The 137574-nt window shown below is 54.9% G+C and overlaps 6 protein-coding genes, 1 long non-coding RNA gene and 2 other non-coding genes across 13 annotated transcripts; 3 read left to right on the forward strand and 6 right to left on the reverse strand.

Moving 5' to 3' along the window:
• Window positions 1–485: 485 nt before the first annotated feature.
• EGFL7 (EGF like domain multiple 7) lies at window positions 486–16564 on the forward strand. 3 transcript variants are annotated; one of them, XM_057409151.1, is made up of 10 exons: window positions 594–660; window positions 4798–4866; window positions 9812–9995; window positions 11180–11299; window positions 11443–11555; window positions 12384–12479; window positions 13526–13690; window positions 14485–14549; window positions 14828–14990; window positions 16278–16564. In XM_057409151.1, the coding sequence occupies exons 3-10, from the start codon at window positions 9916–9918 to the stop codon at window positions 16298–16300; spliced, it is 825 nt and encodes a 274-aa protein (XP_057265134.1). In that variant the 5' UTR covers window positions 594–660; window positions 4798–4866; window positions 9812–9915; the 3' UTR covers window positions 16301–16564. The 3 variants fall into 3 exon arrangements, with proteins under 3 accessions (XP_057265132.1, XP_057265133.1, XP_057265134.1); XM_057409149.1 differs by lacking the exon at window positions 9812–9995 and having other exon boundaries at window positions 486–660; XM_057409150.1 differs by lacking the exons at window positions 9812–9995; window positions 12384–12479 and having other exon boundaries at window positions 486–660.
• Window positions 16565–17625: 1061 nt separating this feature from the next.
• On the reverse strand, window positions 17626–26275 carry AGPAT2 (1-acylglycerol-3-phosphate O-acyltransferase 2). 2 transcript variants are annotated; one of them, XM_057409154.1, is made up of 6 exons: window positions 26044–26275; window positions 22430–22508; window positions 21687–21827; window positions 21422–21517; window positions 19804–19876; window positions 17626–19546 (listed from the first exon to the last, which is right to left on the reverse strand). In XM_057409154.1, the coding sequence occupies exons 1-6, from the start codon at window positions 26229–26231 to the stop codon at window positions 19395–19397; spliced, it is 729 nt and encodes a 242-aa protein (XP_057265137.1). In that variant the 5' UTR covers window positions 26232–26275; the 3' UTR covers window positions 17626–19394. The 2 variants fall into 2 exon arrangements, with proteins under 2 accessions (XP_057265137.1, XP_057265135.1); XM_057409152.1 differs by having other exon boundaries at window positions 21687–21862; window positions 22375–22508.
• A 9247-nt stretch (window positions 26276–35522) lies between these two features.
• On the forward strand, window positions 35523–41385 carry DIPK1B (divergent protein kinase domain 1B). Its single transcript, XM_057409156.1, has 5 exons — window positions 35523–35697; window positions 37784–37918; window positions 38987–39094; window positions 39267–39443; window positions 40142–41385. Exons 1-5 carry the CDS (start codon window positions 35635–35637, stop codon window positions 40952–40954), a joined length of 1296 nt encoding a protein of 431 aa, XP_057265139.1. The 5' UTR covers window positions 35523–35634; the 3' UTR covers window positions 40955–41385.
• A 1814-nt stretch (window positions 41386–43199) lies between these two features.
• Window positions 43200–45485, reverse strand: LOC130599042 (uncharacterized). Its single transcript, XR_008972138.1, has 2 exons — window positions 45419–45485; window positions 43200–43607 (listed from the first exon to the last, which is right to left on the reverse strand). It is a non-coding gene; the product is annotated as an uncharacterized LOC130599042 (long non-coding RNA).
• Window positions 45486–46335: 850 nt separating this feature from the next.
• On the reverse strand, window positions 46336–46469 carry LOC130599078 (small nucleolar RNA SNORA17). The gene has a single exon (XR_008972149.1). It is a non-coding gene; the product is annotated as a small nucleolar RNA SNORA17 (small nucleolar RNA).
• Window positions 46470–46892: 423 nt separating this feature from the next.
• On the reverse strand, window positions 46893–47028 carry LOC130599077 (small nucleolar RNA SNORA17). Its single transcript, XR_008972148.1, has one exon. It is a non-coding gene; the product is annotated as a small nucleolar RNA SNORA17 (small nucleolar RNA).
• A 1293-nt stretch (window positions 47029–48321) lies between these two features.
• Window positions 48322–49897, reverse strand: MRPS2 (mitochondrial ribosomal protein S2). 2 transcript variants are annotated; one of them, XM_057409157.1, is made up of 4 exons: window positions 49855–49897; window positions 49694–49765; window positions 49429–49558; window positions 48322–49137 (listed from the first exon to the last, which is right to left on the reverse strand). In XM_057409157.1, the coding sequence occupies exons 1-4, from the start codon at window positions 49880–49882 to the stop codon at window positions 48594–48596; spliced, it is 774 nt and encodes a 257-aa protein (XP_057265140.1). In that variant the 5' UTR covers window positions 49883–49897; the 3' UTR covers window positions 48322–48593. The 2 variants fall into 2 exon arrangements, with proteins under 2 accessions (XP_057265140.1, XP_057265141.1); XM_057409158.1 differs by lacking the exon at window positions 49694–49765.
• Window positions 49898–50059: 162 nt separating this feature from the next.
• Window positions 50060–50706, forward strand: PIERCE1 (piercer of microtubule wall 1). The gene is made up of 3 exons (XM_057409159.1): window positions 50060–50163; window positions 50238–50316; window positions 50489–50706. The coding sequence occupies exons 1-3, from the start codon at window positions 50060–50062 to the stop codon at window positions 50672–50674; spliced, it is 369 nt and encodes a 122-aa protein (XP_057265142.1). The 3' UTR covers window positions 50675–50706.
• A 1296-nt stretch (window positions 50707–52002) lies between these two features.
• On the reverse strand, window positions 52003–61387 carry PPP1R26 (protein phosphatase 1 regulatory subunit 26). The gene is made up of 3 exons (XM_057409155.1): window positions 61173–61387; window positions 55354–59438; window positions 52003–52118 (listed from the first exon to the last, which is right to left on the reverse strand). The coding sequence occupies exons 1-3, from the start codon at window positions 61338–61340 to the stop codon at window positions 52064–52066; spliced, it is 4308 nt and encodes a 1435-aa protein (XP_057265138.1). The 5' UTR covers window positions 61341–61387; the 3' UTR covers window positions 52003–52063.
• Between the last annotated feature and the right edge of the window lie 76187 nt (window positions 61388–137574).

The raw sequence follows: 137574 nt of genomic DNA on the forward strand, positions 1-137574 counted from the left end.
TGCAGGGACAGTGTGATGGGGGTGAGAAGCCACCCAGCAAGCTGGCTGACCGCTGTGCTGTGACCCAAACTTCAGGGGGTCACAGATACCCCAGATCTGGTGCCTAACATCAACACGGCCCCTCTTGAGAAGATACCTGCAGCCCTACCGTGCTTGGGGGTCCCCAATGGCCCCAATCCACCCTTTGACATGGAAGGAGAAGCGCCTGGGGTGGGGCTGCAGAACGTGCCCCACGGCAGTGGGGCAGGCGGGCGGGGGGGCCTGGAGGGAGACGTCCCCAGGGACACACGGCTGCCTCCTCTCCATGCCGTGGCCGTCCCCATGGGCACGGTGTGGGGGAGCCGCCCCGCGGCCCCTCTCCCCCTCCGGCCGTGTTTGTTCTCCTCGCGGCGCCCGTTATCAGAGCACAACACACACAGGAAGTCCTGTCTGGGATTGTCCATCCCCGGTCTGATTTATACAGGAAGAAAAGCATAAAAAGCCGCCCTTTCCCACCTCGGCAGCCACCTCCTGCCTGTGCGTGGCCATGGCACGAGGCGGCTGCCCAGGCCCGCCGCACCCGGGGCAGCCGGGCAGGGACGGCCGCCGGGAGGCACCGGGAAGCGCGGCGGTGGCAGCGGGGCTGATCCCGGCACAGCGGGCGATGGCGGCACCCCGCAGGTACCCAACGAGCCGCGGCCATCACCGCAGCGGGGACGGGGTGGATGGGGTGGGACGGGATGGGACGGGATGGGACGGGATGGGATGGGCGGCTGGTGCTGGGGGCAGTGGGAGTGTGTCCTCACCAGGGCTCTGAGTGGGATTTTGCCCCTGCTCAGGCAGGTACAACATTAGGAGCCCGGGGAGCCGGCTGAACACACAGCAGTGGCAAAGGGCTGCTGAAGCAAAAGGGGCTTTCGAGCATCCTTCGGCTGAGGCTGTGCGAGCCTCGCACGTGCTGAGCCGAGGAGCGTCTCCAGCGGTGGTTTGCTCAGAGCAGAGCCCAGCCTGCGGCGCTTAGGTTAACAGTCCCCTGGCACTCAGGCTGCTTTCCAGGAGTGGAGAACTCAGGGGGTCGTTTTCACCTCTGTGCGTGTAGAGGAAAGCGGCAAACACTTGCAAAATACCTGTGAGATAGCTGGAAATTCTGAGCAAATCCCTTTTCTTTCCGTAACTCATTCTTTTTCCATCTGTCTGAAATCTCTGGTGCAACACCACGTTGTTCGTCCTCCTGCCTGCGCTCCCCTGCCTGTGCTCTCCCCTCCACACGGCAGGACCCGAAGCCGCGATGCTGCTGATTTCAGGTTGCTCTGCAACAGAGTTCAGCCCCTGGATGCGGGCAGGATGCAGGCAGGATGCGGTGCTGCAGGCAGGACACGGTGCTGCGGGCAGGGACCATCGCTGCTGTCACGCAGACCTGTGCTCACCCTGGCTAATGGCCAAGCTTAGAGTGTGCCCGTGCGTGCCAGGAGCTGGGCAAAGCCTCTCACATTCACAGCCATGGGACTGTAAGCCTGCTCTCTGCTTTCAGCCACCTGTGGGTCCTGCCGTCCTGGTCTGTGTCATTGCACAGTGCAGGCAAGAGGCTTTCAGTCCAGGATCTGGGGTTTTGAGGGATAAAAGGCTGGCCATGGATAGCAGCAGCTGGGATGCCCAGGCATGTCTGGCTGCACAGAGTAGGACCACAGCGGTGTATGGGTCTCGGTAGAAATAACCCAGCGTACTTCTTCCCAGGGTCTAACATCCACCAAATCAATTCCCTGGGCAGAGAATCAAACATAAGAAATAACACGGCTTTGTCAGCAGTAAAAGTGATTTACAAACAGATTGGGAAGCTCTGCCGCTGCTTGGGAAGCTGGGAGAGACAGATGCCCAGATGCAGTGGCTGGACCCTGAGCTGTCTCTGCTCTGGGTAACAGCAGCAAACACAGAGTCTGCCCTGGCACGTTCTGAATGCTCTTCCCTGTGACCCAGCATTCATTCTGCCGATTGAGTCAGTCCCCTCCATGCTGTGAAGCCACCAGCTCAGCACAAGCTTCCCGAGAGGTAAGGAAGAGAAATTGAACACGGGCCGCAGGCTCGCCTGAGCCATTTCCCAGCCTCTGCTGCTGCAGATGGGGCTGCTCAGGGGAGACAGATTTACAAACCTCAGCAAATGAGAGCGCACGACCCCGACTCGGTCCCAGCAGCAGCAGAAGGGAGGAACGCGGGGGGAGGCTGAGCTTTTAACTAAGGAAAGGGTCTCTGCAGCAGAACAGGGTGGTCACAAGTGTGGTTTCACTCTGTCCTTGCTTGGGTTCCTGTCGTGGCCGTAGCTGGGGAGGTGGCTGCAGAGCAGCTCCAATTAGTGCAGGTTTCTGGAGCTTTCTCCTGATAGAGAAGGAAAATCAGAGCAAATCCCAGCCCTGTGCGAATCGCTCTCCTGAGCTGCTCACTGCGATGGCTGCGGTGAAGGGATGGAGCTGTGCATGCAGCCCACTGCAATCCCCACCACGCTCCTCAGGGAAGGACGCAGAGGGAGCAGCAGTGTGGGGACCGTTCCCTGCTGACTAACACCACTTTTGCCAGGGAGATTTCACAGAAAGCCACAGAATTCAGTTTATTCCTGGGTGAGATGAATCATTTCCCAGCTTTCACACGGCAGCCATCGCTGCCTCCTCTACATGTAGATAGGAACTCATCTGTGTGCACAGAAGGGAGAATAAACGCGGCTACAGGGCATTGCCCTGTTCATACATTCAGTGTTGCACAGCTGCAGCTCTATGTCTATGTCTCTATGGTCGCCTTAAGTTATGATGTCCTCAAGACGCTTAATGCTTGCAAAGTTCTTACTCAGGCAAAAAGAGTCCCTTTGTGGGACTCAAATCTCGGTCACGATTATGCATAGCTCTGGGCAAGTGGTGACGACAGAGCGAGCCCTATGGGCCAAGTACTCCTCTTGGTTTGACCTGCTTTGATCCCACTGACATCAGTGGGCTCCTCTAGATTTCCACTGAGATGACTGGTCTGCAGCTGACGCAACCCAGAACAATATGGGGCGTAATGGAGTAGCGGGAGGTCATTTTCCTCACGGAGCTCTGCAGAGCGGGCTGCTCCAAAGCCTACACATAAGCATCAAGTTTACAAAGAGCCTTATGAAGAGCAGTTTGTCCTAGCCCAGGAAAAGCCATTCCCCCTCTCTTCAGAAGCACCACAAATTCCTATTGCTTTAGCAAGTGCTTCCAGCTCTGTGCAAGCCTCCTGCAGAGGCCAGCGAGAGCCCATTGTACACAGCAGGGATGGGGGCAGCCGCGGCTGGAAGCAGCGGCACAGCTTTGCATCTGTATATGTGTCACTCTTCTGTCTGTCCCCATCCGTCTGTCTCCATCTGCCACCGCTGCAGACACGGCCCCAGCTTGGGGAAGCACTCGCGTGCTCGGGCACGTCCCGTTTGCTGCCATGGGCTGTGAGCACTCCTCCCTGAAGAGAGGGCTCCTGATGTGGGACCTGAGCACTGATCTCCCATTAATTCTCCTCTGTTAATCATTCCTTTCTCATGCCTACAAAACCAGACCAAAGTTGAGTTCCAGCCCCCTCATGGGCTCTAGGGAATGGGGAGGTGGGTGAAACCCTCACCCAGAGCCAGCCCTGTGCCTTGGCCAGCGCTCAGCGAGCCTCAGAGCTCACATTGGTGGTAAAAGCAGTGGGAGACAAGGAGCTTTTGACATTGCTAAATCAAAGAGGGAGGATGGGCAGAAATATTTCACTCTTGGCTTGGAGACAAGCATGAATATGAGATACCGTGGGAGCACGCTTCTGGTGTGCAAGGGGGGAGCGCTGCAGGAAACATGGGAAGGCTCCAGCCCAGCGAGGACTTCACATTCAGACACTCGCTGGCAGGAGCCAAAGCCTGTGACTGCCGCTGTCAGACACCCATCACACCGGTACTGACAGAGCCAACAGGCCTGATCCTCCCCCCCTGCACTGGTGCAACCCCTCTGCTTCCAGGGGAGCTTTGCCAGGCTGTGTCCTGGGGGATTTCCTCCCACCACCATGGATATTAGCATATAAGACATTGAACCCTCCTTAGGAGGATTAAATGCTCTTTTAACAGGCTATATGCCGTCCTTAAGCAGCTGGCACAGGCACTTGCTTGAGCAAAGGCTTGACCCAGTAAACGGAACTGAAAAGCAAACATTTTGTGATTAAAGTACTTGCAGTGTGGAGATGCTGCGATGCATTTGGGGAACAATTGCCTGATGGCTGAGGAGGCTCTAATGGGGACCCCGAAAGGCGATGTGCTTAGTCCTGTGATGGGTGTCAGTGTCCCGCAAGGAGCTGAAAGATGAGTGCATGAGGGGTGCTGGGGGTGAGTCCACCCCCTTCTCACCATCGACTTGACACTCGTGCAAGGGTCACCTGGGCAGTGGGGAACTTGTATACACCCGGGACAGTGTCAGCAGGAACGGGGCATCCCGTTTCCTTGGGTTCCTGGAAAATCCCAGCCTTAGTGTGACCTCCATTGCAAGCTCGTGTGAGAGAGAGGAGGATGCTCCTATACACCCGCAGTGCATCCTGCCCTGTGCGGCAGGGAAGGGACGGTGTCCCCGGGCCCTACCACCGGCACTACAGTGCTGACCCATGCACCAGTGAGGGTTTGTGCAGTGGGCTCAGTGCCAGACACAAGAACCCTGTGGCCACGATCCTGCTTTCATCCTCCACCCCACCCCACAAGGGCGTTGGGGAGCATCCGGGGGGCCCCTCACTGTGGGCAGGGGCTGGTCGCTGATCTCTGCCTGCGTGACCAGGGGAGTGTAACACCGTTTTCTGTTCTCACAGTAAGAAACCAAGATGCTCCATAAGGAAAGGACCCGTGCCCAGGACAAATGATGGAGCACAGCGGATGAGGTGAGTGCCTTGTCTGCGAGATCTAATCCTGTGCTTTCAGTGTGGTCAGACAAAAGCTTTCCATTGGTTTCCAAGTGCACTTTGCAGTTATTAGGCGAGTTGAGCATCATCTCCCCCATGCAGCACAGAACACAATCACACTCTGTGCAATGAGGTAATTGCCAACCTCTCAAGGCTCTGGGGAAAAGTTGCCTGGGCTTTGTGCTCGTGAGATTGAGCTGAAAACATTCCCTAGAGGTGGGCTGGATCCAGAGAGGGAGCAAACCCACTTGTGCCCTCTGAGATGCTGTGGGACGTGGAGCTGCGCTTCCACCAGCACCAGAAGCCTTTCCTGTGCTGCTGGGGGATCCCATCTCCATGTGCTTCTGGAGCTCCACCTTCCCCAGCACATTCTAGCGCTGATCCCGCTCCCTTCCTCAGGGAGCAGCTCACCAAAGCAGTTTATACTCTGTGTACACGGGTCCATCCAGCACCCCACACATCGAGCACCCATCAGCTTCCCTGGAAGGTGCAGCTCCAGCTCAATCAACAGCCTCAGCGTAACCTTGAGGAAATAGGAGGGATGGGCCAGGTCCCGGTTGCTCCTTTGGAGCCATTGTGTAACCGGTAAATATTTCCTTTACATGCCTACACGCTTTCAAAATATAATTGCAAAGCGTAATGGGAACAAATATTCCCGGGGGCTGTATCCTGCCATTCATCTGCTCAGCAGCCCCCTGCCATCCCCGAGGCTGGGTCTGTGCATGGGCAGGCGCCTGAGCCACTGCAGAAACAATAATCCTCTGGCTCTCATTTCCCAGAGCAAGCTGCAGACAAAACAAGTGGCAGCTTGGCACAACCCGAGCTGCACAGTTTGCTTTGATAACGCCCAAGGAATCCTTTCAGCATCCCTGGGGGCTTGCTGGGAACCAGCCTCCCTGTCCTGGCACTTCATCGCCTGCTCCCGGAGGACTTTGCTGTTGTAATGAGCTCAGGGGGATTAACGGGGCATGGGGGGCTGTGTGTGGACCAGGGCGGTGTTAGGTCTCTAACCTAGGGAAGGGTGATGTCTCCTCTTGGAATTATCTGTCCTCCTGGGGGTGCAGACCCAGCTATAGCGGTTTTCAGCAAAGGGAAACGAATTCACTCTGGCCGCTGGAGAGGGACCATTTCACCCTGGGCCAGGGGCTGTGCTGGGATCTCCCTCTCTTGCCATTAATCCCCAGCCCACCCAAGCGAGCTGCTCTGCGGGGGAGGAACCTCGTGTCCCCACAGTGTGGGGCAGGCAGAGGCTGTGGGGCTCAGCCTGCTCTAAGGACTCCGCAGGTGAGGCTCCGGATCAGTGCAGGGTCCGGGCTCCCCCATAACCCCCATCTCCATCGGGATAAGCTCCGCAGCGGCAGCACACGGGGCACAGCACCAGTGCCAGGCTCCCCCGGAGGGGATCCCGCTTTGTCCCTGCATGCTCCCCCCGCTCCCCCCAAAGGACCAAGCTTCCCGGGGGTCCCGCCGTGTCCCCGGGTCCCTGCTCCCCGCCGGGGGCAGGTGGCGGCTGTCGGGGCCGGCGGGGCGGGGGCAGGCGGAGGCTCCCCGGGCCCCGGCGCTTCCCCCCGGCCGGAGGCTCCGTTTTCCTCCCGCCTGAGCTCATTGGGCCGGGGCGGAGGGACCGGCTCGGGCCGGGGCAGGAAACGCGCGGGGGCCGCGGCGCGGCGGTGACTCCGGCTCCGGCACCGGTGAGTCCCGGCGGCCGCATCCTCCGGCGGGGAGGGACGGGACGGGACGGGCGCGGGGCGGCGTTTGGCGGAGCGGGACCGGGACTGGGACTCGCTGCGGCAGCGCGGGAGGGGAGGGGAGGGGGGGGCTGCGGCGGGGCTGCGGGAAGAGCCCGCCCGGCCGGGGGGGTGGGGGGGCAGCGCCTGGAGACCGGGTTCGGTCTGCTCGGGAAGAGGGGAGCAGCCCCGCGACGGGGCCGCGGTATCCGGGGTACCCCCATCCCTGCATCCACCCCCGGGCACCCGCGTCCTGCACTCTCCACACCCCCCGGGATACCCTGATCTCTGCAGGCCCCCCGGGTACCCTGATCCCTGCAGCCCCCCCCGGGATACCCTGATCCCTGCAGCCCCCCCCGGGATACCCTGATCCCTGCAGCCCCCCCCGGGTACCCTGATCCCTGCAGGCCCCCCCGGGTACCCTGATCCCTGCAGCCCCCCCCCAGGATACCCTGATCCCTGCAGCCCCCCCCCGGGATACCCTGATCCCTGCAGCCCCCCCCGGGATACCCTGATCCCTGCAGCCCCCCCGGGATACCCTGATCCCTGCAGCCCCCCCCCGGGATACCCGTGTCCTGCGCCCCGCTGCAGAGTCCCCGTCCTCGCTCCATCCTGCACCCGCATCCCAGCCAGCACAGAGAGCAGCGGGAGGCGTGCAGCAGGGAAAATCCCCCTCCGGGGGGGGGGGGGGTTGGCTCTCAGGGCAGGTCCACACGCAGTTAGGAGCAGCGGTTTCACCTGCAGAACCAGGCCAGGAGGCTTGGAAAGGTGCAGCTGTGGCGTTCCCATAGGGATGATTTCATCCTCCTGAGGGACTGGGTTCTCTTGCTCCACTTTGCAGGCAGACCCTGATTCCTGCTGCTGCATCAGCTGGGGTTTAGCCTTGGTTTCATGGGCACAGCTGGACAAACCCACTCGCTGGGCTGGATTTTCCCGTGGTTGCTGTGGCAAGAGCAGGCTTGGGAGAGTTATGGGAATGTTTCTGGCTGTGAAGGGCTCCAAACTCATCGGGGCAGCGCCCCTGAAACAGCAGAAGCTCAGATGCACCCACACGGCTTCACTTGCCAGAGCACGAGGCTTCACCTCTTCATTCGAGTGACTTAGAAAGGCAGTGACAGAACGACAAAACTCTCTATCCTTCTTGAGCATGAAAAGCTTTTCCTTTTGTGCTTTGAAAGAGGAGGATTAGAATAGGTGGTGGCAAGAGGCTGGGGCATCCTCCGCGGCTTTAAAGAGGCTGATTTTCATCAACTCGTTACAAATCGAGTGGAGATTTTCCGCTTTTGGAACAACTCCTGCTATGAGGGCCGCTGTGGGACCCGGAGGGATGCTCTGACCGCTCGTGGTGGGGCAGCGCTGCTCTTGAGTGAAACAAACTCTGTTTTAGGCTTGTGCCCCGCGTTTCTTGCCTTGCCCACAGGGAAACTCCCGCAGCACGGGAATCCTGTGGGAGGCTGGAGTTGGTTGGCAGCAGCTGACTTCTGGAGCAGCAGCACCGGGCTGGGGATGTGGGGCTGTGAGGGAAAGGTCCCAGGATAGCCCTGGAAACAGAGGCTGAGCGAGCAGTGAGGAGCACTCCGGTGCCCTGGGGTGTCTTGGGGAAGACTGGGGAGAAAGGAGGTTTCTTCACTGTGTTCCCTGCAGGCCACCCAAGATTTGATCTGGAGGTACCATAGATCAGCCACTAAAGACTGAATTTATTGCTGTGTTGGAGAGGAATGGAGGCTTTGGATCACCAAAATCCTCCTCACAGCCTCAAAGCTGGGCTTGAAGCTAGGGTGGTTACTGTGGGTCTGGGCATCAGCAGTTCCCTGCTGGGCTGTGCTCCATGGGAATAGCTCACGGGGCTGTAGGATGGGGTGGGGATGTGGTTGTCCCTCCTGTCCTGGAGCCAGAGGCTCAGCTTTTGCAGTGCTGCTGAACTCAGGGTCTGGATGAGGGTCCGATGGTGTTTTATAGCAAACCGGTTGAATTGCTGTGACACAAAGCCTGTTGCTCAGCCAGGCAGAGCCGTGTGCTCCACTCAGGGATGGAGCAGGGAGGGGAGGGGCAGCTCAGCCAGTGTCCCCCTTGCTCAGCACCATCATCATGGACACGTGCTCAAAGCATGTGGTATTAGGGAGCAGGAAGGCTGCTTTCTCTCCATGCCTATCTCTGCACCTCTCCATGCCTCAGTTTCTCCACCTGCATGAAGGAAAAGATGATTCTGAGTGCTCAGGAGAAGGGCTTTGGGAACTGCTGGGTCAGCAGGTTTGGGATGGTTATTCCTAACAACGTGCCTTGGAGTTAGGAATTGTCCCAGAAGAGTTTGGGAATGAGCCTGCAGCTCTCCAGTCTAATCCCCCTCATATCATCGAGGGATTTCATACAGCTTATGTGCAGCTCTCCGTATTTCCAGTCGCAGAGGATGCGTCTTGTGTGGCCTCCCTGTAAAGCCGCTCCTTCCTCAAGGTTTAATCAGAAAGATTGATTCTTTCTTTAACTGGGGTATCTTTAAGGTGGGTTCTAACTGCTGCCATCCGGAGGCCAAGAGTATTGTTTAAGTTAGATACTGTTTAAATTGGGTATTGTTTAAACTGGATACTGTTTAAATTGGATATTGTGACCTTCTTCAGCCTTGTTTCATGTGTCCTCTGCTAGAGAATCAAAGCCTCTCTATGTGTGACTCGGTCAGTGCTGGCTCTGCAGACGGTACATTTGCCCCTCACAGCACTTTTCTCTGGCTAGAGCTTGTATTTTAAAGAGAAGATCAGATTTCAGTGTTGTGGTGGGAAAACGCAGCTCTACAATGCTCTATGGATTAAGAAATTAGGGGCCATTGTTTTGCCCTCGCTGCCTGGAGTTGGCAGCGTGTTTCATGTGGCACAGGTCCCTTCCCTGCCACCCGACAAGCAGCAGCATGGCCCCTGGTGCCATGAGAGCATCCCCTGTGTGCTGAGCCTGGTGTGCCCAAGGGTGAGGCACTGCCACGGCTTAAACGCGTGGGGCAAAGCGGGTTTGTCCTGGGGGAGCGCCCACCCGCTGGGGTTCAACTCGGCAACGGCCCTGTGCTTTGGCACATGACGCCAGCAAGCATGCTTCTGCCCCAGCCCTCCTGTGTCCACCCGGCGCCATCGCTCTGACCCCGAGCGGCTCCCCGTCGGATGTCTCCGGTGGGATGGATGCTGCGTGCTCACCCTGCTCTTGTCTCTCCGCAGGGATCCCCGCTGAAGGACCCGACATGCGGTAGGAGCCAGCGCTTCCCACCGGAGCCAGCCTGGGGGGTTCCGCGCAGCCCGGGGCGCGGCGGCAGGACCGGGACATGCCCCGCGGCGGCTGCCTCCTCCTCGGACTCCTCCTCGCCCTCAGCGTGGCCGGCGCGGCCGGGCTGGCCCGGGCAGGGTAAGCCCCTCTCTGCCTGCACCTCCCGTGTGTGCCCCCATCAGGCCCTGAGCTGTCCATGAGTTGTTATTGCCTCTTTCAAGCGCATCCTTGTACAGAAATACCCCTGCAACCTCGTCACACCAATCGCCTTGCAAACAAACCATCGGGGAGGATGCAGCATTCCAGCTCTCAGGGGATGCCCAGCCCAGGCACAGAACGCCCCTGTGGGTTGTTGCTCACTGTGGTGCATGGTTCTGTGAGCATGGTGCTGGCAGCTCCAGTGATTCCCCTTCCTGGGCCAGGGGTCCAGTTCAGTGCCCTGGATCGCAGCACAGCTGGGCAGGCCCAGCTCCATTCCCACCAGGTCAGAAGGAACCCAGAGCCTGGTTTCATCCCAGCCCAAAAGGAGCAGGAACTCAACGCCCACCCCAGACACAGCTCGTTGTCTGCAGAGCTTGGTTCTGCACTGAAACCCTCTCCTCTGGCGTTAAGCCTTTTCCATTCTGGTGGTGGCTGAAGCACAGCCTGAGCTGGAGCTTTATCCTCCATCTGCAAACAAACAATTGCCATTTAAAACCTGCATCTTCTATAGCATCAACAGTGAGGCTGGGGGGAGCTTTTGGAGTTAATAGAAGCCATCTGATGGCCATGCTAATTCCCAGGCTTTTATTTGTCTCTAATTGGGCTGGGAGGCTGGGGTGAGCAGAGAAGCTCCTCAGCAGGACTGAGCTGCCGGGGCTGGAAAATGCTGGAAAAAGGGAATTATAACCAAGACCCCTTTGGCTGTGAACCTGGGGGCAGTTTTGAGCAGATCACCGTTACCTCAGGGAGACTTCTCTTTGGCCTCTACTTTTCCTCGGTGGGCCTGACCCTCCCTGTGAAATCATCTCCTGGTGAGCACATTTGTGGAATGCAAAAGTCTCAAAGGAAAAGTCCTCCCCTAAAGTGAGTGATTTCAGGGGCAGGGAGGCGATGGGTGGAAGAACTGCTCTGCGTAGATCCCCCCTAGATCCCGGCTCCAGCGGCTCCCCTGGGATGGGTCCGAGGGGAGGAAGAGCCTGAGCACCCCCAAGGGTTGAAGCCTGAGGTGCCCTCCCGGTCCCTGGGGGCTCGGGCCCTGCCATGCCCACGGTGCTCAGAGAGGAGGGGATGCTGTGAGCTCAGGAGGGGTGCGCTGGGCCTGACCCATCCGCTCTGCTCAGCCGCAGGGTCTGCGCCACGGGGCCACGGAGCCGCGCCGTTGCCTCCACCGAGTCCCACGTGCAGCCCGTGTACCAGCCCTACCTCACCACCTGCCAGGGCCACCTCTGCAGCACGTACAGGTGAGGATGCTGCCCGCACCACGGACCCCAGCCTGGACGGGAGGGGGGGGGGGGGAATCCTGCCCCGATCCGTGGGGAAGGGGCTCCCAGCCCCTGGGAATGGGTGCTTGGGGGAGATGCTCAGCCCTATCCTTGCCTTGCAGGACCATCTACAGGGTTGCCTACCGGCAGGTGTACAGGCAGCTGCCCCAGCCCGTGGCCTCGTGCTGTCCCGGCTGGAGCAGAGCTGATGGACACGCACTCGGCTGCAACAGAGGTAAGATGCTGCTGTGCCACCCCGCTGCCTGTGCTCATCCTTACCTCAGGCCCCATGGGCCAGGCAGCTCATGGCCCTGGATGCGGTCCTCCCTCGGTTACCAGCGTTGCCCCTCAGGTAGAGCGTCTCTGTAGGGAAGCATTTACATTTCTGGCATCACAACCAGACGCTGTTCAATTTCTGATTAACTCCCTGCCTTCCCCTGCTGCCTCGCAGGCATTTTTCCTTTGGGATCACTTACTACCTTTCTACCAGAGGATAAATAAAATGAGTAAGTCCTTTCCATACAAATCAGCAGTAATGGAATAGAAACGCTTTCAGGAGGCACAAAACAGATGCAGAACGCATCAGCAGATAGTCCATCCCCAGCCCATGCCTATCAGCCATCCTCCCTCCTGCTGTGCTGCCTGCAGGTGCTTTAGCCCTTCTCCAGGCTGCATCCCAAGGTCCTGTTCATTCTATTCTGTTTATTCAGCTCTCCTATGGAGCCAGGCTGAGCGAGCTGGGTGATTCAGCCTGAAGAAGGGAAGGCTCCTGAAGGGGAGACCTTAGAGCAGCTCCAGTGCCTAAAGGGGCTGCAGGAAAGCTGGAGAGGGGCTTTGGACAAGGGATGGAGGGACAGGCCAAGGGGAATGGCTTTAACCTGCCCGAGGGGAGACTGAGATGAGCTCTTAGGCAGAAGCTCTTCCCTGTGAGGGTGCTGAGGCGCTGGCACAGGGTGCCCAGAGAAGCTGTGGCTGCCCCATCCGTGGCAGTGCTCAAGGCCAGGCTGGACTCAGGGGCTGGTGGGTGCTGTCGGTGATGCTGCGGTTGTTTTCTGTCCCTCAGCTCTGTGCTCGGGGCCGTGCCAGCACGGCGGCACCTGCGCCCTCCCCGACAGATGCATCTGCCCCCCCGGCTGGACGGGACGAGCCTGCCAGACAGGTACGGGCTGGGCTGGGGGCACCAAGGTGGCCGTGGGGCTCCAGAGGCCCTCAGCTCCCAGCCCTTGGTGCGGGACAGGGACCAGCACGTGCCTGGTGCTCAGAGCACAGCGGGAACCAGGGTGTGACCCCTCCGCACACCACATCCTGCTCCAGGGCAGTGGCGCTGGGTGCTCTGGCCAGGAGGGGATGGGAAGCTCAGCTCCCAGGGGAGCCCTGACCTCCCTCTGGCTGCCCCAGGGCTCCCAGCCCCCGTGCGTCACCCCCGGCACCCAGCGCGGCTCTGCGCGGGGTCCGTGCGAGCCCAGGCTCCGCCGTGGTTCTGCCGAGCAGCCCTGGCGCTGGGGGGAGGCCTGAGACGTGTGTTTGTCGCCACCCATCTCCCAGGCGTCGTAAACCCCACTTGGGTGCAGACACCAAACCTGTGAACTGAAAACACCCCGGGTGGAGGGGAAGGGGGCCCGAGGAGCGGCAGGCACCCAGCTCCAGGGCAGCCCCTGCTCCTCACCAGGAGACGGGGAATGGGCAGCATTGAGCACGCTGGGCTGAGCTCGGCGCTGACAGCCCCGGCTCCAGCGCGGGGCGGGGGGGGGAAGCATTTTCCCAGTGCCTAAAACAGCTTCTCCGGGCGTGGGAAGCGGCTCAGCTCCCCTTGCGCTGTGGGAACAGCTTCAGGAACTGCCCCGTGCGAGGAGCGGCCATGGGCTCTGCACACACCGCTCCTCGCCACGGCGCCTGCAGCCAAAACCCCGGCCGTAAATGAGAGCCGAGCGCTGCCGGCACAGGGCTGGGGCCTCGGGTACAGCTCTCGGGTTGGGCTCTTTTGAGGGCAGAGGGTCCCACTGGGGTTAGTGCAGGTTTACCCCAGCCTGGGGCAGGGGGAAAGGCTGCCCCGGGTTTTGGGGGGCTTGCGCTCAGCCCCTGCAGTGCTGAGAGCACCCAGAGGTGCACCCAGCACCAGCTCAGTCTGTCCCACTGTGTCCCCAACCCTGTGCATGGCTGAGCCCTCACACCCAGCAGCACCCTGAGCCGCCCCTCTGGTTTCAGACGTGGATGAATGCGCCGGGCAGAGCCATGGGTGCAGCCAACTCTGCCTCAACACAGCCGGGAGCTTCCAGTGCGCCTGCCGGGACGGCTTCAGCCTCACTGCTGACCGCAAGAGCTGCCAGCCCCTGGTGCCAGCGCCGGAGCCAGGAGCCTTCAGCCACGCAGGTAACGTCCCCCTTCAGTGGGAGCTGGGATTAACACCCCGCACCCCAGGGCGGCTGGAGCAGGAGAGGGGACGGCAGCCAGAGCCCCTCAGCTTTATTCTTGGTGACCTCTGCCAGCCAACCAACCTCCCTGCACACACACCCAGCCTCTGCCTCTCTGCAAGGCTGACGGAGCCTGGCCATGGGCTGTGGTGCCCCGGATGCGGCTGTTCCTTCCATCACCATCATCACCATCATCATCGTCACCATCCCTCCCGCAGGGAGCCCGCAGCGCGAGGAGCAGCGGCGCCGCTGGTGACGGCCCATTATTACTTTTGGTACGCGCTGTGACACTTCAAACTCGTACCGTGAGTAATAATGCGCCGGGGCCAGCACAGGCAGCGCACGCCAGGAGAGCAGGGCACGTCTGCAGGGCTCCCACGAGCCGCCCGCCTGCGTCCCCCGCGCAGGGCAGACCCTGGTGCTGACCGCTCTGACGCAGGCACGGAAGGCCGGGCTTCACCACGTCCTGCCCTTTAAGCATCACCCCATTGCCTGAAAACTTCCCGCTTTGTTGCAGGTACCCAGCAGCAAGCAGAGGCTTGTGCCTGGGAGCAGCAGGCCTGGATCAGTGCTTGGAGCAGGCGGTGCATCCAAATGATGCTTCAGGGACTGATGCCAGGGGCTCAGTACAGGGGGAGTGGAACGCACCAGAGCTTGGCCTGAGCTCTGCAGCGCATTCTCTGCCCAGCACGTTCCCCTTCACTGCAGGCAATGGGCATTAACTCACTGAGCTTCTCCTGGTCCCTTTCTCAGGTCCCCCCAGTGAAGTGAAGGAAGAACTGAAAGAGCTGAGGAGCAGAGTGGAAGCGCTGGAGCAGGTAAAACCTGCAGCATGGACCCTCCCTGCCATGTCCTTACCACCCCGGAGAGCTCGAGGCCATACTCAGCCTGCTCCCCCCCTGGGTTGCTGCAGCCAGGGTTTCCCTCCATCCTGGCTCTATTTATAACTTCCTCCTGGGCTCAGATGCTGCAGGATCCCCCCTGCGCTCCAGGGGTTCCAGCCCCACAGCCCTTTGACCACAACCGAAGCTCCTGAGTGGTTTGGTGGGTGCTGCACCCCACGGGGACACGCTCAGGGCCTCCCTTCTCCCCACAGAAGCTGCAGTTGGTGCTGGCCCCCTTCCACAACCTCATGCCTTCCGTGCCCGAGGACGTCGGCGCAGACCCCATCAGCCGCTTGTCCCACTCCCTGCAGCAGCTGGACAGGATCGAGTCCCTGAGCGAGCAGATCTCCTTCCTTGAGGAGCGCCTGGAGACCTGTGAGTGCCTGGAGCAGGGCTGGAGCATCTCACTGCTCCACCCCGGCCCCGGGGAGCCCATGTGGGCCAGCGCCATCAGGAACACATGTGCCACTCAATGTCTCCCTAAGCTCAGCAGCCTGTAATTAATAGCAGATGAACACAAGCAGCCCATTAGCTCCATTGCAGAGCTGGTTCTGTGGCTGCACCATCTCGGCACCAGTCGGCAGCCCCAAGGCTGGCATGTGGGAAGGCAGCTCTGGGGCAGAAGCAGTGGTCGCGTCCCGCACGGGGCAGGCGGCTGTTCCCTCCTTGTGCTGCTCTAACTCAGCCCTTAGGAGAGGAACCCCAGCTCTGAGGAAATGAGCAGCCCCCCAAGTCCATCAGGAAGGGTCAGGGAGCGCAGAAGGAGGCAGATTTACGAGCCTGGGAAGGTTCAGATGTTTCCCTTTGAAGTCCATGGACCAGGGAGGGTCCCCAAGTAGCAGACTCTGAAGAAGAGCCCCTGGTGAGAGCTGTCGTGGGTCTTGCCCATCCCCGCATGGCCCCGAGGTGCGCGCAGAGCTCTCTGCAGCTTTGCTTTGGCCACTGTTTCAACAGGCACATTAACTGCAGTCAAACAAGTCCAGAAACCAGGCCCGGTGCTCGCAAAGACTTGAGGGGAAACCGTTTCAGGGCAGAGCCGTCCCAGGTCACTGCCTGCGGTAATGGCTTAGCTAGAAAAGACCTCAAAGAACCTGTTTGAAGAGCAAGTGGCAGCAAACAGCCACTTAACCACCTCAGGGAGGGGCAATCATCAGAAGCAGCGAGTGCTCCAGCACACCCAGCTTCCCGGTAGTGCCCCGTATATACCATTAGTGACAGCCGAGGAATGCGAGCACTAGCACAGGGCGACAGGGATGTATTCCAAGGGATGACTCCCAGGTCCTGGAATTAACTTCTGCCAAGCCTGGCCCAGCAAGCAAAACTTGGTTTTGTCCCTCTCCTGGTCTTGGAAGTCCCTGGAGGACACAGGACTGTCCCTTAGTGCTCCAGCGAGCACTGGGGCCTGCAGGGCACCCCATGGAGCTCAGGACCACGCTTTCTGTGCCTTGTGCAGCTGAGGCACCACTGCACACTCCCATTATCTGCCCAGTGGGGATGTGTGTAAGGAATAAAACCCATTTCCTCTTTTAAACCACCAGCAAAGGCACAAGGTCAGGCCTTGTCCGAGGCTGAAGGACCCCAGCGCAGCAGTGGGAAGCAGTGGGGAAGGAGACCAACCCACCCCCGGCTGACACCACTGCCGCTTGTCTCCCCTCTTCCCAGGTTCCTGCAAGAATGAACTCTAGCGAGCACCGAGGAACTGGAGCGAGCTGAGCGCAGCCACAGCCCTGACCTCGCTGTCCAGCCCCAGGCTGGGGACGAAGCCGCATCACCTGCAGGAAGGCACGGGGTGGCAGGAGAGGGCTGGTTTCCCAGCAGCATCTCCATTCTCTCTCCCAGCTCACCTCAGCAGAGGTCATGCAGTTACTTCCAGACTGGACTCTGCACCCTCAGCATCTCACCCCTTCCTGTGCAAGAGCGGAAAATAAACCCCTTCCCGTGTGCCCCGAGTGCCTGTGCCGGAGGCTGCACCGTGCCCTGCTTCACCCTTCACTCAGCACCACGCTGGGCACAGGGCGGGTTGTGCTGCCTGCCCAGGGGCACAGAGCTGCTCCTGCCCGCACACCGGGGGACACGTCCTGTGGTTGGGGGACTGTGGCCACAAAGGGTTGTGCAGAGGGACAGCCCCAAGCCAGGCACCACGGCAGGGGATGAGCGCAGCCAATCGCTGGTGGGGTACAGGGAGTAGGAGCCCATCCCCGCGGCCTCTGTTCTGCTCTCTGGGACCAGCCTCAAGCACTGGAGGTGGCCTGGTCGCCACTTCTTGGCACAGTATCAGCTTGCCCTCAGCTTACCTGCTCCTGCTCGCTGTTCTGTGTCCCTAAAGGGACACAAGGGCGATGCTTCTACCTGTACCTGAAGGCACAGGGGCTGGTTTTACCCGTTTTAATAGAACACCTTTCCCTGTGTCACTCCCATTGCCAGCACAGAGCAGACAGGGACAAGCCTGTGCCACTCGTGGTGAGGACAGGGAGGGAGGGAGAGCTCCCTGCAGGCCTGGACAGGGAACCGAGGTGTTTACACTGGCACCACAGGCTGTTGATGGAGCCAGCCTCTCCCAGACCCAACAGCAGCTGTCAGCCCCATGGCACACACACACACACAGAGCACTGTTTGCTCAAGCCCAGGGGGACACGTACAGCAGAGCAGACATGAACAACCGGGTACCACACTCCCCTTCCTGCCGGGAGCAGAGCTGCAGGGATTGCACCCAAACACAGGCTCCTGTGCCTGCACTGAGGCTGCGGGATCCTGAGTGGCAGGTAAGGTGCTTCCTCCAGGGCCTGGATTGGAGGAGAGCTCCATCCACACAGGCACCACCTTCCTCTTCCTCAGGAGAGGTCCCTCCTGGTCCATGGCTTGGGGTGGGGCTGGGGCACAGCACATCAGCCCTTCTGCCCACTGGGACCACCCCTCGGTCACCAAAACCCCCCTGCACAAAGCAGGGGGTCAGCACCCTTCCACCCCCCAGCAACCCACCTCCCCCAGCTCCCACACACGACCAGGACTCTATTTAAATAACCAAAGGTGTATTTTTTTTTCTCTTTAAAGCACATATCATTGTCACCCCAATTAAAGTGAACAGCAGAAACTGCACACAGAGGCACTGCTCCCTCCTCCTGGGGAGGAGGCTGCAGGTCCCTCAGTGGACACCGTTCCCCTCAGGACCCTCCGTGACAGCCCCTTATCTGCCACTTACAAAGTGCTGGTTCAGTCCCCATCCTCCCACCCTGACCCGGCTGCAGCGGGTCTGACCCCTGAGTCTGTACTTGTTAAGGCCCCTCTGATAAAGCCCCCCCAGCCCCAGATCCCTGTTACAGGAATTCCCTGCCTTTCCCAGTGGAGGCTTTAACCCCCAAATGCCGTATGACTGCAATTCCACCAATGCAGGCTGCAAAAGCCATCTGCATTGGTTACCTGAGCAGCCCCATGCAGCTTGTCTCAAAGTTCCACACCCTGCACCATGAACAGGAGAGCAAAAGCCTCCCTCAACCCAAGCTAGAGGTGAAGGTTACCCCACAACCACAGGCCTGCTCCAGCCTTGCTCTTTGCAGAGGGCATCACCACTTGTGCGGCTCCCAGCAAGGGATGCAGGCTCCATCACCCCAAAGCACAGGGAAAATCCCTTTATGTGAACTGGAAAGGATCCGTTTCCCCCAGAGGGAGAGCTGAAGCCTTCAGCACCCGGTCACAGCTCCAGCTCACCCTCCCCGTGGCTTTGCAGGAGTTTTGCAAGCCCCGCAGAGCCACAGCTCCACTGAGATCAGCAAAGACATGAGACAGGCACCATCTTTCGGCCAGTGCTGACCATGACAAGTGGCAAAGCGAGCAGAACAGAGCCCTCTGCATCTGCAGCAGGTACCACACACCAGGACACCCGCTGGGAGCAGGCTGAGCCACCAGCACGGCACAAACAAGTCACCATGAGCACAGGTTCGCCCAGGGCTGACACAGCTGTAGGTTTTAAATACAAGCTGGTGGCTCTGAATGGTAGAAGCAAGCATGGGGCTTTGCTCAGAAGAGGCCTAAACCAGCAAGGCTGTACCACACCATACATCTGGCTTGGTCAGGTCGCCACTGCTGCACAAGGGCACTTGGTTCAGACAAGGCAATCAAGCCTGAAGACACACTGTGAGACCGAGCAGCCCTACACCTTCCCCTCTGCAGCCCCAGCTGAGGATATCAGCCCTGGTGCTTCCTTCAGAAGTGAAGGATTCTGCTCAGGAGTAACGCAGAGCCGCAGCACTAAACACTGCTGTGGCACAAGGACAATCCTCAGGAGACAGGCCCTGTCCCAGGGATACCCTGTGAGCTCCACCGGGCTGGTTGCCCAGGGAGGACACCGCTCCCTGCGCTGCTGAGAGCCAAAGTCTGCATTTTCACCCGATTCTCAGCCTTGGTTGAGCAGCATCAAGGTCATGCAGATACAAAGTGCTGCCTGTGGGACAGCCAGGCCAGCTCCAGCCTGAGCCTCCAGCCAGGCTCTCCTTGTCAGCCCACAGGAGCTGGGGAACTCACCTCTCTGGTCATTGAGCCCTTTGGTAGCACAAGTTTGATGCCTGAGAAATTCAGGGAAAGGAGACGTTTCACTGGGAGACAATGAACTCATAAGAGAAATCCACTCAACGGGGACCTCAGAGCTCGCTGGACACCCGTGTGTGCTGGTCCATGGTGTCCCGGCGTGACAAGTCACTGCAGAGGAAGAGAAGTCCCTTCGGGATTTGGCAACAGACAGGTCCCTTCAGCCACCACCACACGGTAACGCCACTGGAGAAGCATCTAAGATGAGTCCTTTGCCTCACTTGGACGGCCCGACAGCATGAAGAAGGTCTCCCTCATGGTGTGATAACATCTGTCAGTGAGGTCAGAGACATCATCTGATGTCAGGCCTTTGGTCTCGATTGGAGGCAGAACCTCAACCTTGATTTTGCCTGGGAACAAGAAGAGCCTATGAGAATGCACACCAGTTACGAGGAGAGGTGGTGCCCCATTTTAAATCAAAACATCCCCCAGTGTTTGTTGGAGCCCAGGTTCTGGTGCCAAGAGCTTTGAACTGGCTCCACACATGTCCCACAGGGACTCCTCCTGCTCACCCCAGCTCTGCTTCCCTCCCACACCCATAGGTCTCCTCTGGGCATGGCTTCAACCCTGTCCTCGAGTGACTGTAAAGACCCTCAGGCTCTGGTACCTGATGTAAATAGTTTCTTCTTTGGGTTATAGAAGCTGGTGAAGGAGGAATAAACCACAGGGATCACTGGGACCTTGGGGAAGAAGAGGAAAAACAGGAGTTACTTGCACTGCAGCAGCCCAGGGCAGGCCAGAGATTAGCAGCAGAGCTGACCTGGCCCAGCTCTCAGACACTGAGGGCACCACACAGTCCCACAGGCAAGACTCGCTCCCAAAGGCTGGGACAGCCAGGAACCAAATGGGATTCAAACCACTCCCAGCAACTGAAGGCACGGGGACATTTGGGCACTAGGACCAAGTTACACTTCAGCCCCCGGTCAGCACTGGCTCTCTGGGCAGGCTTCAAACCCAGGTATTTTCTGAGCCGCAGACTTTGGAAGGTGCCCGTTCTGACAGGCCTTGCCCTGCTGTGCAGGCACACGAGTGGGGCAGGCAGCTTGTGCGCCTTCAGCTTTTGAGCAAAGGGTCACCAGTTGCTCTCAGGGAAGGTTCAGAGAGGCAGACACACCAGGAGGGCACAGTCAGTGCTAGCAGACACAATCCACAGCCCATGACTCAGGGGGAGTGTCAGAGGTGGGTGCTTTTTCCACTGTCTCCTTTCTGCCAGCCCCTGCCCCGGTTGCATCACCCCAGCAGGAACGGCACGATGCAGGCTACACCCTGGGCTGGGCCAGTCGAACCCAGCGGATCTGGCGCCTACTCCCCTTCTCCAGGATCCTGCCCTAACACCTTTCTTAGGGAAAGCAGTTTCCCCTCAGGCCTGGGGTCATCCCAGCCCCAAGAAACGATGCCATGGGAAGGTAAAGCACCCATTCCCTCCATCTCCCCGCTGGCACCCAGTTCCCAGCACTGGGAACCGAGCAGGGTGGCCCAGGCAGCACCGCCAGGCCTTCAGCATCCCTGGCACAGTGCCCCGGAGCTCTGCCCAGGCAGGCACCACCTCCAGGAGCACCCACAGCTCCAGCAGCCAAGGAGCAATTTGCCTACTCCCAGATCTTGTCATCTTCGAGAAGGCATTTAAGACATAAAGAAGTACCATCAGGCTGTCTGGAAGGGAGCAGCTATTTCCACACAGAACAAGCCCAGGTGTTGCTCCAAACCACCAGCATTAACAACTCTGGATCAACAAACACCACACTATTGCATCCTGGGGGATTGGGAAATGCATCAACAGCTCTGGGGTTCCCCAAGAGCTTGCTGGGCTCCTGGCCAGAAGGGAGCTCTGTGCTGTGCTCCCAGGAGCAGGGCATGGACACGGCACCCCACGCTGCCAGGCAGCCACCTTTAAAGCCTAGAGCCAGGGAGACAACTGTGCCTGTCCCCACCTCTGCCCTCCAGATGGGACACCAGGGCTGCAGTGCCGGGGTGGTCCCCAGAGAGGACAAGGCAGCTTCTCCACTGTCTGCAGCCACCCATCCACAGGGGCCAAGTCACTCCTGCAGGAGATGGAAAAGGCTCCCAGCTCCTGCTGGGCAGTGCTTATGACACCTAAAGGTGGTTTAACTGAGGAGCTCAGCTGTGAAACAACTCACTAGAGAGCAAGTGAACCACACCATGACCAGTGTGCAACACCCACTGTGGAACTCCCAGGGTCCCCAGCAGGGGCACAGCACCATTACCTGTGCCTGGATAGCGAGATGGAACGCTCCTTTCTTGAAGGGCAGGAAGTCCCCGGTGCAGTTCCTCGTGCCCTCTGGGTACACCCACACCTTCACCTGCACATGGAGAGATAAGGCTCCACTCCAGCAATCCGCTTCAAGCGCTCCTTCCTGCCGGCCGAGCCACCAGCCAGCCTTGCCAAAAGCTGCAGATGAGCCAGCACCAGGAGTGCCACCTGGGATGCCCAGCACATGCCACCCCTCCAAGCACCATGGTCACACTCACGTTTTCAGCCACCATAGTCTTGGCCACCTCTGACATCACCATCTTGGCACTGGTGGTGCTCTTCCTGTTGATGAAGATGACGCCACCGAGGTACATGATGAGCCCCACGAAGCCCGTGTACAGCAGCTCCTTCTTGCCCACCTGGACACAGTTGTCAGGCAGCACCTCCATCAGCCCTAACATGACGGCAGAGGATGAGACCCAGGAGTCACCCCTCTGCCTGCATCCAGATGGAATGAGAGACATGATGCGAGGTGTGGAAGGGAGCACAAGGGACAGGGCAGTGCCTTGTTTCTCTACCGGCTTTTCTGCTGCCATCAGTAGATCAGAAGGAGACTCCACACAGCAGAATCACAGGGGCAGGGTGGCTGCAGGTCATAGCAAGACCCTCAAGAGGCAGGGTCCCTCCAGCACACTGACACACATGCTTGGCCAGCCAGGCTTTTAGTGGGTAGGGGTGTAAGGGGGAGCTGAGAAGCACCCGAAGCTGAGGAGTACCTGGGGTGCTGAATGGGGTGTGATTGCTCAGGGCGAGGGGAGAACCTTCCTGCATCAACACTGACAGGGAGAGCTGGACCAGTGGGCTCAGAAGCCCAGAGCGGCCAGGCAGGGGCTGCTTGGCCAGGGTATGTGAACAGGATTTCTAATGGTGAGCAAGACAACTGCTCCCTCCCCCCCCACTCCTCACCCATCATGTCGAGGATGCTCTGGTGGTTGGACACAATGATAGCAGGGCCCTCTACCTCGAAGTTTTCCAGTCCCTTCACCTCAAACCTCAGGCCGAAGAAATACTTGAAGGTCTTGACCACATTTTTGATGATTCTGCAGAAGAGAAGAGCAGTCATCAGCAGGGCAGGGGAGGGGAGGGGAGATAGGGTATGCTACCCACAGGGTGGGTGGAAGGAGACAAGAGCACCTCTGTGACATAGAGCCTCCAGTCCCATCTGCCCTGTGGTCTACGCAGGTCCAACCCAGTTGCATTTTAAGCCTTGTCTCCTCTGAGGGAATTTTACTGGAAGCCTGGGGGAAGCTGATTGTAAGCGAGGCTGGTACAGCCAAGCCCACATCTCCTTCAAGCTGACAGCATCAGCTCACAACCAGGCTCACTATGGGCTCTTTGGTACAGGCAAGTCCAGCCCAGCGCAGCTGCAAGAGCCCTACACACAGGGCAAGCTGGAAGCCCTCCAAAGTCCAGGAGGGAGGGATGCTGGTTTCCACACTGCATCACAGACAGCTCTTCCCGCTGCCAGTCCTACCCACTGGGTGCTGTTTCCCCTGTGCCATAACTGTTGCCTGCTCTGATGCCACCCATGTTTTCCTCCTGCCATCAGCAGAGCCCCACATGTTGTTCCAGCAGTTCCCCTTGGAGCTGCCACTCCCAGCACATGGGCATTAACCTGCACACCCGTCACCCAAGGAAGGCTCTGCCAGTTCTGCTGCTCACAGTGCTGCAAGATGCTGCTTAATCATACAAACATGGTGCCATCGTGCCATGAAGTCCAAGAAGAGATGAGAGTGAAAGAAATACTTCCCTGCACAACACAAGGATGAAAGCAACAAAGCTCCCACACAGCCTGGCATAGGCAAGGTGCCCCCGGCAAACCCATCTTCAAGCAAGCACTTCTGCCTGTCACTTCACTTCCCCAGTGGATCCACAGGTCTGTCCACAGAGCTCCCAGCTTTCTTCTGTGCCCAAGGGCTGGCAGGAGACACCAGTCATGCCCTTGCTGAGCACACCCAGCACTGGTCACCAGCGCACGGAGCAGGGCCCATCCACACCACCCGGGCAGGTGGGAGCTGGAGAGCCTCCAACTGGGCCAGAGGACACAGCCAGGCGCTGGCAGCACACAGGGGCTATTTTGGGCAGGGAACAGCCATTTGCCAGGGCTGGAAGCAGAGGAGCTTGCACGTGAAACCCTCAGCCACCAGCTCGCCTCGGCTCTCCCCTAGGGCAGACTCAGGTGCTGACCCCTGCCCTCCAGCAAGCATCTGGATGTCCTGCTTTAGGGCCCTCCTTCTCCTTGGCAAATGGGGGGAAGCTCTCCTCCTTGCATGACATGACAGAGGGACCACTGCCAGCTTCTCCCCCACCACAGGGCCCAGCCTGGGAAGCACCCCTGACACCCAGGGCAGGAGGTGAGCACCCAGCCAGTGCCTCACCGCAGCCTGGCAGCAGCTCCAGCATCTGCTCTCCAAAAGCATCCCCACCTGAGAGTCTCCACATCTTCAACTGCACACCTCTGCCAGCGTGACCTTCCCCCAGCTGGCTCCTACCCTCACTGGGGTCCATATCCCCATGGGGCACCCTGCCACGTAGGCTATGCCTGTGCCAGCCCTGACACAGGAGTTCAGGCCAGGCCAGTGCCCACAGGTGACACAGCTCAGTAACAGCACTATCACTCCCTGTCATTAAGAGGTGCTCAAAGGTTAGAGCCACACCAAGGGAAGGGACACAGGAGGTGGCCAGGACCTGCAGCAAGGTTACACAGTGCAGCCCAGGTGAGAAGAGGCAGGGTGACAGGAATCAGTGGGGTCACAGGGATGCTGTGACACCAGACTGACCTAAATCCCACTTCTCCTGGGTCCCGACTGCCAACCAAAAAGGAGGTCACTGCTCTGGAAGTCACACAGCTCAGGAGCTGCTGGGAGAGGCTGGTTACACATTACTCAAGAGCAAGCATCCAACTTCCTCCTGCCAGTGCAGAGCCAGCCTTGCCTTGCACAAGATGTGGCGTGAGCTGAAAGAGGGAAAGGGGCAGAGCTCAGAGCAAGCAGAGATCCACCAGCGGCCCTGCTGAGGGGCCACGTCACCCACGGGGTTAAGCAGATGAGCTCCACTCCCCTCCAACACTGCAAGCAGCAGCTCTGCTGGTACAAACCACCCTGACCTGGGGTAGTCACAGCTGCAGAGAGCTCCAAGTCTGATGCACAAGAGTAGAAAAGAGGGAATGTGCCTTTTGAGTGCATCCAAACCACCTGAGTCCCTGTGCTTTGCTTCATAGCCTGTGACAGAGGCCTCGTCAGGATCCTCTGATTTTCCAGGACTGCTTCCCAGATAAGAAGCTCTTACAAGAGGTTTCACCTCTAGATAAACGCTCTATCTCTGTCAGACATGAGGGCAACCTCTTCCAAGTCACAACAGCTTGGCACCAGAGCCAGGAGCACAGCAAGGACAGGGTGTTCTGCACCTGGCAGCCATGCTGTGATCACTGCCTGTCCACCAGCACATGCTCTGCTCCAACCCCTTCCTCGACCTGGGATAAGCAGACTGGGATGCTGCAGGAATGAGTTCACTGGATCACCTCTGCCACAGACCTCCCAGCGGCTGGCATACCCAGCCAGCATCATCAGCCAGTGCCAGCACATGGAAATGACAGGCTTAAGTTACAGGAAAAGGGCGGTTCTGGCCTAAATTCAGCCCCAAGTTTCAACACGAGGAGCTGCTCAGTGCAAAGAGCTGTTGTTTCCAAAGAGTTCCTTCAAGTTGACACAAATTTTACAAGCTTTAGGGGTGGGGAAGGTGGGGGGGTTGCCTCTAACTGCCGTCACAGAGCCTCACAAAGCTGGTGATGCACTGGAAAACTGCTCCTGGGCAAGCCAAGGCAACCAAGGCTGCAGAGGCAGCTAGGCTGGAGCTCCCGGGGCAGATTGCTGCTGCCAGCGCCCGGGCCCACAGCACCAGGGCGGACCAGAGCCCACAGGGCAGCACATCGTGCACTGCCGCGCTCGCTCCACCCCGAGCCCTGCCTGCCAGAGCCACACTGCGAAGCAAAGTCCACCTCCACCAGCTGAAACGCTGCCCAACCTTTGATCCAACGGATGCACCAAGGCAACGGGGCTACGCTTCCCTCGGCACCCGCAGAACTCGAGCTGGGCTGGGATGGTCGGAGCAGGTAACAACCGGCCTGTGGGAGAGCGGAGCAAGGAGCCCGAGCTCTCCCGTGCCAGCTCTGCGCTCACAGCGCTGCTCCCAACCACACCGCGAGCAGCCCGCAGAGCGGGGCCTGGCGGCAGCAAGCACAGGCTCCACGGCCCCGGGCCGAGGGCAGCGCGCTGACCGCTGCTCTGCCCGCCGGGAACCGGCCCCACACACAGCCGCAGAGCGCTGTCACGGAGCTCACGGCCCCTCACCACGGCACCGGCCGCCATCCTCACACCCATCCCCGACGGCGCTCTCTGCACAGCCCGCACCGGCGCGGCCCAGAGGGCACCACCGAGGCCTCCATCCTCACACCGAGGTGCCGGGGGCCACCGCCACCCTCCGCGTCCCCGCACAGCGCGGCCGGGCCTGAAGCCGATCCCCCCCGCCCCGGGCTGCGCTGCACCGCCGGGCCCCGGTGCGGCCGCGCTCACCCACCTCATGTTGCGGACGGTGCGGCCGCCGTTGAGCAGCAGGCAGGCGGGCGCGGCCAGCAGCGAGCCCAGCACACAGAGCACGCAGTACCAGCCCAGGCGCAGCGCGAAGCCCACGGCGGGGCTCAGCTCGGCCAGGACATGGAGCAGCAGCAGCACCGCCGCTCCCCACAGCAGCCACCCCGGCTCCATGCCGCCGACTTCGGCCGCGCTCCCCGTCCCAGCAACGGCCTCCGCCGCCGAGACGGGCGCTGGGCGCTGACCCCGCCTTATGTGGGCGGCCCGGCCCCGGCTGCTCCGCTCCGCTCCGCCCAGGCCCGGCCCTCCCCGCCGCTCCCCTCCGCCGGGTCCCGCCCGGCTGCCGGTGCCGTGTGGGTCCGGCTGCCCTCGGGGCTCGTTGAGGGGCGGGTTTGGTTCCCTCATGGAGCCCGGGGAGGGCGGGCTTTGAGTCCCCTCATGTCGCCACGTCAGGGCTTGCACTGGCTCTGTGGTGCCATGGGAGGTCTTTGGGATCCCCTCACGCTGCCATGAGGGGGATTTCAGTCCACGGTGCCATGGGAGGTCTTTGGGATCCCCTCATAGTGCCGTGATGGGGTTTTCAGTCCCTTCATGGTGCTGTAGGAGGCTTTTGGGATCCCCTCGTGGTGCTAGGAGGGGGGTTTCAGCCCATGGCGCCATGGGAGGTCTTTGGGATCCCCTCACACTGCCATGAGGGGGTTTTCAGTCCCTTCATGGTGCCATGGAATGTCTTTGGGGTCCCCTCACGGTGCCATGAGGGGGTTCTTGGTCCCTCCTGTGCGGTACCCAGGTCTCCCACGACGGTTCTCACTAGCAGAGCTCAGCATGGCCCCGCTGTGGCACATCGCCATCACCCCATCTCCCTTCCTGCGCCTCGCCCGCACTCGTCATGGCGCCCGATGCTGGCACAAACAGCGCTGAGTGGGCCGGGGCCGCCCCGCTGGCGCTGGGGTTAGGGCAGGATCAGGCCCAGCAGCTCTGTGGGCAGAGAAAGCACATGTGCTGGCACTCACACAGGGTTTGCAACACCACTTAGAGCCAAACCCCGGTCCCATCGGCAGCCTTGATCCCACCGGGGTAAGGCTGCAGCCCCAGCACCCCCTCAGCGCCCCCAGCACCCAGAAAACTCAAAGGGGTTGTCCTGTTCCAAAGGACACTTGTTCCCTCGGCTTTCCTTAGAGGCAGCGGGCTGCCCCCAAATGAGCTGTCGCCAAAGCAGAGGGGACCTCACTGCGTTTCCCTGCTCCCCAGCAGCTTGAACGCTTGAAGCAGAGGACAAGCTCCTTCCCTGAGCTGTGCTGCCAGGCAATGACATCTCAGCGCTGGTCTCATGATTCCTGCTAATGCCACAGAGAACCCTGATTGTGTTAGCATCTCCACGCAGCATTAGATTAATCCTCCGGCCTGCGTGCTGCCGGCTGCTCCGAGCACCGCGCCAGCCACCGTATGCCTGGGAAGTCACCCAGACCTTTCTGGCTGAGCACACGCTGGGCCCGGAGCGATCCTGCGTGATCCTCGTGACTTTCCCCTCTGCTGACCGCAGAAGAAAGGGTGCTGTGTCACCGGGGCACCGCGCTGCCCATCTGCCCAGCTCGCAGCTGCCGGCTGCCGTTGGGAACCCGAAATGGGAATGGCAGCGCGGCCGCGGCAAACAGCGGCAGACACGGCTCCACACGTGGGCTCCGAAAGGAGCTTGGCTGCAATTCCCTTCTCCCCAGCAGCTTATCTGGAGTGATGCAAATGCAACGTTTAATATCAGCCTGCAGCTCAAGGAAAGGCAGGGATTTCTGATGTCAGATTAGAAGGCAGACATGGGCCTGCCTGCTTGCAGCAGAGCTGTCACGCTGAGTGGTTTCATAAGGCAAAGCGGTTCTGCTGCCAGATGACGGCAGCCATCAATGTGCATCAACATGACCATAACAAATAGCCTGATGGGAGCGGGCCCTGAGCCTCTGCGGGCTGTGTAACACAACAGGGACCGTGGCACCCCCTGAAATGGGGCTGGGTTTGGGCTGAGGCAAAGGCAGCCCCTTCCTGCCCTCCCAAGGTCCAGCACCCAGAATGAAGCAGTTCCAATTTCCTTTACCCCCCCATCTCCTCAGGTTGCAGGGTGTGGTTTGCATATTTACACCAGACTGAATTATTTAGATACAGTGCAAGGCAATCTGTGTGAACGGGGTCCAGAGACACAGGCAGGAGCTGAGCAGTCAATTCTCCATGTCAGGTGCTGCCTGTTGAGAGTGTTTGTGGCACCCAGGGTCCCCTAGCACCCATAGCAGAGACCTCAGGAAGCTACACCAGGCACGAGCACTAACAGCAAAGCATGGAGAGCTGGAAGGTCCATGCAGCATTACTGATGGTGGGATTGCTGAGGCCGGGCCCATGAAAAGTCAATAAAGCTTTACCAGCCTTGGCCCTAGTTTTATGGTGTTATAACAATCCATCTCTGGGTTTTATCTTTATTTGTCTTTATTGCTTCCCTTGGAAACACCATGGGACCTCCCTTTGGATGACTGGCTTCTGACTGGAACAGAAAGGGAGCCAGGGAGAACATCTCCCATGCAGGGAAAAGGTGTGTGGGGAAGTGAAAGCACTCAGTGGGGTGGGACGGAAGGAGGGATGTGCCCGTCACCCAGCATCACCTCGCAGGGCTGTGAAGCAGTCGGAGGCTTGGGGCTGAGGTGCTCAGCCCCTGTTTGCAGAGTGGTGTCTTGCTCCCCGCTGCCTCCCCGTGCCTCTGCCCTTGACGTCCCCCAGTGTCTTTGGCATCTCTACCCATCAGCCTGCTTCCCTTCGCCTCCTGCCAAGGGACACGTGTTGAAAGCAGCAGCTGGCTTTGGTGACATTAAAAGCCAGGGGAGGAGGAAACACCAGCCAAGCCTCCTTGCTCTTGGCCATGTCAAAGCATGTGGGTGGCTGTGAGTCCTCCTAGGGAGGGCAGCACAAAGCCATGGCTTGCTCAAGCTCCTAGACAGCAACCCCTGCTGCTGGGTGGTGCATAGCAGCCTCCATGTCAGGGACTTGTGGACACTAGGAAGATCTATGTACCTAACTTATTCTAGACTTCTGCCAGTCCATCCATCCATCCATCCATCCATCCATCCTCTTCCCTCTTCACCTGTCTCCACCAGCAGCTGGCTTTGAGAGATCTTGGAGCCTGGAGTCACTGAGTCTCACCTCTGTGCAGGTCAGGGTACATACTACAGCCCAGCATCATGACACAGATGCAGTTATGCTGCTACAGCTTGCTCCAGGTTGGCATACTGGTAACCTGGGCCATCTTTGCATCAGTGAGCAAGGCTGTCCTAAGGGCTGACACCACCAGGATGGCATCACTGGAACCTCCTGGAAGTGTTGCCCTGGCAAACACAGCTGGGCTGTGCTGTATCTACAGCTGCAGGCTGCTTGGCGAGGCAAAGATGGTGGCCAAGAGCAGTTTGGGTGAAGGCTGTGGGTGAATCCCATTTCCCTCTCACTTGTTTCAGCCTAAAAGGGCACCAGTGCATGGAGACGAAGTCCTGCTGCTGCTCCTCATGTTGGTGGTGTGGAAGCCCAGGGCTGAGCCATCACACCCACAGGCAGAGCTCCAGCCTGACCCCAGCTGCTGTGTTGGCTCCAGGTGCCCATGGTCACACTTCCTTTCGTGGCTGCGCTTGTCAGTAATGACACAGTGCTCTTGTGACAGCAGAGTAAACACTTGGGGAGGAACTGGGCTCTTGACTCAGTGTGGTTTGGAGTGAGTGCTGCAGTTACCCACAGGACTGGGTAGCAAAAGGGCTCTGCAAAAACAAACGATTGCTAAACTGCTGTGGTGAGGATGCTGTGAGGGCTGGAGCATCCCTGCTCTGGAGCCAGGCTGAGCAAGCTGGGTGATTCAGCCTGAAGAAGAGAAGGCTCCTGAAGGGGAGACCTTAGAGCAGCTCCAGTGCCTAAAGGGGCTGCAGGAAACCGGGAGAGGGGCTTTGGGCAAGGGCCTGTAGGGACAGGACAAAGGGAATGGCTTTAACCTGCCCGAGGGGAGACTGAGATGAGCTCTTAGGCAGAAGCTCTTCCCTGGGAGGGTGCTGAGGCGCTGGCACAGGGTGCCCAGAGAAGCTGTGGCTGCCCCATCCCTGGCAGTGCTCAAGGCCAGGTTGGACACAGGGCTTGTAGCAAGCTGCTCTTGTGGAAGGGGTCCCTGGCCATGGCAGGGGTTGGAGCTGGATGAGCTTTAAGGTCCCTTCCAGCCCAAACCAGGCTGGGATTCTCTGGTGCTGTGATTCTGCAGACACAGCCTCCAGTGGTCACTGGAAAGACAAAGAGCCTGAGGGAGTCTGACTCTGGAAACACACCATTAAGAGAATTGCAAAAGCTATATTGCAAAAGTATATTAGATAGTCAGAGCCTTCCTTCCTGTAACTTTTGCTCACCTACAGAGAGCTCTATTGAGAAGGAAACAGCATTATCTGCTCAGCTGTTTGCTCCAGCCAGCTGGGGTTTATGGTCCTGTTTGCCAGGGGCCGGAGCACTTGATGGCTCTCAGGCCCCACAAAACCTGTGCTGTGTCTTACTTCGGAGCTTGCCTTTTCTCTGCCTTGAACAACATTTAAATCCATGGAAGACATGAGGCTGATTTGGCACCATGTGTGGTTGCATGAGGAACCCCACACAAGCTGGCTGTCGGGGAGGCTGGAGATGCGTTTGCACCATCAGGAGCGGATTCTGCTCAGATCCCTACACCCCCAGAACCGGGTTTAACTTTTTCCTCCTGGCAGGCTTTGCCAAAACCGGGAGGCAGCAAAAACATGCGGCAGCAGGATCTCACTACTGCTTCCCATTCACACGCCCAGGCTGGAAATCCCCCTGCACCCGGCTTCTGTGCAAGGCATCACAGCACCCGCACAGGCAAGGCTCGGGGTGAAATGGGAGTAAGCCCAGCACAGGACACAGCCTTGGACGTGACATCTGGATCTGCTGCCGATGGCAGTGTCCCCATCGCTCCTGTCCTGCTGCCGCACATCCCTTTGCTGCCGATGCGTAGCTGTAATTACAGGGAAGAGGAAGATCCCGTTTCCCCCCGGGAGCTGCTGTAATTACCACAGCGCAGTGGCCCATGAGAGCAGTGGGAGCCTGGGCTTTGGGAGTTGAGTGTGTTGTGCCCCAGGGAGGAAAGGGAAGCTCAGATCCACTGGGATCCCTGTCCCTGTCTCCAAACAGGCATTTCCTTACTCTGAAGCATCACTTGGTACCTGCTGGGTGCAGGCCCTGCTCGCTCTTCCTGTGCCCCCTCCAGCACACAGCAGTGTGATGTTCCTAGAGGGCCTTTGGGCTAAGTCTGCAAGTGCAACTAAACAGCTCAGCTCCTGTGTCCTGGGTCTTTTCCTCAAGCTGAGCTCATCCGGTGGGATCCCGCACCACCTCCGTGGTCCCACTGCCTGCAGCAGCGCATGGGGCTCACACTGTCCCATTGCCTCCCTTTGCAGTCACCTTTGAAGGCGATCCCATCCTCCTGCTCCTGAGCACATCTCCAGCCTCCTGCTCCAGCTCCCCAAGGGAAATGGGCTCCAGCACCTCACAGGCACTCGCTGGGGCTCAGCACAGGAGCTGCTAGGGGAAATGACCTGGGTGTTGCTGCCGTGGAGCGATGGAAATGTACTGACACCGCTGGGCAGGGCGGGAGGGAGCGGGGCAAGGACGGTTTCTCTTGCAAACAACTCCAGTCTTGCCACAGGAATGAGCTCCCGGTCTTGTCGATGGCAGCAGCACTGCAGGCTGAGCCTTGGGACAGGGCTGCACCCCTGAGGGAGCTGCTGGCACCCATCGCACCGCTGCCAGGCAGCAACTGCGTATAGCAGAGGCAGCATGAAACCGGTACCGAGCACACTTCAGGCATATTGGCTCTTCCTGGGGTCCTTGTGTGAGAACAGAGGGTCGGGGTGGTTTGGGGTGCTGGGATACCTGGAATCAGATGCCACGTGCTCCCTGGGTGATCCCTTCTCATTGCCAGCTTTTTGCTGGCTCAGGATCTACTCGAGGTGCCAGAGTCCAGCGCGAGGTGGATTCTTTCCTGGCAGGCCTCCCTGGCTGCTGGAAGCAAACCACGCTGGCGAACATCCACAACAGGAATATGTCTCCATGAAACAGTTTTCCCCCGTTATTGATTAATGCTTTTAATGACTCCAGCTAAAAAAAACCTCTTGTAGTTGCCGCCTGTCACAGGAGATCAATGGAGCAGCATTAGCAAGAGATACGGAGGCAAACTGTCCTGGGCAGCTCCGTGCACAGCCAGCCCTGGGAGCAGCGCCGCTGCTGCTCCATCAATAGTTCAGCATGACCTCTCCCTCTTGCTTGCTCTCCCCCCTGAGCTCGCTGGGCAGCAAAGCCCGCTCCGAGCTTTCACAAGGACTTGATTACAACTATCCCGATTGATCTGGGATGTGAAGAATAAAGGGGCCTCCTAAGCCAGCTGTCTGCATTGGGAAAGCTCAAGTGGCTGTGCAGACAGGGTCAGACCCTCGCTGATTCCTGTGTGCTCAGGACCCTGCTCATGTGGTTGTGGAGAATACACTGGGCGTTGGATGGAGTCAGTTCCTCATGACAAATGCAGTCCTGCTTGTCCCTAGGCTTTCCCAGTCAGCTCCCTGTGCTGCTGGGGCCTTTTGGGAGTCCATCACCGCAGGAGCCACCAAGCCCAGTCCCTCCCGGCTCCCTTTATGTGATATCCCAAAGGAGAAATCCATGTCCTGGCCCATGGAGCAATAGGAGGGGGTCCTGTGGAGGGGCTGGGGGCTACAAGGGCTGTCTGCAGGCACTGCGGAGGGAGGAATTCCCTGGGTTGCAACTCCTAATGCAAGCCCTGGGAATAAATAACTCCATAACCAGCTGAGCCAGTGCAGGGATCTGCTGCTCAGCCTCCTTGTCCATGCTCCTTTGCAAATTCCTTTTCTCCCTTGGCTGGGAAGAGCCCATGGCTGGCACATGACAGAAATCCTAATGAGCATGGTTCCCCTTGCAGAGCTCCTGGCCACAGCCACCACGTTCTGCCTTTACCCCTGGTGCTGCCCCTCTTCTACCCTATGGTCTGGTGCTGGGCTCTTAGCAAGGGGCAAGGACATCCCTGGGATGTCCCCAGCCCAGGGGAGTGGTGGTGAACAGAGGGTGAGACCCTCAAAGCACCCCCAGCAAGCTCTGCAGAGCTGCATGCCTGGCCCAAAGCACACAAGGAGCCTCAGCAGACCCCCCCCCCCCCCCCGAATTCCATAGTGCTTAATTACAAGGAGAAGGGCTTTGGAGAGGAAGCGGAGGGGGCGAGCACAGGCCAGATTGGAGGGAAGCTGGTGCTGGGGGTGGCTGTGCTGTCAAGCCAGAAGCACAAGAGCTGATTAGCATTTCTAATTATAACTGCAGCGCTCAGCCCCATCCGGGCCTGGCGGGCAGAGCCAGCTGTGGTGCTGTGCAGGAAGCACGGGCCGTCAGCCTCAAATCCTTAAAGGATGCACAGGAAAGAGCATTGGAGCCCGGCTCCATCAGCTCCTGATGGAACACCCGGTGCCATTGCAGCCCCCGGGGCAGAAATCCCGCTGGTTCCTGGCCATGGGGCTGATCCTGATGGCATCACTTGGGCAGGAGCAAGCAGAGCCCCTGTTTTGGTTCTGGGTCCTGCACCCCCAGCCAGGCAGCAGCAATGGGCACTGTGGGTGATGGCATCGGGCTGGTGTCACCCACCACTGATATCCCACCCGGGGGAAGGCAAAGAGTGCTCCGGAGGGGATGAGGGGACAGTGGAGGTCCTTGCCTGGTGCTCAGCACTGCTCTGTTTTTTGCTGTTAGCACCAGAGCTGGCAAGATAAATTATTCAGTATTGAATATCATTATCATGTAACTGGGTAAATATTATAGGTCAGCAAATGACTGTTCCAGGGCAGTGGGTGACCCATGAGGTCCTGTGTCCTCAGGGCACAGTGCTCTTGGCACGGCTGGGATGTGATCCGAGGAGTGTGCCAGTGGAAATCAGTGTGGGGCTTTCGTGGGCTAAGTGACTTAATCCAGGTAAAGATTCCCAGCTTGGAGATCAGCATCGACTGCTTCCGGCATCTTCTGGATGGTGACAGCTCCTGTGGGACCATATTCCCCACCTCCATGCAACCTGGAGGTGCTCAGGATGCTGCCTGCTGCTGGGATCCCATCAGGCAGTGCCGGGGATTTTGGGGAGGGGAGAGACCCCTGTCACAGCCCAGGCTGTGGGGTGGCAACACCAACATCTCCGGTTCCAGGTCCCCCCCGTGTCTGGAATACAAAGAGGAGATGGGCACCGTGGGGAGAGGTGTGCCTGCCCCTGCGCATGGGGTGTGAGAGATAATCCCACCTGCAGAATTTGTATTAGTTTGATTGCATTAATTATTCAGTGATAAGTGCTCATTAGGCATTCCAGCGATCAATACCGATCACTTCATTACTTGGCATATTACAGCTGGGGAAGGTCTGCTCGCTCCTAATTAGATTCCCTGGACAATCTACCCCAGAATGTGACAGAGCCCCGCGGACAGCTCCGTGGCACTTCCAGCCTCTCTCTGCTTGGGCCCAGGTGTTACCAGTGAGGGCTTCATTCTGTGCTCTGTACTCAGCCCCCTTCCGGGCACAGGAGGGTGACCTGGGGAGCCTGCTGAGCCCCAGGGCCACGGGCGCAGAGAGGGCACCCCAAAAGGCACATTTTTGTCTCTCCACCTTTCTCTCCCTTCCCTGTATGCTGCGCTCCCCTGGGTGAGAGGCTGCTCCTGGGTGAGAGGCTGCTCCTGGGTGAGAGGCTGCTCCTGGCCTGTCTGCTCCTTGCCTGACACAAAGCAGCCACTCTCTTGCCTTGAGGTTTCCCTGCCCAGATGCAACGCAAACGGGGAGGAAGGCCCGGGCTGGTGCTGCTGCTGCTGGGCTTTAACGCTGCAAAGGGGACAGTGAGGAGGTGAAGAAGGGGGTGATGCCCGGCTCAGCCCTGGGGGTTCCCCACTGCAAAGTGCCGGGGCTGGCTCAGCATCTCCAGCGTCATCAACGGGCCTTGGGGAACCCGGGTGAGACCCCAGCTGGGGGCCTGAGCCTGGGACGGGACCCCGAGCGGAGCCGAGCCGGGCCGTGCCAAGCCGGGCCGAGCCGTGCCGTGCCGTGCCGAGCCGAGCCGAGCCGAGCCGTGCCGTGCCGTGCCGTGCCGTGCCGAGCCGAGCCGTGCCGAGCCGTGCCGTGCCGTGCCGTGCCGTGCCGAGCCGTGCCGTGCCGAGCCGAGCCGTGCCGTGCCGTGCCGAGCCGAGCCGAGCCGAGCCGAGCCGAGCCGTGCCGAGCCGTGCCGAGCCGAACCGGGCCGAGCCGGGCCGTGCCGGGCGGGGCAGAGCCGAGCCGGGCCGGGCCGGGCCGAGCCCCGCGGCAGCCCCCCCCCGCCTCCCCGCGCTGCGTGCACCGCCCCTCGCCGCTCCGAGCCGGGCGGAGCCGCGCCGGGCCGGGCTGCGGCGGTCGGTGCGAGCCCCCCCGGCTCCCCGGCGGCGAGGCGGGGGCCGCGGCAGCCCCGGCCATGCCCCCCGGAGCCTGAGGCCCGCGGCCGCGGCGCGCCCGCAGCATGCGGAGGATCCGGCGGCTGGTGCATCTGGTGCTGTTCTGCCCCAGCTCCAAGGGCCTGCAGGTACCGGGGGGGATGCGCAGGGCCGGGGCGGGGGATGCGGTGCCCATCTCCGCATCCTGGCAGCGGCCGCGCACAAAGGGGACGCTCCGCCGCGGTCTGGGGCACGGGGCTACGGGGACCGGCACCGGGGGCCGCGGGTGTTGCACAGCCCGGGCCAGCCGCAGCCCCGCCGTGCTGGGGGAGCCGCAGCGGCCGTGAAGCACCGGACAGCCCATCCATCCGCCAGCCCGCAGCGCTGGATGGAGGAGCCGGTGCAGCCGCCGCTCCTGCTCTCTCCTTTTTCCCATCCCCGAGCTGCTGGGGGTTGGGACCCGGTTCAGTGCCGCCGGGGATGGGACGTGGGGCTGGGGATGCAGGGCTGGGAATGCAGGGGCAGGTTGTTATCTTGGGCGTTTTCCCCTGCAGCCATGGGATGAGAAATCCTGGCTCTGGCTAGTGCCCTGGACCAGAGCGGTTTTCCCGGTGGATGGGAGGTTATCTCTGTGGTGGGGAAAAGCAGGGATGGGGTAGTGGGTAGCTGGTGAGCGGAGGATGGTGGTAGGAGATGGGGCAGAGCCCTGGGCTCACCAGGTGCAGGGAGGGCTGCATGGGGAGGGCAGTGTTTAGAGGAGGCTCTGTGGGTCCCCAGCACAGCGGATTGCTGGATGAGTGCTGCGGCTCTGCTCCCAGGGCCCTGGGGTGCTGAGCCAGCCCTGCCTGCTGTGCTCTTCCCAGCCAAAACGGCTGTGGAGCAGTTGTGTGGGGCCACTTTGACGGGCAGGGGCTGGGTTTGGCTGTGGCTGGGAGGGCAGAGCTGGGTGCAGAGTGAGGGTGGTGGGACCTGGGGACAGCCTTTGTGCCGAGGTCACCCGTGTGGGTCCCACGGGAGGGGGTGGCAGCCCCACCATGGTCCCCACTGGTGGGACCCACCGTGAAGCAGCCCCCTGTTCCCAGAGCAGGGGGTCACATACCCACCACTGGGCAGGTTCAGGGGGGCTGCTGTGCTGGGGGGGTCTCGTGGGTCGCAGTGGTCTGTGTCTGACTTCAAGGACTTCTGGAAAACTGCATGAGCTGGTTTTCAGCTCCCGGGAGCAGCCACACATCCTTTGCCAAGTCCTCGCCATGGTCAGCTTCTCTTTACCAGGCCTTTGTTACCAGTGCTGTGGCTCGATGGCAAACTGGGCATCGTGGCCTGCTTCACTTTCCAGTTAAGATGCACTTGCAATTATGCATAGTGTCACCATCCCGAGCAGACCTGCCTGCTTTCACCGCCAAGCCGGTGTGACAGGAGAGCAGGAGGCTCCACCACCACCGGGTATTGCTGCAGCAGAGCCCTTGCAGCACTTGGCAAGAGGCAGAGATGAGGCATTTTGGAGGTGGGAGCAGTTTTGGGCTACAAGACCAAGCAGGGATCCCTGGCAGGTTGTAACAGCGCTGGATCCAGCCCTATCCCAGCAGCAGGTCGTGGTCTCACCACTGATGCGGTGTGAGAAGAGAGGAGATCTGGAGATGGCCACAGGCCAAGGGCTCTCTTGAAGCAGGAATTAGCCATGGAAACCAGAGGGAATGGGGTGCTTGATGCAAGGATTCATTCCTTGCCTGTGGGAACTGCCAGGGCTCTGTGCCCTGCTACACAGGTCAGGTAAACACCCTGTGCTGCAGGAGGGCAGACGGCAGCACCCGAACCCCGCTGGGAGCCTCACATTGTTTGTGTGGAGGTTCCTCACCCCTCTGCTGGCACCCACACTGCTGGTGGCTGCCTCCCGTGTCCATGAAAGGGGCCCTAGGTAGAAGCAGAGCCCCTCACACCCGAGGATGCAGAGGCAGCAGGCTCTGCTTTCACACGAGCAGCGGAGCAGGAGCACACGGCCGCAGCTCCCTGCCGTAGGGATGCACAGCATCCAGCTCCCCGCAGCCCACCGCTGTAATCTCCCTGCTTTTAGGGAATTTTAAATGTCCTACTTGCAGCAGGAGTTGCATAAGAGACTGGTGCATCTGTACAAAACAGGCTGAAGGCTTCACCGGCGCTCAGGTCGAGTCGTGCAGAAGTTGTCCTTGTCTGGCTGACAACGACCCGGCCTTCACCAGCGTTTCGTTGTCCTTGCAGAGCCGCCTCCCGGGCATCAAGGTGAAGTACCTGCTGGTGCTGTGGCTGGGCATCTTCGTGGGCAGCTGGGTGGCCTACATGCACTACGCATCCTACTCGGAGCTGTGCCGTGGGCACGTCTGCCGCGTGATCATCGTGAGTGATGGGGCAGTGCCCGTGGGTACCGGGGCCGGTGCGGGGTGTGTGGTGCTGCAGGAGCCTGTATCCAGCCCCCTCCAAGCCCCATGTGGTGCCTTGCAGCATCCATCAGGAATGCTGTGCCAAGGAGTGCTCCTGGCAGCTGCTTCCCTGGCATCCCACGGAGCTCGGAGTGGGAGAGGTGGCCTTATCCTGCCAGGGCGATGGGGAAAGCATCTAATGAGCTGTCGGAGGGAAGTCGGCCAAGCAGCCATGGGCAGATTAACGTCTGTGGAGATGAAGCTGCAACGTGAGGGCAGCGAGTAGATCCCCGTTCAGGGAGAGCATCGTGCTGGACCCCAGAGCAGAGCCAGGAGGAAAGGGGAGCAGCCAGTCTGTGGGTACCCCTGGCACTGCTGTTGTGCCCTAAGGAAAGCAGGAGCTGCACGAAGAGCAGGGAGCTTGGCTTGGTGCGTTTTACCCCTGCCTGGGGTTTGGGGTGGGAGGCAGGAGCGGGGTGCTGAGTGTGCCCCATGGCAGGGAGCAGGTCACACAGCCAGCCAGGCCCATGGCTCTGTGTGAAATGCCTGGCTCATCCGTCCTTCCGCAGGGCAGGGAGGCAGGAATTGCCATAACAACAGGCATGATCGTTTGATTTGATTTCCTGCACGACTCTGACCACGGGGTCTTGGGCGCTAGTTCCTGCTCTGAGCTGGGGGTTGCAGATGCTGAGTCCCCTGTGAGCAGGTCCAGGGTTAATTCCTGTCATGTCAGGGATACATGAAAGGAGAAGATGCAGTGAATTACTGCAGCTCCCGCTTCCAGCCCTGAGGCTCTTGGAAAGCTGCGGCCTCTCCTGCCCAGGGCTGCCTCCAGCAGCTCCAGCAGCCGGATCAGAGCCCCTGAGGGGTTTGGGCACGGCAGGCAATGGGCACGGGGCTGGTGACAGGATGGGGGGGGTTCATGCGCCCCCAGTTCATGTGCTTGGGGGGCTGCACATCACAAGCTGTGCGGATGGGCCTGGATCTATCGGGTGAGCAGGGATCTGCCCCTGCTGAGCTCCTTTCTTTGCCTTCCCCTCCCCAGTGTGACCAGTACAAGAAAGGAATCATTTCTGGCTCCACGTGCAAGGACCTGTGTGAGGAGCGCAGCCTCCTCTTTCAGCACTGCCTCTCCTCCTCTCCCACCCAGCAGGTAGGTGCCTGCCCTGCCTAGAAAGCCACCACAGGGCTGGGGATGGGAGCAAGCTTCAGTCTGGGAAATGTCCTCACCCAGTCCCTGTACCGGTCCCAGACTGGAGCAGAACCAAGTTCTCTGCACTCGCTGTTTTCTCCCATCTCAGTGTGTCCCTTTGCCATTGCTGCAGGTTTACAGCGGGCTCTGGAGGGAGACGGAGGTGATCATCAAATGCGGCATCGAGGAAGCCTTGAAGGCAGATGGGCACCCGGACTCTGTGCCCAGGAGGGACGTGGTCCTCTTCGACAAGCCGACACGAGGGACGTCGATGGATGAGTTCAAAGAAATGCTGCTCAACTTCCTAAAGGTCAGTGCCCGAGTCCCTCCGGGATGCCATTTGGAAAGGCTCATAGTGTCTTTTGTTCCCATTGAATGAGAGCTCCTCGGGCCCATGCTTCCCCACTGGTGCTGGGCGCCAGGCAGGGCTCCTCTTCGTGTCCTGCAGCTATGGGGCTCCCTGAGGAATGGGCTGGCCCCAGTGCAGGCAGTGGTGGGGACAGGGACAGACGGTGCCTCTGGTTCACAGCTTCTCTGGGCACCCTGTGCCAGCGCCTCAGCACCCTCACAGGGAAGAGCTTCTGCCTAAGAGCTCATCTCAGTCTCCCCTTGGGCAGGTTAAAACCATTCCCCTTGGCCTGTCCCTACAGGCCCTTGTCCAAAGCCCCTCTCCAGGTTTCCTGCAGCCCCTTTAGGCACTGGAGCTGCTCTAAGGTCTCCCCTTCAGGAGCCTTCTCTTCTCCAGGCTGAACCAGCCCAGCTCTCAGCCTGGAAGCTTCTTCCCATCTGGGTCTAGTGCAGCCCTGATGCTGGTGAAATTCTGCTGGGGGTGAATTGGTCCAACCCTACCCAGTGGTGTGGTACCGAGCTCGTATGAGCAGGGTAGCTGTTCCCTCCTCTCCCAAGCTCAGTTCTTTGCTTCCCCAGCTCAGTTTAGTGATGTGAAGCCTGAACATGGAGAGCTGCAGGGGTCTGACGCCGCTTGCTCTGTTCTGGTTCTGTTCACAGTCCAAGCTGGGAGATCAGCCTTCTCTTGCAGGCCTGGTGAGCCGGATCATCGGCATGGCGGACGTGAACCGGGACGGGAAAGTGTCTTTAGCAGAGGCCAAATCCATCTGGGCTCTCCTTCAGCTCAATGAGTTCCTGCTCATGTTCTCCTTGCATGAGAAAGAGCACACTTCCAAACTGCTGGGGCACTGCGGGGACCTCTACGTCACCGAGAAGATCCCCCACACCTCCCTCTATGGGGTGGACGTTCCCCCCTTCCTCCAGCCGCTGCTGCCTTCGGTCGTGCACCAGATCATCCACCAGTGGTTCGCACCAGCGTGGCCCCGGCGGGCAAAGATCTCCATTGGCCTCCTGGAGTTCGTGGAGGAGATCTTCCACGGCACCTACGGGAACTTCTACATCTGCGAGGCCAGCGTGAGCAACGTGGGCTACAACGACAAGTACGACTTCAAGATGGTCAACCTGCGGAAGGTGGCGACGGAGATGACGATCCGAGGCTTCCTCAAGGGCCGGCACTGCGAGCAGAACGGGGACTGCACCTACGGGAAGGACTGCACGGCCACGTGCGACAAGCTCCTGAAGCAGTGCAAGAGCGACGTGGTGCAGCCCAACCTGGCCAAGGTGTGCGGGCTGCTGCAGGACTATTTGCTGTACGGGGCACCGCTGGAGCTGAAGGAGGAGCTGCAGAAGCAGCTCCGAACGTGCATGACCCTCAGCGGCCTGGCCAGCCAGATGGAGGTGCACCACTCCCTCGTGCTCAACAACCTCAAGACCTTGCTCTGGAAGAAGATTTCCAACACCAAATACTCCTAACGGGGGGGGGAGCACGGCCCTGGAGTTTAGAATCCACGATCTCAGAGCTGAGTGCAAGGGCTGAAGGCCTGTTTCTCCATCCTCTCCCCCACAGGCAAATACCCCCTGCGCAGGGAGTTGAGCATAGCTGCAGCCCCTTCTCCCTCGCGGAAAACCAAGCGTCATGACTTCCACCGCCCAGCAGGATCATCGGGATCACACATCGAGCCGGCAGGAGCGTGCTGCGGAGCCGGGACAGCGGGGCCGGGCTGAGCTTGGGGGAAGAAGATGAGATGGAAAGCGAGGAGGAAGCGGAGCCCAGCTGGAGGCATCAAACTGGTCCTTGATTAACAGGAAAGCAGCGCCGAGATGAGAGTGAATCATTCGTGCTGTTCTTGTCACATCATCTTTTGATGAACGTCTCTGATGTAAATAAATGGCTTTTACGTGAATCGCACCAGCACATCAGTAGCGACGCAGCAGCCTCAGCACGAGCCTGCCCGCGAGCTGGAAAGGAGGGGAAGGTAATTTCCCCATCCAAAAGCATCTCCTAGAGTGTCTGAGTCATCTGCCTCCAGATCCAGCTGTGGCTTAGGAAGCAGATCAGCAGAGAGGCCTGGCAGTTCCACCATTCCTTCTGAAGTGCCTGACCCCAGACAGGGATGTGGTGGCTTGTGCCAGGCTCCCACCAGCTCCTGCCCGCAGCCTGGAATTGGCAGCACAGGCCATTCCCTCTCACACGGTCTGGCTTTGGAAGCATCTAAAGCCAAGAATAGCTTAAAGCATTAAAATGAATCCGCAGGCAAGGTTGCAGCAGGCTTCCAGACACTTGGTTGCCTGTGTAGATGCTACCAGGGCTCTATAGTCTGTTTCCTTTAAACACTCAATTATAGCAACCTTTGAAACCTGGGCGTAGAGAGGAGAATTTGTGTGACCTACCCCAAGCTCACTCAGTCATATGCCTGCTGACAGGAATATGCCATATACCACATGGCAGTGCTCTCACCAACTGCTTACTGAAGTGGGGCATATAGCTGAAGTATAGTAGTCACAAAGGAAGTACATCTGACAGCACCTCCCCTGTGCACGCGAGTGCTGGTGTCACAGCTGCAGATTTATGGGCCCTTTGGAAGAGATACACCAGTTTTCCCTTCTATCCATTCCATAGGATCATCCTTCCCTCTCACTGTTATTTATGGAGGGAATGTTTCAGCGTCAGCCACACTCAGTGCTGGTGCAGCTTCCCAGAGGGGCTGGCTGGGCAGCATCACTCAGCTGTGGTCAGGATGAGCTCTTGTGGGGTTTGTTTGAAGTGGGGTGAGTTCCTCAGTTAATTCAGGAGAGACACAAGCATGACCAAGGCCCCACCTCCAGGCATTAGGGCACCCAGTGTCACCTGCGTGGAACAGGAACGCTGGGTGGAAGGTGAATGAGGGGACTGGAATTGGGTGATGCGGCTCCATGGAGCCGCCCGAGCTCCTCATCTCTGGTCCTGCACTCCCATAGCAACCAGCTCCAGAGAAATCATTTCCTTCTATTAGAAAAAGGAACTCAACACCCACTCCAAATCCTCCCCTCAGGTGTTTGGGAAAGCAATTTGCCACCCCTGCTCTGTTGGCACTTTACGACTCCCTGCCCCCAAAGCAGGGGTAAAGCCCATGAGCACCTAGAAAAGTAGAGGAAAACCACCATGGTCCTCATTTACCTATGAGACCCTAGATTCCAGAATTTCTGAAAGTACGAAGTTCAAGGAGAAAGACAGCCTCTGTGCTTGCAGAACTCTCCCAGGCAGCTTATTCAGACACCTCCAATGGGAGCTGCCACATTCCTGTGTGATTAATCCACACAGCAGTGGACACACTCCCAGGAATCCCTCAGAGCTCACACCCCAAGAACAGAGGGTTCAGTTCATCACTAATACAAAGCACGAGTGTTTTCACACATGTGCTCATCGTTTACAAGCTACACCACAATACGGGTGAGAAATGACTAAAGGCAAAGCTATTCCACACTGGGGCCTGCTCCAGCTTTCCCACATTAGCTGGGAAAAAGAGGAAAAGCAGAACACTGGAAGAGTGACAATCCCATCTCAGCTGCTTTAGCAGCATACATTTGAGCCACAAGGGGCTGGAGGTCAGCAGCAAGGCTTCTATCTGTCACTGTTTAAAGAAGCCATCCCAGTTCTCACAGCCACAAATAAAGTCTTCTATGCTGAATGGTTAAAAAGAAGGTATTACTTGAGGTGCTACAAACACATATTCCAGGCTCAGCGGAGGTGGCATCTTTATTTAGTTGTTTGGGGTTTTTTATAACCCTTCTTACCATGCAGGGAAAACACAGACTGAAAGCAGAGTGCTTCAGAATGTGGAAACAGCTCAGGAGAGAGATGAGTGGGAGAGGGACAAGGTTACAGCTCTGGGAGCTAGTCACCAGCAGCACAGCAAAGGCAAGGAAGGACACTGGGAACAGAACAATCATTTCTCTTCAACATCCGAGCATGCAGGTTGCAGGCAGCACTCGGAACCAGCAGCATCACCGCACACTTTGGCTGCTGTGAGCTTGAACCCACGTTGAGAAGATGAAGTTTCAGCACCCTAGAGATCCTCACTGCAGACACCACGGCCCAGTTCTCCTGCAGCCGGGTCTGCTGGAGTTCCAAACCTCAAGGCATGATCTGCAAACGAGAAGGCGCAGGGTGTGAGACAACTCCAACTGCAGCAGAGGTCAACAGCAAGCAGCTGGTTAATGCATCCAGGCTCCTGCTGGTCACTGCAGCTCCTCAGGACACAGAACTGCTTTAATTCAGCTGACAAGCATTACATCAGGTTTGTCTTGAGACTACCCAAACACTTTCCCATCCCAGAGGAACCAATAAAAGCTTCATGAAACGAAACCAAGTCTGAGGGCAGTCATCAGCTGGGCTGGGTTGTCACGATTCACAGGGAAGCTTCAAGCACCAGACTCCAGCATCACCAAACACCCTACCACTGCAGTCAGTGGAAGGCAAGTGCCTGCAAACCCGAGTGGATCAGGAGGCAGTGACAGGAGGCAGATGATAATAAATTGGCCTCATTTAGGACAGGTTCTTTGACACCAGAACAAAGGATTTGAAAAGCATCTCCTGGCTTGGCGGCGCACTCTGGTGAGTCCAGGAAGGGGGGAATTTAACAGCACAGCCAGAGCCTGCTCATGGTTCTTCTTTCCCTCATGGGCTCCCTAAAAATCAAAGGGGAGTTTGCCTGCAGAGGCAACATTCATAGTGCAGAGAGGAAAGCTGGGCTTATTCCAGCCTTCAAAGCCAAGGCATAAACCAGTTCTAATGATGCAGGGCTAAGTTAATGTGCACAACGACTCTTCATTCCTCTCAATACCACTTTAATGCAAAATACTCACCTTTTCCACAGCTGAGAGCCAGGCAGCTCTTTCAGTAAAGCAATATTCATAGCCTGGGATTGCTGCTCAGGCTGGGGAAGACGGTTCACAGCAAATGCTGTTAGGAGCATTTTAATAGCTCTCCTATGCCTCACACAGTAAAGCTCTGGAGAGACACTCATTAGGCACTCACTACTGCTACAGGACCCTTGATGCAAGCAAAGCCTGAGCAGAAATAACCCAAATGTGTGTTTCGGGTTAGAAGTCAGGGTATTTAAATAGCAGAGTCCCATCTTGGGGCATGGCTCTTTGCAGAGCATATCCCCAGCCACCTTATTAGCATTCTTCCCAAAGCCGCTGCTGGTAGGCACTGCCTTTTCCCAATTAAATGGCTCATTTTGCAGCCAGCAGCAGCCCACTTGGTTAATGGCACCTCTGGCCCTCTAATGCCCATTTAATGAGGGCATTTTCCACCACCCAGCACTGCCAGGTTTTGTCAAGCCATTAGTCACTGCAAAGCCTCTCGGTTTTACAGCACCGCACGTGGCCAGAGCTGTTCTCACCACTTAAAGGACTTCAGGTTTTCGCATCAATTTGTTGCTTTATTACTAAAATCAAACTTTTCCTTGATTTTAAGACACAATCTCTCATTATCTTGCATATGAGACATGAGCACGTTTTCAGCAGCGTTTCGTGTCGGACTATAATAGCACCAGAACCCATCTTCATTATCTCAGGCACTTCAACACGCAAAACCGGAAGCTTTTAACAGAAGTGTCTTGTTCTACTGACAGCTGCCTTTAAAAGGATGCTCCTGGGGAGCTGAGGAAGGCAGTTTAAGTGAAATGAAAAGGTGAAGAGTGTTAAAGGTTGCTTACAAAAACTGCTGCATTAGCAAAGCAGAGGAACCTGGGCGCGCGCCACCTGAAGCGGGTTTTTCCAACAGAAAAAGATGCCAAACTACTGAATTCAGGCTTTCTCCAAGTCTACACTGGTACTGTTATTTTACTTGGTTTCATTTGTCCCTGTCCCGTAAGGACAGGATGTACCACCCCTAGGATCCTACCAGACACCACTGAGGCCCAGTGGGTTTCCAAGTGATGCCACACTTACCTGCAGCAGTTGAAGTAAGTTCCAGGAGTCAGCCCTGCTCTCAGCTGTAACTGTGAGGAGGAAAAACACCTTTAGTTTGGGTTTTTGAGGAAGGAGTGAGGAGCTGGTGAGTTAACATTAGGAGCAAGGCACGGTTTCCAGCACCTGCTAAATCCACACCAAACTGGTTTTCTATCTACATCAATCCTTTGAAAACACCAAACTCAAAAGCCTGTTTCCCCCATCCCTTCCACGCCCAGGTGTGATTCTTGGTATCTACATAACACTAAATAAACCCTGCTGAACTCCAGGTGTCTTTTCACCATCGGAACAGACAGCAAGCAAGAGTGTCTTGCAGGATAAGGAGCTGCTGAAAGCAAAAAGAGAATTCAAGACAGCAGCTGTCACTTTTGCTTGTCCTTGCAAAACCCAAAAGGACCTTCCCCTGATGCAGTTAAAATTGGCATAATTTTAACTGCTTTTCTAAGGAATTTTGCTCCATATTCTGCTGGTTCTCTGGAGAAAGAGGTAAATGCAGCAGCAATGTCAAGCTACTGAGCTGAGTAGTTACAAGCTCCTGGCACAGGAAAGCTCTTCACCTCTGACTCCTAATGATACCAACATGTCAGGAAAGCAAACCTCCAAGGACTCAGGGCTATTAGAGAATACTGGAGTCTGCTATTCCTAACAATAAATGATATACAACAAACCTGAATTAGATTTTAACAGAGCAGGTTAGTAAAACAGGGTCACTTCTAAAGCATAGAATCTGACAGTATAAAAGGTACCCTTATCTGTCACGTAAGATTATACTGTCATGAAGAGAATTACTCACAGTGGAGGGCAGCCCTTCTGCACCCTGTCCCTCCAGAGTTGTCCATTATTCACCATTAAAACACTTAACATTCAAGGAAAAACCACAGGAAAACCAGGAACCAAGTGTCAGGCTGCTCATCATTCCTGGGTGCTCACAGGTTCCAGAGCCCCAGCACAGACACAGCCTTTTCCTCTCTGCCACCTAATGACACAAACAAGGCACTACAGCCACGTCTGCAACACGAGCTGGGGCATGGGGCTGTTCAACTGCACCCGCTGCTGCTCACCTCGGGTCCTGCAGGAGCCCTCCTCCCGTCAGCCAGGTCCTGCAGCTTCCTCTGGAAAGGGAAATGCACACATCGCTTACTTTGTGTACCCAGACACACCTCAGAGCCTGGTCCGATGGGCTCTGTTGCACTGGTAACACAAGCTTGGAAGGTACAGCAGGAAAGGGAAGCTAAAGAAACCAATGCTCAGCACACGCAGGGTTTAAGCACATGTGGTTATTTCATAACCCCACAGCATTTTACCCATTTTAAGGCTAAACAAAAGCCACACACAGTGGGTCTTCTGCTGCAGACCCACTACAGGTCACACACAGCAGCTTTCTATCCTTACACCCAGCTCTCACGTTAGGGCAATTACTCGCATTTCAGGTAATTAAACCCCGTTTATAAACCATGTCAGGCCATCAATCACTCTGAATGCCCACGGGTCCGGGAGCAAACGAGCGTAGAACACAGCCTGTCGCTCTCTGCCACCTCATGACACGAAGGTGCCACCGCAGCCACCTTCGCAACGCCTCTGGTGGCAGGTCGGGAACGCCACAGGGACTGAAGGGATAATACACGCGGTTGTAAGAACAGCATCACCTACTCGGTAGCGTTACAGCGGGATTTGGTGCACGTGGACACACTAAACGCAGTACATCAGAGCGTTAACAGAAGGGTGCAGGTCTTCGCGTTAAGCACCACTTACCTTTGGCTTCTCAGGACGCGCAAATCTTTCTCACTTCACCCTTTGTCTTCTGCCAGGCTGAAGAAGGACAAGAAAAGGGATGTTAATAAAGGCCGCGCTAATAGCAGCTCATCACAGATTAGCAGCTAACTGCTGTGTGTAAGAACTCCGTGACCTGCCCCCTCACGCAGCCCAAGATCAACCCGCAGCAGCACCAGCGCCGCTTCCTGCGCACGTTCAGGGTTACTCAGCTCGCCGGGAGCCGTTAACAGCGGCAGCCCCGCTGCTCGCCACCCTCCATGGGAGCACGGCTCTGCCCCTGCCCCTACCCGTGCCCGTACCCAGCCCAGCGCTGCCCGGGCAGCCGCGGCTCTCCCCGGCCACGTTCTGTCCCCTCCGATCCCTGCACCCCGGGGCGGGGGAGCGAGCAGGGACCAAGCCCCGGCTCCCCACGGGCAGCGCCAAGCACGCGGCCCCGGGCGCACACAGGAGCGGCACCCCCGTACCTCCGGCGCGCCTTCCTCATCGCCATCATCGCCACCACCACCACCATCATCATCATCATCATCATCATCATCATCATCATCACCGCCATCCCCATCCCCTGCACCGGAGCCTCCCGCCGCCCTCCGGCGGGGAAGGGGCTCGGAGGGGCCCAGCCCTGCCCGGGTGAGCGCAGCCCCCGCGGCCGCCCCGCTCGGCCCCCGCCGCCATCGCGGTCCCACGGCGAAAAGGCCGCAGCGCCCCCGCCTTCCGCTTATATCCAGGAGGACTCGGAGCGGGAGCGGCCGGCCCGAGGACCCGGATGAAGATGGGGGACCGGGATGGGGCCCCGGGGCTGGGATGGGGATACGGGACCGGGATCCCCGGCCCATTGCTCGCCCCCGGGACCTCCCACCCGTGTGTCAGCGCCTGGAGCTCCCTTTCCCGGCCGCACTCTGGGGCCCCGCCATTCGCCATGGCTGTGGCTGAGGTTGGACCCCGAGATGCCCTGGGATAAAGCAGGGACCCTCCAGCGCTGGGATGTGCCACCTCCCCTCCTGCTCCCCTCTGTGTGCTCCCGGGGTGGGAACAACCTTCACACCCCTTCCTTGGCCATAAACACTGGCCAGAGGCCCCCGTTTCACAAGAAGACAAGAAAGATTGTGAAGCCCTTTATTCATCAGGACAGAGCATGAAACCCAAGTGATCACACACTCAGGGACAGGGAGGCCACAGCACAGAGGTGCCTCCGTGCAATGGGGACACACAAGGACAGGAGCTGGCCCTGGTCTGGCTCCCAGCCCCTCACATCGCTCTGGACCATTTCTGTTTGAGCTGGGATCACTGCGGGGCCTCTGCACAGCACCAGAGCCCTGCCAAAATCCTGTGCTCCGGGTGCAGGACGCCCGTCACCACCCCGCTGGGCACCATCCCACGGGCTCTAATTGCCCTCCGCTTTCCTCTGCAGCTCACGCACGGCCTCGCTGTGCCGCCTCTTGTCCTTGGCGCGGATGATGGTCATCCTGAAGAGCTTGCAGTACAGCTCCATGGCACTGGGGCTGTCGTCATTGCCTGGGATGGGGTACGTGATCAAGCAGGGGTTGCAGTTCGTGTCCACCACCCCCACCGTGGGGATGTTCATCTTGGCCGCGTCCCGGATGGCCACGTGCGGCTGGAAGACGTTGTTGAGGCTGCTGAGGAAGATGATGAGGTCGGGCAGGCGCACGCCGGCGCCGAACTGGATGTGCGCGTTGGTGAGCAGCCCGCCCTGCCAGTACCGCGTGTGCGCGTACTCCCCGCAGGCCCGCGCCGTGCTCTCCACCAAGTGGCAGAACTGGCGCTTGCGGCTGATGAAGAGGATGATGCCCTTGCGGTAGGCGATGTGCGCGGTGAAGTTGAGGGCGAGCTGCAGGTGCTCCATCGTCTGGTCCAGGTCGATGATGTCCTGGTCCAGGCGGCAGCCGAAGATGTAGGGCTCCATGAACCTGCGGGGGCAGAGGGAGGACACAAGGGGGTGCAGGGACGGGGTGATGCAGGCACCGAGCAGCCTGGATGTGGCGCGGCCTCACCGTGGAACCCTTCCCACCCTCCAACCCCAGTGACACCAGAGGAGCTCTCTGCAGAGCTGCACACAGCGCGTCCCACCAGGGCTTGGGGCTGCAGGGCTCACACTGGGCACGGTCCCTGTACAAGCCCATGCGGATATGAGGGTCTCCACGGGCAGTCCCAGACCCACCCAGTGCACACAGCCCGGGACAGCCTCCTGCTTCACTCACCGATGCCGACATCCCTTCTTGTGCCCCAGGTGCACCCGCGCATCGAAGAGATCTTTCAGGGAGAAGAGCTCCTTCACGTTGAAGAAGTCGGGGTGCGCGAGGGGCCCGGAGAGCAGCTTCTCATCCGCGGCTGAGAGAGAGAAACCCCAGTAAGGAGCCGGTCCCGCGTTGTGTGTGCAGGGGATGCGAAGGGCGCTGATGCACCCCCAACCCCAGGGGCCTGGCGGCACCGGCGAGGCTCCCGCAGGTGCGCGGCATCACTCACCGCGGGGCTGGGCCGGGCTGGGCGCCGGGGCCAGGGCCGGGGCCGCGATGCTGCTGTAGAGCCGGGGGGCTGCTGTGGGGAGAGAACGCGGGGTGAGGCGGGCCGGGGGCGGGCCGGGGGCGGGCCGGGAGCGGGGCGGGAGCCGGACGGGACCCGCTCACCTGCCCGCAGGAGCCGCGGCACCGCCATGCTCCGAGCCCGCCGCGCCGGGAGCGGCTGCACCAGGAGGAGGAGGAGGAGGATGAAGGTCAAGCGGCGCCTTCCGCTTCCCGGGCCGGGGCGGGGCGCGGAGCCATCGCGGCCCCGCCCGCAGCGTCCCGTCTCCGGGCAACGCTCGGCTCCGCGTCCCGGTCCCGTCCCTGCGCCATGTCCGTGCCTGCGGGCGCCGGGCCCCGCACCAGCGGCTGTTACCGCAGCAGCGCCAGCCTGCCCGGCCGCCTCCAGCAGCCAGACCGCCTCTGCGGCTACGGGTGAGCCCCGCGCCCGGCCCCGCGCGGCCCCGGCCCCGCTCCAGCCCCGCTCCAACCCCGCTCTGTCCCCGCAGGAAGCCGGAGCCTCACCCGCGGTACCGCACCACGAACCAGACGTACGGCAGCAGGGCCCCCACGGTGCACGAGGTGCCGGTAGGGTTGGGGACCGCCGGGGGCTGGGGCAGCCCCGAGCACAAAGGGGTGCTGGGGGAGAGCAGCCCCGAGGAGGAGGACGTGGGGCTCAGCAGGGCCCGTCAGTGTGCGCTTGAGCCCAGGCGCTGCTGACGGTGGCATTGAGAACCTCTCCCCTCTGTTCGCTCCCCAGACCTCCTTCCATGTCACCCCACACGGCTTTACGAGGATCCAAGGCATGGGGGGCCCGTACAGGAACAGTGGGCTCAACACGGCCCTGGAGAAGAGCTATGTCACGGGTCCGGACAACTTCATCACCGCCCATGACCGCCTCGACTTCCACCCCAGCTACAACCCCAATGGCCCGTCCCACTGTTAGAGCTGCAGCGGGAGCAACAGGGTCACTGCTGGCTAAATACACACACACACACCCCCCGAAAGCCCCCTGAGCAAACAGCACTGACCTGCCCCTCAATCTCTTGCTAAGCCTCTTTGAAAGCCTGACAAGAAGCACTGCACTGCAAAGTCATTCACATGCTCACTACTGGCAGTAGATTAACCTGCACGCTTCCCACCAGTGGCCATCTCAGTCAGGCCTGGTTAAGGCCTGCATAAGCTTTGGGGAAAACCAGTTTAAAAGTGTTATTAAAACGGAGTCCAGGAATTTGTTGGGAGAAACACATGGGAGAAATCACCACAGAATGACTGCTATTAGGAACAACAGTTGAAGATTTAAGGTTATTAAATATGAGCTAAATACTGCATATGAACCATTTACTTAGTTTATAGGCAGCATAAATACTAGAACAATATACGTTACATACCTATATTCCCCTAACCTTTTCCCTGCTGCTAATGATGCTTTAAGCTCTTGGCTCATGTACCACGCATCATTAAAATTTAAGACCTCAAACCAGTTTCTGTACTATTTAATGAATAACCAAAGGGCAGGTTTCCCAAGAGTCTTTGGGTCTCTTGTAGAAAGCTCTTTCACCTTCCTCACCTCTCAAAGCTACAGGGATTTCAGAAACGACTCAAATAACGACACCTAATCCAAGAGAAAACATCTTTCTCAAGGTTTATTGTAACAACGGTGGTTACACAGCGAGTGGAACTGCACCATCTGCACAGGAACTGCACTGGAACGAACAACCTGGCATGTGTGGCTGATAAACTCGTCTTGAACAGAAATTGTGCAGCCTGTGTCTGATGAGGAACTGTCCCGCCTCACGGGGAACAGCAGACATTAAACATGAGCATAACGCTGTTCTAGCTGTTTGCTGAAGAACTAAAAAGGAAACAAGGAGCGTAATAGTGTGTCCAAGCACCACTGCGAATGATACTCTTCATGTGAGGGATATTCCCTGTTTGGGTTATTTTTATATAGCCTTGCAAACGGTGCAGGATGCATTTAAGCATCCTTGGAAGGCAGAGGAATCCTCTTTAGTTATTGTCACTAAACACAAATCTGAGGTCCAAAACTGAACAGAAAACCAGGCCCTTACTTGTCCCTTTTCAACCACTGAAACCCCAGTGTGGGCCCATGGTCTCATCACCAAGGTTTCAATGCCACCTCCCAAACGATTCCAGTTTTCACTGCAGTTTATATGGTTACCTCAAACAGAAGGGCTGGCTAAAGAACCTCTGCTAAGAACACACCAACACACTGGAACCAGCACATGGACTGAGCAGGAATGCTTCCTTAACACTTAACTTCTTAAAACCTTTAACTTCTGGAAATGAATAAGCAGCCCTCAGCCATTCACTGCTACTCTATCAGAGTAGACAATACCTTGAGCTTCTTACACCTTCCCTTTCTTCTCCTGAAATGAAAAACAACACAATGCTGAATTAATACAGATGGTTGTGACAGTTTACACGTATTTTTAGCCACATTTTTCTGCAGGTGGAACAGTTTAGGGAAGAGACTCCCTCTTGCAAATGGATTCAGTGGCTTTTGTCACCTATTTCCCCCCTAGTCTTCATACCTCATCCAGAACCCCCACCTCCTCCCTCCCTTGTCTCAACTCTCTCACTCTGCTCTAGTCTGGAACCGAAGCCAGCTGCTTTGAAGAGATCCGGGTGCAGCTCACCTCACCTCTCAACTGTTCCCAGGGACACGCTGCGTTAAGGTTACCCAGTTATCTTCCACTGAGGCTTGCTGGGAAGGGAGCAACACACAAGGTGCAGCCCGCCCCAGGAGATGTGCCTGTACGCATCAGTTTGCTCAAGGCTTCACTCACCATGTGTCAAACTTCAGTACCTGAAGGGGGCCTATAGGGATGCTGGGGAGGGACTCTTCATTAGGGACTGGAGTGATAGGACAAGGGGTAACGGGTTAAAACAAACAGGGGAAATTTAGATTGGATCTAAGGAGGAAATTCTTTCCTGTTAGGGTGGTGAGGTACTGGAATGGGTTGCCCAGGGAGGTTGTGAATGCTCCATCCCTGGCAGTGTTCAAGACCAGATTGGACAAAGCCTTGGGTGACCTGGTTTAGTGTGAGGTGTCCCTGCCCATGGCAGGGGGGTTGGAACTGGATGATCTTAAGGTCCCTTCCAACCCTAACTATTCTATGATTCTATAAACACTGGTTTCCTTATGTTTACTTTCCCCCATTCCCTTGTTTTAGTGGCTTCAGACACACTGACCTGTGTTCAGATGTTATACGCTTCTTTCGTAAGGAATACCTGCACCAACCCAAATTGTCACCCTCAAGATGACACACTTCACTGCAGGGAATCTACCTGAAACAGCCTTGTGCTACTCTGCATTTTGAAAGCAAAATCTTCATGTGTACAGATAAAATTAGGGGAGGCTTTACTATCAAACCAAGACAAACTGCAGCTCCGGGCACAAGTCAATCACATCTTCGGACTGCAGGCAGGGGGGAAAGGTAACGCAAACCCACTGCTCACTCGAGACGATGACACAAACCATAGGAGCACTCCGGTTTCACGGTCCATGGTCAGAACCCCATTTATTAACCATTATAAACGTATCCATGTACACCATTTCCTATATACAAATCAAGTTTCTCAATTTAAAAAAGTGCTGCTCGAAATCAGGTTTTCTTTAAAGCACAAGCTCATGGGAACGGCTTCTTAACCGGATCTGGTGGTGAGGAGTACCGAGAACACAGACACACGGACGGGGCAGCAGCCACCACCCTGGGAGGCTCAGCGCTGATTTACTGACAGCTCTGAGGAGGACCATTCAGCTTAATTTACACAAACCGTACAGAATGTGTCCACCCCCTCTGTTAATGCAGTTTAATCCTTTGAAAGCAAGGTACTCTGAAAACTTCTATTTACCTATTGCAAACAAAAGGCCCAAATCCTGCATCAGGGCAGCCAAAACCACGCCTGTGCACAGGCGCTGCAGGCACGGGAGCCAAGGAAGAAACCACTTTTCCAAGGTATCCTAGCACAAAATGAGATACTGATGCTTTCAACAAACCGGCCACCAAGGCAAGGGCTACAAAAGGGTGGCCGGACAGTACGAAATGTCAAGTGACCACTAGGAACAGGTTTAAAACGTAACTGCACAACAGGACACACACACAAAGGCTGTTGCTCACTTCTCTACATGCCACGGTTACTTGTTCTACTCTACGCTACGCTGTAGTTTGCCGCTGTTGTGCAAACGTGACCACACCAGGGGGGATCCTGGGTGGCTCCGGATCCCTTCCTGGCTGCTTTCGCTCCATTTTCCAACATCAAGGCCAGCCTCCAGGAAGACACAGACACCAAGGGACAGGGGAGAGAAGACTAGATAAGGAGAGCATCGGATCAGTTCACAGGGACAAGACGTGAGAACAAACTACTCAAAGGACTTCATGACACGCAAATGAGAAGAACCAGCCAAAGGCTCGAATTCCCACTTCTGGGATCTTTCAGGGAAGGCAGAGTGGGGGCACTTTTGTTTGGTGATATGAACGTGCTACTTCAGGCCCGTATCAAGTCAGTACAAATAGAGAGTAGTGAAAAATTGCTTTATTCCTGCTGCTGGAAACGGAGGCAGAGAAAGAGCTACTGGTATGAAGGAACAGTGCTGGAAATACCCTTGGCGCTTACATCAGGGATGTCCTAGAGCAAACCCAGCTTTGTTCTATTGCACAAAAACTGTAAGTGAAAATCAGAGTCCACGGAGATGTAAGAGTTCAGAAACCCCTTTGAACAAGGCAAGTAAGGGCACTCGATTCCAGAAGTTCACACAGGAAACAAAATCCATCTATGGGTAACTGCAGGGCAGCAAAGTGAGACTTGAGAACAAGGAGGAATTGTTTCAGCCTCACAGGCCCGACAGGGCATCAATCTAGTGAAATGCACAGATCCTGGTGTCAGCACAGACACGCTCCTCAGGCTGCATGGAATCACCCGCTGGCGGGAGGCTGGGGGGTTCAGAAGGTTCCTGCCTTCCCCCAGGACATGCAGACAGACCCATCCACGTCATTTACCTGAATTTGCGTTTGGATCCTCAAGGCTGGAGCCCCACGCCTACATCTGCACCGGCTTTGCTGGAGCTGGGCTGAGGGAACTCACCCAACAGCCCCGGGGCAGGGGAGAACCGGGACCCCGGCACAGGCCCGTGGCATGGGGGTGTCCTAAGGCAGCTCGAACGGGAATGGTGTCAGACAATGGGCTTCAGAGGCAGAGCACCGCGATCAAACGCTGTGTCCTCCTCCTCTGAGCAGATTGCCAAATGTATTCCGTGCACAAACAGGTTTCCTATTTATACACATGATTAGAGGCCTCATCATTTAAAGCATGATGAGCCAGTATTTTATCTACAGTGACTACAGCATCCTGCAGCAACGGCAGCCCTAAAAATCCTTATAAAAAATATTTCCTCAGAGCACTTTAAATAATTTACAAAATTCTACAAAAACGATGGATGCCTGTCTATGGGATCCCTGTTCAACAGAAGCACTTTCACATTAGTGTGTGTAGGATATACAGGTATCAGCCTCCCTCACTGTCTCCCCTGTCTCAAGTTTGAGCAAGGTAATTACCTTTGTTCTCTAGAAAGACTGTTACTGTAAAAAGCAGCATACTTACAGATGTGAAACCCCTCCTAGAGAGAGGGAATCGGGGCAGATCCCTGCAGGGAGCTCAGGACCTTTTGCACAGGGTTTGTCTACAACTTCCTGCCCTTGGTCCACTTCACAAGTGGTTTCCCTATTCTCCAGGACAGGTACTTTTCCTTCCAAACTGGAGCTGGATACCTGCATTTCTTCCTGCCTGTCACTGTCGTGGCGGACAGCTTTTCCCTCCTCATTGCACATCTGTGTGCTGTTATCTGTACATGCTTCTCCACCGGTTTTATCCACTGCTACCGCTGTCACATTTAGCTCCTGTGGTGGGCAACCTAAGCTTGGAGCTGGGCTCTTGTCCTGCTGGTTATTCCCTCCCTTGCTGCACACATGTATACCCTGCTGAGATGCATCTCTACTGACTTTATCTGCTTGTACCACTGCCACGCTGTGCTGAGGGCGTGGAGCATCTACACTTGGATCAGCCCAGCTGTCTTTGTGGGTATCTCCTGCCTCGATCCACATCTGTGCGCTCCCAGCTTTGGATGTTCCTCTGCAAACCTTATCTACCTTCACTGCTGCCACGCTCTGCTCCTGCAAAGGGAGATTGGAATGTGAATCTGACTGCTCTGCTGCAGCACCAGCCCGCTCCCAGCCCCCTGCTTCCTCCCTGACAGGCAGAGGAGCAGCCTCCAGTCTTCCACAGGTTTCTGCTACATGGGGACTTGACCCTTCCCCAGTGAGCTTCTGAGAACTGGATCCTTTTATTGCTGTTGGGCTCTCCCCACTAAACTCATCTTTGGGCGAGGGAGCTCCTCTTCCCTGGTTAAGCACATCTGCATCCTGGGAAGCTGCCTCTGTTCCTAACGCACTGCTCTGGGCGAGCAAGCTCTCTGTTTTCTGCCTTTTGTTCAGAAGCATGGATTTCTTCCTGTCCCGAGCACCCTTTAGACCTGCAATAAATTTACTTGAGATTTTGAGGTGAAAGGTATTCTTTCTCTTGGACCTGGGCTTTGCAGTAACTACTTTTCGTACTTTACCACCTCCGTTTTTGCTGGTTTTAGGTGGAAGTGTTTTCTGCACGGGCTCTGGATTAGGGACATCCTTTTTACCTGCTGTGCTTCCAGATACCTCACCAGCAGCAGCACCTTTAACCCCCACCAGCCCTTGCTTAGCTTTTGACTGACCAGTAGTATGAACATTCTGTGCTGAGGAAGCACATTTCCCACTGCCATGTAACATTGCACCTTTCCCTTCTGTCCCAGGAGAGTTCTTCAGCTCCTCAGTGTGCTGAGACACCTCAGGCTTGTCACTCCGACCCAGCACAAGGTCAAGCTCACTTTCAACCAGCTGTGGCTTTGCTTTCCCTTTAGGAGCAGTTTGTTTGGTCACCCTCAATAGGTCCAGAGCTGCATCATCTTTCTGGAGCTCCGAGGTGCTTGCAGAGTCTTTAGCCTTTTCTGCCAAAAACTTCCTAATTTCTTGCTCAATGCTGTCATCGCTGTCCACTGAACTGCTGTCGTCAGCGCCCGCCGGGGCTGTGAAAGTACACTGCCTATTTTTAGCTGCCTGCAGGTTATTCTGGCTTGTGACTGGTCTGGGTTTGGATCCTTTTCTAAGCTGTAGGTTAGAGTCCAAGTTCTTCCCGGTCTCTGGTTTTTCACTGGGAGGTTTGACACCTGTGTTGTCAGGAGGATTTCGGGCCGGGTTCTCTTTCGCGGCTTTTCTGGGTTTGGAGAGGCAGCTCTTCAGCACCACGGGATTTCTGCCTTGCTGGAGGTTGCTAAATCCATCGAGCAGCTGAGCTTCTGTCTCGCTGAACCTCACCCTCTTCTTGCACTGAGATTTCTGCTCCTTGGACTTCTTCTTTAACTTTCTTTTAGACCGCAGAAGGTCCTTGATGGCACTATCCAGGTCCTCATCACTATCCAGAGAACTGCTCTCATCATCTGAACCATCCCTCTCTGGAGTCTGGATGGAGTTTTTCACAGGCTTTCTCGTGCTGCTCTGAACCTGCATAAAAGGGTTTACGGAGTCCAAGGCCACACATTTGCCATCTGATCCAGACAGTTTGGGAGCCGGCAGCTGCTGCTGCCTCGGCTCTTTGCTGCCAAGCCTTTGAGCATCACAGAGCTCTGTGGGACTGCTCGGGGCACGTTCCTCTTGCAGCACAGCAAGTTTTGGATAGCTACCTGGCTGGAAAAGTCCGGTCTCCACCTGCTCAGGTGGTTTTGATGCACCTTGTTTTGCTATTCTGCCTTCCCTTTTGAGTCTCTTTTTACGATTCAGCGATAGCTTCAGTGATTTGGGAAGAGGAGGCTCTAGGGTACTGGCAAGGCTGTTTTGATCCGAAGGCAAAGGTATCTGGAGTGAGTGTGACAGGCTGGGAGGCTTTGTTCCAAGGTTTTCTGACTGTGCTTTCAGAGCCAAAAAAGCCCTGATCTCTTGCTCGATGCTATCATCACTGTCCACCAGGCTGCTGTCGCTGTCACAGCAGGAGGATGAGAGGAGCTGGGGAGAGAAGGAGTCTGCAGCGAGTGATTTGCTGTCACTTCCCATTTGGGATGGCATGATTGTTTTGGAAATATCAAGGATAGCTTCCGCACACATGAGCTCTGCAGATGTGTCTGCTCTGCAAGAGGCCTGCAGCGTGAGCTCACAAGCAGCAATCTTGTTTTCTGGGAGTGCAAAATGTCTGGCTTTTTTCAGTGGTTTAAGCAGCTTGTTAAAGTCATTGCTGGTGCTTTCGAGTTCTGTTGAGGTGGAATCAGTTTCTTTTCTCTTGTTGCTTATAGGGCTTTTATGGATTTCTGGTGAGGCACTTGTTGTTGAGCTAATTGTTAGGCTCGCAGAAATGTCTGCCAGACCCTTTGTAGGAAGTCCCTCCCTCTGCAAAGGGACACAGTCTGTTGCGTGACCTGCCTCTCTCCTGATTTTCTCCAGCTGATAAAGCTGAATGGCTTCTTCAATGCCATCATCGCTGCTCGAGTCAGATATGTGCACGCTCTCGCTGACAAGCGCTCCCCTGCTCTCCCAGTAATTAGCTCCACTCTCTTCACCTTGCTCCACTGCCCAGGGCTGGCTGGCAGTGGCCATTTCCAGATAGGCTGGGTTCACCTGGCTGAAGTCACTGGGCTCTGGTTGGGTTTTAGACTGCAAACCCTTGGCCTGCGTGCTGGGTTTCTGCAGCTCGGCACGGTGTCTCAAGAGCAGCGCGCTACAACCTTGCTTTATAGCACCACAGTTTGGTTTGTTTGTCGCTTCCTTGCTGCATTTTAGGGCAGATCTGACATGGGAATCCTTCTCCTCCCCAGTTACACATTTATGAATTTCTTGCTGCTTCTTCTCATTCAAGAACTGCACTATTTCAGCTTGTATGCTCTGTTCAAAAGAGTCGTCGCTACTGATGCTCTGAGGGGAAGCAGGCTGCAGCCTTTTCCCAATGCCCAGGTGGTCAGACAGGTACTCTTCAGAGAGCATCTCAGCTTTGAATTTCACAGGGAGAAGGTTACTCGCCACCTTGTTCTGTGAGAATTCTCTCTTAAACCTTTTGTCTCTGCTTATGTTTTCAGAACACTCTGCACCCCTCTGCAAGGACTGGTCACTCTGGGTTTTTGCTTTCAAGTACTCCTGAATGGCTTCCTCTATACCTCGGTCCACTGAGTCGTCGCTATCAGAATCGAGCAGGAGTCTCCCAAACCCCACACCCTCTTCCTCCTCGGTGTCATCTGAATCAGCAGGACTCCCACACTGGGTGTACTGAGGATGCTTCTGCAGCAACACAGGGCTAGACGTGACTCTGTTACTGCTGCCCTTTTCTCCCTGTTGTTTCTTCTGCATAATACAATCATACTCATTGTTCATACCCAGGGCAGACTCTTGACTTTGCAGGTTGTTTATGATCATCTGAACTTTTGCACTTACAGAGGTTCTACTGACTTCTTCTTCAGGTTCAGGGTAGCAAACAGGGTATCTACAATTCCTCGCTGGTCCAAAGGACTCCCATTTTGTCTGAAGAGCTACCAAAGGAGAAGCATTCATCAGGAACATTCTAGCAGACAACAGCAGGTCCACGACAGAACAGTTTTTCAGACTGATCTCTCTTCCATCCTACAAGAAAAAAAAGAGGAAAATGGTTTTTATTACATTTACCTTCTAAAAGTTCCATGTCATAATACTGGTAACATAAATCACCCGTTATTACCACTGCGGCTTATTGTGCCAGGTAATCATGGGTTTTACTCCTTAGCATCACCTCCACGGGTAAATCAGTCACTACTTCCATTAAAGGTAAGACAGAGCCCTCATCCTTTGTGGTTCTCAGTATTTTCTAGCACAAGCAGGTGATTATCTTCACCTCCAGAAGTCTCCCTGCACTTTCCAGGGAAGGCTGTGCTCTCTTTTCTGTACGTTCCTAAACAACCAGGTGTTGCCAAGCCCCACACAACTGCTCTGATGGCACCTCAGTGTGATCTCCTCCTGAACAAACGGTTGTCTGAGTATTATTGCAGTGAATTTTCTGCAAGAAAGCACAGATTTAAGGGGATCTTTCCTCTGAAAGAGGGATTGGTGGGAGCGGAGAACCCTGCAAAACATTCCGCTCCTGTTTTGTTTGGCAGAACTGCCCTTCTCAAAGCACTCCCTCTGTGCGGAGCTCAGTGTTTCAGCTCTATAGCAAAAGCAACGCTGCCCATACGGTTCAACAGGTGGGTATGAGACGAGCTCGCCTGTGATCCGAGGTGGTGGGACACAAACCAGCTCTCAAAGAGCAGAGCAACCACGTTAGCATCACGCCTGGACTCACGCACAAGCCCCAGACAGCTTTTACCAGTTCTGGCGTGGCATCAAACACACAGCTCAGGGAGCTGGGGCAGCACAAAGGGAATGGAGCCTATTTCCTCCTGAAACCCACTATACAGCAGTGACTCCAAGTCATCAACCACCCCGGCCTCACCGCAGGATAAAAGCTTTTGGTAAACACAAAGCTGTAGGAGTTTTTAAGAGCAGGATGAGGATTATGAGCACCTGTAAGTATCATGATCAAGAACACCCCTCCTCACTGGTGGGTACCTGCAGCAGCACAGCACTGTCCTAACTTCCACCTTTTAGGCAGCTGAAGGCAGCTCAGACCAACTTCTGCTCTAGGATCCAGCCCGGTGCTCCTGCGTATCCACCCCTGGGTGAAGCAGGAGGCACCTCCCGACACGATGTGGGTCAGGCCTCCACAAACACACACCGTTCCTAAAGGCTGCTCCGACACACTCACGGGGGCACGCATAAATTAGGAACATTTTTCACTGTAATGAGCACCTGAGCATCAAAAATGAGAATTCTCATCAGGAATGAGAACTGATGATACCGTACGTGAGCTCTCAGCTCCATTGGAAACCTAACCCCCCCCCCTGCTCCCATTAACCTGTTTCCACAGCTTCCAGGGAAGGGGCAGGCACCTTCGCTCCCCTGCACATGGACTGCGGCTGCCGGGAAGGACCACATGGAGCTGGGATGAGCTTCCCCGCCCCAGCACCGCTTCAGGCCCGGGGCGAGGGGCACCCACGCCAGGGGACCCGGAGGAACAGCCTCGGGGGGGCACCCACAGGGGCTGCGTGAGGGCCATGGGGGGCACCCACAGCGGGGACGCGCACCCGGGGGTGTCCGAGGGGGTCCCGCTCGCGGCGTACCCGGGGCCGCCCCGCCCGCTGCCCGCGGCCGGCCGGGCCCTGCCCGCGCCGCCATGGCTGCCCCTTCCCGCCTTCCACCGCCTTCGGCCGAGCCCGCCGGGCCCGGACCTGGGCCTCGGCCTCACCGGAGCCGCTCCGCCCGCCCGCCCCCGCCGCCGCTCACCTGCCGCTGCCGCTGCCGCCGCGGGGGGAGACCGGGAGGCGGATCGCGGTGGTGGCGGCGCCCGGGCCGGGCTCCCCTCTCCGCCGAGCTCCGGCGCGGCCGCTGCCCGCCGCTCTGGTGCAGGGGCGGGCGGCGCTTCCTTCCCTGCCCCCGGGGAGCGGGAGGCATGCGCCGCAGGGCTCCTCCGGGAAGGCGGGAGCGACCGCCAGGGCCTCGGCGGCCGCCGGCTCTGCCCGCGGGAGCGGCGGGGCGGGGAGGGGCCGGGCCGGGCCGGGCCGGGCGGTCCCGCCGGGGCACAAAGGCAGGCGCGGCCACAGCGCCGCAGGCCGGCAGCAGGCGCGGAGGGGAGGGAGGCCGGGACCCCCTTAACTGTGGGCAGTGGGAGGTCCGGCGGGGGCAAGGAGCGTCCGCGGCCATTTGCAGCCCTGGGGCTGCGTTTGGGGCCCAACGGCGGCTCCTGCGGGCGCGGAGCGGCTCTGTCCGGGCAGCGGCTGTGCGAGGGCACAAGCGGGCTGGGGGAGCTCCCAACCGGGCGCTCGCACCGCTTACTTTGGAGACAGGAGCCGAGTACAACGCGCGGGAGGAGCGCGTCTCATCGTGCCCCCTTTGGAGCGCCATGGGGCTGCCAGGGAGGAGAGCATCCGCAGGGCACAGCGCAGACTGCTCCAAGCCCGGAGTCTGGGGATGCAAAACTAGAACTGCGGTTGAGAGCGCCGAGGCCTCTGTTTCGGTGCTTTGGCTGCTGGAGTTAACGGTGTTTGAGCTTTTGTGTGCAGAAGTGCTCTGTTTCTAACCCGTGTTGCTGGCGAGCAGGTTTTTTCCCCAGGGATGCACTGCCTGCCCTGTCCTGTGCTCCCAAGCTCCGGAATCCTTCCAGAACGCCCCTTCCAAGCTGCTTGTTCACTGAAAACACAGAGCGAGCCCAGCTCCCCCTTTGGAAACCTTCACAAGCATTGCCATCCTGAAGCGAGGAGGTATCTCCCACGGGACAAGGGATGGGACAAGAGGAAACAGCCTCAAGCTGCACCAGGGCAGGTTTAGATGGAGCTGAGGAACAATTCCTGCCCCAGAGGGTGCTCAGGCATTGGAACAGGCTGCCCAGGGCAGGGCTGCAGTCACCCTCCCTGCAAGTGTTCACACGCAGTGGAGATGAGGCCTCAGTGCCGTGAGTTAGGGGTGGCCTTGGCAGGGCTGGGGATGGTTGGACTGGATGAGCTTAAAGGGCTTTTCCAACCTGGCTGATTCTATTATACCAATGTCCAGCAAACACAAACCTGGTCCTTTAACCCAAAGTGCTGCCTGTTTTCCCTTTCCCAGCGGATTTTTCCCTCCCATTGTGCTTAAACACCTGTGATGCTGCAGAGGAAACCACATCTTTTGGCTGTTTGTTTCCAAAATCACAGGGGAAATGCTCGGGCTAGGAGATATCAAGAACAGCAGTTGGGAACAGTGGGTTTAACGGGTTCCAGACTGAAAACAGGGTGACAGCTCGTGGTAGTGCAGACATGGGACCGTGCACCAGAATGCTGTGGATGTCAGAATCAGGCCCATTTGCCTTAATAGCCATTATCACATCCGATTACTCATTCCTGGTGTCGCTTTTCATTCACAGCTCCAGACACAACCGATGCTGCTGGTTCTGCCGCGGCTTTGGCGGTGCATCCCAGCACCACAGCCACAGAGGTTAACTCAGGACTCAGAGTGCGGTCTCCTGGTGCAGTGTTGAACACTGGTGAGAATTTAGCCAGGGTCTGGGGTGAATCTGTTCTGTCCTTACGCAAAGGGAAGGTGCAGCTGGAGCTGGCATCGTGGCTGGACTGAACCTGCCCTGTGTCTGCTGCTGATGCCAGACACCAAGGGCTGAGTTTTTGTGCTCACGCTGTGGGAACACATTGCACAATGTGGGGCTGACACATGCTGAGTGCTGCGGAACAGATTTCCACTTGCTTTCACCCCAGGATGCTTGTTTTGGGGAGCACCTGTATTTTCGTACCTTTTGTGCCCTTTCCCGGTTTCCAACCTCATCTTCTAAAGTGTTTTTCCCCCTCAGGAGTCCTTCACCTACCAAACCAGGTCTGGTCCTGCGAATGGGACAGGACCATGTCTCAAACCACCAGACACAGCTACAGTCTCGTATTAGTTTATCTCCTGCTCTTACAATAGATAAAACGGAGCCGATAAGACACTGGCCTGTGTGTTCTTAGGCTTTTATGTTCTGAAGTGGCTCGCTTGAACAAGGCTGCTGAAAACAGCACAGCCAGCATCCGTGTGCAGAAGGAAACAATGAACTTGCTTTTCCTTAGCTGCAGAGCTGCAGCCCTGAGGTGAGACAACTTTGCTCCTTTCACCATATTGCTCCTAACGCCACGCCAGAGGAAAGAAAGGGCTCTTGTGTTCATGTATCCTCTTGGGCCAAGTCAATTTACATGTGAAAGTGCTTGTAAAATCAAATTAAAGCCAAAGCTGTGGCCAGAAGCCTGATAAATGGTTTTGTGCACATGGAACTGCTTGGGAGGAGGGGCTGGCTGCTGCTGGGTTGCTCTATGCTTGCCCGGGGAGGTGGCATGCTCTGGCTCTGCAGAGCAAGTTACCTCCCTGTGCGCCCTTTAGCTTGAAAGAGGAGCAGAGCCTCTCCCCGAGGTCCCATTAGGGAGGATTTGTCTTCCTGATCCATGATCTTTGTGGAAATGAGAGCAGTGGTCCCTGTGTCCCTGCTGGATGGATGACACAGTCAGGAGCACTAATTGGACCCCTTGTTAGGATGACCGGAATGGCAGGGAGACATTCATGTGCTCGGGATGAAACATCTTCCTCAACCTCGGGATCTGCTCATCCCATTTGCAGCTTATTGCAGGGGGTAGGAGCAGGTGCTCATTATAGGTGGCTCTGGGTACATCAGAGGCAGAAGCTGCTCTGGGTTATCAGAGGCTGGAAGCAGAGCTCAGGTGATGGCTCTTTTATTGGACAAGATTAAAACCAAATAGTAAGAACAAAAAGGCTCACCTCTCAGATCTTGTTGTCAGGTAACCTGCGGCTTCGTGACCAATTAGTTCCTACATGGAGCTGTGTTAAAGCACCAGGCATTCCTGCTGTGCTGCCATTCCACTGGGAATGTGAATCATACCCGGTGCTGGGTGAGTGCGCAGATGGGTCTGGGACACAAGGGTAGTCGATAGCCCCCGGTCCTGCAAGCCCTTTCCTCTGCTGGTGGCAGTTCTGCATTCCCCAAGCACATCTTTGGGTTTTGGGGCAAAACAGGTCCACAGAAGTGAAATCCTGCTGTGACCATTGAGATTTTGGAAGTCTTCCTCCAAATGGGGAGGAAGGGGGGAATGGGGAGCAATGGGGAAAGGAGGTGGGTGGAAAGAGGTGGATGGAATCCAGTCTGAACCTTCTCAGTCAGTATTTGGGGTCCGTATAAAGAAGTGGTGTCAGCATTGGCTTTGAAAGAAATCAAGTGCATTTCTTAGCTCTGGTTCAGAACAGGGCTCGGGGGGGCTTGAGAGCTTGGTTCCCTCTTGCTCGTGCTATGAGCTGCAGCAGGGCTCTGTGAGCTGCAGGTCACAGCAGTGGCCCTGCTCCGTGTCCTCCTGCCCCTTCGGCTCCTCCAGCCTGATCGCAGGCGCCTGTGTTAGATGGAGTACAAGTGGATTGTGTAGTAACATGGTAAATTGAAGAGTTTAGTTATTTAATAAATGCCAAGGAGACTCATGAGGCCTTGAAGTTGTAATAGAGAAATCTAATTTAGAGAACTAGAAAGAGATGGCTGTGAAAGCTGCCAGCAAAGAGGGCTGCACATTGAATGGTTCTGTTTACCCTCCGCCTGGAGCAGAGATGGTGTGAGCTTCCCTACAGTGGATGGATGCTCCCTGGGGAAGCAGCATCTGGGGCAGAGAGCTCCAAGGGCAGCTCTGAGTGGAGCTCGGTGCTGGGAAGCTCTGCTGTGTCTTGCCTTAGAAGACTCTGTTGTAAATCACTTTTGGAAGCTGGATTTGCTTAAGAGACCCACAGGCTCCATGAAGCATATCAAGTGGAAAGTGTGGCACAGAGCACGGATATAGAACACATTTAACAGCTTTGACTCAAATCTGATGCACTTCCCATTCCTTACTGACCATTAAGCAAAACCGAAGGTCTCTGGGGCACAATGGATGGCTTTTGGATGCCCCTTTCCAGTAGGAAATCCCAGTGTATCTGGCATAAGAATACAACTGGAGAAATACAATTTAGAGCCAGCAGGTTTGATTGCAGCCCCGACCTTTCCTTGCTACATGTGGCAGAGACCTCCAAAATTTCCAAGGAAATGTGGCACCTCTCCATATTCTGTACCTAGAACCTTGTTAAAAAGTACATAAATTGTATGAAAACTTCAATCGCTTCATAGAGCTCATTCCTTTGTGTTAAATTAGATTTTTTCATGTTTTCATGTGCTGTCTTAAAGGGTTTCCTTCCCTCAGCTCTCCCTTCCCGTCCATCTCCATGGGCTCTGCTCCGAGGCAATTCCCACCAGCACATTTCCAGCTGGATTCTCTTCTTGTCACAATTCTGCTTGTGCCCATTAGGTGTCAGGCTGTTATCGGCACAGTCTCCGGTGTCTGGGGCTTCGAAGAGAAGCGAGGAGCGAGGAGTGTAAGAAGCCAGGAGCTGGTGCGGCTTGTCAAGGATGCTCACCTATGGACGGGCTGTGACTACCCAGGAAGGGCAGACTGGGTGATGTGGTGTTCACTGGGCCACCAAATGGGGACTTTCTGGTGGCCTTGGGCAGGCTTTTCCAGCTGTGGTTCCTGAAGAGACATTGCCAGCTTGTCCTGGGGCTGCAGCACTCACAGGCTCCCTTCATTGCTGCTCCCCTAGCTCTGCTGAGCAGTCCCAGCACAGCCATCACATCCTGCATTTACAGAGAACCTTTCCTGCCTGGCTCCTTGCTCAGGAGCATCCATCTCTGCAGTCGCCCATGAGGCAGGGGACTGCCGGGCGAGCATTCCACGGAGCAATTCCTGACTCCCAGCAGGACCATCCTGAGTGCTGTCCCAGCCCCTGTTAGCTGTAAGCCCGTGTTTCAAAAGGCATCTTCACACGGAGGAGGGCTTTCCAGATCACCTTCATGGAGTTCTCTTTTTAGCATCCTATGGAGTCTCTTGGCTGCAAAGAAGTGAAACCTCTGTGGGGAGCTCATAACAGGGCAGCTGGTGATGCTCAGAGTCTGACTGGAGCGTGGCATGAAGGGAGCCACTTGTCCACAAGAAGGGGGTTGAGTCCCCGTTGCCACCCCGTTGCCACCCCAGGACACTGCCTGCCCGGGACCAGGGTGCACAGCAAGGCTCAGTCATCGGTGCCTTTGCAATTGCAGGATGCACTCTGCACAAACAGGCTCAGATTAAGGATCTGCAATGACCGCAGTTTGGTTCCGTGGTCAAAATGCTCCCTGAAATGAGTTTTGGATCAAACCAACGATCGCCACTGTTCTGAATTTCACCAGGCTGAAAGCACATGGGCCAGAGCCCCTGTGCAGCCCTTTGACTTGGGGTTTCCAGCAGATCACCATCAGCAGGCCAGCCATTGAGAGCAAAAGCCTCCCTGGGTGCAGGGACCTGCCGGGGGGGTTCCAGGCTGGTTGAAGCGGCATTTGGCAAACATGCTGATTGTTACTTGGAGTATTTACTTACCCTCATCCTCATCCTGCTCTCCCTGTGTCCCAAAGCCACCTCCCTGTGCTCCAGCTGAGAGGTGGAGGGCAGGAGCCCCGACCACCCTTGCTTTGTGCTGGCTGCACACACTCCATGTTCACTCTTAGCTTTACCTGGGGCTTTTAAGGCCATGGCATATGTCCAGTGATGGTAATTTTGGGCTAGGTGCAGTGTCAGATTCACCCTCCTGTGCTGCAGAGCTGTCACGGGTGGAGGAGTATTGACTGGGCTCTGCAAATGCCTTCAGTGCAACAGATCCATAAAACAGCTTTGGAAACAGATCAAATCCCGTCCTGTTTTAAGCAATCAGGAAAACGTGGCATTTAGAGAGGCACTTTCTCCTGGGTGCAGCTTGTGCTGCTGGCATTAATGGAAAGCCCTTCTCAAGTGTTTCCTCATCCTGATCTTGAGGATTTGACCCTCGGCCAGGCATCCCTGCCTGCATCCAGCTTGGCCAAGGCTCAGGAGCCCCATGGGAGGGAAGGGAAGGAGCGGAGGCAGCACGGGGCTGTGCACGCAGCGTGGGATGGGAAAGCCAGAGCAGCTTGCAGACTACGTGCTGCAGACCAGGAGGAAGGAACGGGCTGCGAGGAGCTCGTGGGAGGAGGAGGAGAAAACTGGGATGTCAGCAAAGGAGGCAGATTGGGAGCTGGGATGTGTTAGTGGTTGTATTTGGGATGTGACCAACGTTGCCTTGTGACTTGCACCATCTGCAGGGGCCGGAGGGGTACAAAACCCAACAAATCCATGGGAATGGAGCTCCTGCATCCCCCTGTGCTGCAGGTGAAAGCCTCGCTGTGTGCAAGGTCCTGGGAGGGTTCACGTGTGTCTTGTGGGGTGTTTCCAGCACAGCCAGCCCCATGGCATGCAGCCCCTTTCCCTCCGGATACCTGTGGGTATGATCCTGATGGCTTGGTCCCTGAATCCCTCCAGCGCAAGGGAAGAGCAGTTGTCAGCTGGAACCTGCTGCACTTGAAGCACTGGGCAGCGGCTTGGCCTCAGTGCCCTGCGGGAATGGAGCTGGGAGCACAGCAGGGAGCTGGGCTGGAGGAAGGGGGCCTCTTCATCACCTTCCTCACTCGCTCACATCTCCACCGTGCTCATTCGTGAGTGTCACAGGCACATCTGTTCAGAGACACAAGCAATCCGGGTCCAGCTGAGCAGCGAAATTGCTTTCAGAGCTGTTGATTCCGGGCTCGGGGATGTGTGGTCAGCCTGGCTGCAGGCCGGGCACTGAGCGTTTCTTCCCTCCCCTCTCCCTTGCCCTGTTCCTTGCAGCCAGCAGGGATCAATCACATGTAAAGCAAGCAGGGCCGGCATCTTTGAATCCTATTCCCCCTGTTCCCATTCTGTGGGAAAGATGGGCCATTTGGGCTCATTCCTGAGGCCCTGATATCGCTCACACGTGTCTCAGTGAAGGATTTGCATCTCGCTCATGACCAGACTCCTCATCCTTTTCCTACAGCCCCTCTGCCTGCCTGGATTTGGGCTCTGCTCGATTCTCCTCTAGATGGTGCAGCTGCCATTGGACACCAACGAGGCACCAAGATGCCGGCAGACCCCGGCCCTTGCAGCAGAACGTGGGGTGCAGCCACCCCTGGGGCTGCCCCAGCTCCCCACAGCCCCTTCCAGGTCTGTCTCCCTGGCAGGATGGGTGCTGTGGGGAGCAGCCCTGCACACATCACCCACCTGAAGGGCTGTGCCAGGTACCTGTGGAGCATCATCACCCTGCCAGGCACGGGGCTGTGTGCAACCGAGGGGATGAGACATCCATCTCCTGCTATTCCTGGCATCCCTTCCTTGGCAGAGCACAGCGGAAGGTGGAGGAGAGGGAACAGATCATGGGGGTGATCCCGTGCCTTGTGGCAACGGGGGTGTTTCCGTTCATGCTGGGTACGGAGCGAGCCGGCCGGAGGAGCTGCAATTCCATCATAGCCTTTTGTTGGAAACCCTGCTCTGGTGCCATCCCCTGACTCACCTCCGGGCCGGGAGGGATCCGGCTGCCAGACCCGCAGGGCTGGGCAGGAGAACGGCTCCTGTGAGGACAGCTCGAACCTGGTACAGACGTGGTACAACAGCAGCTTCAGCCCCTGCACCCATCCGATGGCAGCAAGAGGGACACACACACACAGATGCTCTTTTCCTCCAGGGCCACCACTGCATCTCCTGGCTGCAGCAGGGCATTTATGGCTTAGGGCAGCAGGAGCTCAGCTGGGTTGGCTGGTCCTGCTGAGCAGGTTGGGTGTGGGACCTTGCAAGGGGAGCCCTCGGCAGTTCTCCCTGCAATCCTCCCCATTTGTTTAGGCTAAACCCAACTAAACCCAAGTGCAAATGATTCAGGTGCAACAGGAGAGTTTTCAGCATAAAGATTCCTGCTATTGAGCTCTGCTGGCAAGCTTTAGAGCCTGTATTTTAAATAAATGTTATGGGTGCATTTAAAACCACACCATATGTTCTCCTGTGGATCTCTCTGCAGCGTGGCTCCTGGCTGGATCCCCTCATCCCTATACCGGGAATGCTTTGCCATGGAGCAGGAGCAGAGCCCCAGGTCCCTGCTCCTCACACACGTGAGGGACCCCCAGTGCCCGCAGCATGGGCACTGGTGTGCTGTGCTGTGAACACGGGCCGCAAGTTAACCTCTCTTTAAAGGCTGGGGGTGTTCTTTGACGAGGAGCTGATGAACTTGCCGTGGACCTGCCCTGCATCCCTGACACGATTCCCGCTGCTCTGCCAGCTGCAGCATCCCCTTGGCCTCGCATTTGCTGCCCGCAGCGCGGTCAGGGATCGTGCTTCCAGCGGGAGGGATGAGCAGAGGGAATGCAAAGCCTGGAGCTGCAGCAGGATTTCGGATCTCTTAGTTCCCCCCGGCCGCTGTAGGTGGCACTCGGGCCCCGCCGCCAGTCCCGCTGCCAGGGAGCTGTGATGTGTGTGGCTAGAGGAGGGGATGAGCGCTGGCTTTACGGCTCCTTCTCCCTTCTTAGACACCGCTTGGTCTGAAAGGGAACTTCTCATTAAGAACATTTCTGACACCTTGTTGAGGAGGGGCAGGAATAAACCCCTCGGGGTGCTGAGGCCGGAGAGCCGCTCAGTCCTCGCTTGGGGCTCAGCCTGGGGCTTGGTTTTCTGTTTCCTTTTGGCACCAAGGTCCCTTCTCATAACTATTCAGCTCCGAACACAACTGCTGCGGGTGGGAGGCTTGGTTACACCGGAGCCAGGGGCTTTGGGGCGGAGGAGTGGCAGCCCCCTGCGCCGGCAGCGCCGGGGTTTCGGTGCTAATCCGATCACATCTGATTAAAGTGTGTTTTCAGGGCAAATCCAAATCTAACGGCTGTCATCATCGCTGTGTCAGTGCCTGGGCATGCCAGGCTTTGGCTGTGCTCAGGGCTGGCCATCACAAGGCATGAAGTCCGTCTGGCTCAGCCAGAGAGCAGTGGGTGCATGTTGGGTACTTGGGACTTCCCCCCTGGGGACCCCGTTTGCCTTGGGCGAAGCTTCCTTTGCAAACTACCCAGATTGTTAGGACAGAGCAAAGACTCATTCTGGTGTTAATGGTGCAGATCAGCCTTGGGGGAAGCTCTGGAGGGAGGTTATTGCGGCTTCTTTCCAGGGTGGGGAATAGCCCTGTTGGAAAACCCCTCCTCTTACACAACCATGAACCTTCCTTCCCCCCGGGTTTGTTTCAACTGGGAAAAGTGCTGAGCAAGGCTGTTACCGTAAGCTCCTAGGACGCTTTCATTGATCCAGATCATACTTTCAGAGAAAGCACGTATCAAAAGCACCGGGTGATGCCGTGGATGTGTTTTAATTATGACAAGTGTTGGAAGCAGCTTCAAGATAGCGGGAGCTTCACCAGGAAAACCCATTTCACTTCTTCCCTCTCAAACACCCTTTCTCATTACGGAAGCTGCTGAAGCCGTCAGCTCCTCAGGGGCAGGGGCTGTGCTGCCCTTTCCCAGCTCTCAGCAGCACCAACAGCAAAATTGCACTGAAGTGCCCTGAGATTTTCCTCTCCTTTGTAGCCCGGCCTCTTGCCCCCCCCCGTGCAAACAGGTACAAATCACCCTGCTGGTGATGCTCTGTACAGCCCAAGTGAAAGGAGCTTGCCCTGGGGTGCCCAGTGCTCCTGCCAGGGCTTTAGGTGCTTCTTCCTCTCACTGCTCCCTGCCCGCATTTCCAAGCTGGAACAAACCCTCAGCCAGGGACGGTCCAAACCCGTCCTCAGTGGTGGCAGGGGCTGGCAGAGGTTGCAGCAGCAGCCTGGTGTGGTGATGGGCTCCGGGCTCAGCTCGCCTCCAGTCTGGTGCTGCCAGGTTTAGGGCTCCCCTTGTGCAGAGGCTGCTCAGCAAAGCTGATCTCATCTTTCTGCCCTGGTGAATGACATGCTCCTGCCCAAGAAAATCACATTCCAGAGATTTTATCCACAACAGCTTGAAGTGCTGCTGCTTACTTGTGCTAGGGAAGGAGTCTGGCAGATGGAGACGATCCTGCTGGTATTTTACCCTGGAAAACATTACATTAGAGCTGAGTGCGAAGGACACGTGTGAGAAGGTGCTGTAAGCCGCAGACCCCGTCACCTCCTCACCCGCAGGGCCACTGCTGCAGCCACAAGGGGCATCTGCAAGGGGGACCCAAAGGAACTGCTTATCCCCATGGAAGGGATGCAGGGGCTGGAGTGCGGCTCAGTTACACCCCGAGACAGGCTGAGTGGGCTGGGGAAGGGATCCAGGGCTCCTGCAGCGAGGGAGGAAGCGGCTCCGCAGATGGTTCGCCCGTCTCCCTGCGCTCCGTGGGGTGGTGGGAGAAGTTATTATGAAAGCCTGCCGTGACATTCACAGCACAGATCTGCCAACTGGTGTCTGAGATGGAGGGAGCACATTGCGATGCTGCACAAACTGGTGCAGACACAGATCGGAGGCTGTGTTTCATAGCAGGGTGGGAAGGAGCCTTCTGCTGACGGTGGACACGGTGCGTCCAGGCAGTGCCCTGCTCAAGGCTGGCACCGAGCCCTCAGGAGCAGAGCGTTTGTGCTCCTCTTGATGCCGTTTGCATTCAGGATGTTCATAGTTGCTAAAAGCTGGTTCTTCTGTGACAGTGCCCGACCTGCTCAGGTGAATGGAGTGTCCCCTCCAGTGTTCCCCTCAGTGTCCCCCTCAGTGTCCCCTCCAGTGTTCCCCTCAGTGTCCCCTCCAGTGTCACCCCAGCTTTCAGCTGCACAGACCCTCACAGATGCCCTGTCTCAGCCACTGCTGAAGGTCCCATGGAGCCACTCTCCATCCCATGGGCCCATCCAGGGGGAGCAAGGGCTGTCCATCTGGGCCATCATCCCTCACCCCCTGCACTGAAAGCCTGGGTCAGAAGAGGGCCATGCTGTTTTCTCTATTGTGTGAAGGCAATTTCTCCCATAGTTCTCATTTCTGCTTTTTTGGCCAGAAATCAGAATTCAGAACATCCCAGCCCCAGTGAGAAGATGGTCCTGCTCAGATTTAGGTGGGATTCACATCCCTGCTTTTTCCATTGCTTTGCCTTGATGGTCAGTTCCCTTTCCCAGCTTGCCCACCCTGGGCAGTGGAGCAGAAGCACCACATCCATCCCCCTCTTTCAGTTTTGCTCCTTGTTAATTATTCCATCAGTTTCCTCTGAGGGGTTTTATTTTTCCGTGGCAACTGCATCCCACCACAGCCCCACGCTGAGCAGGACCATGCTGTGCCCAGCTTGGCTCCAAGCAGGACCCACTCCCTGCTGTGGCCCCTGCGCTGCCAATGCCAGTGGTTGAGCACCAGGAAGATGAGCCCTTGGGGGACGTCCTGCAGGAGGGCCCATCCCTGGGATGTGGAGCTGAGACGTTCCCAGCTGGATGTGTGCCTTCGCTGTGGTGTCTCGGCAGCTGGGAAGCATCACCCGGCAGTGGAAGCTCCCCTGTTCCCATAAAGAGCGGATGAAAACGAGTGCCTCTGAGGCCGCTGTTCCTACCTGCAAATGAGCTCTGCCATGGAGCTGCACTGAAACGAGCCTCCTGCAACAGTGGTGCAATGAGAGCCCTGCACAGCTCCCACCCCGTGCTGCCCCTCTTGTCCCTGTCCCAGCTCCCCCGTGCCCCACATTCCCTGCTCCTCCTCACCCGGGGCAGGATGGGTGCTGCTGACCCCTCTGAGCATTGCCAGGGCTTGCACAGGGGCTGAACCTGCTCCATAGCCCTGTGTGGGGTGATTTTGATTCCCATGGGGGTTTTCCAAGGGTGATTGGGAAGGAGTCCTTCTTGCAGGTTGCGATTCCCTGGATCTACAGCTACAAAAGATGTGAAAGGGCCTGATCCTGCCCTGACAGCACGAGAGGAGGGAGACAGAGAAAACAGCTCTGCACATGGGGCTGGGGCTGATTTTTAACCCATTTTGTCCATCCCAGCAGGAAAATCCCAATTTCTGATCATTCCCCGTCTCCCAGCAAGCACCGACAGACACCTCCCAAGCTGCGGCACCCACTGTCCCTGCCCAGGTACCCAGAATGGCTCTTTGCATGGAAACCACATAGGACGAGATGGGGATGGGGGTCTCAGCAGAGCACAAGGCAGTAGGGGCCTGCGGGAGATCCGGGGACCCTGGGATGCCATGGAGGAGGATTTGAGCCTGGGTCCCTTGTCCTTTTGTCCCCTCTCAGCTGGTGGCAGTGGGGGACACAAAGCCAGCTTGGTCGGATGCTGCAGTGGGGATGAGCCCTCCCGGGGCACTGAGGAGAAGGGGGATTTTGGTCCAAAGTCCAGCATTTGCTCATTGCAGGCTTTTGGGGAATGATAATTGGCTCTCTGTTTTCCAGCAGGAGCCTCTCCCCCTCCATGCCCTCTTGTGCCAGGATGCGGTGGCATAACGGGAAGCAGCGGGATCATTTCCATAAGATAGAAAAGTGAAATAGCTCCTATTCATCAGCAGGCTCTGTGCTAACAGCCCCTGCTCTTTAAAGAGGGATCGTGGCCGGGGCTGTTCCTGCTTCCATCTTGTGGGATAAAGGGTCTCTTTGCACTCCTATAATAACCTCTTTCATCTGATGCCCTCAAAGTACTTTTGGACATAAATTAATTAAGCCTCGCAACACCCTGTTGAGTTCAAGCTCACTCGAGGGTTTTCATCCTGTGTTCAAACAGTTCACTCCATCTCTGTGCTGCCAGTTCTCGGCAGCCCCAGGGTCAGGTCCAGCCAGGGGGGGAACGGGGCCCTGCAATCAGTGCTGTCAAGTGTCCCCTGCTCCTGCCAGGGCTGGGCTGCCCCCGGGGTCAATGCTCAGCCCTTAGAGCCTCATCAAAAGGCATCTCAAAGCCACGAGGGCTGAACCCACAGCAGCTCCTTGAGGCTGTGCAGCATCATGGGAACTCCTCAGCCAGCTCCCAGATAGCCCCACATCACAGGATCACAGCATGGTTTGGGTTAGAAAGTACCTTAAAGCTCCTCCAGTTCCAGCCCCCTGCCACGGGCAGGGACACCTTCCTCTAGAGCAGCTTGCTCCAAGCCCCATCCGACCACATGCGTGTCCTTTCCATATGCAGCATTTTGGGACTTATGAGCCACAAGGTGCCCCATTGACATCCCCCAGGCTGGCTGCAGAGGTCTCTCACCCCATGGAGTCGCACCCTGCCCACGGAGTTGAGCTGGGCCCTGCTCTGCTGCAGCTGAGCGTGGTTTGGTAGCAAACGCATCAAGGAAGAGCTCACAACCCCCTGCTCCCGCTGCCTGTGCCTGCCCTGGCTGAGACGCTCCGTGCCTGGTGGTGGCATCGCATTGCACAAAGCAAAGTGCAGACTCGGTGCTGGCTGCCTGCTGACGCTTCAGGTTTGCTCCTTATTCCTTATCACCTCCGATGAGGCTTGTGCAGGATTCTGTGGATGGATCTGCCCTGTGCCTCATTCCCCCAGAGAGAAGGGGCCTGGGAGAGGGAAGTGGGGAGCGGGAGCTGCCTGCGCAGAGACTGTGGTGCTGGGCTGTGGGGTGGCTCATCATTGGCTTCAGAATCCTAATTACATCTCTTTAATGAGCACCCACACTGTTATCCGGGGTTCCTCTGGGGCTAAGCTCTGATCCGGGCTCTTCTAATTACTTCTGACTTCATTTTCATGTCTGTGCTAAGCCTTTGTCGTTCCCCTTCCTCGCTCGATGCAAGGGACTCATTACCACAAATGCATCCTCCTCCTCTCCACTTCTTGCACGTTCTCTTTTCTTCCTCTTTTCCACTCCTCAGATCTTACAGAAGGAGACAGAGCAGGTAGAAGCTGCCCATCTGCAGGGCACAAAGACAGGGAGATAGGTTGGAGGGGCTTAGCTTCCTGGCAGAAGCACAGGGAAATGGTCAGGATGGAGAATCCATCTTCCACTGCTGCAGAGACTGGAGCTGAGAATGAGCCGAGCCCCAAGCTGGGAACTGCAGTGGTTTGGGGTCCTGGTGGTCCCCAAGCGCTGGCTTTGCTGCAGCACCCCCTGATGCTCGAACATCTGGGTACCCACCACCGGGGAGCAGAAGGGCTCCCCCAGATGTGCCATGGTGCTGCTTTCCCCATCCCTCCCCACGTCTTGTGGGGCCAGGCAGCCTTTGGGCTTGGCTCAGGAGCTCAAGGACTCTCAGAGGAGCTGAGACTCCTCAGAGAGGTTTCAGCTCCGATTTCGGCTTTCTGCGGCCCGTTCCGCCGGCGCAGGGAGGGGGCACTGCCGGGTACGTGAAAGCCGGAGATGATTCAGGAGGATGGAGAAGAGGAGGGCGCTTGCTGGGAGAGAATGTGCAGGCTCTTAGCGCTGCCCCGCCGCCTTTGAGAGCAGACTGGGAGGCGTTTGATCTCCAACCAAGTCCTCGCTGTTTCTGTGATCGTGGTGAGACCTCTCTTGCCTGGGGCGCTTGTGAAGCTGAAACCAGCTCCAAGAGAAACCCTTCACCGCTGGCTTTAAAGTCCCCTTTGGCAGGGCTGCCCTTCACTGCGGGGTCCTGGGGAGCACCCAGAGGGGGGAAAGAAGCCTTTGGGGGTGTTTCTGCTGCTGGCACTGGGGCGGGAGGACAGTGATGGGCTGCCACTGCCTCCAGTGCTGCTGGGGGCAGGAGGGTCCAGCGGGGGCTCTGTGGTCAGGGGAACTGAGGCAACGGAGATGCTCTGAGCCTTGCAAAGCACTTCAGTGCCTAAGCACGTGCTTAAGTTAAGCTGGTGCCCAGGGGATTCAGAGCCATTCTGGCTTTTCCCGGCCCTCTGATGCTTGCCACAGTTTTTTCCCTTGTCTGAAGCAGAAGTGGGACTCGGGCCTTGCAGTGACAAATGGTTGAAGGCAGTAACTAAAGGCAGAGCCCAGCTCTGAGGGAAAGAAGGGACAATAAAGGGAAAGTGCCAGTTGCAATTTTACCATTTAATTGGGTTTGGGTCCTCTCGTGGGGGGAGCATGGGGTACCCAAACCACGGGGAGGCGTCACGGTGCTCCCCCAGCGTAACCACACGCCTCTGCCACACGTTCAAAGGCAGAAGTTAGCAAAAGGCCCTTTAGGATAAGGAAAACCACCAACTGTCAGTGTGGAAAGCGTGTGGAAACGCCCTGCGCCGATGTCCTACACTGAGCTCTGTCTGGCAATAGCTGATACTTGTCTAATGAGGGAGCTCTGGTCGGTGGCTTTGGCAGCCGTGGGAGATGAACTGGAAAGCACCCACATGAGGGCAGGGCAGCAGGGACCGTGTGCTCTGGAGCCACCCGCGCACTGGGTCAGAGCTGGGGGTTGATGCCAACCTCTCCAAGGGACCTGGGCTGACAGCTTGGGCTTTGGGGGTCCTGGGGGCGAGCAGGACCCTTGTCAGAGCACCTCCGATGGCCGCAGCTTGGCACTGGAGAATTGTCACTTGTGTAAACGATATAAATCACGTCCCCAGACGAGGGAGCGTGCACATCAACATGCAGATTCGGGCTCCAGCCCTCATGACTTATTCACCAGCAGCATCAGATTGTTTCTAACTTTGGAGCCGTTCCTGGAAGCTGCTCCTTCTTCAAATTAAAAAAAGACAGATGGGTGCTGCTGGAGCGGGTGCTGTGAGGGCAACGGGAGCGCAGGGAAGGGCTCAGCACCAGAGCCCCTCCTGCCCGGGGGGCTGCACAGATACCAGGGATGAGAAGGGAAGAGAACGGGAGGGGAGACAGAAAGGAAAAGGGAAGAGGAGAGGGAAGGGGAAAAGGAAGGAAAGGCAAGGGAAGAGGGAAGGGAAAAAGGAAGGGAAAGGGGGAACTGGTCGGCTGCAGAGCAGAGGTTTGCAGGATCCTTCCCTGGCTCCATTCCCCACTTTCACACAGCAGCAGCTCTCCTGCTGCGTAAAACCCTGTCCTAAGTATGGGTGGAAAGCTTCACTTTTGCAGCAGCCTCGGTTCTCCTCCACCTGGAGCACCCTTGGTGGTGGGACCAGAGTGACCCATGGGCTTTTCCCACATCATCCTGCCTGCCCAATACTCGTGGTGCTGTGAGGTCCCAGTGATGCTCATTGCACCTCCTGCCTTCCTAGCTCCCATCCGCTGCTCAGCACTGAACTGAGCTCCCACGAAGGCTTAATGGCAGCAATGGTTGTACATCCCAGAATATCCCACTTAATAGACTCCATCAAGTAAGTATTGTTCTAAATGGTTCGGAGCAAGGAGTGGTGGAGGTAGTAACAATGCGGACATGCATTTGGAGGGAAATTATGCCTTGCTGAGATTTATGGGAGAGCTCCAATTGCTGTTAATAAAACCTGCTTTTGCTGGCACAAGGGAAATTGGTTTTCAGAGAGGCTGAAGGGATCCAAGTAGAATATTCCAGGTACCATCTAAAGGGCAGCAGGAAAATGAGCTCTCCGCTTTCCTCACCTAATGTGGGCATGAGGCCGGATCCTTTCCCCTCTTTTGCAATATATAGGGGCTTCTCCTGGCCTGGTGCTCGTTCCCAGCTATCCCTTAACTCCTTTATGCTCCCTTTTTCCAGCCCTTAAAGCTTGAATTGTGTGTTTCCAATGTATTTTAAGTTTCTTTCCATTCCTAAGAGCTCCCTGAGAAGATTCCCCATCTGCAGCCCCTCCAATCCCACCTGCTTTCCCCCCACATTTCTTTCCCCATGGCCGGTGGGGCAGATGCTCATAGCGCTGTGTGCTGGGAGAGCCCAGCCCCTTGGTTTACAGCAGAGATGCAGGAGCCATCCTGCAATTCCTGCTGTGACTGTGTTGTTTTCCTGCCCTAACCCTGTGCCTTGTGTATTCAGGGGAGCGGGTGCTGTAGAAAATGCCGCAATTTGATTTGGGAATTGCTCTGCTCAGAGAAACCGCAGAGGAGGAGAGCGGAGATCTCTGGCATCAATAAATCATGGCAAGATGGGAATTTCACAGCTCTGCGTGGCACTCTATGGCAGGGGATGGATGCGGGCATCCCTCACCCCCGGCCCGTCCGCAGCGGGACCCTTGCACAGAGAGGCGTGAAATGAGGGATTAATATTGATTTAGCTTGTTTGCTTAAGAGGGAAACGTTTGCTGATGTGTTCCTGGCAGATACAGGACAGTAATGACGGGGAACCCGAGCGCTGGAGTGCCTGTAATCCACTCCACACCTCCTCAAGTCCCTGCTCTCATATCAGCTAATCCAGTACTTGGAGGCCAGCCCGCGTGGAGAGCATCAACTGGAGACTGAGATTCAGGACAGGCTGCAGGGAACCCCCACGGGCTCCACCACCAGCTCCAGCCCTTCCCCAGGACCTTCTGCTGTCCCAAACCCCCGTGGTGCTTTAGGGAAACCCTTTGTGGGCTTTTCTGCTCCTCTGCAAAGTGGGATCTTACCCTGGGGAGGGACAGGGGTGGGTTCAGTCCTGGGAACAGGCACCGAGTAGGGGCTGGGACTGGCTGGATCTGTTGCCATGTCCCCTCATGGGGGTGCCGGAGGCATTGAGCAGCCGGCAGCAGTGACTGGGAGATGGCTGGAGAATTTAAAGCAGGGGAAAAGCCACTTTTAAAAGCCCTTGTCCTCCTCGTAGAGATGAAAACTGAGACTGAGCCGCTCCGGTGAGCTGAGACCCCCCCCGCGCCTCCGGAATAGCAATGACTGGGGAGGTGATCAGCTGAGCTCCTGCAGCCCTGGTAATGAATGGAGCCCATCCAATCCCCATCATTAACTGAGCCCTTCCAACCTGCTCATGGCTGGCTGCCCCTGCAGCTCCTTCTCAGGGGGGATGCTGGGGGGCACAGAGGGTCCCAGAGAGCCACTGGCCATTTCCCGTGGCTCTGCCACCCCAAACCCCCTGCAGGATGCGGGGCTGAGCTCCTTCCTGATGCTCCTCAGTACCATGAGGACCTGCAGCTTTCCTCCCTGCGCTGGCTCCTCGGCCGGAGGAGACGGAATGCAGTGCTCAGAGGATGGGGGGATGTTGCTCCGTGATTATTCCTGTCTAACACGAACTGGCAGATCTTTACTTTCTGCTTTTCCAGCGGCCCGTCCCCCCGTGCCCTGCGAGAACCCAGCAGGTTCCTTAAGTTTTATTGCTTTGATCCCATAACGTGCCATTACGCAATGAGACAAGCTCCTTCCCGTCACTTCCCGTGCTTCAGCCAGGTCTTTTGCTGTAATAGGCACAGCACCAGCCTGAAATATTAATGAGTTTTACCTTAATTACCTTCCAGGCTTCTCGGGGCTTTCTTCATTTCCTTTCTCACTTGCTTTTAATATCAGCCGTGAGCAGAGCCAGCTGCTGGGTGACGCTGGGATTTATCCCCCTCCTTTCCACACCCGATGCAGTTGCTGCGCCCTGGGTACCACACTGGTGAGGTGATGGGAGGAGTACTGTTTATCTTACAGTAAAACAGCTCCCCTTTGACATTTGGTTGATAAAATGAAGAGAGCACTTTACTTTTTCCCTGCAATTCATATAAATCACGCTCTTAGCAAACCTGGAGCATGGGATGCCCTGATCCGTGCTACCCATCGCAGCCCCTCCATCCCCGTTTCACAGGAGATCTCGTCCCTTTCCCCGCAGCGCCGTGCCCATCCCCGTGGTGATGACAGTGCAAGCCTTGGCTCAATGTCCCCAGGGGCTCTGGACGTGTCTGTGCTGAAGGAGCCCTGAGCCAACGGGAGCTGGATGATTTCCTCCTCCGCATTTTAAGGCTCCATCCAGGACATCCCAGCCTGTGGCGGCTGCCAGGAGGTGTCACCAGCCCGGCTCCCTGGTGCTGCCCGGGCAGCCAGCCCAGGGCTGTGCCGCATCCCTGCCTGCCAAGGCTGAGCTGGCCCCGCACCCCAGTGCGGTCCCTGCTGCTGGGAGCTCCAATGAGCTGAGGCTCCGCTCCCAGCCCCAGGGCAGGCTCCAGATGCCCGGCAGAGGAGGAAAGGTTTTTATATCCTGATCTCGAATCCTCCTCTCCATCAGTCACAACTCAGTGTTATTCCTCAAAGCTGCTCCTGCAGCCCCTGCCCCAGCTGCGGCTGAACCAAGCTGGGGAAAGCAAACCTTTCCTGCCCATCCAAGGCCAAGGGGAATGGCTTTAACCTGCCCAAGGGGAGACTGAGATGAGCTCTTAGGCAGAAGCTCTTCCCTGTGAGGGTGCTGAGGCGCTGGCACAGGGTGCCCAGAGAAGCTGTGGCTGCCCCATCCCTGGCAGTGCTCAAGGCCAGGTTGGACACAGGGCTTGGAGCAAGCTGCTCTATGGAATGGGTCCCTGCCCCTGGCAGGGGTTGGAGCTGGAGGAGCTTTAAGGTGCCTTCAGCCCAGCCCAGGCTGTGGTTCCATGATGTGATCCACCCAGTGCAGCCGGGCAGCGGGAGCCGCGCTGCGATGATGTTGTTAACACCACCGGCAGCGGTGAACCGAAAGCAGCCACTTCTAAAATGGTTTATTTTCTCCCCAGTACAACTTGATCTGCTCAAATCTGCGCCTGCTTTAATGAGCTGTCTCACACGGCTGAGCAGGCAGGGGAGGAACGGGGGGAGCACATAGCCAGTGTAGTACTGCAGAGAGCATCACGCTGGCAGCTCCAGCCCCACAACCAACCCCTGCCCGCTCAGCGGGAGCCCTTTGAGCCCCCCCCCGACCTTTCCCTTTTGGGCCTTTCTTGCTCTAATAGATGTTTTTCTAAGCAGCAAAGTGATGGGTGAGATCCCTTGTATCTGTCATCGCACGGGACTGCTACATCAGTACAAAATAAGTGGTAAATCCCCCTGTGAGGAGTCAGTTTCTAATGGACTATCCACCTTTTTTGCTGCCCTATTTCCTTGACCCTTCATTTTTGGAGTGATGGGGGGGGTTGTGTGCGAAGGTGACCTGAGGTTACCATTGAAGCCACTGGGCTAAGGGGCTGCTCAGGATGCGATGGACCCACTGGACCCTCTGGGATGCTTTGTAGATAATGGATGGGGAAGAGGACAGGGATGGGAACACAGAGCCCCACTGCTCCAGGGATCGCTGCTTCAGGGCTCGATGCAGGATTCTGGCAGATGGGGCTCCTGTGCTGCATTCCTGCATTCCACCCCCATTGCAGGCCGGAGCCTCTCTCCCTCCTGCTCCTGGCAGCAGCCCTCAGGAGCCGCCTCCACCACCTCACATCACCTCAACAGAAGGCACAGATCAACACGTTCACCAATAGGTTCCCCTTCGCTTTGTTCCTTACATGATTTCCTCGGTGAGAGCTTCTGCTGGGGCAACGTAAACCAGCTCAGAACAAGCAGCACTGAGAGCAGCAAACAGCAGCAGTCACAGTGGCTGAGGCTGGAGGAGAGGCCGGAACAGAAGAGCCTCCAGTTTCCCCCCAGATCTCAGCATGTATCAACCGTGATACAACCAGAAACTGGGACATGGGCATGAATAAAACATTCCACAATAATTCCCTGAAGTCCAGATCCATGGGGTTTAAAACCAGGAGGGCTGATTGTCATCATTTAATGCCACCTCGGTCACTTGTGTGGGGCTGGTGACAGCCAGGGATGCTCCAAGCACGAGGTGTGGGGACATGAAGCTGCTGGTGCAGCAGCATGAAGTGCAACAGGATGGAGTGTGGAGTGAGGCCCCCATGTGAAATGGGGCCACCCCTGGGGCAGTAAGTAGTGGGGAGAGGGGTAACACCCCCATTTGCAGCTGGAGCGTCACCTGCAGGGGTGCTGTCTGGCACCCAGCTCTGCTCTTCCAAGGGAGGGGATAGCAACAGCCCCTGTTGGATCTTTCCCGGACCTCTCCTGGTTTGGAGCATCTTTTCCAGCACCAAGTTCTGCTGTGAATGAATGGGCAGCGCCTGCATTGCTCATTCATTACCAACTTACAGGCTAGTTACAGCCAAGAAATTGCATTATTAAAAAGAAATCTTTGCAGACGCTTCAAATGCGTCAACCGATTCAATAGCTGACACCAGGTCATCATGAAACGTAAAAAGTATGGGCCAGAAGGGGACAAAAAATGGCAGATTTCCTGACTCTGGCTAATGGAAACATTATTAACATTAGGAAATTGCGTATGAGAAATCACTGGCTCCTGGCCCAGCTTAAATATGCATGAGGCTCCTGACGTGTGCTGTGGTGATTAATAGCATTAACAGAAAAAATTAAATACATCGAGCTGCTCTTAATGGCTCTGTCTGCCTGTGCCTGCTTTGTTCCCTTCACTGCAGCAGGCAGGCAGCGAGTGGACAGGTCCCTCCTCTGATCCTGGGATGCTTGAACTCAGGGATGCTCGTGCCCAGGGATGCTCATGCCCAGCGATGCTCATGCTTGGGAATGCTCGTGCCCGGGGATGCTTGTGCCCAGGGATGCTCATGCCCTGGCATGCTCATGCCTGGCAGTGCCGGTGCCCAGCAGGCTTCCTGCTCCTTGGAAGCTTTCGAAGCCAAACCAAGAAGGACCCCAAGCCCAGGGCTGGTCATATGGAAGAAAACTGGGGCTGCCCCTTGTAGAAAGGATGAGGATGGTGGAAACCCCCTGATTTGCTCCCAGCTGGGCTCTGCTGCCTGTTTCTGTCCCTGGGCATCCGAATCTCCTCCATGTGAACACAACCTCTGCTCAGGTCCCTTTCGTGCCTCACAACAGTTTAGGTGAGGCTCTTGCTCCTTTTCCTTGGCTCGGAACTTCTGGCCTGGTTGGTGCTTTGCTTCCCTCTCAGGTGTTTGCTTTGTGTTACAGTTCCCTGTGCCTGTTGCTGTGGAACAATCCAGTGCTGGGCCTATTCGCTGCCTAATAGCTCTCAACAATGTATTATCAGTGGGTTAGACCTCCCAGGACCTCCCTCCCCTCTGCAGCCTGTTACTCAGTCAGCTCATGTCCCACGCTGCCAGCCCTCTGATTTGTTTGTGCTCCGTGTTTTTGTTGGGAGAGCACTAAAAGATACAAATGTGTGTGTGTGTCCCCAAAGTTAATTTATCATCTCTGTTGCTTCCTTTGTTCTCTCCAATTGAACCACAGCCTCCGGGTTGCTCTCATCTCTCTCACCAGCAGCCCTGTTCCATACGGATGCTTTGGGATTCAGAGGGGTGTAAATACAGAGCACAAAGCAGCCACATGGTGCTGGGGCGTCCTCACTCCCCTGCATGTCCTGCTCCCCCTTACAGTCCATGGGAGAGCAGCAGGTTGTTGAGCCTCCTGGGCTGGTTTGCTTGGCTGAAGCTGGTTGAAACCCTCACTGCTTCCAACCGAACCCCAAATCTGGGCTCAGGAAGTAAAAAAAAGGCGTGAGGAGGCCAAAAGCTGCCTGAGCAAGCAGGGGTTGGGGGTGAGGGTCTCCATCCCGCTTCTCCTCCTGAAGTTTGATGGGAGTTAGGGCAGCTCATCACCGGTAATGAGTTACACGGCGTTGCTGCCAAGTGTTTCTGCGAGGGCTGATTAAAACCATTCATGGAGAATAATATTCATCAACACTATTACCCTCTCCCTAGGAGAAATCAGGTTGTACAGGCTCCTCTGGCTTGTTCATGGAACACGTTTAATCCTACATTCAAATCAGTGCACGGATGCTGCTGTGGCTGTGGGCAGGGGGAATATCGGTGCTGGCACGGCGCAGGGAGTGGGGCTGTAGCCCCTGTGAGCCCCAGAGATGCCACTATTTCAGCATCCCCCAATACAGCATCAATCCCAGGTGCAGTTTTCCATACAAAGCAAATCCTTGCAGATGTTTCAGCGCAGAAAAAGACAAAACTTCCTCCATCCCCTGCACTCACACTGAAACGGGGGGATTTAGATTAGACATTAGGCAGAAGCTCTTCCCTGGGAGGGTGCTGAGGTGCTGGCACAGGGTGCCCAGAGAAGCTGTGGCTGCCCCATCCCTGGCAGTGTTCAAGGCCAGGTTGGACACAGGGCTTGGAGCAAGCTGCTCCAGTGGAAGGGGTCCCTGCCCGTGGCAGGGGTTGGAGTTGGAGGAGCTTTAAGGTCCCTTCAACCCAAACCGGGCTGGGATTTCTTCAGCTCCAGAAGGAGTTTCTTTATCCAGAAGCCAAAGCACAGGGGGGTTGCTGCCAGGTAAAACCTGGTTAGCTCCGGGCTTGCCTGCCTGCAGCCATCGTGGCTGTCACCCGGGAAGCATCTCATGGATGAGCTGCAGCACAGGATGGGGATGGTGGCACTGGCAGGGGACCTGGCTCCATCCTGGCTTCGGGACATGCTCTGTCACACTGACGGGCCAGGCTGCTGGAGGCACCGAGCAGAGGGAGAGACCCAAAAGCATCTGGAAACCTCAGAAAGCCGCTTTGGGGCACAGAGGAGCGCTGCAGCTGTTGTGTCTTTGCACAAAGCAAGCGGCCTGAAGCAGAAACAGGGGCAGAGAGCTGGAGCTTGCCACATAAAATATTGAGATCCCGAGCCCATCCGAGCAGAAGGCAGGGCCGAGGTGGCTCCTGCATAAATCATGGGAGCTAACGCGTGCGCTCCTCGCAGTGACGCCTCGGAGGGAAGAGCGTGGGGCTGGGAAAAGGGGAAACTAAAAGGCAATAAACCAAAATACAGGGCACTTTTCCCCATAGGAGCTTTTGTTAGCAACCAGGGGCCTGCTGGGAGAAACACTGAGGTCTGGGGGCCACGGTGCCTCCCTGGAGCTGGCAGGGGCTGTGGGCACAGGCAGTGCCCAGGGAACAGCCCATGCTCGAAACGTGGTCCAAGAGATGCTCTAAAACACAAAGAGCTGCCAAGTGAACCTCAAACCCGTTCCCATTAAGTGTTTGGTCGCTTTCCAGTGCATCTGAGGGGCAGAAGTGAATATTTAATTGCAAATTAAAAAACACTGCTTGGTTTGCTAACGTGCATCAGCATTTTGCACGAGTGAAAACCAGTAACACACCGGCCTGGAGGGGTTTGGTTTTATTTCCTTCCTGCTTGGCATGACCAATGCGCTCCCCATGGGCTTCAGAGAGAGCAATTGCAGGGGATTTAGGAACAGCTCCTCTCTTCACCACAGGTTCTCCCTGATCCTCAAATTCAGAAACAGGGAGGGGAGGAAGCAGACCTGCGAAGCTCAGGTGATGCTAATCCCAGGGAAATGGAGATGTGCCCTTGTTAGGAATCAGATCTTTCCCAGGGTGTTAATTGCTGCCGAATTAAAAGCCTCAGAGACCGACAGGGGGTGGTTCAGCCGGCTCTCAGCCCTCCTGGGAATGATGTTTTCCAGCAGCATCCTCAGAAGATATCTCTGGAGTTAAATCCTTCAGACAGACGTGGGGGTTCTAAAAAATGCATTGGGAGAGCATCAACAGCAGCACCATCACATGAGCAGGAAAGTAGGACAGGCGTGATGCGTGCCATGTGTGTTCCTGCCCCCATGCGTGCTGGGGACCTGCTGCGGCGTGGGGAGCCTGAGCTGTCCCGTGCCATCAATGCCTCCCCTCAAATCCAGCCCCAACAGGGCTCCAGGGGCTGGCTCTCCTGCAGGAGGCCTGGGAGGCATCACAGTGAGTTCATTTCTCTTCTAATGTGAAAAGGGGGAGCAAAGGAAAACCTGTGGCTGGTCCAGGCCCCCAGCAAATGCACCATCAACACCATGCCTGGGTGGGGAGTGCTGGGGGTGGGCACACAGTGAGGGCTTGAGCCGGGCCATGCAATTTAATGTGATTATTGAGTTTTGCTGTGCTGTTGAAGTTAAATCATGTGGGTTTGCATGCTAAATAGGGGAAAAAGCACCGCAGAAATGATGCTGGGAACCCAGCTTTCCCCCTGCTTCATCCTTTTGCTGTGCTCCTTTCTGTGATGAACCCCCACTGCGATGTCCGTGTGGGCCCCTGCTCTGCCGTAGGACATGGACTTGGGTAGAGCTCCTCCAGCACCCGAGGACACGTCTGCTCGCACCCTGCTGCTGCCGGGGCTGATTGCTGTAATTAAGGTGGCGCTGGGTGATGGTGTTGTGATAGGAAGCAATTATATGCAAATAAGAGACTGTGCAAGTGTGAGTAAACATTGGGGGTTGTTTTCTTCCTGTTGAACCTCTGTGATTTAAGAGCCATTAAAAGCCCAGCCGGTGCTCCGATGTCAGCAGTTTCCCAGGGCTGCTCCTGGCTCTGGAAGCCGCTTCCTCGCTGCTGTATGGATTCAGTCGCACCGGGATCCATCTCCTCCCGCAGCTCTGCAGTGCAGGGTGGGCATCGGCTGCCTCTTACCCCATCAGCGCTGCCTCCGGTCTGTTCAGAAGAGGCAGCCACGCAGGGGACAGCCTGAGCCTCTGCATCCTGGGGCAGCTCATCCCCATCCTTGCTGCTGATGCTGGGGCACCCGGGGCTTGGCTCTCGCAACAGGAGCAGGTACTTTTCCACTTCCGCTCCTGGGGAGAGCATGAATAAGGCTTGTGAAGTGCTTTACAGAACCAAATGAAGACTCTGCCCCTCGGTTTCTCCGCTAATCAAGTGGCAATAAACCCAGCAGCTGCTCTTACTGGCAGGATGGATGTGTGGGGGCCGCTTATTGCCTGTGTCTGCCTGGTGCTTCCTGCTGATGCTGGAGAAGTGGAGCCCTGCTCCCTCCTGTGAGGACTGGACATGGCAAACCCCCTCCATGGCCAAGGTAGCTCAAATGGGAGCAGCACTGGTGCAGTGCCTGCGGTTGCAATCCCTAAAATTGCTGCTGGGAAGGGATTTTCCAATGGGATTTTTTTGGGATGAGGTGCAGCGGGTCCTGCGGGTGGTCTGGGGGAGCAGCTCTGTTCAGGGCAGGGCAATGGGCCCCGCTCCCCAGGGCAGCTCAGCCCCAAACCCTTCAGCCCCACTGGAGAGCATGTCCTCAGGTACCTAAGAGTACCTTGTCCATGGGGTCTTTTGCTGGTGCCTGCACGGGCGCTTCCCCTTGCTGTTATTAGGGATGGTTTCAGTTTCATCTCCCCACAATTTCATCACCCAGAGGTGATGCAAGATTGATCCTCATGTCCTGTCCTAAGCTGTCGGTCAAACATTTATCTCTCCGGTAACTGGGGACGTGTGTTAGTAAACCTGCAATTTAGACCAGAGAAAACAAACACGGAGCCTCCATCCAGCCATTTGTAACCCATCACGCTCCTGCCAGTGCAGCAAATAGAGAAAAAAGCCTCAGCCTTGGAATTCCTCTCGTGTGAAGATAAGTGAAGGAGATCCACGTCTCTCTTGGTGCTACATTGCTTTGCTCAGGTGGCTGCAGAGCAAATGCGCTGCGGTGCCGCATTGATTTGTAGCTGAGAGCTGTCCTGGCAAATAGATGGGCTCAGAAAAAGCTTTTGTGACTTGGAATGGAGCAGTGAGCGCGGGGAGGGGATCCCTTGCCCTGCTGCTCCTCCTCCCTGGGGACACACGGCACAAAGCTGTGCCCTCGCTCTTGTATGGGATGTTTTTCCCTATGGCTCCACTGGGTCTTCCTCTGTGTGCCCTGCTCTGCACTCGCTCTCCCGTGGCTTGGACTCAATGCCCAGAGCGATAGGAACAAACCAGCTATTTCATAGCATCACAGCTTCGTTTGGGGAAATGAAATCTCACCCAGCTCCAACCCTGCCACGGGCAGGGACACCTTCCACTGGAGCAGCTTGCTCCAAGCCCCTGTGTCCAACCTGGCCTTGAGCACTGCCAGGGATGGGGCAGCCACAGCTTCTCTGGGCACCCTGTGCCAGTGTCTGCTCCAGTGTTTCCAGTGGGACCCAGCACAGCCCATTCTCTCCATGTGCCTCATCAGCCCTGTGCTCACCCAAGGAAGGGGATGCCAAGAGAGGGGTGACAGGGCGAGGGGCTGACCCCGCACAGAACCGGGCTGCAAGTGCATCACCATGGGCTGTGCCTGGGGAGGCTGAAGGGAGCAGGAGGAAGGAGGAGGCTGCTCCCACCCTTCCCCATCAGCCCTGATGCATCTGATAGAACCATTGCTGAAGAGCCTCCCCCAGTGCTCTCACGAGACAGGAGGCAGTTTTAAAGCCCAAATGGAAGCGGTGCTGGCTGTGTCCTGATGGAGAAACAGGCAGCTTTATAGCAGAATGCAAATGAAAAGGTATAAATAAACAATCACAAATAAGTGCTCGCCTTTGATGAATATTTCATATACATAAGAAGTCATTGACATTTTGCTGGATTGCTTCAATTAGCTCTTGAGCCTCGTGTTCATGCAAATAATAAGCTTGCTTTTCATAATGCTTTGTTAATCTGCTCCATAGTGTGAATTTATACAGTAATGTATCACGCAGACCTCCTGCTGCAGCCTTTATTGGATATAAATGACTTAGTAATTGCTATTGATCATTAAAGAAGTGTGATGTTATTTTGGAATTGCAATGGGGGGGATCTTTGCAAGCCGGAGGGAGCTGGGCACTTCGCTCAGTGCAGCCTGGTTGATATTCACAGTGACTAATGGGTCCTTGGCAGGAAAAGCCAAAGCGTGCCAAGATTGAGGCTGGGGAAAAACACTGCTACAGCCGCTGCTGCCTTCCCGTCACGGAATGCTCCCGGCCGTGTATTCGGAATGCGCCTCAGCATATCCCACTTCGCACATCGATCCTGTTCCAGCGCCGGCTTTGCCGAGATCAGCCAGGAGGGTGCTGAGGCTCGCTGGGGATCGGGGTGGGTGCAGCAGTGGGACAGGTCCCTGTGCCTGGTGCTCCCGTTGGGGTGGCAAAGTCGCTGTGGCCCTGCCCAGGGCTCCCAGCAGCAGGGAGCCTTCATCCGTGCTGGATCCTCACCTGCGCCAGGACAGCATCGAAAGCCAATGCTTTATGATGAGCTGCTTGCAGCACTGGGGATATTGATCACAGCCCCTGAAGTCCATGAGGAGCATGAAGGTCTCCTCATTCCCAACAGGGGTAGTCAGGCTGAACCTCCTCTCCATCACTTGTCGGTCATCTTCCAGCTTCCAACATTAAAACCTCGTTGCTTTGAAATGGAAAAAGCCGGGGTTTTAAATTTAAATGTTTCATTTAGAACACGTTTTCCCCCTCTTTTTGCTTTTCTTCCAAATGGTTTTCCCTCTGATCCTGTTTCCTTCCCCTGGAAAAGCCGTGCACCTGCCAGAGCTGCATTCAGTGCTGGTGCCTGGCTTGCTCCAAGCGGAATCTGCTTCTGCAGCGCCCCAGGAGGGCACCCAAAATGCTCCCCTCCTCCCTGGGGTGCTTCAGCAGGCTTTGCCTGCACATCCACCTCGAAAATGGCTGGGGGCATTAACTCTTCCCTCCTCCAAAGGGCTGTGCTGGGACTCGGTTCATTGACATCCTGAAAGGAATGTGAGATTCCTCCACCACGCTCTTTTCATTGAAAGCCGATGTGCACGTTCTCCCCCTTCCAATTTACCACCTTTCTCCCCCCTGGAATGTGCTTTGAGTTTTAAGCGATTTATAAGTCCTCAGGCTTTGCCTGGAAGGTAATTTATATTAGTTTGTGTTTTTTTATGCGTGTGTACATGTGCTGCAGCGCGTTGGGAAGGAGCACAAAAAGCAATTGACTGCACTGAGGCTGGTGTTGATGGAACAGCGGTGCAGGAGCGATTTCCAGGAGCTGGGAGCTTGCTCCAACCTGCCCAGGCTGATGATGTGATGCTGAAATGGGAATCAGACCCAGCCTGGAGCGACCTGAGGGACGTTTCCTGGGGAAGGGCTGTCCCTGCTCCATGCAGGGTCTGAGATGCTGCTTGGAGGGGTCACCAAAGCCAAGGGGGGTGTGTGTGTATGTGTGTGTGTGTGTATGTGTTCTCCAGCAGCCCCACAAGTCCTAAAGCAGGCATCCAGCCGTTGCACTGCTTCCTCCCTTTCCTCCCCACTGTGAGCACGCTGTGAGGTTGTTCTCAGCCCCATCAGCATGACTCTGCTCCTGCCTCATCACCAGGAAAACCAGAGCGTGATGCTGACGGCATTAAGTGATGCTGAAGCATTCCCAAAGTCACCCCAGTGCCCCACGAGCTGTTCCGAGGTGAACTTTTGCACCACGAAAGTAATTTGCTTCAGGGAGTTTTATTTATGCAAATCCCTGGCAATATTTCATGGCATTCGCCTCTCCCCAGGCAGGGCTCTAATGGAGGCTGGGAGTGAAAGCATGGCCAGGAGGCAAGCGGGTCAGTGCTGCGGGAGGGCGGGTTTAATGGCACCGCATCGGTTGATGTCTGCTGGGGCTGTGACCCCCCAGCCACCACTGGAGCCGTCTGCACTTCTAAGGCTGCTCTTCAGAGCAGCCTTGCCCTTTCTGTTAGTGTTTTGGATGAGGACCGCTGCCGGATCCCTGCCCGTTCATGTGTATGCATACACGGATGTATGTATAACACCCATTTCCTCGCCTGGCTTTTCTCTCACCTATTGCTGTGAAGAAAACTTCCAGGCACATTCACACCCAAAGTGGCCCATGTCCTCCTCTGGGAACCCACTGTTCCTCTCCCGCCTTGTCCCACATCTTGGCGTGTCTCGTACATCATCAAGCAGGCTCGCCAGCAGCTCAGGTACCTGGACCAAAGCACAAGGATGTTGTAATGCCCTACAGTGGGACAAGCATGGATAGAAGGAAGGACCCTCTACTCCCCAGTAACAGATTGAATTGGGAAAGTGCATTTGCACCTCCCCAAAACAGGGAGAGGGTGAATGAGGAGTGCAGGGGCTGATCTGCATTTAAAAGAAGGGAATGCAGAAGGAAGAGGAGAGGAGAGGGGGAGATAAAAGGGAGAGCGGCCTGGATTTGCATGTTGTTTTTCCTTATGGCAAAAATCATTTGAAAGTTGATGTACTGCCAAGAGGAACAAAAAGAGACCCCTTGGCATTGCCCCAGGCTCCTCATTTACTCCTTTACAGCAAGGAATACTTATAGAAACTGAATAAAACATGTAATAAGGCTGTTTAGGATTTCTTGAAAGATGTCTTCATCAAAGCACCTGGGGTCAGCCTTGCCCTCCCTGCCTTCCCTTGCTGATGCTTCTGAGCCCCTGGTTCCAGCACATCCCTTTCCAGTGTCAGGGCAGCACACGGTCCCACCGTGTTAACACCAGCACTGGGGGAGCCCATTTGCCCAGTGGGGTGAGGAATGAAAACTGTGTTTAATGCAAACCAAGGTGTTTCAGTGTCAGAAAGCAAAGACACGATGGGACAAAGATGGGCACACCTGGACCCGTGGGTACCGCAGGAACATCTGCATCTTCTCTAAGAAGATGTGTCACCTCCAGCATGGAGCTGGTGTCTGGAGCGGAGCAGGGCACCAGCAGGGAGCAGATGAGCCTGTGCCATCATGTGGTGTTTATAATTAGACGGTTTGGCAGCCCAATGTACATTGCTGGCCTCTTTGCTCATAGACTTCTCTAATAAAAGTGCCCTTAAGTGACCTTGGTGAACATTCATCTGCTTCTAACTAGATTTATGATGCTGATCGAGCTGCAAGGTGCTGAAGCCTTGCTTGGCTTGTTCCATATCTCTGCTCGGTCACAGGTAACTTGTTTCCTTCGACCTAGGCTTCGGGGCTAATATTTCCTTTGAACAGCTCACAGCAACGCATCTCTCGCTTGCAGGCAAGACCCTTGAACCTGGAGTTGATGGCGATTCCTCATGTGTGTCCAAGACACAGCACGGTGCTTTAGTTTGGCTGATAACCAGTCACGTCCTCCTGGAGCACACATCAGCCCTGCGCGGGTGAGACCTGAAGGCTTTAGGCACTGCTTTGACCTGGTCTTTTCTGCGCAGCTGAGGTTGGTGGTTGCCCTCCCAAAGCTCAACAGTGATGAGCCAAAGCTTGCCAGAGAATCATGGTTTGGGTTGGAAGGGACCTTAAAGCTCAGCGCAGCCCCTTTGTAGCAGCAGCATCCAGAGCAGGCAACTGGGTGTGATAGAAACTCTCCCTGCTCCCCCAGCAGTGATGCAGAAGGAAAGCCGTGGCTTTCCCTCACAAAAAGAGCAGGTTGATTCATCCCAAAGTCATCTCCTCTACTGCGGAGCAATGGCAGCCAGGGCTGAGCCATTGGCCCCAGCATTGCTGGGGAGCATCTGCATCCCCCCTTAGCCGAGGTGCTGATGGACCCCAGACCTTCAGAGGCCTTTCATCCTTCCCAAGCTGATTTTGTGCCATTTGCCACTGGTGATCCCTTCTCTGCCTCCCTCCCCTGTCGTGCTAAAAGAGTAAATCCAAGGAGGAGTTTTGGTCAGCTCCTGCCCCATTCCCTGGCTCTGTAATCGCATGTTTAAAAGGGCTGGGATTTGCTTCTGGGGTTTTTAATTGGATGCCAACACCAAGCCTGGAGGAGTATTTGTATTTTTGGAGCATTGGCTATTTGGTCAATACCCTTCTCGCCTGAGAAGTCAGTGCAGCCTCACTACTTAGTGCTAGTGATTTTCCATTAGCCTTTGAAACTGAACTGGCTCCTGAACTGGCTGGGAATACCTTATGGACCGTGCTGCCAGATGAATCTGCATCCTGGAGCAATAAGCTAAGCTCTTCGTGAAAGATCAGTTCCCTTACTCAATACTTCCCTTCTATGGGAAGGGGAAGGAGGATGGAGGGAGGAGAAAGAGGAAGGAGGGGGATAACATTGGGAAAATAATCGAGTTCTCAGAACTTCCCTGTGGATCTGCTTTGTAGATAGAGGTTGGGTTTTATTGAATCATCCTTGTTTCTGAACTTTGGGAACTGCACCTGCTCTGAGGCCTGGGGTTTTCAAGTCAACCCTAAGCAAAGGATTGTAGATGCAGTGACCTCCAGATCCTTCAGTGGGAGATACAGGGGAATCTCTTGGTCTTGCATGAGAAAGAAAAAGGTTCTCAGATGCTCCAGCCCCTATGGAGCGTTTACCTCCAGCTCAGCACATCCCCAGTGCAAAAATGGGTTTCTTTCACATGAAAATCTGTGCTAGCTGCTGCAAAATAAACCCAGATGGAGCGAATTCACTGAGCAGTGTTATTAGCCCAAATGGTCTGGCTTGCTTTCTTGCTTTCTTGCTTTCTGTTTCTTTATTCATGCTGTCGGCAAGCAAACGCAGCCAGCTCCATTATGTATAATTTATTCTGGATTAGATCAAAGGAGCAGTTTACAGGCGAGGCTGGGCATTATTATTTTTATTTTTTCTTTAGCTTTCCCCATTTTTTATAAATATATATTTATTCTGCCCCCTTCTCCTCGCTCCCCGTTGCCTTCCCTCATAAGCAAACTATAAATTATTCACCAGCCCACACAAGACAAGTGCTCCTCAGAACTGGAAATCAAACCCCAGCAGTGACATGGGGTGGGAGCCTGGTGTCTGGGGGAGCAGAGGCAGACATGGGTGCAGCAAGCAAGGACCAGGCTGTCCCCATGGGGTCTCAGGGCTCTGTGCTCTGCCCCTCACCCTGCAGTTGGCTGGGACCAAAATGTCCCTTTTATCACTGTCTTTACATCAGAAGGTTGGGGCTTTTGGGGAGCAGGGTCCCTGGGCAGCATCATGGGCAGGTCACAGAGGTGCAAGTTCCATCAGTCACCCCCCTCCCAGTAATGCCACCTTCATGGGGGCATCCCGGAGCAGGGACCATCAATCCTACATTGGCTTTTGGGAAAAGCAAGGATTTCCAGCTTACCCTGGCCATGCTTTGCTGGGGGCTTGGGAAAGCTCTGCACATTGGGGTCTGCCTCCCTCCATTCCCCACAAAACAGGGATTCAGACAGGAGGAAGGGTGAATCCACCCCCATGTCCAGGCTCTGCCTTGCTGAGCATCGCCCAGGCAGGGTGGGAAGCACTTTGCTCTCCACAGCCAACCTCCCTCACTTAGAATAAAGCACAGCACCTCTGGGGGCTTGAAACATGAAACATTTGTTCTCGCAGCTGATGCAGGCCATTTATTACACTGCAAAGTCGTTTTTAAAGCCCAGCAGAAGAGCGTGCTCTGGGAACGGGGCTTGTGGTGCTGTAAAAGCTAATGCTAATTTAGCAGGAGGCTGATCTCGGGAGGCAGCCGCTTGCCTAAACTCTCATCATCTCCCAGGCACCGCAGTGCGAGGCTTAAGAATTACTCACCCAGACAAGGCTCCTGCATGGGGTGAGGTGGGGACCAGCATCAGTGGGGTGAGCACAGTCTGGGGCAGGATCTGTGTTGTGCTCCATCACTGAGCAGCCAGAGGTACCAGCGGATCCCACCTCAGCTGCTTCTCCCACTAATGCTTTTATTGATCTTTAAGGTCCCTTCCAACCCAAACCACTCCAGGACCGGTGACTGTAAATCTCTTCTCTGGCGGCCGGGGGAGATGTGCTCTGACACTCCTTAGCTGCATGGGGATTTAAAGAGCATCCAAACGGGACAGAGCCAGGAAGCTTTTAAAAACTGCCCATGAAGTTCTGCTTCCGCAGGGGGGATGAAGCTGTTGTGGGCAGCTCCTCCCCATTCCTTCAGCCCACCCCAGACTTTGCCTCCCCTCCCATGGGGAGGATCAGCCCCTTTCCCTGCCCCTGAGATGTGTGTGATGTGTATGGATCCTTATCCATCACTCAGGCATCCCCAGGACATCACGGCTCCCCCGTGACGGCTGCAATCAGATTTGAAGCCAGCCAGAGCCCTTATTTAAAGGCTGATCCGCAGTGAAGCCAGAAAGACTTCCCCAGTACAGATGTGAAATAGGCCTGGATTAGTTATAATCAGTAAAATGAACTGGTGCCTTTCTTCTACATGAGGTCAAGACACAGACCTGCCGGCTCGGAGCAGGCTGGGAGTGTTTCCCATTGCGGGAAGGCTGGGATGGGGTTTCCCACAGCCCCATCCCTGTTGCTGGAGGGAACAAGAATTCCCTCTGGCCACCTTCCCAATGAGCCCATCAGCCTGGATCAGCGCCTGCAGTTCCACCACACTCCCAGTGTCCCTAAGATCAGTGAATGGCTCCTGTCTCATCCAGAGCTGCAAACACAAGCAGAGAGGGATGGATCCCAGGCTGGCTTTGCAGGCTCTATACAGGCCAGGCAGCCCCAAAACACACTCAGTTTCCGAATCAAAAATGGGTCAGGATCCAGCAGAAACATCTGCCTTGATCTGTGCATCACGATAAATAATTGTCTCTTTGAAAACCCATTATCACCTCCACCCTCTTTTTAGCTAGAAGCTTTCAGAGCTGACAGGGGGTGTGCTTTGAGTGTGGATGGTAAATACAACACCATATGGCAGAGGTATTATTGGACTCCTAATGAAATGCCATTTTTATGCATATGCATTAATAACTGCCGCATCTTTGGTGGGTACATTGTGTATGTGCAGGGCTTGTTTGTTTAGCATCCTCCTCTGCCAGGATGCTCTGCCCTGGGTGCAGAATGGGTGGTTTGGGCCATACACTTCAGCTAAAGATTTTCCAGGGAGTTTTAAAGGGACAATCAAGTGTAGGAGATACCTGGTTTGTGCGGAGCCCCGCAATGGGATGCTCAGAGCAAACTGCTGCAGGGCTCGGTGGCTCCGGAGGCAGCGCCATCGCTGAGCCAGCCCCAGGCACACAGAGAGAGCTCTTTACTTCCCTTTAATCCCTGCTCCTCTGTGCTTTCCCTCTTCAAACACAGGTTGTTTTGCCAAGGCGACTGCTGCCTGCCTGGACTGATCCTCCCTCGGGAAGAGGCGGGTTGGAAGCACATGAAGAAAGCAGGGAGGTGTTGGGGACACAGCGGTCCCCGAGGCAGCATCACAGGGGACATCATGAGATCGCTCCTCTCCAGACCCACTGTTTCCCCCCACCTTCCCTCTTCTGCTACACCATTTTCTGTTGCAAAACCTGCCTTCTTCTCCCTGAAATACGGGAGAGCCCTTCCAGGGGGCAAGAGGAGCAAGGCTCTTATGGAGGAGACTGGACACATCCTGCTTGACTTCCCGGGATCCCATTGTACACCCAAGGCACTGCTGGCTCGCCCCAGCTTCTGCTCCCCCTGTGCCCCTGAAAATCCCATTGATTGAAGCAGCCTAAAATCCTCATTGAAAGGGGAAAATTGTCTCATTTTCAGGTGCTGTGCAAATTACCCTGAGATTTATTGCCACAGCAGAGAAGGCTTTAGGGTGATGGCGGAACGTTTCTGACACATAGGGTTTAATGTGATTGGATTGACAACGACTTTTGGATCACTTGCTCTCAAACTCTTTTTGCCGTAGTCCCCTACGGAGCCCCTGGACCACTGGCCCATCTCCAAAGGAGCAGACAGGACCTGCCTGGGCTCTGCAGCACACAGAGCTGCTGTATTTATTAGCATCATCTCAAGAGCACTCACTTGGTGGCATTTGGTGCCGGAGCCATGCGGCTGCCCAGCAGTAATTAATGGGGCCCCTTCTCCCCCTGAGCTCTGCATTAGTGGACTATCAATTATTGAAGCCGAGTTGTACGTTTCTGAGCTCGTGAACAACCAAAGGGGCTGCTGAGAGTCCAGAAGTGGCTGTCATCTTTTCATTAGGTATTTATTAAATGTAATTTAGTGGCTGTGCCTGCGTGTTAATGGAGCAGCAACGGCAATGCATCCGAGCAGTGCCGGAGCCCGAGCTGCCCAGCAGTGAGCAGGATCAGGCCCTCCAGGATGATGAGCCCTTAGGCAGAATCTCTTCCCTGTGAGGGTGCTGAGGCGCTGGCACAGGGTGCCCAGGGAAGCTGTGGCTGCCCCATCCCTGGCAGTGCTCAAGGCCAGGTTGGACACAGGGGCTTGGAGCAAGCTGCTCCAGTGGAAGGGGTCCCTGCCCGTGGCAGGGGTTGGAGCTGGAGGAGCTTTAAGGTCCCTTCCAATACAAACCAATCTGTGATTCTGTGAGGCTGTGGGACAAGCACTGGCAGGAGGCATCCAGAGGTGCTCAGCTCTGCACCCCTGTCCTATGTGGGACACCCCAAAGCTGCCCCCTTCATCTGGGCTCCCTCAGTCCCCATCAGTGACTCAGCCTTTCCCTCCAGCAAGCGAACCCTTGGGCAAATTCCTCACCTACAGACAGTGATCATTATTCCTGCTACTCTCTCACTTCCCATGTCCCTGTCTTCCCTCCAACGCATTATTCCTTGCTACGCTCCTCTGAATAATTCCTCTCTTTTGATGGCTGTGGTTCCTTGGAGGAGGTTGTAACGAGACCGGCCACCGAGGGCAGATTCACCATAAACTAACTGAGCTTCTGAGTGAACGTGACAAAGCTGGAAGAGCAGCGGAGCAGGGAAGGGGCTGCAGGGGAGCCCTACAGCCTCGGGGAGCACCTGCAGGGATGCTGCTGGTGCCAGGCTGGGAGCAGGGTCTCAGGACAGCAGGTCCCACCAGCACCGTGGTTTCCTATTCGTGCCCAAACCTGCAGGGATGGAACCTGAAATCACTGCATCCTTAAAGGGAGTTCTGCAGCTGAGTGCAAGACTTTGTGAGTCCAGAAAAGGGCTGATGCTCAGGGCACTGAGGGCCTCCCAACAGGGTTTACTTCACTTGCTCCCTTCTTCTCCGTGTAAACCTCTGCAGTGACACAGGAAAACTGGGAGACTCTTGGGGCAAACCCACCATCCTGCCCGGATGCTGGAGCCCAGGGAGCTCACGCTGCACTTCGAGCACAGAAACACTTTGGCTGCACCATGCTCTGCCCATACATCTTCCTTCCATCCAGCCCCTGCGTCTGGTTCGGTGGCTGATGAAATCACCCCAGCCAAGTGCCAAGTGTGCAGGAACGTGTGCCTGCTTGAGCAGAGCAGGGATTGAAAACTGCACAGAACACATCTTGTCTCAGGCAGGGTTCTGTGGGAAATGTTGGGTTTCTAATAATTAGGGGAAAAAAGAGTGGTTTTCTTTCCTTCTGCAAGGAGAAGCTGCTGCGCTGCTGCTGCCCATCGCTGGAGTCAGCTGCCAAAGTGGGATGTTTGCAGCTGCGGCTTTGGGCAAAACCCAACAAATTCCTTTAAAACAAACAAACACACACACAAACAATGGCTTTATGTGTGTGTGGCAACTGGAGGCTGGAGGAGGTTCCGGAGAAGCTTTACTCCTCCTGTTGCACATGCTGTCGTGTGGCTTATCTCGCTGTGGCTGCCCGGAGGGGTTTGATCTCAGCTGGGAGCCTGAAAGCCGCCTGTAATCTAGTAATATTCATAAATGACTGTGCATGTTCCAGCGCCTTTGTCCAATCCCTTTTTATCCTGGCCCTTAGGCATTAGCAGTGGAGCTGTAAATCATCCCTGGCTCTGTCCCCAGTGGGCTGGTCACTGGCTTATGGGAATAGCTCACAGGCAGGCATGGCAGGCAGCGGGTACCTAACACAGCAATGTTGGACCATTATCCCATTCCTTGCAGCCAGCGCCCAGGGCTTCTAATTCCCCCCATAATGCCAGGAACAAGCAGATGGGACCATTCTGTGTGGCTCTTTCGAGGCTTGGTTGCTTTGCAAAGCAAAACCTCCCTGTGGCAGGAGGCTGGAGCAAGGCTGGGTGAGACCCAGCAGTGCGTTCTCCCTCCGGCATCCTTGACAGCCTGCACCACTCTGTCCTGGCAACTTGAAGACAGAATTCCTTGGGGTTGCAGAACCCATCTATATCCCTAATCCCACCCAAACCAGTGAACCCCAGGCTGTGAGCCTGGATGTTGCTTCCCTGGAGCTCAGCTCCAGCAAAGATGCAACAGCGCTGTAATTGCAAATCATTTCTCTAATGCTCTCCCTGTAAACGCTACTTAAGATACCAGTGATTGATAGCGTTGCTAATTGTGACTTGCACTCGGGCTGATAGCCAGAGCACTTCCGTTGTGGTGGTGTTTGATGTTGGATGACGACTGACAGATTTCCGCAGCACTTCTTTCATCTTCATTAAGGAAACGCCCCAGGGAGAGGTGATGGCACACACTGGGAGTGTTCCAGGACAGGGACGCAATGGGCTATGGGGGACTGTGGGGGACAGATGGGAATGGGCTGCTCTGTGCTGCCCTTGCTGCACGGGGAGGGAAGGTGCTGCCCGTGCATCAGTTTCCCTCCTGATAAAAGACAACTCAACTATTCAGTGCAAAGGGGACTGGGAGAGAATGGTGACCTGCAGCACTGCGGCAAAGCAAAACCCTGGCAAAGGCCAGAATTGGGAAGGAGGGAAATAGTTCATCCTTTTTTCGTCCTTTTCCCTGGGTGGGTTGTCTGGTCAAACATCCCATGGAATAAGCCACGTCAGTAACACCCGGGTGGAATTAGGGGGGAAGCTGCTGCCTCCATCAGGTCTCAGCTCCCACTGGCCCTATCAGCCCGTGGATGAAAACCACAGATTTGGTTTCTAGGTTCCTAGGAGCGTGGTGCTGTGTCCCTGCACCTAGACCTGCCCTGCGCCCTGCAGCGGTGCCACCTCACGAGCTGATGCACAGCAAACCCAGCTCATTTCGGGCAGTGCTTTGCTTACCCCAACACCTTTGTTCAGAGCCGCACCCTTGTGCCAGGAGGCAGCGAGGCTCCGCGCTCACTTAAACCAGCAATTAAATAATGATAATCCCTTGAACGGCATCCAGGCTCGCACTCCACTTCCACTCGCTGCCTTCAACGCTGCCCGTCTTGGAGGAGCACCAAGAGCCGGCAGCAGCATCTGCGCTCCCTGCCCACCAGAGCTCATCAAGCCTGCAGGAAACCCAGCCCGTGTCGGGCCCCCAGGGCTGCCGGAGGAGCAGGGGACACCCTGCATCCCATTTACCTAAATGAGTATTGGGATCCAGCTTTATTAACACGGAGTTCAGGGGCCCGGCATGCCAGAGGGCCAGGGCACAGCGTAAGTGTCCATCTGGTGATGGAGCTGCTGCCTCTCTGCTTCCAGAGCAAGGGAATGGCTTTGCAAACACGGGGGCATGCAAGAAAGCCATGTATAAAGCGTGGCTGCCTGAGCTGGGAAGGAAAAGCAATTTTCTCTCGGTACAAGCCCATCTGCTGCTCTTCCCGAGCATCATCTTCTGCGGGAAAGAGAGATGAGGCAATACAGTGGCACATTTGCTCTGCAGGGTGATGGCCCCACAGGGTGCATTCCTGCATCCCCCTCTGGGACTGTGCGTGCCGCAGGGTTCATAAGCAGCCCGTGTCATCCTTAGAGCTTCAGAGGGTCTTTCCTTGAGCAAGAGGTGGGTTAAAAAGGAGAAAGGGGAAAGTGAGTCAGGTAGCAGGCAAATGTCAGCGGATAAACCCACAGAGCGCATCAGGCACACCAGGGCTTGGCAAGGCAATGGGAATGGTCCTGCTTCCCAAACCCACACAGCCACCAATGGGAGAACAGCCCATGGAGCAACCTACACCGCAGACAGCCTGAGGGAGGATGCACCCTGCTCGGAAGCACAACCCCTCTTCATGAGCATCCAACACTTGTAACACATAGTGATGGCAACTGTCATTGCCCGATCCAGTGTGACCGATAAACAGGGAATGGGGACTGTAAGCAGCACCGGGGAAGAGCAAGTTGCCATGGTGATGCCAGGGGTCTTTTTTTCCCTGTTTGTTTTTTTCCTCCTCCCTTTCCCCCTCTTTGGGGTTGAACAGGAGGAGGCTCCCAAGCTGCTGGCGGGATTTATTAGCTCCAAAATAGGCCATGGTTCAGGAAAGGGGGAGAAATACTGCTGCGGAGAGCAGCAAGAGCTGGGCTCTAATATACGAGATGTGCTCTCCAGAAGGGCTGTAAAACAGCGCTGGGCAAACATGGGGGCAGCGTGAAAGCGGCTCCCTTCGCCTTGCCTCATCCTCAGAGGGGATCTGTGGAAAACTCCTAAAGGATTTAATGGCACTGCTGATGAACAAAGAATAATAAAGAGGGGAAGAGGAGGGCAGAGTTTTTAAAGGCAGTTGCACAGCCCTGGGCTGGTTGTGGATCTCTGGGCATCACCAGCCCCATGGCTCTTTCATTTCTGGCTGGGCTTTGGTCAGTCCTGGTGTCATCGGCTGCACAGATGAGCCCTTTGCGACCAGGTGACACTGGCTGGACCCTCCTAACCCTGGAGCAAAGGGAGGGCTCAGGACAACCTGAGCTCCCTGTAGACTCCCTTCAGCCTGTTCTCTTTGGCAATCCTGACAGGTGCTTCCTGTGTGCCCAGCCTGGGGTACATGAACAGCCACTGCCTTTTCCATGGGGACAACCAGCTCTGCTGCTGGAGGTCTGAGCAGGTAAAAAGGAGAAGGCAACAGGTAAATAAGTGAGTCCAGATGAGTGCCCCAAAATTCCTGTTCTCTTGCTTCGAGTGCAGGGAAGAGAAATCTCTGCTCAGCCATGAAAGGACGAAATAAAGGAGGGATGATTATGGGGAGGATGCTTGAGGATTCACGGCCATGAGCTGGCATAGACACACGTAGCACATTACATCTAATCCAGACCTCTTCCTAATCACCAGCCACAGGAATACGCTTGTTTCAGGCTCCCAGATCGGCTCCTCTTTCGCAGCTCCACCACAGCTCTGCGGGTGAGCAGCGACAGGGTCATTTTTAACTGCTTAAAGCCCCTCGGCTGCGCTGGAGCAGCAGCGCTGACCCTGGGGGCTGCGCGGTGCTGCTGTGGCTGCGGCGGGCAGCATCTCCGCAGCACCAGCCCCGCTGTGCCCGCAGGAGGAACCGGCCCCGGCAGTCTGGGGGATGCCGCGCTGCTCCTCAAGTGCTGATTGTGCCGCCGGCTTCCACACTGCGCGGGTTCCCATGTTCTCCCCCTCTGCATCTGCTGATAGGGATGGCAGCCCATCTGCTCCCGGAGAAGAATCACCCACCGTCGGTCCATCACTGCCTGCCCTCTCCTCTCTGCACTGGGGCACTTGCTGGGCAGCTATCTGCAGGGCTCCATTCCTTCTGTACATCCCTGCTCCTTCTGCTTATTCCAGAGTCACCGTCACCTTCCCATTTGGGCTCTGCGAGCATCCCAAGGCAAACTGACCTTGCAAATAAGCCACGGGCCAGCACTGTGGGTCGGTGGCATCTCACAGGCTGCAGGACCATAGTGCCTGTGCTGTGTAGAGCTGGAACTGGCCTGCTCAGCTGGATAGTGCCTCAGTGTGAGAACATTAGCATCCCAGCAATTAGTGGAGCTGTTTTGATTTGCATCAGGCTTGGAGCATAAGGAGTACCAAGGCCAGATGGTAAATTGTGTGTGTTCCTGAAAACAACAGCAATATAGGCTGGGCTTTGATGGGGCTTTGGTGATGTGAATGGATGGCTGAGATGACCCTGCCTTCATGAGCTCAGAGTAAGCTGTGTCTGGGTGACAGCACAGCCTCTGGCTCATCCTTACAACCACCTGCATGGGGGAGAGGGAGGAGTAACCCCTCAGCGAGGTAAAGCCAGCTTACATCAGGCCTAGTTCTAGAGGTACTTATGTCCTTGAGTAAGTGACTGCTCTTCTGTGTACTACCGTTCCTCTATATGGGAGTCAGCAGCAGTCTGGCTCCCCAGTATCCCTGGTGTGTAGGTGCTGGATCTCATGGGCAGCTCCCATCTGCCCAGCCAGCACCAGCTCCCTGCAAAACCCTTCCTCTGGCAGTGCTTTGCCACCATGACCCCACGGCTGCCAGTGCCCCATCACAGGCTCACACATTCAGGCTGCCCTTCTCCACTGCAGACTTTCTCCAGACCTTTGTCCAAATGTGCTGGCTTGGAGCCATCACTGATATCTGCAGTCCTGCTCTGACATACAAATCAAGCTGGTGAAGAGATTGCCTCCAAAGCGCGTTCATTGACATTGCTTCAGCGCTGTGGGGCAGTTCCAAATGAAACCATTTGCAAGGACACACTGGAGCTGGTGGGGAACGGGCAGCATAGGCCCATCCCTTGCGCATCCCTACATGTTCCTGCTACACCCATCCTTCCCAGCATGGGAAGAACAAAGTACCACCCAATACAAGCAAGAAACAATTGTTCAAGTGTGCAGAAAGTAGGACGCTGCTTTAGGAGCTCACACTGGTTTAGGAACATCACTGAAATCCCTTGGATCGCTATTCCCAACAAACACCCCTTCCCATGCCCCAGCCCCGGCCGTGGGGTGGTCCGGGAAGGCTGTGATGAACACATGGACATAAGCAACCAGCCAGGCTGTGTTATTCATCCCCGCTCCTGTTCCCTCCCTGCTTGGGGCAGGCAGAGCCACCTCTCCTTGGTGCCATGTGCATTGCGCTTGCTTTGGTTTTTATTTGTTTCCTCCCTTATAAAGCTCCTGTGAATAGGCCAGATGCGGTTTCCATAGCAACCCTCTCTCTTCAAGCAGCAGAGGCTGGAAAAGGGGTTTTCAGTTTAATCCTCCTGGAAATCTCCCCAGCAGAGTTTGCTGGTAGAAGATGACACTAAGAGATGCACAGAAGCAGTGGTTGGCATATTTTAAATCCCATGTGCTTCTTTTTGCATGAAGAACCTGCCCTTTCACCCTTTGGAAATGGCACATATCACAGTAAGAGCAGCAAACGTGTCCTAATGCCTCGTCTTACATTTAAGAGGAGTCTTTCCCTGCACGGGTCCCAAAGCATTCCATAGTGATTAAGATGGGAGTGCAGCATCCTGCATCCCTGCACTCTGAATGGGGCAGAGACCAGGGCAGCTGCCTCCATAACACCCACCCCAGCCCATCTCAAGCTTCCACCAGCATTCAGCATATAGCTTGGGGTGTATAAATGAGCCTCCTTCATTGCAAAGAAAGAAAGAAAGTCCTTTGCACTTGGCAGGAGCAGCTCCCCATTTCACATCCATGGACCTGTCACTTGTGACTGACATGGTCACAGTGGAGAAGACACTAAGTGCTTTTTGCAAGCAAACCTGGCCTGCTCTGGACCCACACTGATGCCCACATCTCCCTTCCTGCTGTGGAGGTGGGGTCCTCAGTACCAGCCCTGCACCAGCTTCCATCCTGCTCCATCTCACCTCTGGGTTGTGCTGGGGCAGCAGCATCAATCAAACTCCTTCAGAGGGCAGCTGGAGGAGGCAGGAGCGTGGCCCAGCTCCTTTAACCCAGACACAGTCATTTGGAATGAGAAGCTTCCAAGTGGAAGCTGGAATGCAGATGGCGCAGAATGAGCTGCTCAGCCTCTCTCTTAAAGAAGGGAACCTTGTAGAAGCTGACAGAAAGTAATAGCCATTGTATTTGGGTTTTTTCATTTAGCAGATTTCGTGTAGGCAGAGCAGGAAAGCTCCCTCCGATGGATTTTAACTCAGTTTAATTAAACTAGTTGAAATTGAGTCAATTCCCTGCTTTCTAGTGCAGAAATGCACAGAAAAGCAAAGTGCCTATTCCAGACAAGCTACTTCAGCAATGCATCTTCTGAGGGAGCATTTTGCTTGTGTCCCGCAGTCTCAGCCTCCTTAACCCTGCATCCAACCAGCAGCAGCAGGTTTGCCCAGGAAAAACAGGTTCTGTTCCATGTTTTATTACACCAGGACTAGGGAATGGTCCTCAAGGGCCAGCTGGTTTTAGGATGCCATGAAGCAGCAGTGACACAATGTGAGGTCCAAGCTTGAGCCTGGATTATGAAGCTGGGCTTGTGGGTGCAGGGAAATCAGGGGGTCAGGTCAGCAGGCCCTGGGCAGGACCAGCACCTGGTAGCAGTTAAAGCAAAAGAAGCTTAAGGTACCTCAATGGAATGGGAGCTTCTCCCAAACCCTCACCCATCAGTGCAGGGCAGCACCTTTGCTGCTCAGCTGAGCTTAATTCTGACTTCAGCTGGACCAAAATTGACTGGGAGAGAGCTGAGGCTTTAAAAGCAGCCTGCAGGGAGCGAATGCAGGAGCTTTTGTATGTGTTTTAATGGGAATGGCAGCAGTGCCCTCAAATCTGAACAAGCTCATGGCTGAAATGAGCTCCTGGCTTGAAGAGGGATGGAGGAGGCACCTGGAATGACAGCGATGAGGCAGCGGGGATGAGGTGGGTTTTAAAAGTATTTGGCAGAGCCTCATGGGGTGCACAGGGCTGTGGAGATGGGATCCCAGAGGTGCTGAGCACTCCAAAGTGCCTCATCAGATCCTACCAGGGCTCAGGTCTGAGTCCCCTGCATAGCATGGGGTGGAGGTGGAGGGCAGCAAAACTCGATGTTCTTTTGCCATCCAAGTACTACAAAATTCATGTGTTTGAACACATGCAGGGACCTGCCTGTTCCACCTGACGTTTGTGTTTGAATCCTCTGGGGTGTGCTTGGACCCGCAGCTCAGAGCAGTGATTGAGGGATGTGACTGAAGGGCAGCTCCTTGGAACCTTGCAGAAGGGGGCAAATCTTCCAGCCTAAAGAACAGTGGCAAAAGCTGCTTCTTTCCACATCAAACTGTGCTCCATAACCCACAGTATGCGTTGAGGGGGAAGGGGGGAAAGGTGGTGGCAGGGTATGGGCAGGCTGGAGCCCGCAGCCAGCTCCTGTTAGCATTATTTGCCATTGATGATCCGCAGGCTGGGCCACGATGCATAATTCATGCTCCTCTTGGAGGCTGCATCCCTGTCTGGCACCTCCCGCTGCGGCCGGCGTGTGCTGGGGCTCCTCAAAAAAGCAACTTGGGCATCTCCGTGTGCACAGTCCCGGTCTCCTCGTGTTCATGTGAGTGGGACAGCCGGGAGAGCCTGCTGCTAAGTTTATCCCTGTGTGTGCCACCTCGGTGCCTGTCCTCCCTGCTCACCCCCGGAGCTGCGATGCTCGAGCCTTTTCCCAGCACTGCAGATCCGGGGTTGCACATCTCCTGCTTCCCACAGGAGCAGAACCAGCTTCCACCAGCTCGGGAAACAGCTTTTAACCATGAAGGAGAGGAGCTGTGTCCTGGTCCCAGGCTCTGTCTCCTGTCCTGACCTTGTCTGGCCTTGGGCTGGGGGTGATGGGGATGCAGCCAGTCCCTGCTGCACACACAGTAGAGGGAGGTTGGGGAAAGGGAGACAGAAGAGGAGCCGGCAGCCTTTTATCCTGTGTCCCACTTGCAAACATTTTCTAAAAGGCCAATAAATAATTAATAGCAGTTATAAGCATATTGCAGACATGGGAGTTTCTGCTGCAGATGGTCATAAGGGTTCTGTCAGCGAGCTATCGACTGGAGACTGCACAATCCGTCCTCATCGACTGGCTGTTCATTAACACATCTATTCATTAACTCTTTACGGACAGGGAGCAGGACTTTGATGCAAAACAGAGTGACTGCAACTCCCCTTTGTCATTTGGAGGCAATGTTGGGTCCTGAGCAGAGAAAGAGGCAGGAAGGATGGAGGGGGAGCCGAGCAAACCCCAGTGCAGAGCTGGGGTTTGAGCCTCTGGTTCTCTCCCTGTGTGCCAGGTGCGGTGGGACAGCAGTAAAGCTGATGTATCTTCACCCAATCAATTCTTTACTTCTTTGTCTTCATCAGTAGACATCTCATTCCATCAGTAGTGATAAATACATCCTGCGCTGGGTAGCACCCAAATGTTTCCAGAGGAATTTTCATAGCTCTGCCCTACCAGTGCACATACTGGCTGTTACTGGTTTCTCTTCCAGGCTCACTGATTGCTACTGTGGATGCTCACTGCTGGTGAAAGAAGCTAAAGGAGAGCTCGGATGGTTCTTTCCCAGAGAGACAGAAGACACTGATGATTTATTTCACTCTCTCTAAGGTAATTATGTACCTAGGCAGTCTTAGAATGTGTACTTTTCTCTGGCAGACCAGAACAGCTTCTTTGGTTCCAGTCTAGGAAATAAATATGTACTTACACGCTATAAAGATGGGCATGTCTTCCCCAGAAGACTGGCATAACTCTTCTGCTCTGGTATTTCATCTAAACCTGTGTTTGCGTGTGAGCTTGATGTATATAGGACAGGCTGGATGGACCACAGCAGCCTGTCAGTGGCTGAGCGCAGCTCAAGCAGCTACGTGTGAAGACACGTGTGTGAGTGTGGGTATAGATGATGCACGCAGGGTGTGTGGCACCCACAGCTCTGCTGGAGGAGGAGCAGGAGCAGGAGATGTCCTTTCCTCGCTTTCAGCTGCTCTCAGAATGTTAAAACTCAGCATTCAAATGTCAGGCCGGCTCCAGAGCTGAGGGTGGGGGTGAGGCTTCAGGAGAGGTCACCAAATGCCTTCTTAATGTGAAATTTGACATTTGAGTCTTCTGGATCATTGCACAAAGCCCCCTCCAGCAAGGCAGCAGGGCCATCATCCCCACAGCATCACCACCCTCCATGGCAAGGATGCAGCTGTCAGCCGGGATGCTCGGACCCTCTCCATCCCCATGGAACAAGGGCTCCTGCTTTCCACCAAGGTTTTGCTCCTGACAGGGGATGGACCTGACTTAGTTTTAAGGTCCCTTCAACCCAAACCATTCCATGATTTTATGAAGGGTGTGGGAGGTGGGAGCAGGCTCACCTACTGGGTATTCATTCTGTCTCTCTGCTGAAGGAGCTGTAGTTTCAAGAAATGGGCTCTGCCTATGTTGCCTCCTTAACTTGAGATGCCTTGCTCTGGCTTTTAATGTTTGGAGGACACAAGCCCTGCTGACATCCCTTCTCCTACTCCTTGAATTCCAGCCCAGGTTTGTCAGAGCTGGGTCTGCACAGCCCCATCCTCACGGAGCCATCTCCATCCCCTCATCCCAACACCACAGTGACTCTGCTCAGCAAAACCTTCCCATGTGTGCCTGGTATCAGGCAATGGCTGTTTCTGATGGCTTTAAGGGAACTATCTAATCTCCTTTGAATTAAGCATATGATAGGGTTTTGGCTAGACTGGGACCTTGGGCCTTAATCTCTTTATGCCCCACTTTCTCAATCTGAAAAATAGTAATTATCTGCTTCACGGGGCTAAATTAATTTCCCATCTTTCATTGATGCTCCCTTTGGCAGTGCGCAGGTTCCATTCTCCCAGATATTTGCATGCTGCTCAGCACATTGTGCTCTATATCCACGCACATACACAAATCTAAACCTCAGGGACGAAAAAACCTAAATGCTACCGTGGCTGAGACAGGATGTAAGCCATAACAGGATGGATAACAGAAATGCAGTTCAGGGATTCAAAGGATTTGCTTCATGGAGAATAGGCTGAGTTGCATAAAAAGAAGGTAAGAAACTCAGCTGAGTTAAGAAGTAATGAAAAGAAGAATGAATATCAAACAGGATGGAAGAGCTTAATGAAGAATTAACTTTTTCCAAGTGCAGCTTGGGAGAGCTGATGTGGTCAGTGCAGGGCATAAAGAGTGAAACAGAGAGATTGGTTTTAACCCCTTCAGGAGTGTCGGGGGGGGGGGGAGGAAGAGTGAATGAAGTTTGTGTTGGGGGGGAATCTAGTGTGTCTATGGCACTGCTCTGCAGGACGTGGAGGGGTTAGCGTTTGGGGGAAAGCTGTCAAATGTATGTTTTTGGGGAGGGAACCACGATATGGAGAAGAGAACAGAAAACCCTTTCATAAAATTACCCAGGAAGGCCCTTTTCATCCTGATAGAATAAGCTGGCAGGTCTGGGTCCCTGGAGAGTGGAGCACGCAGGACCTGGAGGAGGTTTTGCTTCTGCACCTGCCACTTGCACATTCAACCACCTGAAGATCCCATCAGGGATGGTGCAGTGGTGCAGAAACCTTGGGCAGATTAAATCGTGTTTCTGTCCCAGCGCGGCTCTGTCAAGCGATAGCGTTTGAAAGGCTGCGAGCTGGAGCTCCGGGTTCAGCAATGTTCATTAAGATAAAATCAAAGACGGGCCCCTGCTCTCTGCTGCCAGCGAGGACTTGTTCCATGCAAAGGTAAATAAATAAAAGCCTTGCTGAGCCATCCTCATGGCTTTGACATCAGGGGTTTCATTCTCTCCTGCTGTGGCCTGCACAGGAAAAGGACAGCTCAGAGACCAGGAAGGACAAGAGAAAGCCAAAAGGTTCCTGAGCAGCATCAGGCTGGTTAAGTCTAATTCCAGGGCATTGACTCTGCTCAGCTCCTTGGGGAATGAAGGAATGAAAGCAAAGGAGTTAAAAAAAGCCAAAATAATTGAAAGGAGTAATTCAATTTGGGAGGAATTATTCTGCTAATGATTTATGGCTTCATTAATGACCGATTGAACAAATGGCTTCTAGTTTTTGAACTTCCCGGGAATTAAGGCCCTGGCTGAGAGGTTATTGGGTGTCACAGCCACAGAGACTCGCTCGTCTCCATTTAAATACTTGATGATCTCTGCCTTTCTCTCCTGCAATCGATAGGATCTAGAAGCAGCCAGTTTGTTGCAAACCTTCTTGGCTTCACAAAAATATGATGCGGTGCTCCAAAGAATGAGTGGATGTTGGGTAATGAGAGGGCATGGATGCTGCAGAGAGATGCTGTTCAGTGTCCTGTCCCTGGGTACCATGCCCCTGAGCTGTGCCTCTGCTTCACTTGTGTTTTTAAGAGACCCAGGTCCTCTACTCCTGAGAGGGTCTGGTTGGACAAAGCTGACCTATGCATGTATGTATATTTTCCTGATTGAATGTGCATCCATATAATTCTTTGGTGTATCTGTTGGGAGGTAGGGCCACAATACAAGAGGGATGTGGACCTGCTCAAGCAAGTCTGGAGGAGGCCACAGAGATGCTCTGAGGGCTGGAACAGCTCTGCTATGGAGCCAGGCTGAGAAAGCTGGGCTGTTTCAGCCTGGAGAGAAGTGGCAGAGGGTTGGAACTGGATGAGCTTTAAGGCCCTTTCCAGCCCAAACCATGCTATGATGGTTCTGTTTTATGCATTAATACAAGAAACAAACACCCTAAAGGCAGGCTCCGACCAGGGCACACATCAATATGGAAATCTCCTGATTGCAAACCCCTGTGGGCATGAGGCTCCTGAGTTTGCAAAGTGATTTAATATTCATCATCCATCATTCCGCACTCGGGTGCCTGCAGGCTCCACAGCACCGAGTGTCCTTCAGCTCCCTCCAATTAAACACCCTCCTCAAGTTCAGGCCCTGTTAATTGGTCTCAAAGCTGCTTAGTGCCATGATTGGGGTTCTCTGCCCGCTGTTGCTGGCAGATGTGCCAGGCTGCGCCTGCACCGCAGTGACCTGGCTCGAGCGTGGACCGAAACACCCTGGGTCAGGACAACTGAGACCAGGTCCTGGGAGAGGGCTGCAGGAGCAGCAAGGGGGGGCATTGAACCAGCCAGAGAGGCACTTTCAGCGCCTTGAATCCAGGCTGGAGCGTGCTGTGGTCAGGTTTGGGTTGTGATGTGCAGGGACAGGGGTGCGCAGGCAGCCGCAGGGGTTTTAGCACCTACATTAATGAAGGTCAAACTGCCTGTCAATCGCAGCTCCTTTTCCCTTAGTTTAGCAGCAAGACTGGGGAGCTGAACCACAGCCTGACCCCCTGGCTGCTGGATATGAGCTCCATGCAGATGATTTGCAAACACATTTAAGGGGTTTTGTCTATTTGCAGGAGCAATATCAATTTGCAGGGATGAGCTCGATTACCATCTCTCATTGCTTTTCCTCGTGTAACTTCTGTCAAATGAGCATCTCTTTTGAAGGGACTGTCAAGGGGAAAATTGCTTGGCCCGTGTGTGTGTGTATGTCTGTTGTCATGCTAAAATAGCAAAGATATTTCCTTTCCTCCTATAAAAGGGAGAATTCCCTTTTGGGAAGCTGGGGGGGGGGGGGCTGAATAAAAGTGTCTTTGGCAAAGACCCTTTTAGCTTCTCCCGCAGCCATAGCTGGCTCCCCAGCAGCTCCTCAGCCGTGCTGGTGGCTCTGAGAACAGCCCTTCAGGAATGCCCTCGCCCTTGTCTTCCTCCCGGTGCTGGTTCTGTGCCACTGGCCGTGCTGGGGGTCAGCACTGGCCCCGGCCACCAGCCCAGCCGGAGCCGGTGGCACCGACCTGGCCTTGCTCAAACCACAGGAGCGCACTTGGATGCGGGGAGGCTTTTGCAATTCAAACAATCTCCCCCCTCCCTCGCTCCTGGTCTCAGCGGAGCCTTGGAGTTGTTTGGGCACTCAACATAGTGTGTAATTGCGGGCTGGCTGTCTCGGGAAGCAGCCCTGGGTGTACGCAGCAGCATCACCACCTGATTTCCACAGCAGCACTTACTAGGCAGACAGGAGGAGAGACAGGAATTATCCAAGTCTTATGGGAGCTGTACATCATGCTCTATTGTTTCTATGTCCTCCATTAAGCTGGGGCATGGATGTGTGGGGTGATGCAGTGTTGGGTACCACAATGTGTCCCCTGGGGCACAGTGGTGGCACAGCCATGGTCCAGCCAGCCCTCAATGGCCTTCTGGGCCTCTGGCCTCCCACAGGAGCCCCCTGCTCACTGCATACAGCCTGTGCTGAGTCGTGCTGCTAGCACCAGTGAGGAGGAATGCTGGCAAAGGGGGGCTCTGGGGGGGAGATTTCCCATTTTGATCCATGAGCCAAATTAAAAGCTGATTTTTCCCCTCAATAAACAAATCCCCTCTTCCCCTTCCTGCTTAGCTGAGACATCTGCTCCACTGAAAAGAGCTTGCACCACAGAGAGATACCTCCTACCGTGTGTCCTACTGTCCTTTCTGCCTGTTTTCATTTGCATCTTTTATAGTTTCTTTGGATGATGCTAGTCAGGCTCCTTGCTCAGATGAGCTGGAAGTGCCAGGGGTTTTACATTATGAAATGCTGTTAACCTTTTGCTATTATTTGTCTTGTACGTCCCCATATAGCACCTACAGTTCTTTTGTTATCAGAGAGGGAATCCTATAGGACTGCTATCAAACACAGTGTCTGAATGGAGCTGATGGAGAGGGGCTTGGTGGCTCTGTAGTGGTAATGAGCAGCTTGGTAGCTCTTCAGTCCTGGAGGTGAATGCCTTTACATGAGGGAAGAGCAGAAATGCCATGAGAGATGGGTTTAACCTGTAACTGGGAGCACAGCCTGAGACTCAGAGGCAGGATGGGAAGAGACAAACTGATTCATATCGCCATTGCCATCCCCTGGTAGCCAGGATGGGCAAGGTCACCTCCAGCTCTCTGCACTGGAGTCTTGGTGCCACCAGGAGTGATGACTTGTGAGGTCCCCACCAGCACCCATTGACCCCAGGCTGGCTGCTTCTCCATGGAACCCCCAAGGAGCAGCCTCATCTCTATTTTAAACCGCTGATTTTTGCCAAGGGAAAACGTGGTTCTGACCAATGGAAAATGCAGCTTTATTTCAGTTCATGTTCCCAAATTCCCTTGTTCTCCATTCCTGGGGTCTCCTTCCTCTTCCCAGGTATGCAAACTGCTAGAAAGCAGCAGACCAGACCTACTGTGTGAAACCCGTTGTGTTTTGGGGGAGCAATGAGTTGGTGCAGGGGGTTATTCCCGAAGGAGGCACGGGAGCAGCCCCTGCCCAGGCAGATGGAAGGCAGCAGCTTTGTCATTATTAAAATCAGTGCATCCTTGAGATCACGTCGCTTTTGGCTCCACAGATCACTGTGAGAGGAGCAGCAATAACGTGGAACCAACCGGGAGGAATAAACAAGTGGCACAGATGTAAATATTATATAATCTGCATTTCCTAAAATATCCCTGGCTTGGCATCGGGAGTTGGATTCTGAGGAGAACCGGAGCAAGGATGCTGATGGCAAACAAACAATCAGAGCAGGCAAATAGCAATTAATCATTCTGTAGACGGGTGATAATGCTGGCATGCAAGCTCCTTGCCAAGGTGCTCTATGTCCCACCGGGCTCCCCGTGCTGCTTGTGGAGTCTCTGGGAGAAGTAGGGAAACCAAGGCACGCGGGAAGTCTCTTTGGCTCTGATTTTTGTCCTGCTCCCATGAACCGGCTCTGAGGACTGGAAGAAGCTCTTCCCTGTGAGGGTGCTGAGGCGCTGGCACAGGGTGCCCAGAGAAGCTGTGGCTGCCCCATCCCTGGCAGTGTTCAAGGCCAGGTTGGACATGGGCTTGGAGCAAGCTGCTCCAGTGGAAGGGGTCCCTGCCTGTGGCAGGGGGCTGGAATATCCCATCCTGCTTCCCTTTTCCATGTTGCGTCATAGGAATCTTGAGATTCCCTCGGGAATCAAGTCAGTGCCAGGTCAGGTCCCATACCTGGTCAGGGGTAACTGCAGAGCACCAGCCTGCTCTGCCCAGGTATACATGATAAATGGGCCCATGTATCAGTGCATCGAGCTGTGGCTGCTCCTGGGACTGGTGGTGCAGCTCAGTGTGTGACAAGGGCGGTTCTTTAGCTGCTGAGGGTTTGTTCCTATTCCTCTGTTTGGAATAGCACAGAGGAGAGTTACACAGAACCTCAAAGACGAGCCCCAAGTCACTGCAGGGCCATTGGTGGGTGACCAGCGGGTTTTGGGTGCTGGGGCTCTCCTCGGAGCACCAGGCTTTCCAGAAGAGCCTGGAAACCCAGCGTGGAGTTGGTTGTAACGTGACAATCCCTCTTTAGTGCCCCATGTTTGAAGTCACATTGGAGAGACAGATCCCATCTGATGAGTCAGAGCCTCCTCCTGTCAGCGGGTACCTGCAGGGCCACCGCGGGAGGAGTGATGGCTGTCCCACGCAGTGACACATCACAGGGAGATGTAAATATTGTCTTTGAGTTTTTGCCTTCTGAAGCCTCCAGAAGAGAATTATTTTTGTTTCAGTATGAAAACAGGAGCCAGGCTGGGAGCGCATGAAGAGCAGTGATGGATCAGCTGCCACGGCCGCCAGAGCAGGTGGATCAGCCCTTCCCGAGCAGGCGGCGATGGGGAGATGCTGCTGCTGCTCCCCATCGCTGCCCCCGCCCTCCCTCCTGCCCCTCATCCCGCTGGAAAAGCTGTTTGCAGAGCCCCCGGCCCCGCTCTGTGCCCGCAGCACATCCTGCCTGCGGCAGCGCCGGCATCACTGCGGGGCAGGGATCGATACCCCAGGAGATCAGCTCCGGCCCTTCTGCGTGATGGGGATTCGCAGCGCTTCTGATCAAAGCCCTTCCTTAATCTGGAAGACAGCGGTCGATGGGAAATTAACTGTGCTTTAGAGCTGATGGCTCCAGCAGGAAAGGGCTGCGGCGGGGGGTGGACTCATTCCCTGCTCTGCGGAGGTGTCAGGAGGGGTCTGGTGCCTGCTGGCTCCATCCTATTGCTTCTTTTGCCTTTTTCTCCCGTCTTCTTTTCCATCATGCTGCCGACTGCTCCTGTTCCAGGCGGGCAGCGGGTGGGCACAGCCACGCTGCCGTTGATGCTCTCCTCTCCTGCTGGTGCTCCGCTGTCCTGGGGAATGTGGCTCCAGTCCCTTCCCAGTGCTCCTTTCTCACCCACACCAGTTACAGGTTACAGCAATGCTGAGCTCAGCCCCAGCCCTCGCCACTGCGCTGGTGATGCTGGGGCATCCGAGGTGGAACTCACTGGTGTCACACCAAGGATGACCCTCATGGCACCAGGGACAGGTTTCCCAAGTCTCTCAGGCTCTGGGTATCACTCACATCCCACAGGCTCTATTCAAAACCAGAACTGAATATGATGCCAATCTCGTGTAAGACACATAATTGCTGCACATGAAATAGGCGACAGACCATGTTCCCCCAAGGCACGGCCTTTATCGTACACAGCATTTAGCATCAGAGGGAAGGTGAAATCAAAAGAGTGAAAATAAGTACATGGTTATAGACAGCATAAAATCTTTCGCAAAATTGTTCCATTTGCCTTTGAAGTTTCAGGCAGAGAAGCGATTTCCTTTTGTGCTATTACTGGTTTGAAGGAAAAAAATCAGCATTCTCCCCAAACCAGGTTGCTGCTGTACTTTATAAACACCTGCCATCTCATCAGTGCCACATTAAACCAACATTTCAGATTCAAACCAACTACACGAGTGGATAAAGGTGGTAGTGATGGCAGGAATTAGAAAGCAGGGCGCGGGACTGAGAGAGCAGTGATTTACAAGGCTCAGGCAGGAACAATCAAAGGCATCAGATCACTTCTTTGCTGCCCTGCGTGAGCCTATTTGCATTTTGTTCCTGGCGGCTGGATCTTAAAGCTAAATTCTCATCCAACTGGTGAGTAGATGCTGCTCCTTTTGTTCTTAGATGAACAAAGCCATTAGGAAGTGGGTGAGAAGACAGGAATGGGCTGTTGGGGGGTTATGCTCATGTCTAGTGCTAGGAAGCAGCAAGATGTGCTGGGCACCTCCTGAACCTGCACAGTGAGATGCTGATCCCATTGAACACCCCATACACCCTCCCTTAAACCATCAGCCCTGTCCCATCCCAGTGGGAACCTACAGCCCCCCTGCTCCTTTCCATGCCAAGCTGCTACCATCACCCAGCTCTGTCCTTCCTCTCCTGTCCCCTCCTGCATTCTCCAAGGGGCTCCCATGCTGCTCATTTGGAATCTTCCACAGCCTATGGGATCCAGGGGCTCTCCTTGGGGACTTCTCTTTGCTATTCTGTGAGTGTTTCAGGGGCAGCACATGGAGCTGAGCTGTGCCAGTGGGAAGGGGGAAAGCCAGGACCTTAATGCTTTATAAGCACCTTAATGCTTATAAAAGGCTGATGGCCGGTGGGTGTAAATCACCAGCACCGCTGGCTCCTGGGGACTTTATGTGCTGCTGTGTATAAAACCTGATCAATAGACTCGTGGGAAGATACTAAACAGCCTTGTGTGACCCTGGTGGCCTCATGCTGGTGATGGTGGCTTCGGTGGCAAGATGTGCTCTCCTGTCATCGACTGCTGAAACGTGGCTCTGGGATGGGGATAGGGCAGCTGCTTAAAGAGGGGAAGGATGTGAGGGGTGTCCAGCTAAAGAGGAGCCCTGGAGCCTGCTCCCTGTGGTCCCTCTGCAGCTGCACACTGTGAGCATCAGCATTTCAGAGCCTCTCAAGAGGCAAAGGCAAATTCCACGTTGCCCTCTCTGCTATAACAGAAAATAGAAATCCTGGTCTGGGGCTGAGTCACAGGATGATTTTAGGGGGGTTCTCAGCTTTTCTGTCAGATCTGAGTGATCTGGGATATCATGCCCTGGTTTTGCTGAGCCCTTGGTGATCAGTGCCTTCAGCTTCAGCAGATAGCTGGGTTTTACATGAGCCTCGCCTGAGCTCACCTCGCCACAAACCTCCCTGCTCCCTCAGTTCATCAATATGGGGAATATTGACAGCAAGCACCTGAACCTCCCTCTGAGCTGACCTTTGTCAGAAAAATGACATATAGAATAAAATGGAACGTAATGAAGCCCAGCAAAGCTTCCCTTTGCCAAACTCCACCGGAGCTGAGTCCTGGCCTGGTCCCACTGACACGGGATCAGTGATAAGGCTGGTTTTACTGGGTGCAGGTGGAGCTGATTTACTCTGTGCCCCTGGGCCCCTCATGGCCAGACCCTGTTCCTGTCCCTCCCTGTGAGGACTCTCCCTCCCGACAGTCATTCTTGTTCTATGCATTCAACACAACTTTCTCCTGGCACAGGAGGAGACCCTTTGGGCTTTTGAAATACGAGGCACGTCCGCTGCTCGGTGCAAAATGCCTTTCACCTTGTGAGATGCTTGGATAGCTGGAGTGAGCAGGAGGGATGGGGTTTGCTCTGCATCCATCCCCCCCCCCTCCACTGCTTCAAAGTTCTCTTTCATGCAGAGGCAGAATATTTGTTCTTCAGGCTCCCTCATGCTCCTGCATGCATTTCAGCCAGCTCTCCCTTTTGCCTGCAAACAAGAGGAAAGCGGCTGCTGTCCCTGTCCTTTCCCTCCCCTCTCATCTTCCTCCTCATGTCAACAGCCTCTAAGTTAAACAAAGAAGCAGGGTTTTTTTGCACTTGACCCTCCCATCGCTCCAGGGCTGGAATAGTGCTGCAGGGACCAGCTTTGCTTCATCTGATGTTGCTGCAAGATGCAGAAAGCAAAGCAAGATAACCAAATTAACTAGGCAGGCAGTTCTCCGCTTGCCAGCATCCCATTCCCCAGTACTGGAGAGCAGAAAGGAGAGCTGAGAGCCAAGAAGGGCTGTTTGCCCCTCACTGCTGCCCTTTGTAGCAGCTGGGGTCTGCTGGGTACCCATCTCTTCCCTGTGTCACCGAACACACCTCCCTGGCCTCTCCCCCCTCTTTCCACCTGCTAATGCTAGTCCCACCTCCACCACTCGCACACAGTACCAGGTCTGCAGCCTCACAGCATCAGACACTTGAAGGACCCTGCATTTCAAAGCACCAGTGGGGAAAGACACAAAGTGCCCTCCCTGGAGTCAGTCTTTGAGGATCAGTGGTGGACCACCAAGGATGTGAACTCAGCCTTTGAGCAGGAAGAGGGAAGTATTTAACCGTGGGTATAGCTGAGCATCACAAAGCCCTTGATGTTGCTTGCAGATGGAGGTATTTCAGTTCGGAGATGCTGACCTACCCACTTCTGCTGCCATGCACAAAGGGAAAAGCTCTTACAGGATTTCTCCTCCAAAATGCCTCCAAACAAATGTTCTCATTTAGCCCAGCAGTGCCCCCCACACACACACAATGGGAGGACTTCTATTCTTTCCCCTAACAAACGTACTCATCAGTGGAACCCACCCTCATCTGCAGACACAAGGAAATTCATCACACTGATTTATGGTGCTCAGGGGTTTTGCAGATAGAGACAGCAGTGGACACAAGAGGGGTGCTTAATCAGTTCCTGGAGCAGGCTTTGATCTCCCTCCCGGCTCTCACACACATGGGCAGGAGCTGTGAGAGACACAGGACCTTGAATACCAAAGCAGAACTTGAGACAGGTTATGTGGGCACTTCTCCAGGAGTAAGGAGGATGAAGGCGCAGTCATGGGAGCCTTTGTGTGTAATAAAGGGAAATTTATTCAGAAGGCTCCTGGAAAGTCAGGCACGACCGAGGCGGCCTCAGCTACTTGTTTTCTGGTCTCAGTCTCTGGATGGAAAGCATTTACACTGCAGCAAGGTGCTGCATCCCCCTGAAGCACAAATGCCCCCAAAGGAGGGCCTGTTCTGCATCTCCTTTCCTAACCTCCCACCTGCTTCAGTTCTTCATCCCTTAACCCGGCGCAGCAGCCATCATCCTGCACAGATGCTGGACAAAGCCTTATGATTTGTGCTGAATCACAGATGCTCCAGCCAGGAGTGAGGGATTCAGTCATGCCTCTGGAAGCAGAGCAGGTCCGAGCTGATGTGACCCCCTCCTGCCCGTTCGGCTCCCGTAAGGAATTGATGTGTCCTTTCAGGTGGGCAAACAGCTTTTGCACTGGGTTTTGTGAGCTGTGCTCAAGGCGTGCCCCAGCACACCCCTGAAGACCAGCACATATCTATGTATTGTGGCTTTTTTGTGGGTGCTTTTAATGAAGTTTCACTGATGGGCTCTTGAATCAGGTTTTATTGCTGCTGAAATGCTTTCTTATCTTTTAAGGCCAATGCAGATGCGGCCGGGTTTCACGTTCCTTCTTTGTCCCCACTCCTGGCTCGGTTTGTGGGGCTCCCCCAACACCCACCAATGGTGCGTTGCTGGTTACACACTTGAATGCAGGTGAAATAAAACCTGCCAGGGGAAGGTGTTTGGCTCCAAGTGGCTTTTCACAGTAAATGGAAGGAAATAAAGGGCAGGCAGCTCTGTCAGAGGCATAAGTGTTTAATCAATTCTTGCTTAACTGGGCAAGCCTTTCTTGGAGAGAAAGTTTGCAATTATTACCTGGATCAAGACAGCTTAATTAAGCCATTAGGATGGAGACTTAACAGCCCTTGCAGAGTGAGTTGCAGGGGTTTAATTTCAGAGTTGCTCATGCATGTAGGAGTATAACGGCTTGGGAAAAGCAACTTTTTTCCTTCTTCTCCCCCCAGAACACCATGACCATCAGATGAAGAGGTTGGGCCACATCCCCAGCCACTGACAGGAGTTTTGCCTGGATCAGGATGCAGAAAATCACTGAATACATCCCTGTCCTCAGCCTTGCACCAGCTGGAGACGACGGCTCCATGGTGAGCTCACTGAAGATGGGACATCTCTCAGACCATCCTGTGGCTTCCTGGCAACCACACAAGCAAACAAACCAGTGTCTAGCTCCAGGGAGTGCTGCTCTGCCTCCAAAATCCACTGAGAAGGGGCTGCAGCTCTCTAGTGCTTTTCAGCCAGCACCAAAGTACATTCAGAAGGCGCAGCCAGGGTCGGGATGCGGAGTCAAGGGGCACAGGACACACGCACTGGACATCTGCCTAATTTGGATGCTTTCTCCATCTGTTTAGGGAGACCGTGGACATTCTGGCAGCAGAAACACCCTCCATCACAGCGTCGTGAAACGCTATTGGAAGAGAAATGTCACTGCAAGTTCCCCACCTCCACCTTGATGGACTTGACTCAGTGTCCTATGAGTAAACCATCTCAGTGTCATGGCCAGCAGTGCTACACGGCACCGCTCCTCTTGCTGCTGCTTTGGGGAAAGCCTGCCTTTCACAGGATAAACCTATCAGGTTTGTAAGCTCCTTAACCTCCATCTCCAGTGACCTAGAAACACCATAGCTCTTTTGGTGTCCCATGTGCTCACATCCTCCCCTGCCCACAGATGGATTTGACAGCTCCTGATGCTCAGAAGGCAGGCTAAGCCCGAGGCTGAGCTGAAGGAGTGTAACATGTCTGAGGAAAGTATAAAGCTGAGTGATTTTTGACTTGGGTCATAAAATCTTTATGGTAAGTAAGACAAAACCCTTGAGGCTTGAAATTGTAAAATTCTGGTTCTGGGCTGCTGGTCCTGGAAATTAAATTCCCATTCTGCAGACTCAGATGTGCCTCACACAATATTCAGTGATACCATCCACGAGTTAGAAGTGATGCTCACCAGCCTACATCCCACTATGAGTACCAGGAGGTAACAACGGGGGCTTGTGTGGTCCAGCATTCGTTGGTCCAGAGCAAACACAACAGAAATGGAGAAATTGGAGCTCTCAGTAAGAATGATCAGGGAAGTGCTGCACCCTGAGAATAGGGATATTTCTCCCTCACTTCCACTCCTGCAGTTAATAGCATGAATCCTCCAACACATCCATCTAAACGTGTGTGACAGAGAGGGCTCCAGCTTGGACCCTGGCCAGTGCTAGCAGTGCTTTCATTGCCTGAATGGCTTTTGAGGTTGCCCTCTGCCTTCTGGGGTCTGATTGAATGGCAGCTGGAGTCAATGGGGCTCTTACTAAGGACAATTCTGCACGCAAGAGATGAGCAGAAGAACGAGGGAGGAAGTGGGTTTCCATTTCAGAGTATTAATTTAAACCACTCCCTTGGGGCTGCCCCTTTAAGGGAAGCTAAAATCGTATTTAAAGACTGCAGGCACAAAACACAGCTTTTTCTTAATATCTTTGGGTAATTAAAAGCTGGCAGTGGGGGAGGACGAGCACAGGTTATATATAGCATTGCAATTTAAACTTCTCCTGTCCCTTGAAGTTTCTCATTATTTTTTTAACAAACTTTAATCTAGCTACCATAGAGCTGCAAATTAGACCTAGCGAGGTCCAGCTCATGTGAGACACTGCTGACATGTTTGATTTGGAAGATGATGGGTTGATGGAATAACCTGAGCTGTGTGGGCTGGCCGGAAAACCACAGATGTGGGAAAACCAATCTTGACTGGAATTGATGCTTTGAAAGCAGTGAAGATAAGGCTGAATTAGCTGAGATTGCCAGCCAGAGATGCTCAGATGCGGTCCTGCCTCTGTCATGCGCCCAAAAGCCACCTTCAAACCATGCCCAGCGCCTGGTCTAGACGTGAAGCAGGGCTGTGATTCCCTGTTGTGGGCAGAGAGCAAAGTGGCTGGCCCAGGGCTTCTCCGCCAGAAAGCTGAGAGATTCAGCCGGGGGGGAGCCAGAGGTTTGAAGCAGAAAATTCAGGACTTACTTCAGCAAATAACAGCCCAGCTCAGAAGCATGAGCAGAGCTCATGAAGTGACCACTGCAAGAGCAAACAGAGGAGGCTGGTTCCCATCGCACTGCAGTGGATGCACACCCAAGGGGTTCCCAGAGACTTGTGTGCTCCAGGAGGGGATGATGCAGGAGCTTCCCTACCTCAGTCCCTCTGTTTCCTCTGGCCTGACTCACATGGGAAAGACCAGCCCCGAATTCAGCAGGTAGCGATGAAGCCTCTTTAGGCTCCCCTGACAGGAACTTGAATAATCTACGAGACATGGTCGATTCAATAAAGGAAAAGGCAACAACAGCGCAGCAGCCCAAATCAATGCTCAGTGGCCGCCTAGTACTTGTTTCCTCCAACAGCCCTACAGGACAACTCCTTCCTCACGGCTCCATCTCGCCTTGAAAAGCCCACAGACCTTGTCTGCAGGGAGATCTGAACGAGAGCACTCCGATGCCCATTGACTGCCTTGGGGGGACAGCATCACACGCATGTATTTATCGTTGGACATTCCGACTGGAAATAAACTATCAGCTGTGATTTGCCACGCTGAAAATACAGCAGCGCTTTTTATTCCCCTTTCCCCCTCCTTCCACTGACAACAAAAGTGGGTGGAAGTCAGAATTGCTGAGCAAAAATATAATGTATGGGCAGAAGGAGAGGAAGCAACCGGCCGGGATTACAATTTATTGCAGACACCGTAGGCGGCGGATGCGGCTGCACACGAGGAAGCTGCCAGGGATGCAGCTACTGTGCAGAGCTTCTCATTTACTTCCCTTTATACTTGTAAGTAAATAAGCTATTCAGTAAGACTTGGCAATTTTCTCACATGCAGCCTCCGAACAGCTCTTTTTGATGATGAGTAGTAATTCCAATGCTCGCCTCGAAAAACACTGCACACAAACCCACCCGATCTTCCACACTTTATATATGACTAATGGAAAAGGTTTATTCTTGTAAGAAATTGCCCTTAAAAATCACTCCTGCACATGCTGAGCTGTACTGAAGTGGGTATTGTGTTGCTGAAACACCCTGGCTCGTTTTGAGATCACTTTGGTATTGATATAAGCCAGATGACATCAATGGGTTGGGGAGCTCGGGAGAGCTGTGAAATATCCATCCCATTGGCATTTGCCTTCCTAAGCTGCATTGACTGGAAATATCAGATGCAATTTCAAGAGGTGGTCTGGACTGACAATGTGGAGGGAGAGGAGGTGGTGAGAGGTGAACCCCAGCCATGTGGATTGCTCCAGGAGAGGGTTGTGAAGCATGGACATCCCCCCCAACCTGCTGCTCAGGGATCAAAACCCTTCACAACGTAAGATTTCCAGATGGTATAGAAACAGGACAACCCCAGCACAACCCACTGTGGCGTGTCAGCAGTGAATATAGATGGTGCTGAGCATCACGTTACCAAGAGGAGCATTTATCCTCATAACCAGTGGCATGTTTTGTCCTCTCTCCTCCTTGGAAGAGACCTCTAGGGAAGCCCCTGAAATGCTTCTGCATCTGTAGGCAGCTTTTGTATGGCCCCAGCTTTGGTGATGGGGGGCAAATGCAAAAGCCTGTATCTCATTCATTCACTTGTTTATTTCTAGGTACGTAACTGCCGTTGGAAATCAATGCTCATTGGGCTGGGAGTGCCAGCTTCCAACCTACCCCTCAGCTGGAGACCAAGGGAAAGGCTGCAGGAGCCCAGTGACCGATCCTGTGTTGCAGTCTGAAGGATGGCTGCATGTATGAAGGGGAGGAGCAGGGAGAAGGGAGACCTTTGAGAGCAGGTATGAGACAAATGAACAGCTTCACTCCTGCACCTTAATAGTTTTAGCCTAACAGAAGGAGGCTTGCGTGACAGTGGCATGTGCATGTGAATGGGTGCATTCACACACTTTCCCTTTTCCTCTCCAGCATCTGAGAGGCATAGAATCACAGAATACCAGGTTGGAAGGGACCTCAAGGATGGTCTGGTCCAACCTTCCTTGACAAAGCATAAGCATTTGAGCCCATGGTTGCTACCAGCTGATGCTGACAGAAGCTGAAAAGCTCCAAGGTATTTAAAGTTCCTGAAAGTTCTGGCAAAATAAGCAATATGTCTGGATTTTGAGACATCTATAGAGGATGCTTAAGTCCACCCATGGCCTCATGGATAGAGATTCCCAAAGTTCCCTGCACACTATCAAAACCCAGTTCATTTACATGGATGTGCTGCCATCAGACATGTCCTGGGTACCACTTCCCATCTGTGACCAAAGAGCCCAGGCAGCAGAAGGATGGGTGTTGAAAGCAGTGGTGATAAACGCATGCAGAGGAGCACATGGCTCAGCTAGCGAGGGTGGGAGGCTGGAGCCAGCCCGCACGATGCAGAGGTGGCTGCGTGCCGAGGCTGTGCCTTGCGGCATGGAAAACTCTTGGGAAGATGCATCTCATGCACTGAATTTGCTCCCTGCAGCTTAAGAAGGCAGTGAATAATGTAGAGGGGAAAACTAGCACAGGACAATCTGGCTCTCATCCAATTTATCCAGATACTGCTATTTTGGGCATTGTTTGAGTTTCTTTGCAGCTCAGAGGCACATCCCAACATTCCAGTGCCTTTGATCTGGAACGTACTGAATAATTCCCTTTAAACAATTATAGAAGAGTTTTTGACACCGCCGTCATAGCAACAACTGATGTCATTGGTGCGGGTGCATGACTTCATGGCAGGACCCGAGGTCAGAAGGAACTTCTGCTCAAGAGCAAGTCTCACCCTCAGTAGAGTGGGGAATACAGAAAACTGAGTAAAGAGCACATCATTGTGTTGCATAAATGTCCTTTTACCTGCTAAGGATGACCCCCATTTCCGAGGCATCCAATGGGTCATTACAAGTAGAGCTCTCCACACAGGCAGCGCTTGGAGAAGCGGTTCTGCAGGTGCTAAACCCCATTCCCAGCCTTCCCTTGGGCAAGCCTCCGGCACTGCACTGCACAAGCTGTGAGATGGCTAAATAATTCCAACGAGAGGAAGGAGCCCTCTAGTTTGTCTTGGTGCTCACAGCACAAGAGCTGTGTTGGGCCTGGACCACCCCCTGCTCCCCAGGACAGCCCATCTGGCTATGGAAAAAGCTCTTCTTTTAGGAGGCACTGGGTCATGCTGGGTAACTACAAGCTATCTGGGTAAATACAAGCCATTCTGGCTGAATACAAGCCATCTTGGGTGAATGCAAGCCATCACTAACAGCTGCTGCAGCAAAAGGCTCTGCTGGAAGAGCCCCTTGGGCGTCCTGGGGACCGCTCGCTGCTGCTGAGCCGAGTGGCTCTTAAAAGGCATTCTGGACAAAAATAAAATGTACTGAGGCATTTTCAATTCAGCCTGGAGGCAATCTCTGTCTGCAGCCCTTGGTTCACATCACCATCTGGCAGGAGGAGCTGAAACCCATTTCCAGGAGAGTTTGCCAGCAAGCAGAATAAAGCGAAGGTGGGAGCTGGTGGGAGCTTGTTTCTCAAGCAGCAAGGACTCTTTCCGAGCTCCCGCTGCCTGGCAGCCTTACACCAATGTCTGGGGAAGGGACCGTGTTGTCATTGCCTAAATCTGCAGCGAAAAGCAAGCCCAGAGATGTCTTTTATCTCTCCAAGTCCGTGATGCACGGTCTGGAGCACTGGCCAAGGCTCAGGAAATGCAGCTACTCCTGCAGTAGCTTGTCAAAGGGTCCTTTCTTCTGGTTTGCATTTGTATAAAACAAACAGCTTCCTGGGAGGGTCACTCATGAATAACTTGGTGTGAGGGTGATGACCAAATCCCAGCATCCCACAGCGCCCTGTGCTGGCTGTCTGCGGACCTGGCGTCCAGGGACAGGAGGGACCAGGAACACACCTGGGCATCCTGGGTGTGCTTTAGCCAAAATCAGGCAGGTCAGGTGAGCCTCGGTCCTCTAAAAGTGTTGCATGTCTATGCACATATTCCAAGTAATACTTGGTCAGGCAGCACTGCCCAGCAGAGAGGACTGCGTGTGGAGGGAGTCTGGTTTGCCTGCCTGTGATGGTTCCTGCCTGCCAATAACAAATAGATCCATTTACAAAATCCCTGTCATTGTCACCAGGCAAGTTTCTCCAGGGCTACCAAGACACAAGCCTCAGGCCAAGTGCTGCTGCTCGCTTCATCATCCCACACCACGTTTTCTAAATCTATTATTCACATCAGCCGGGGGGGGGTGTGAGAAAACAGGTTTCCAACAGTTTGCAAACATCACATTCAGAACAAAAACCATTTCCCGTCTGCAGGAAAAACAAAGGAACGTGCAATCCTGCTGCTTTGTGGGTTCTCCAGTCTTAAATCCCCCCAGCTTCTCCCCACGCCCTACAAGCGAACTCAGGAGGACATGGCTCCTCTCCAGGGGCAGGGCTGGAGGGCTCAGCACGCTCCCCTCGCAGCCATGGATTTGCTGATGGTTTCCCTTCTTAGAAGACATTTCCATTGCGTGAGCCAGCGGTCCTGCTCCCTCCCTGCTAACAGCAGCGCTGACGTGGGACAAACGGCTCGAGGGTGATTTCATATTTATTTGCTGTCCTCGAGATTAAATATTCTTAAACCATAGCACCAAAGGCTTAGAGCAGCAGATGAAACTCCTCTGATCCACGGGGTGAAGGGACAGGAGATGAAAGGGGTGGCTCTGCCCCCGGGAAGGGGCAGGATTTGTGTTTCCTGGAACCACGGGGTTTTCCTGAGCCGGTGCCTCCACGGTTTCCCGTAGAAGCTTAAAACCTGGGGACCGTTAATCTGCTTTCACGGTCCGTGCCTTTAATCAAAGGCTGTTGTAATTAACGTGCGCTCTAATAACTGTGAGTGCCGGGGCACATTCAATGAGAAGAGTTTGCACAAGAGGAATTGCAAGCAGGAAATGAAGCCCAGGGTGTTTCTGGCTGTGGGTTCAACCCGGATGAGGAGCACCCTGCCACTTGCCTTCACCAGGGTACATGTGCCCTTGCACAGCCAGTTTGCCAGAGCCCTGCCCGGCCGTTAGGTATTAAATGCCCTCCTTGAAAACAAAGCCTTTGGTCACTGGGCAGAGAGGAAGAGGGAAACTTGTTGGATTAATCCAGAGATTTAATGGCCAGCTGTTGTGGGGTTTACAGGCATAACAGATTATTGTGCTCGGAGGTCCTATGCCACAGAGACCAACAATTCTTGCTGCAATGGGGCTGTCAAGAATTGGGTTTGTGTTTTATGGGGCTGCTATGTAACTCTATAAAGAAGGGACAAGATCTCTTTCTGTTCTCCTTGAGTAGTTAGTGAGAGTCACGCTACAAAGCTACAATAAACTCAATTGGAACACTCGGGGATTCCAATGCAGCAATGCCAAAGTCTTTGTTTTATTACTATTAATTATTACTATTATTACATTAATTTCTAAGGCATCAATCCCCACACTATCTGGGTACCGTGACATAAATTTAGAACAAAATTAGCATACATTAGCTAAATTAATGTAACATACCATATGTGGCAAAACCCACCGTAATATAATGTGGAATAAATTACAATAATTTAGCATTGACTCTCAGGACTTGATGAGATTGTAAATCTTCCTTAAGAACGAAGATTAAAACAAGAAACATTAAAAAGTAGATTCATTTTGCCGAGGAAGAGCCTTTGCAAACGCAGTGTTTTGAAGCACAGTTCATTTAGTGAGAGGTTTCATCCAATTTGCCACTTAATAGCATTGCTCTGCAATTACAACCTTCCCTTTCACCCAAAGCACCTGCAGCACTTCACGGATAATAATTCACTTGCACTGTGCCTTGGGAAGCCAAAGAGTGTCTGTCACCCTCCCAGCTTCACAGAGGGGGAAAAACGAGTCGTGGATAAATGAAACCCATGGCCAAGTGTGGCAGAGGTGGGATCCCGGCTCAGAAACCCTGACTTGCAGTTCTTTGTCCTGATCATCCATCAGCATCCTGCTGCTGCTCCTGCTCGTGGCAGTGATGGAGCCTTTTCCCAGCTCTTCCCCATCTAGTTCCATGGGGTACCAGTCAATAACTGCACAACACTGGAGAACTCTTTCCCTGTTCCTTCATCCCCATGAGGTCTGCATGGTGCTCAGCCGATCAGAGGAGCACAAGCAGCGCATGGAGCTTTACTGCAGCTTGGGTCTGCTGGGAGGAAAACCCATTGCAATTTCCCCTCCATGTAAATCAGTTTGCTCCTGTTCGCTCTGGAGAACTCTGCTCCTCCGTGCCTCAAGGGGAGGAAGAGAGAGGGGAGAGTCAAGACATTGCCCTTGAAGAATGCAGGAGCAAGTATATTAGTCATAGAAAATCCATTACTCAAGATGATGAATGCCCTTTCCTCCCGTGTTGCTGTTAGTTTCCAGAACTAAACCCCAGACACATGTTGCAGCTTATAAGGACGCAAATTTGCATGACAAGAGCACAGAGTGCACAGCACGGGGTATCACTGGATTGCAGAGCTGGTCTGGCCATGGGAGAATTGCCCCTTTCCAGCCTTCACCATCAGGAATCCCACCAAAAACCCTAAATCCCCCCCGATGTGTGACGGGCCATGAGCAATGCTAGCGCTCATCTTCAACCCCTTCCTCTCTGCAAAGTCTGTATTGCCCCATCTGCACAGGCCAAGGGAAGGGGGTGCATCTAGGAGAGCATGGGGGGGTACCTGTGAGCAGAGGAGAGAGGATTTGTTCATCAGAGACAGCTCAGGGGTGGCCGCAAGATCCAGAGAGATGCTTTTGGGGAAGATGAAGGGTCTGGTTTCTCCCTCTTGGACCATTCTGAGCCATAACTTCTGAGCAATCACACCCCACAGGCATCAGCAGCCCAATTCCTGCAGTATGGGGGCAGATCCTCACACAAAAGCCCTGTGTTGCAGCATATAAATCCGTGGGCAGCAGCAGCCATGGCTGGCAATGCTGCACTGGAATGATATTCCCATGGAAATTGCCATCTTCATAAAGGCAAAAGAGACAGAAAGGAGATTTAAGCTGGGCAGAAGGATGACGAATGCCTCGAGGCCCCAGTCACCACCCTTGGCAGGGACCTGCTGCTGGAGGGGAATGTTATTTGTCAATACGAAACCAATCTCAAACTGCTTCAGAACCTGGTGACAGAGGAGCAATTTAATCAAGAGCTCCAAAACATTTCACCTTTGGAGTAAGAAATATCAAACTAAATGCTCCAAAATGGTTGTTTCTTACACACCATCCTCCGAGATGTCATCACCCACTGCCAAAGCATGGAAACACAGGGGCTTTCTGAGGAGCAAACACTCTGCATCGGGCTCATTCCTGGCTGGCTGCGAGTTCAGCATTATGGAGCAGGGTTTAAAGCTGTGGAGAAGAAGATGAAAGAATATTAATGATATTCTTAGATGAGCAGTAAAATACACTGATGCTGCTAATAAATTGTGGCTGCTCTTTTCCCCGCTGGGATATTGGGTGGATAAAAGATGATTTGAGACAGTTTCTGTTGTGCTTTGCAGCAAAGGGTGGAGAAGGGTTAAAATCTGGCTGTACCAGCAGGACACTATGAAACCTGGGGGTGCTTCATCACCTCAGAACCCAGACCATGACAGGAGGAACCATTACGAACCTCCAGACTATTCACCGGTCCCCAGCCCAGGGCTCTGCTTGTGCTTTTTGTGTTACAAATGCGATGTCAGATCTCAGGAGGGGTAATTCAGTCTCTGCTTCCCCAATTTGGTGGGCCATCTATAACGATTTGCCATTAAATATCCCACGTTCCCACATTTCTACATTTATTGGCTTCATTTTAAACCATCATGGCTATCTTTTTATGTCAGCAGGAGCTATGACAGAGCTCTTTGATGAAGAGAGCTGACTATAAAAGGTGCTAATAAAGAAATCAATCTAACATTATAGCACATATTTAGAATTAACTCTACCTATTCTCTCCCCCTCCCCCAAGCAACAGACAGCACCTAATAACAGCAGGATCATCTGAAAAGGTTCATCCCTTGATTTAAAGACTGATGTGTGTCAAGGTAATGGGATTAAAAATGATTGCAGTTTCTAATAGCTTCCCACCAGCATTTATCTCACTGTCAGGGCTTCCCAAACAAGAGACCATGAATACACAGCCTGGAATTAGCCCATCACATTTTAAGACTCTTCCTAATGATCTTCTGAATGAATTCCTGCTATTTGGCAACATAATTTCAGAGTTAAATATCAGCTAATTATTTTCTTTTTTACATACTGATAGCACATGATGGTTCTTCAATTAACAACAGTGCCTTGCAGAATAAAACAAAGTGAATTATTGAGTGGGGGATTGGTGCTCTGGATGCTCTGCTAGCAAGGAAGACGGAGCCCTTCTCCCTGCTCCCAGGCACGGGGCAGAGCCCAGCCTCGGAGAGTTGGTATGGGCTTGATGGATAGAAAATGAAGCTCCCTTTGGGAGACCATCCTGTTTCCACCCTTGGAGGGGGTACGAGGGGCTGGGGCAGAGGCAGGGAAAGGGACAGGGCTGTTGCTCAGGCAGGCAGCGCTGAGCCCAGATTTATCTTCCTGTGCATCACAGCCAGCACTGACAATTGCCGGCCGTGTCCCGGTTTTAACTGCAGCCCTGACACCGCTCTGTTTCCCGGGTGTACAAACCTGTCAAGGGAGCACATAAAAGCAGGTTGTTTTTCTCCCCTTCCACGGCTCGGGTCTCAGTTTTGCACATCCGAACAGAAATAAAACGATGACAAGTCTTTGATATTCCGCGGAACATCGCGTGTGGAGATCACCGAGTGTCTTCGTGGTGTCACCACCCAGCTCACCCCGCTCCGCCTCCCTGGAGCAGATGCCTGGCAAAAGGTGTGGGGGGAGACAGGCTCGGACATCCAGGGCTTTCCTTTGTCTCTTGCAGGGCAGGCTTACAACACACGGGCAGCTCGGGCTGAAGCAGGGTAAATGCATTCAGACACAGATGGGGACACCTCGCAGGTACCAATGGCTCAATCTCCCCATGCAGCACCTCCTCACCAGCAGATCCAGCTGGTGAAGCAGGTCTGACTTGGTCCCAGTGCTCTGGTCCAACTCCAGCTATCCCAGCCCTGGGAAAACCCAGGGGGGATTCTTGCAATTGCAAGGACCATCCCTCTGGGTGCCGGAGAAAACATTAAAGATGCTGATTTCAATATCCATCTTCTAAGGGGTTTATTAATAAACAGAGCAGGTAAATATCCTCCTTCCAATTATGACAAATACCTTGAAGGTACAGTGTCCTTTTAAACAAACACTAGATGCCTTGTTAAATCCAAATTAGATGCTCGCTAAGGGCCATTCATTGACAGAAACGTTCCCAAAAGTAACGAGCGGGTCACCTCGCTGGTGTATTACTGCTCGACCTTGGCTTCCCTGGGAGACAGCCCTAGATAATGCACAGAGCACTTGGCTGATGAATGCCTCTGACAAAATGCTCTTGACCTCAGGAGGCACTCCAAAGTGACGAACAGTTAATGATGAAAGCTTCCAGAAAGAGAGTGTCTTAATTTCTGGCCATAACATGTAATTTCCAGGCCATTGCTTGGTGGAGAAGGGAGGGGAGGAGTGTCCAAGGAGCAGAGGGGGAGCCTGTATTTCAGTATTTAACAAAACATGCATCCCAGTGTACCTGTGGGTCAGTGATGCTGTGAGGGATGTAGGGTGCACAGTGTTTTCCTCAGCTGCCTCTAAATTCACAATGGGTGCAGTCAGTGAACCTTCCCTCAAAGTGTTTGGTGGGTGCCACTCCTAACACAGCCCACTGTCCTCCCTGGCTTACAGCATCCTCTGAACTGTCACCTCGGTCTCACAGCAAAAGCCTCTCCTTGTCCCTCCTGTCCAAAGGGACACCAGCTGATGACGCATCTCTCCCCATCCCTCTGTTCTGCCACCTCTGGTCCCTTCTTCCCAAGCTACAGCATCAGCTGTGGTGCAGGAAAGAGTCCAACACCAATCCATCAGCCTGTGATTGCTTCAGCCTCTTAAGCACTCACTTTTCTCCATTCTGAAGGCAATAAAAGTAATGAGAGGAACGATTGTGCCATCTGCTCCCAAAGCTTTTCACCTGCACTGGCAAGGAAATTTGTTTCCTTCACTCTGTCAGACACCATCCCCTGGGCAGCAGCGGGCAAGCCCAGCAATCCGGGTGCTTTTTCCATCCCATATGGGCTTTCCCTGGCACGGGGAGCTGTGCAAGGGGCTTGCAAGTTGGAAAGGAGACATCAAGATGCATTCTTTCTCTTTGAGGGACAGAGTAAGGGGTGGAGGAGTTGCTTCTGAGCTGGTGATGAGACTTGGAGCCAAGCTGAGACCCATCAGAGGTGTACCCCAAAAGCCATGGCAGTCATTCAGTGTGGTGCCATTTATGATACAGCAGTGCCTACAGAAGGATGTGGAAATTTTACTACCCAAAAGAAAGAATGAACAAAAAGTGAACAAAAGGTAAGGGGAAATGAGAGAATGGCTTGAGGGATGCTGTCTCAGTGTGCTGGCAGGGGAATCAATAAAGGAGATTAAAAAAGGGAAGAAAGAAAGATCTAGCTGGAAGTCAGGCTGAGATGCACTTGGAAAGAGTGACTACAAGCATGTCAAAGCCCCCATGGAGCAAGGCTGGAGCAAGGCTTGCCAGCAGCTCTGCAGGTCCCCACAGAACCGGGCTTGGTGACAACAGCAATCTGTGTGTATCTGGAGCACTTCGTGCTTGGGGCTGAAGTGCTCTTTGTCAAACGACTCCAAACCATCACAACTGCCCTGTGAATATTAATGCTGCACACTTGACACATGGGCTACCTCAGACGCTGACAGCTTGAGGCCAGACAGAGAGGCAGTGGTTGATGGTGGTGTTAGCCAACAGCATTAGCTGCCAGCTCACACCCCTTCATCCATCTCTCACAGGAAACGAGGGTGATTTCCCCCCCCTTCACTTGTAGCTGGGTGTAGAAAGATGCATTGGTTCAATCTAAACAATCACTGGGCCTTGCCTCCAGAGGGGTTTTTGTCCTTTTTTACACCAACTAATTACATTTAAATTCTCCCTGTTGAGCTTGTTGGGAAGTGTCAGCTCCTGGTTCTGTCGCCTGGCCTCACTATGCTCATTGGGGCTGAGTTTGCCTCCCATTTTCATCAACCTTTCAGGGCATTTCACTTACAAAGCAGTGAAATGCATGAACAATTTGCCACTTTGTCTGAAGCCTCAGTTCAGCAGCACTTTGATTGGCCTGAGTCCTGAGTTTTTCAGTGGTCCAGCCTCCATCCTGCATGTTCCTCTATGACCACTCACCATAAAGCTAACACTGGAGAAACAGATGCACCATACACAGCATATGTATATCTATCTATATTTTTTGTATTAAATCAATCTCCTATGCTTTGAGCAAAAAGTAGGACTTGACCTAACTCCAAGGCATATGGTCTTTCATGATGGGGAAAATGAAGTTGTAAAGTCTTTCGAGGGCCTTTCGTACTTCCTAACTGTAAGCATCTAACTAAAATGCCCCGCTGAAGACCTTAGCCACCTAAGGACAGAGAACAGTAGGGTAAAGAGTAAATAGCTCCCAGGGGCTATTCTGAATTACAGGGACAGGCTGGCAGGTTGCTGCTTCCTTTCACCCATTCCCACTGCCTGTTTTCTGCCTTCGGTGCTCATTGCCTATCACTGGGAAGTGCCCATTTTTCTTACTCTTCCTTCCAATCATCCACGTTTAAGTGTGAGGCCTCGCACAAGACACAGCAACAACACTCCCTCAAGTGTTACCTGAAATGCGTCTGCCTCATCCAGGCAGGAGGAGGCCAGAAGGGATTTCACTCTCATCTTCTCATCCAAGGGGAAGCTGAGATACGCCTGAGCCAGGACCTTTAAAGGAAGCCTTCTCAAGATGTCTGGCCTCAGGTAAGAGCTGCTAACTCCAGTCTCATAGCACCCATCCATCACTTACCTAAAGACAACGTGCGTCACAGGAAACCTGAAGGTGAATGGCACTCTCCCAGCCTCTCCTTCTGGAGCATGTTTCTCATTAAGCATCACTGGCTGCAGCTCTACCAGTAAGTGATTGTACCCCAAAAGAAGGGCTACAGTCTTGAAGCATTGCTGTAGACAGCATCCATCTAAAGCTTAATTTTGGCAGCTAAAAATATGCAAGAGCTGAATTTCTCCTACATGGTTTTCCCCTTACAAAGCAAAACCCCTCCTGTTAATGGCTTGTAATCTCTCTGCCATTCCTAGTGGCAAAAAAACAGCGAGTCAGAGGGTGAAGGAGCTGACTTCTGCTACTTTTGTTCTTGCAGAAGGGAAGCATTAGCACTGACAACTTGAGCTGCACAATATGTTGTGCTCCGGGAGGAGAGAAGATGGTGCTGCAGGAACAGAGCGAATGAAGCTGCAGAGCAGCGTAAAACACAGGCTCAAAGGCTGAGCACGGAGCGGGGCGAGAGCAGCATCCCTGCTGGTGCTGTGCGGTGACCTGACCCCCCTCGTGCCCCAGTATCCACCCCATCCCTTTGCCTTCTCCTCTATAGCAGGGAGGCTCCCAGCCCAGCAAAGCCTTCCCCAAGGGCTGCAGTCAGCTGGAGGTGGTGCTGGGCCATTCCTGCACAGAAGGATGAGCTAGAAGGGAGCCACTCCAGCACAATACGGAGGAGGCAGAGTTCTGGCTGGAATCCAGGCTTGTATTAATATCCCAGGCTGGGGGAAGGGGAAGCTGCTCCTCCTCTCACACGGAGAGGAGGAAGGGACACACATTCCCGTTTAAACCTCCTGCAGGCTCCAGGCTCTCGCTGCCCTCGAGGGCTCCTTGGGGGTACGTTTGCGGGTCAGCAAGACGGTGCAGGGTGGTGCGGATCGACCGGGGTAGGACATACGTGTAAAGTTCCCTTTCCACTGCGTGCGCTGGTGGGCGGAACCGAGAGGATGGGGAAATGTGGTGTTTCTGAAGAATGTATTTTTAAGCCTATCTTGTAGAGACAGGGCTGCCATGAGAAATGCCAAGTGCAAAGCCATTAGTCAGAAAGGAAGGAACGGGGCATGATCGGAGACAGTAACAGGAGGCTGGAAATGCACAGTCCAACTTCTGAGGGCGACAGCTATTTTTAGGCCTTCTTTCTAACCTTTCCTCTGATGCAGGTGCAGGTAAGGCTCCAGACTCAGAGATGACACCGTCAATTTGGTCTCAGGAAGCCTTCAAGGAAGATCTCGGGGTCAGCTCTGCTTTCGGGGCTTTTTTTAGCTACCAGACAAGTCGAGGAGGTTTAAGAAAGCCCCGAGGGCACAACGGGGGCGCAGACCTGCTGCAGGGTGAAGAGCTGGCTGGCCAGCCTGGGATGGGAAGCTCACGTGCATGTCAGGCAAAGAGCACTCAGAGCTGGGCTGTCTCTGAGGAGCATAAATCGGGCTGACACCGGGCGAAGGAGGCCTCCTACCTTGGAGAAAGGGCACCCCCATTCCAGCAGCATCACATCAGCTTCCCTCCATCAGAGACTTGCCTTTCCCATGGCAGCAACACCACTAGTTTGGAAGCAGAGTTTGTTTTCCTGCTCTGGGAGCCAGCAAGGCCAACACAAGGAGGCATCTACCCCATCTGCTCCTGAGGGAGAGGAGCTGCCCCTTCCCTCATGCTCCCCATTCCCCATCCTGCCTGGGCCTTCTGTGGGCCATGAGATGGGATTTGCCCTGCTGGGGACCAAGTCTTTCCCTCCTTTCAGGAGCTTTGTACAATTAACCAGTTTGGGTTTTCATAACGCTGTAAGGCACTGGGCTGAAGCATGTCACATTCCTCATGCTGACCCTCAAGATCACAGGCTGGGGGAAAAGAACAGGGAAAAAGAAAATGAAAAGGATCTTCTGTTATTCATTAACCACACTTTTGAGTTTGTTCTCACCAGGCAGCATCTGTGCTTAGGACAAATCCCTGTCCAAATACAAGCAAGATGTTTGGCTCGTAAGGCTTGTTAAAGTGATAGAGCACCAGACAGTTCAAACGATACAGCCTTGTGTGATTGCGATACTTAAGGACTCCTGTTCCATCTCTATCACAGGCTTTAGCAGCTATGATTCCCAGCGCGTCTCCTGACATTTACATGGTGCCATATATACATACACAAGCACACAAAGTCTGTATCTAAGGCAAAGTCCTGGAGCTGTGAAGCAGCAGCTCCTGGTGCTAGGAAGATCCCAGCGTTTATTTTAAGCATCAAGTGCCATCAGAATGCCTTGTTGTCTACTGGGTTCTGGGTAGAGATTTTGCTCAGCTCCAAGACCAAGAAATAGATGGAATCCTTCCTGACCGGCAGCCCTGGCACAGGCGCGTTCCCGGGGAGGCACAAAGCTCTTCCCTGGCTGCAGGGAGATGCAGCCCTGCTTGGCAGGCGTCAGTACTCAAAGCCAAAGCTCACCCTGCCTGGGATGCCTCGTGGTACTGGCAAAACACTCCTGTGCCTGCCAGGCTGCAGCTGCTGCAGCAGCAGAGCTGCTTCTCTTCCCGAGTAGTGGTTGCATGGGACTGCCCCAGAGGGCCAGTGCAGGCCAAGAGCTTGCATGAGAAAGACCGGGCAGTTTGATGACTTGTGCTCTGGAATAACCCCACAGCCGGAGAGCACTGCTCCTGACATGAGTGTGCAATGTCCTGGAAAGCACCGCAATGAAGAAAACAAAGTATGAGGAGAGAGGCTGGGAGAGAAATGCACAGGGAACAGTCTATTAATACCTGCCTGTACTGCCATTGGGTTTAATCAGCACTAATAATCCCTCACTGTCAAGGGCATATCCATTCCCCCTCTAATTTTAAGTTATTATTATAATAAGGGTTCTACTACGAAGTGCTGTGAGCAGCATCCTTGTCACTAAACCTGTACCTCGTAACGGGAAACAGACCAGCAGAGGATCCATCACCAACACATGCAGGAGCACATTAACCACTGCACTGCAAAGCCCTTTACTTGTCACAACATATCAGGTGTTTCATTACACATCCTGCCAGAGCCGCAAACGCACCAAAACCCAGCTACAGCGCGAGGGAAGAGGAACCTAAAGGGCCAACATCTTGTAGGGAAATAGGGTTTGTGTCACTGCTGTCCACTCGCAGGACTGGAAGAAGCTCTTCCCTGGGAGGGTGCTGAGGCGCTGGCACAGGGTGCCCAGAGAAGCTGTGGCTGCCCCATCCCTGGCAGTGTTCAAGGCCAGGTTGGACACAGGGCTTGGAGCAAGCTGCTCTAGTGGAAGGGGTCCCTGCCCGTGGCAGGGGTTGGAGCTGGAGGAGCTTTAAGGTCCCTTCCAACCCAAACCAGTCTGGGTTTCTATGAATGGCCTCACCTCCTGCTTGGAAACTTGAGGGTCATTTTCTTGGGTGCCTGGCAAAGCAACCACCCAGCTGCCCACACAGCTCTCAAGGTGTGGAATCCTTGATGCACCTCAGCGCCATCCATACCCGAGTTCATTTTGTGCATTGTTTTTCCTCTCATTACATTAATTCCATCTTAGAGGAAGCCACCACATCCTTTTCCTTTGAGGCCATCACCACTGGAATGCAGTTCTACACTTCATGGTGCTGGAAACTCCATGCCAGGACCAGAGGAGCAGTGCAAGTTAATTAAGACAGAGAGGAAGAAAGCCTTGTTATTTCCCTGGTGAAGGAATCAGTTTCTCAGTTACAGCACACTGATGGGTGGGCAGAGAGCTGGCGAACGGAGCAGCACAGGGAGATGGATGATGAGCTCAGGACTCCATTAAGCAAGTCAATGGCCCAAGCACCCACAGACTTGCTTTCCCCCAGCTGCCTCACACTGCCTCAACCTCCCCAGCGAGCATCTTTGTGGATATTATCCAGCAAAGAAAATGAGTGAGCGAACAAAGTGTCTCTGGGTTGAAGTAGGAAGAAAGAAAGGGTTAAAACCCCTCCCACGGCCACCTGAACCCCTGTACCAACCTCCCTCATCCCAGAGAAGCCAACAACTCACTTCAAAGGTGAAGGAGCTGGGAGAAGGGCCCAGAAATCTCAGCTCAGGGTCTTTTTGGCCTTCCGCACGCTCAGCTCTGCTCTAAGGAGCTGCTGTTTATGTGCGTCGGCTGTTTGTCCCCTGTGTTTTCCTGTCCTCGGAAGGGGAGGCTCCGAGCTCTGCTTTAAATTCATTATTGATAGTTAAATAAATAAGCAATCAGGGCAAAAAGCCCTAAAACACTTTCAAGCTTAATTTAAAGGCCCCGGTCTAACGTTTGGAATAACCTCCTGACTCGACGCAGGAACTGAGCCCACGTCAAACAGCAGCAGCAGATTAGCGAGTTGCCAACCCAGCTTCCCGATGATAGAAGGCAGCTCAGGACAAGTTACCATTGTTTAACCTAATTTATTTATCTGCATACAATCACAGCGCAGCCTTTGGGGAAAGGCAGAGGGGAAATAATTGGAGCTGATTGACTTGTATTTGTTTGCTCTAAATGGGAACAGAAAATAAAAAGGTGGAATATTTTACAGAAAATCAGTCCAGAAAATACATCTCTTTTGGGGGAGCCAGATTTCAGCTCCGAATTGCCCAGAGAGCAAAGCAGGCAGCAGCCATCCCCGGTGGCACCAAGGAACTCTCATTCCCATTCCCCCACTGGAAAGATCCATTCTTTTGTTCAATAAATCCACTTTATTGCTACTAAAAATGACTGTTTTTACTGAAAGGCCTCTTCCCAGTTAAAATGCCAACCAAATCTGGAAATAACAGGGCAGGCCCCGCCAGTGAAGAGCTTGAGAAGGTTAAAGTCTAAAAGCTATTTGGGAAACACATGGCCACTTCTGTG

This window comes from Pezoporus wallicus, unplaced genomic scaffold (assembly GCF_028554395.1).
Source record: "Pezoporus wallicus isolate ANWC-B61680 ecotype Strahan unplaced genomic scaffold, APGP_CSIRO_Pwel_v1 contig_8341, whole genome shotgun sequence".
NCBI classification, from domain to species: domain Eukaryota; kingdom Metazoa; phylum Chordata; class Aves; order Psittaciformes; family Psittacidae; genus Pezoporus; species Pezoporus wallicus.

Coding starts and splice junctions, on each gene's coding strand:
- DIPK1B (XM_057409156.1), top strand. CDS start 35,635: ATGCGGAGGATCCGGCGGCTGGTGCATCTGGTGCTGTTCTGCCCCAGC. Junction 37,919..38,986: donor ACGTCTGCCGCGTGATCATC/GTGAGTGATGGG, acceptor TCCCCTCCCCAG/TGTGACCAGTACAAGAAAGG. Junction 39,444..40,141: donor TGCTGCTCAACTTCCTAAAG/GTCAGTGCCCGA, acceptor TTCTGTTCACAG/TCCAAGCTGGGAGATCAGCC.
- EGFL7 (XM_057409149.1), top strand. CDS start 527: ATGGCACGAGGCGGCTGCCCAGGCCCGCCGCACCCGGGGCAGCCGGGC. Junction 4,867..11,179: donor GATGGAGCACAGCGGATGAG/GTGAGTGCCTTG, acceptor CGCTCTGCTCAG/CCGCAGGGTCTGCGCCACGG. Junction 11,300..11,442: donor CACCTCTGCAGCACGTACAG/GTGAGGATGCTG, acceptor CTTGCCTTGCAG/GACCATCTACAGGGTTGCCT.
- PPP1R26 (XM_057409155.1), bottom strand. CDS start 61,340: ATGCCTCCCGCTCCCCGGGGGCAGGGAAGGAAGCGCCGCCCGCCCCTG. Junction 59,439..61,172: donor GGCGGCAGCGGCAGCGGCAG/GTGAGCGGCGGC, acceptor TTTTTCTTGTAG/GATGGAAGAGAGATCAGTCT. Junction 52,119..55,353: donor CTAGGAGGGGTTTCACATCT/GTAAGTATGCTG, acceptor TTTTCATTTCAG/GAGAAGAAAGGGAAGGTGTA.
- MRPS2 (XM_057409157.1), bottom strand. CDS start 49,882: ATGGCGGTGCCGCGGCTCCTGCGGGCAG. Junction 49,766..49,854: donor GCCGCGGCTCCTGCGGGCAG/GTGAGCGGGTCC, acceptor CTCTCCCCACAG/CAGCCCCCCGGCTCTACAGC. Junction 49,138..49,428: donor AAGAAGGGATGTCGGCATCG/GTGAGTGAAGCA, acceptor CTGCCCCCGCAG/GTTCATGGAGCCCTACATCT.
- AGPAT2 (XM_057409152.1), bottom strand. CDS start 26,231: ATGGAGCCGGGGTGGCTGCTGTGGGGAGCGGCGGTGCTGCTGCTGCTC. Junction 21,863..22,374: donor GAGCATCCTCGACATGATGG/GTGAGGAGTGGG, acceptor CCGTCATGTTAG/GGCTGATGGAGGTGCTGCCT. Junction 19,547..19,803: donor GAAGAAACTATTTACATCAG/GTACCAGAGCCT, acceptor TCTTGTTCCCAG/GCAAAATCAAGGTTGAGGTT.
- PIERCE1 (XM_057409159.1), top strand. CDS start 50,060: ATGTCCGTGCCTGCGGGCGCCGGGCCCCGCACCAGCGGCTGTTACCGC. Junction 50,164..50,237: donor GACCGCCTCTGCGGCTACGG/GTGAGCCCCGCG, acceptor CTGTCCCCGCAG/GAAGCCGGAGCCTCACCCGC. Junction 50,317..50,488: donor CCACGGTGCACGAGGTGCCG/GTAGGGTTGGGG, acceptor TTCGCTCCCCAG/ACCTCCTTCCATGTCACCCC.